General features: G+C 39.5%; 3 protein-coding genes across 3 annotated transcripts in view; 2 read left to right on the forward strand and 1 right to left on the reverse strand.

Annotated features, from left to right (window-relative positions):
• Positions 1–22,631: 22,631 nt before the first annotated feature.
• Positions 22,632–96,629, reverse strand: ctnna1 (catenin (cadherin-associated protein), alpha 1). Its single transcript, XM_084942395.1, has 18 exons — positions 96,280–96,629; positions 94,671–94,788; positions 94,249–94,444; positions 88,540–88,706; positions 88,081–88,200; positions 86,477–86,746; positions 79,253–79,456; positions 61,605–61,685; positions 61,157–61,309; positions 55,313–55,405; positions 54,650–54,806; positions 53,827–54,027; positions 50,227–50,378; positions 45,356–45,466; positions 42,846–43,027; positions 36,809–36,914; positions 25,518–25,652; positions 22,632–24,446 (listed from the first exon to the last, which is right to left on the reverse strand). Exons 2-18 carry the CDS (start codon positions 94,773–94,775, stop codon positions 24,156–24,158), a joined length of 2,724 nt encoding a protein of 907 aa, XP_084798521.1. The 5' UTR covers positions 94,776–94,788; positions 96,280–96,629; the 3' UTR covers positions 22,632–24,155.
• lrrtm2 (leucine rich repeat transmembrane neuronal 2) lies at positions 64,915–75,417 on the forward strand. The gene is made up of 2 exons (XM_084942407.1): positions 64,915–65,593; positions 66,301–75,417. Exons 1-2 carry the CDS (start codon positions 65,590–65,592, stop codon positions 67,935–67,937), a joined length of 1,641 nt encoding a protein of 546 aa, XP_084798533.1. The 5' UTR covers positions 64,915–65,589; the 3' UTR covers positions 67,938–75,417.
• Positions 96,630–137,003: 40,374 nt separating the features above from the next.
• mchr2b (melanin concentrating hormone receptor 2b) overlaps positions 137,004–144,179 on the forward strand; it is a 10,461-nt gene continuing 3,285 nt past the window's right edge. The window contains exons 1-2 of the mRNA XM_084942420.1: positions 137,004–137,806; positions 139,849–144,179. The exon at positions 139,849–144,179 is cut by the window's right edge and continues 3,285 nt beyond it. Coding sequence (XP_084798546.1) covers positions 137,403–137,806; positions 139,849–140,488 — 1,044 coding nt within the window. The 5' untranslated portion in view covers positions 137,004–137,402 and the 3' untranslated portion in view covers positions 140,489–144,179. The remainder of the gene's footprint in view (positions 137,807–139,848) is intronic.

Raw genomic sequence — 144,179 nt, forward strand, 5'->3', positions numbered from 1 at the left:
TGAAAGTAGCTGCAGTAAAGGCCTAACAGAGCATCTCAGTGGAGGACACAAAGCATTCTGTGACATCCACAGGTTCTGGCGATCAGGTAGTCATTAACTGCAAACAATTTTTCTTCCAAACATTCCTTATACTTAAAATGATGCTAGTTTTTCCATTTACTTTTCAGGCTCTGAAAATGGGGGACTATGGATAAAAATGCTACAATTCCTAAGCACTTACTACAATAAGAAACTACTTTCAGCTGCTCCCTTATTCACATGGGATTTGGCAGATTTTAACACCGGATGCTCTTCGTGACGCAATCTCCAAGGGATTCGTGTCTCCTCCAGGATCAAAGCAGGGATCTTTTGTTTGTTAGATAAATGTGTAAACCACTACACCATACTATTGTTAAACCCTTTAATTTAAATCTAAATCTGCACTTCAACCACATAATGACTGTTTGATTCAAACAGCTCTGAAATAATTAAGAAAAACAGGAGAAATCCAGAGATGCGAAATGAAGAGGAAATACAGTCACAACCCAACCTTCTCTCCCTGAGACAGGTAAGTGTTTTTGCAGAACATTATGATGTTGCAGTAAAGCTGAATATTGACCTTTTGGATCAAAAATGCCATCAATTCATCATCTATTTCTATTACAGCTGCACACAATTTGTGAAATTATAAATTCCAGAGTTAGTCCCAAAAGCATGTTTTGTGAGGTCCCAGTGACCTTTAACCACCAGAATCTACTCAGTTCATCCTTGAGTCCAAGTTGGTCTCTTTCCCAGATATAACGAAATTCCCCCAAGGTGTTCCTGAGATATTCCCTTCACAAGGATAGAACAAGGGGGATATATGTATAGACAGGAAGCCTGAAAACAATATGCCCCTGGCTATGGCCTTCAGTGGCATATCAACTGACTGCTTTTAAATCCAGTGTCTGCAGCATTGACCATAAACAAGCGTGAAGGCATTCTAATGAGACTGGATCATGTCGTAAAGTACGACTTCACTCTGAGCTTATTTCAGGAGGATGGAGTCAATCTCCAAGAAAAACAGGATTGGACTGTCTGTCTGATTCCCTGACAAGTTCACTCAACCCCAAGACAAATTTAACAGCTCTCCCTCTCTCTGGTTTTATATCATTCAGAACCGAAGAAAGACAGCGCAATCAAGGCAAGAACGCAGACACTCCTGAGGCACTTTTCCAAAGCAGAGTCTAATTTCTGCATTGTTCTGCGCCCCACTTCCCCGGATATACATACAGACAATCGCCCTGATTCGCTCACCCTGCAAAGGGTCACTGCTACCGAAGGGGTAGAATTTTCAAATCCAATTGTAATGTCGGGGGCGGTTTTCTTAGGCAAGACAAATACTGCCTTTCTGACAAATACATCTTCTCAAGTGTGCATGATGACTGAAATCAGGCGTGGAGAAGAGCACCAGGTTGCGCTCTGAGGCTGAACTGAGTTCATGGCGCCGTCACCACAGAGAAATTATTTAACATCACTTTTAATTAAGTCAGCTAACACAGCAGCTCATTACAATAGAAGGTTGACTAACTCAGTGTATTTGGAGCTCAGTTCAGTTCAGTGGCACTGATGCCTGTGCCTCCATCCGTTCAAGCTCACCCACACACGCAGCGATGTCACTGTGGGCCTACCAACAGTACAACAGACATGACAGCAGTAATATGGGAACTGACAGCAGAATAAGAATAGCACTGGTCTTTGCAATGCATTAGTCTAAATGACACCTTAAGAGATAGCAAGTTAAAGGCTGTATAGGCAGCTTGCTCATGCTGTACTTTTCTGAAGGTTAAACTTTCCCTTCATTGAATTAATTCATTCTTCATGCACCAGCTTGGTGAGCAGTTTAGCTAAATGTTTTTGAGGGCATATCATAGAAGTGGGACTCCTCCTCCTGGCAACCCAGTAAAGTAGAAAAAGGAGGCTTGTAAGAACGTGGAATGTGGTGAAAGGGTCTATTCTAAGATAAATGTTTTTTCCCCTAAATCTAACCCAAGAATGACTGGAACCAAAAATAAAAAAGCTACTAAAACTAACGGTGCATCTAAAATAATCTGAACAAATACTAATGATCCCACACAGCATGTGAATAGAAAACCAAGCAATGAGCGAGCAAGTGTGTGAGTAACAATGGTGTCACACAGGATAAAACTCCTACAGCTGTTCTCTTTTTACCTTCTTTTTTTATTTGTTTTTGTAAATTACACATAATTTGTAGAGAAGAGATAAGACCAATCTAGCCATTAAAGACTTTGACTAGAAAGCCATGGGGGGGGCATCATTAGGAGTTGCTATTCTCCCTTGTTGGGCGACCAGCAGGGACAAACAGTCGGAGCGGACGGTAGATGTCACGGACGGCAGCAGTGGTCTCAACATGGGTTCATATCTAACGTACAACACAAGGACATTGGCAGTGTTAGCTTACGGCAAGAGGATTCCTGTGACCGAGGTTGGAGGCCAGAGATCGAACAGGCCTGTTTGGAAATTTGTAAACCCCCAACTGACCTAACGCTCTCCAGGAGTTCGGAAGCAACGCACAGAGACAAGCTGTTGCCACTCGCCCACAACAAACAGAGAAAATGACTAAGTGTGTTTTTGCCGCACAGCTATAAAGAGTGTTTTATGGGTTTTAAGAGGCTATTATGGCTTTGCTTTTTTTGTTTGTTTACTTTATTTTTCATGTGACTGCCATTTTTTAGCTATTTCTAAGATCTTAATGATCTTTAAATGATTTTCAGTTGACAATAAATGTCCTGGAGTGTGTCAAGGGAATTCCCCCCACACCACCACCAGCCTGAACCCTTGATATATGACAGGATGGATCGATCCTTTCATGTTGTTTACACCAAACTCTACGCAACCTACCATCCAAATGTTGCAGACTCATCAGACCAGGTGACATTTGCCCAATTTTGAGCAAATTGTAGCCTTGATTTCCTGTTCGTAGATAACAGGAGTGGCACCAAGTGTGGTCTTCTGCTGTTGAAGCAGTCTGGTGATTCTCCTCTGACATCTGGCATCACCAAGACATCTTTTGCCCAGAGAACTGCCTCTCACTGGATTTTCTTTGTTAGACCTTTCTTGTTTCTTGTTTCTTCATTTATATCACCTTCCTTCCCCATTGTGATGCTCGGTTTAACATTCAGTAAGTTATCTTGACCATGTTTTTTTACATGCCTAAATGCCTTGAGCTTTGATTGGCTGATCAGATATTTGCATTAACAAGCAGCTGAACACATCTTACTAATCAGGTATGTATATTTGCACAGTTATAAACTATGTGCAATTATTATATTTGGCTTCACTGGAGTTTTTAAATCAGTTTTAATGTGTATCCATAACATATTATCATAACATAACATTTAATCAGTGCTGCCTGATACAAATAAAAAAAATTTTATTCCTTTTTCAAATTTTACATGCTTTTACATTTATTTATTTATTTATTTAGCACACATGGGCACTTGAACAGGTGAATCTTAGATAAACCTCAAGTGGCCATTTAAGAAACAGCAGCTTATGGCTCTTTCTCTGTGGCGCCTTTTTCAGCATCAACAGTTGCCACTTGGCATCAAACTGGACAAAAAGAGTGGCTAGCCAACTTAATTTATAAAGCACTTAAAAAGCAGCAACCACTGACCAAAGTGCTGAACACAGGAATAAAATTACACTAGAGTAAAACAAAATGAACTAAATCAAAGCATTAGTGCAATACAAGACATTTTAATATGAGTTAAAGAAAAGGTGAGTGAAACAAGGATAGTCAAAGAGACTAATCCATGTTTGTAGGGATTTATCTTCATCTTTCACAACCTGTATCATGCTCAAGACTGATATTTCCCTTCATTATAGTCAGGCTGTTGCAAATTTGTAACCACAGACAAAAAATCTGAACATCTTTAGGTCTTAATTTAGCTGTTTTGTTAATGTTGCGCTCTATGCATCTGCAAGTTTCGTTAATGTAACAGTCAAATTTAGGGAGGAGTTTTAATCTTGTCATTTTTACAGATTTGATTGATTTTTGAATATCATCAACTTTAAAATAAAATGATGAACAATGTTAAAAATAGATTTCATTGTATGCAAGCTTATCGGCACAGCGCTCATCCAATTTCTGCCGTTGCTGCAGTACCGGCCTCATCGTCACATAATTCCTGTCCAGAGTTTGTGCCCGTTTCGCAGAGTTTTATGAGACCCCGTTTTGGAAGCATTGGCATTTAGTTCATTAAATATTGAAATAAACATAATGTATTACCTCTCCACCTGAGGGCTGCATTAGCCACTTGCATTTGGATGCAGATGATTTTGGCCAACACAGCAAAATAGCTTCTTATATAGCTGGCAGAGAAAGCCCTGTTAGTGGTAAAGTACAGAATAAACAATTCCTCCAGTGTAAAGCGACATGTTTTTCACGGCAGACAAAGCTGGGAATTGATGGGGTTTAATAAGAGAAAATAAGCTGCGTGCTTTGTTGCTAGTTGTTGTTGTTGCAGGTCTCACAATTAACATGCGACACCAGCAACACGGAGCATCGCAGGGGAAGGAAACAGACCAATTAGTGATTTGTAATCTTGATACATACCGCTCTATCACTCCTGATTCTGGCTCCATTGAACTAATACCAGACTACTAAAATGGACATCATGTATATCCCAGACTGAATGTCACAACTTTCACAGGTAACCATGGTGACAGAGGCAACTGCCTGATTGGTAACCCATCTCTTTTTTAGAGAAAAGAGATCACAATGCCACTCTCTCCATTATGTATAGTAATAACGACACTGCACGCCGGTCTTTTCATCTGCACTGGTACCATATTAGGAAGCCCTCGTCCCGGTCTACAAAGAAGACGTGGTTGTGCTGCGTAACCGTGGCCTTTGTTTCACCACCAGCCAACTCGCTGGACCCTGAGCAAACATACATTTATGTGGTTGAACTAACTCTCGACCTAATTAGCCACAAATCACTGAGTGCATTTGAAAATCATCACCAACCTCACCTATAAAGAACACCAATAAAAATGAGCAGGTCTTCGATTAAAGCATTTAAAGCCCATATGTAGAGTGGGGAAGTGGAGTACATTAAGTGATTGTAGTGGATTTCTATTGACATAATGCTATGAGGAGAGAGAGAGGAAGCACACCCACACGATGCAACAACATTGAACTATGTCCATGCTTTATTTTGTCGTGCTATACTCTAAAAAACAAAAAAACAAAAACACAAAACTGTAAATTTGTTTGCTTTTCCATCATCCATTTAAACATTTCACAGGCCAAAAAAATAAAATAAAATCATACCATCATTCCAAACTCTGCTTTTCACGGCAAAATAACATTTCAAAGAAATAACATTTCATAAGATGGGTCTTTGAACAATTTCAGGACACCTTCTCACCACTGTCACATTGAAAAATACAAACCAGGATAAACACTATTAGTAAAATCAATAGGTCACGAGCATGCCTCCCAGCAAGATATGCCTAAATAGCCTTCTTCACACCTTCCTTTCAGAGCTCTCCAAAATCCTCTTGACCTCTTAAATCTGTGTACAGTTTGTGTGAGACACTTACTAAACAAATAACGGTGCTGCTTTGCAGCCCGTTAGCATCAAGGCAGACATGTAAGGACACATTCCCTCAATCTCCAAATGCAGAGAATATGTCTGGCGATTTGATTAATGCTGCAGCTGGGAGCGAGATCTAATTGTAAAAGCAGGATAAACACTTACTCGGAGAAAGGAAACGGTGCAAATCAGACCACTCCCCAGAGTACTGAGGAAGGAAATTGGTTTAAGGATGAGACACAGGCTTGCGTACCAATGCGGAGCCTGTCACCCTCCTCTTACTCTCTCAATCTAACCCTCTTCAGTTCTACTGCAGCGCCTCTGATTCAGATTTTCACTAAAAACTGGGGAAGTGACACAGCACCCCCCCTCCCTTATATTTGCAATGCTTGTCCAGCAAGCACAAAGTCAGATCCTTGGATCTGATTGTAACTGATGACTTGAGAAGATATAAATCACACTTGAATTGCAGCCCTGAGATGTCAGCCATTAAAATACAGTGCCGGCTAAAGTGGGTACCCAGAATATATATGAGATGATTGGTAGTCAGCAATGCTGTGTGACACCACTGGATTACCTTATGCAAAGGTGTTCAGTTGAATGTTTAATATGTGGCTGTGTTTAAATAGCTGTCAGGATGTATTTCAAGTATCACTGAGGAAATCTTAACACCCAGAGTAAGGAATATATATATCTATGTACATTTAAATTAGCCATTCTACGAGTTTATAGAAATCGAGAGCTGAAGAGCTGATCGAATAAATCCGGCACCAGACACTGGATTTAGGTATTTGCAAATAATCCACTGGCCTTGACTGGAGACAGCATTGCGCCATGAGGGAAAACCTGAGTGCCACAAATCACTGGAGCCCAAAGTCAATTAAAGAGGCAGCTAAAAAGCATTTTACATCTAATTACATCGCACAAATCGTCCCAGACAGCACACACATGTTCACCACCAGTCATTTATTTGCAATACACTGATGGCAGCACTTGCTGTACGGCTTACAGTATTAAGCTTTTTTCCCCCTCCTAAAGCGTTTGTCGTGAAAGGAGTTTTTAACATAATTACCTATGTCTGTGCCACTGCTGATTCTATTACTTTTTACTGCCTTTTTTTTCTCGTGATTCCTTGGGAGCTGATTATAGAAATGACTTTAAATGAAAAGATAGTGCTTTTTTTAGCGCTGGCACTATTTCACTGAATTGCATAGCACCATACTCTACAATAACTTTAGACACAGATTCACATCACGGAAATAAATAGCCTGGAACTGCACTCACATTAAAAAAAGATCTCAGAAGCTATGACGTGAAAAGATGTGTTTAGTGATATTACTTCAAATTAGGATGATTATTTTAAAAGGGCAACAGCAATGGGTTTTGTAGGCTTTGTGAAGTCCTGTTTTTGAACTCTGATGTTATCGCTATAATCATGAGCATCTTTAAAGCCAAGAGCTTGTTCCTCTGCTGACATATTTAGTGCCTCTTTGCTTTCTTTCAGTCAGTTTTGTCCACTTGTAGGATTTCCCAGTATCAGCCACTTCTTCTATCTGCCGGTGGTACATGCCGTGCAGGGGCCCGTCCTTTCATGATGGTTCCTCCTCTTGCTTCTCTTCTTTCTCTGCTTCTGCTGCCTGAGATATTCACTGAGCCATCAGTGGCCATCTTCCTGATGTATTTGCAGATCTTTGATGTCTCATCCTGGACTGTGGTATTGACACTCATTAGTCCTCGCCCTCTTTCCTTCTGCTTAGCTTACAGTCTCAGGGTGCTGGACTTGGGGTGAAACCCTCCATGCATGGTAAGGATCTTCCTTGTTTTGATGTCACAGTTTTCCATCTTCTCCTTTGGCCAGCTTATTATCCCAGCCAGGTATCTGATCATGGGAAGGGCGTAGGTGTTAACTGCCTGGATCTCGTTCTTCCCATTCAGCTGACTCCTCGGGACTTGCCTGACTCTCTACCAGTGTTTGGTGGTTGCAGCTTTCCTTACGGCCTCTTTGTGACTGCCATTTGCCTGTGGGATTCTTGTAGCTTGTACGTGACACCTTAATGTCTGCAATGTTTCCTTCTGGATTTAAAACCTAGTGCTTTGGATCGTTGAGTCGATCTCTCCTTCACTCCTGGAATACAGCTTGATTGCATCCATTTAGAGGAGGTGACTGAGGTTTGCTTCATTCTGTAGACTGTATGTGTAGACAGTCTTGTTAATGATCTAGCTTTGGGCCACTGCAGAAGAGCAGCATCTCATTGGTAAATCCCACATTTGATGGTGACTTGTGCAGCTGGCTTGAGGTTGGCCTCTAGTGTTGTTCTCCACATCCTGAGTTCCTGATGAAGGCTGTTAGGGTCCTGTTGATCTTCTACAGTTTTAGGCATTCCTGGCTGTAAACATGTTTATCTCTTCATTTAAACATGTGGCTTCTAAAGGGCTTGAAAAGATGTAGGATCTGTATCATCCGAACTCTGATCTTCATGTCTTTTGAAGAACTGAGGCACAGATTTAATCTTTAATTTAATTTTTAAATAGCTGCTGTTGAAATCTATTTCAGGCTAGACATTCTATACTCCTCAAGACACTTTCTGAAGAATTGTTGACAAATGACACATTTTCAGAATCATTACAGAGCCCATATTATAATGCATGGAAAGAATGCTTGGAAATCCCAGCAGAAAGTTGGGGTTTTTTTCTTGAGGTGATATTTTTATGCAGTGAGTGTAACTCCTGCGGATTTCAATCATTACATGAAAACATACCAAGCAGAGGTCCTTAACGCACAGAGTGAAGGAACGCTGCTTCTCTGTGTTTGGCAGAAAGACTGAAAAATTTTTGCGAATAGGTTTGAGTGACTTGTGAAGAAAATCTATTCAGTAGAAATTCCACTGGACCCAGAGCTATTTCCACTTGGTTTGTATCCAACACCACAGAGTTATAATAAAAACGAACCTTTTTAACAGCCAAAAAAGTAATAGCATTGGTTTGTGTGAAGTAACCCCACCCCCTCACTATTACTACCAATATCCCAAAGAGGAAAAACAAACAAATGAAAAAAGAAACTAAAATATATTAATTTCCTCTTTTACTCAAATTTTGTGCAGTCGATTCATTTCAGTGCTGTGCGCGAGCCTCTAGTGCATTCTGCAAGCATTTATGCCTGTGCTAGTTTCTTTCCACTGCTGTCACTGTGTGTGTGTGTGTGTGTGTGCGTGGGTGTGTGTGTGTGGCACAAAGCACAGCACAAAGCAAATTAGAAGACAGACAGAAGAGAGAATAGCTCGTTAGTCTACAGTAAGCGCATCAAAAATTTTCCAACAAATGCTAATCCATCTAAAACCGAAGATGGACCGATTTCAGCCAACCACAGACATCTGCAAGTCCAGCAGTCCCCAACCACCGGGCCACGGACCGGTACCGGTCCGTGAGTCATTTGGTACTGGGCCACGAGAGTTGAGGCTCGGGTGTGAAATGTATGGTTTTCAGGGTTTTTATCGGTTTTCAGCGTTATTTTGTTATCGTTTTTATCGTTTTTATCGTTAACTCTGTTTTCCTGGGTCTTTTCCCGTGTGTTGTGAATAAATCTTCTTTTGTTCGGTACCGGTACAAGTTTTATTTTGTTGTATTTATCCGCGACACCTTAAAGGCCGGTCCGTGAAAATATTGCCGGGCATAAACCGGTCCGTGGCGCAAAAAAGGTTGGGGTCCGCTGTGCAAGTCTGATAACAGAGATGCACTGACACACACACCTTCACACATCAAGTTACTTTTTGCACAACTCACTGTCATTGTTGCACTTTTCTATTGCACTGTGTCTGCTCTGTCTTGTGGCTGTTTCTTTTGTAATTTTTGCACACTTGCACTTTACATAGTCCTATGTTGATTGCCTGTTATATGAAGCACCATGGTTGCCTTGCTTCACTGTACCATTGCAAATAGTTGAAATGACAATAAAGCCACTTAATTTGACTTGACAAGTCCTGGTTATAGTTCCCCATTGTGGACCTTGTACCTATGGCTTAATTTGCGAGCTCTGGATACAATACCAGCTGTATTTACTTAAAATTAATATTTAAGAATTACAAGGTAGAGTAAATAATCTATCATATCAATCCAGTGGTTTGCTCCCCAGCTCCTTCAGTCTGCATCTCAAATCCTTCGTAAGCGACTGAACCCCGAGCTGCCCCAAATGCATCCACTGGAGTGTGAATGTTAGACAGGGTGCTTAGGTATGGAAAAAAAGCACTTGTATCAATACGTGTGTGATTGGGAGAATGAGGCTGGCAGTAAAAAGGGCTTTGAGTGCTTAGTTAGAGTAGGAAAGCGCTATGTAAGTACCAGTCCATTTAATAAATCACTACGAATATCAGTGCTTAAAGGCACTTCCCAAAGCCTGCAATATTTCACATTGTAGCCCAGTCTTTACCATTTTAAGCAATCCTGATGGGCTGAGATGTAGTGATGCCTGCCATGGTGATGGTGAACCCCTTCTTGTCTTTGGCTAAAACGGCTGCAGACTGTAAAAAAATAAAAGACTCAGCAATCACAATAAAACCTCTGACCAGCCAGTAGATGAATGCTGAGGAGACTGAAAGCCCCATGCGCCATCACTAATTACACTTCCACGAGGAAAAGAAAAATGAAATCCCCCGTAGGACAATACTTATATTAAACATGACAAGTGGGTTACTGTGCTACTATAAACCTGACACGGCAGGCCAAAATACAATGCGGTAACTTACAATAGCTACAGTTTCTCCTGCTGGCCCTTGGGAGATTAATATTCTTTCAGATTCCCCTCTTTCCCAGCCTGTATGTGTGGTTTAGGTGAACTTGCGGTGCCCTTTTTTGTGTCATCTTATTAATGCGAGAGCGTCAGTATTAATGACGCTCTTAGAAGGTTGAACTCGTGAGGTCAGGATCACTGATGGAAGACCTTGAAACTAGATTAAACACATCCCGTTTATTTCCAGAGTTTTGACTTTGCTCGGTTACCCCCACAGCTTAACAGAGAGGAGATGTGTCACTGCTCTAACTGTTGAGAGGCGTGTTTGAATAAACAGACTGTGATCCCTCGTGGTTTTAGAGTGTACAACTGAAACCTTCACCTGTCAAATTATCCCACTACAAAGTAGCCTGGCACCAAATAAAAGAGCCTCTCGGTGTGTTTGCTGGCATTGGAGAGCATTCACAAGTTCAGAGTGAATGACCGTCTCCCCAGGTGTCCCTGCTGGACTCAGTGGGCTACTGAATTCTGTGTAAGGCTATTGACATTTAGCCAGGTTAGCCTGGACTACCTTATTTGACGTGATTGTACTCTGGCATCTGGATGGTGGGGTTCACAGGCCCTTTCAGCCAGTCATATATTTAACATTTATACTCCAGATAACAGAGCCAAATCTGAGACATCCACTGACAGACTGACAGCCCAGCATCCTGTGTTTATTGCCAGTTCTCTCCCACTTGGTTCAGGGCTAATACTTCAGAAGTCCCTCTGTTCCTCTGTTTATGTACTGCATCGCTCGACAGCAATAAGTTCAACTCACCCATTCCCCAACAATCTGCTCACCGCCCCCCCTCCTCCTTCACTCTGCCTCTCCACACCCCCACAGCGCCTTTCCTCTGGTTTTAAAATAATGCGAATCGCTCGGAAAACGTACCCTATTGATTAAACTGTCATACCTGACCGCCGTGATTGATAAAAGTTCATTCACACATGTCATGCAATGACAGCAGCCTGAGTGATACAGCAAATGGGGGGGAAACTAGCAGCGGGGGTTTTTGACATGACGAGCTGCTCAGCGTTGTCACCTTTGCATCATATCTGCATTCAAATGCCTCATGAAAAAGAAACATCCTGTACTGTTTCACTTTACAAGGCCTCGGCAGATTTAGGTCTTCTCCTTCACGTCAGAGGAGAATCCGTTCTCCTATTAACTGTCAACGCTCAGTCTCTGGAAAATGGGCGGCCATATTTACAGAAATATATTTGCCTGGGTTAACAGCAATGAAACCCTAGACAAGGCTTAGATGGATGACTGGCTGAGCTTAACCTCAAACCAAAATGCTTAAGATTCAGTCTAAATTACATTAAAGCTAATCATACTTTGTTCTGACCAGGGGCGTCATTTCCAGGGGTGTCCCCCCCAATAATCAGACCCAGCCAATATAACCCCCCCCCCAATAAAATTATAAATTATCTAGCATACATAGGCTGTTGATTTTTTTTTACTCATTTCAGTTATTACCGGCAAAATAGTTGCATGTTTAATCATCTGATTTATTTATTTACTTAGAGATCTTGACCCACCTCCCCACCCCAATGTTAAGCACAACGTTACGCCCATGGTTCTGACCGATCATATTTAGTAGAATTTAGTAGAACATGTTAAGGAGACTGCTGCAGCTCACTTGGAAACCAGGAAATCATAATATAAATAAATATGTAACTGCACATACTTGTAATACAGACCTTGCACACCTTTAATATCGGCACATCCCCCACAAAGAAAATAACTGTCAGTTATATAATATATAATATATGATGAGAGGGGCACCTCAACTTCAACTTTATTTCATATTTTAATTTTCTGTAATATTTTGCAATATATTGTATTATTTAATATTCTCATTAACTCTGACTACATTATTTCCTCTGGAATTAATAAATTATTCTGACTCTGATTCTGATTCATTTCAAACTGAATTTTCGTTATTGCTACGACCTGCCTGCAGTAACTTAGTGGCCCATCAAGAGGCTCCGGCACACACTTTGGAAATCACTGATCTAAGGTTTGAAACTATGTGTGAGAATAATTTTAAAAGGTATTAATTTTGAGTCTAGATGGAGACAGCCTCGACCTCCTAGTGCATTGAGTTTTTCATCTTTCCACCTGTTTGTTTCACTGTTCTCTCTGACCTCCACACCTGTATCAGTGTCACACTGGCTCTCGGTCAGCTTACCCGCTGTACGGCTGATGATCCAGTATCTTTTATTTAGATTGAGTAAGGATGAACACTGTGTATCCTTTGGTCTGGTTCTATACACAAAAACACTGAAGACTGCTGAAGTCACAGTTATCCAGACGTTCCCTGCTGAAAAAGCTGGCTGTTCACATGCACACTGCTGTATTCAAAGTGTGTTAATAGAAAGTTGATGGTAGGGAAGCAAAAGGGATGATGTTAGCGTTAGGGTTAGGAGAGGATTGCCGAGAAAAGTCAATTCGAGGAGTGGACTGAGGCTGGTGTGCATCAAGAGTCAGCACACACGGGCTTCTTCAGGAAGGGAGCTATGAATGTCGCATTCCTAATATCATGCCACTCATCAACATCAGAAGCATCCTAGGTAGGATGAAAGGAAGGAGACTTAGTGCTCAGTTTGCTCAGCCGGTGTTGGTGGTGTTTGGTCCACTGTGTTTTATCAAGTCAAGAGTCAAAGCAGCATCTACCAGGAGATTTTAGAGCGTCATGCTTCCATCTGCTGACTAGCTTTGTGGAGATGCTGATTTCCTTTCCTGGACTCAGAACCTGCTCACAAGGCCAAAAATACAATTAAATGGCTTGATAACCATATTATTATTGAACTTGATTGGCTGGCAAACTTGCTTGAACGGAACATCGTAGACAAGCTCAGTGAAACGCTCGACCCAAAACTGCAGACGAGCTGAAGGCCACTATAAACCTTAAAGCACTACTGTATTTTATGGTAAAGCACTTATATGTATGTGTATGGAAAAATGCATACAGAAAGTCATGTTTAACCTCCTGAAGATGATGAATGTTCCTCCACTTAATGTATTTAATTACTTTGAACATTCAGGTTTTCAGTGATGGAATAAGAACACTTGTATCAGTTTAAGGTCCTGCATCCTGCTTTGTGGAGAAACACAGGTGGAAATACCACCCTAATGCAGTGCGATGCATAAGGCTACATCAGCACAGGACTGATGTGAGGTTTATTATTACCAATAACTGATGTTTACGGTTTCAAACTTTACTGCTTCTTCCTACAGCCTGGCTAATTCAGGCTGCCCTGGATCTGTTAACATTAAGGGAGCAGATTTATTCCTCATAGCGCCTCATAATAGTGCAGGTTTATTTTAATATAAAGAGGAAGATTTATACTTTAAGTACTTCTTACAATGAACTTAAGGTGCAGGCCCAAACACCAATGAGAAATGTAACGCTCTGTGAAAACCAAGGCTGCCAAGACAGTTTTCCTCCTACTCATTATTATGTGCAAGTCACGGCATACTTTATGACATGGAAGTTCCCCTGAAGATGCCAGTGAGTCGGATAGATTCAAATTTATTCATTTATTTTCAGATACTTTAGTAAAAGTAGCAACACAAAAGCGTGATAAAGTTCTGCACTGAAAGTCTTGCAAATCAAAATTCTACCCAAAGCTACCCTTTGACTACCAAAAAGGATTTAAGCCTTACAAAAAAAATACAAAAATAATAAAATAATAATAATAACCAACTCTCATTCAGGTGGCATGGCTCCCATTGTGGCCCATTTGGATGGACAGAAAGTGTTAGCAGAGACGGGTCTTCCAGCAGAATCTGCATGAATATTGAAGATACTTATTGTCTAGACGGAGGAATAATCACACGTGGGGCATCGGCTTTCACCGGAACATCACACCGAAAGGTGACTTTATTTATTGAACTCTCGCGTGCACTCTGCAGCACAACAGGAAGCATCCTTTCAAAATAAAATCACAACAGATGACAATGAGGGCATACCTATTAACTAGCTCAACACCCCCACTTGCGCTCATGTTGTCAGCTTTACATGCATTCCAAAAGAAACAGTTTTTCTTTACTATTTGTTTACACTCCAAACATATATTTCTCAAACTTCAATAACTTCCCCTTTGTTGCTGGCTTTGTCATAACATCGGCCACCATCAGACCTGTCGAACAATATTCCAATATCAAATTTCCAGCATTAACTGTTGATCTCACAAAATGATACTTGATATCGATATGCTTACACCTCTGTCTGTTAACAGGATTCTTTGCCAATGCAATAGTCCCTTGATTGTCCTCAAAAATCTTTGGTGGTCCATTTTGATGCTCATACATGTCTTGCAACAGTCGTGTCAAGTACAAACATTCTTGTGTTGTTGCTGCCAAAGCTATGTACTCTGCTTCACAAGTTGACAAGGCAACAGTTGGCTGCTTCTTTGTTCGCCATGACACCAAAGTACCTTCTTCATTCAGGCTTACGCAGTAACCTGTAGTACTCCTCCTGTCAGTCACATCTGCAGCCCAGTCTGAGTCACTGTGACCTTGTACTCTCAAATCTTTGTCACTTTTCCTGTAGCACAATGTCTTGTCTTTTGATTGTTTCAAATACCTTAGAACATGTTTCACAGTAGTCCAATGTTCCACAGCTGGTTCTTTGAAGTGCTGTGACAGCTTACTTACAACAAAACTCAAATCTGGTCGTGTGCAAGAGGTCAAGTAAATAAGGCTACCTACTGCCTCTCTGTACATTCTGACATTGTTCATTTTCTCAGCATCATCATTGTAGTTCAACTTTTGTTCACAAGGAGTTGACCTTGGTTTACAGTCTTGCATTTGAAATCTTTCCAGTATGTTTTCTACATATCTCTCTTGTGACATTTTTACACAATCTTTGGTTTGCTCAAAATCAATACCAAGACAATGTTTGAGTTTCCCCATATCTTTCATTTTGAACCTTGCAGTTAGCATTCCCTTCACAGTTTTCAAAACCCTTTCATCACTGGCTGCAATAATAATATCATCAACCCACATGATCATGATCACTTTGTCTTTTCCTGTTTTCCTTGTGTAAACACAATGATCTACAGGACTCTGCATGAAGCCGTTCTCTATCAAATAGTCATGTAATGTCCTGTTCCAGTTTCGGCCTGACTGTTTAAGCCCATAAAGTGACTTTTCCAGCTTGTAGACCAGTTTCTCATCTGTTTTTCCTTTTACTTCATAGCCTTCTGGCTGCTCAACATAAACTTCAAAATCTATTGGTGCATGCAAGTATGCAGTTTTTACATCCATCTGATGCAAAATCAGGTTTTCTTGTATTGCACACTGCATCAATACTCTTATGCTTGTCAGGTTAGCAGTCGGAGAAAAAGTTTCATCATAGTCTATCCCAAAACACTGGTTGTAACCTTTAGCTACGTACCGTGCTTTATATTTTTCTGATCCATCACCACTGTTTTTCTTCACATATACCCATCTACCCCCCACTGCTTTCTTTCCCTCAGGTAAGATTGTTAGGGTAAAGGTGTTGTTCTCTTTTAAGGATTGCATTTCCTCATCCATAGCTGCTTTCCACTCTTTAGAGTTGGGTGACTTTACAGCTTCACTGAATGTCACGGGTGAGTTACTTATCAGTCCGTAACAGTAGTCTATGTTAGTCAGCACTTGATCATCAATGTCTTCTCCTGACTCATATTCATTTAGATAATCTGGTTTCTTTCTTGTTCTAGAAGGATACCTTCTGGAGTTTTCAGTCTCATCACTCAGTGGCATCTGACTGTTCACTTGTGGTTGGTTGTCAGTACCTGGTTCCTGTGAACTGGTACTGGGGCTTTCCCTGTTCATGTTTGGTCTCTCCCTCACCTGTATGTCCTCATCCTCAGATGTCGTATCAGTTTGTGTTTGCTTTTCCTCATTGTGTTTGGTTACAAACTTAACCAGCCTAAACTTTTGCACTTTTGCGCTGTCTGGGAAATAAACCTTGTATGCTGGACTGTTTTTGTCGTAGCCTACAAAAATCCCTTTTGTACACCTAGAATCCAGCTTACCCTTGTCTTGCTTGTAAGCATAACACTCACACCCAAACTTTCGCATTCTGGATAGATTGGGCTTCCGCCCAGTCAGCAAAAAGTAAGGTGTCTGTCCTGTCCGGTTGTTAAAGCACCTGTTTCTCACAATAGCCGCTGTTTGAACTGCATACGTCCATAATTCCTTTGGTACGGCACTCTCAATAAGCATGCACCTTCCCATATCAAAAAGTGTTCTCCAGCCACGTTCTGCTGTACCATTCTGGTGAGGGGAATATGGGGCTGAAGTTTCATGTCTTATTCCATGTTTGTTTAACAATGCCTGGTAACTCTTTGCCATGAACTCTGTGCCGTTGTCTGACCTGATACACTTTACCTTCCCGTGTGGGGCTGTATCGGCCAAAAAGATTTCAGTTGCTTGCATCGTTTCACTTTTGTTTTTGAGAAAATATACAAATACTGCACTGGAAAAGTCATCGGTAAACAATAATGCATATCTGTGTCCATCTCGTGATTCTGGATCTATCGGCCCTGCTAGATCCGTATGTACCAGCTCGAGAGGTTTCTCGGCTCTTCTGTCAGGGTTTCTATTCCTAGTCTGGACAAATTTTCCCTGGATACACACCTCACAGTTCAAACTTTGGTTGTCTGTTTTCCCCTTGATTTTCATACCTTCAACCACATTTTGTAACTTCAGAATGTCACTATGATTGCAATGTCCCAAAATTTCGTGCCATGTCTGCACATCAAAACAATTATTACACTTATCATCATACTCACTTACAGTTTCAAGGTAATAAAGTCTGTTGTGCTCATGGATGTAGAACTTTGTACCGTCTCTGTGTTGAAGGACGTTCTCTCCATTCTTAAAGATGATAGTAGCTCCATTCCCGGTGGCTGCTCTCACAGAGAAGATATTCTGTGGAAATGAGGGAATGTATAGAGCGTCTTTCAGTGTTGTTTTACACTGTCTCCCTCTGCTGTCAATCAAGCACACCTCTGCATCTCCTCTGCCTTCAGCCACTCCTTTACACCTGGTGCCATCAGCTAATTCCACACAATGTGTTCCCGGCTGGAAGTCGTCATTAAATTTCTTGAACGCTGTTTTATCATTCAGGATGTGTGATGTTGCGCCAGTATCCACCATCAGGCCTTTGGTCCTGATGTCCTGTCGCTGTTGAGGTTCCTCGTAGTCATTGCTCATCCGGAAGACATAGGTGTCGTCGCTCTCTGCGTTGTCGCCCTCCTCCGAGGCTGTGCGCGCTTCATCATTCCGTTGTCGTCTCCTGCAAGTCGACTCTCGATGGGTGTTGCTTCTACACTGACCGCACCACTGTTTGTAGCGGCATGCTCTGGCCTTGTGTCCCCGCTGGCCACACTTAAAACAGACTATGTCTGACATGTCTCTCCTGTGGTCATTAGCAGCTGCTGCGGGTCTAGCGCTGGGTTGCACTCTCGCCTTCATGATGTTATCCTCTTGTTCCACTAAGCGCATTTTCTCAGTGTCCTCATAGCTGCGGAGTTTTGTTTTAAATTCCGCAAACTTGATTTCTGATTCACTTTGCTTAATGTGAACAGAAAAAGGTTTAAATGCTTCTGGTAAACCTTTTAACACCATCGCTACAAGCAGACCATCACTAAGTGTCTCTCCAGCATTCCTCAGGGCTGTAATAAATCTCTCTGCGTGTATGATGTACTCCGTGACGCTCTCACTGCTTGCTTTCTTCAGAGAAGTCAGTTCAGTATAAAGGCTGATAATTCTTGGTTTACTTTTTCCCGCATAATAGTCTCTTAAAATTTTCAGTGCCTTGCGTCCATCATCGGCAGCTTCTCTCATCACGAGCGATAAACTCTTATCATCCAGGAACTGTATTAACTCTGCATAGGCCTGGGCATTCTTATCTTCGTCGTCCTCATCTTCGTCATCACTTTTCAATATTGTGTCTTTTAGACCTTGTAATCTAAGATGTCCCAAAAATTTTGTCTCCCACAGTTCATAATTCTTCTCGTCTCCGTCAAAAACCAACCTTGCCCATCGGCCACTGGGTTCACCAGCACGCTTACTCATGGTGCTAACTTAGCATGCTAGTCCTCACCGAACACGCTGTACTTTGCGACTTTTCTGGTGGTAAACTTTCCCCTGGCGTAGCTTCAATGTTTTCCTGGGCCCATAACCTGTTAGCAGAGACGGGTCTTCCAGCAGAATCTGCATGAATATTGAAGATACTTATTGTCTAGACGGAGGAATAATCACACGTGGGGCATCGGCTTTCACCGGAACATCACACCGAAAGGTGACTTTATTTATTGAACTCTCGCGTGCACTCTGCAGCATAACAGGAAGCATCCTTTCAAAATAAAATCACAACAGATGACAATGAGGGCATACCTATTAACTAGCTCAACAGAAAGGTTCAACCTTGATGGTTTCAAGGCCAAAACTACAAAAACAACCGTATAAAGAAAAGCAGAAAGTAGCACGTGCACAGTGAGCAGAATAATCGCGGAACTGAACAGAAGCAGAATAAAACCGCGGGGTAAGAATAAATAAGTTTCACTCACCATTAGATAAAGTTGAAAGTGTTGAACCGTCTCTGGATAATATCCCTCCAGTCATTAGTGCACTTGGCAGGTAATGCTTCTCTCAAAGGTCAGATGGACTCCCAGCGAGGCTTCTAACTGGTCTTTCAGTGTGTAAAGCATGACTTGCCGCTAACACTTGAGTGCCATTTACCAATGTGAATCTCACTAGGTGTTGCCACACATTGGTTTGATAGTTCTCCCTCCCTGACTGCCACAGAGCAGCAGAAATGAGCAGGAGAAGAGAGAAGATGGTGGCTAACAAGCTGCACCCGACCAGAGTCAGCTGGCAAAGTCAGCTGGTGTTAGCGGGTTCATCGTTTGGGTTATTGTATGAAAATTTCGTGCTAACACGAAATTCGATTAAGTCTGCGGCTGCAGTAAAAGCCAAGCAAACTATCTCAAGGGAGGAAATTTAGCAGTTGGTGACATCCATGATTCCCAGATTGTAGGCAAAGCATTTACATCCAAGTATTACAATCAATTCTTGTGTTTATAATTGTGAAACTTAGTCCAATTATATTTGGGCCTGTGAACATGGCAGCACTACATTAAATGCTATCTGTTTTGCTTCATAAGGGGGCTGCACAGGATGTTCGGCCAGTACATTTAAAACTAGGCTCAAAGCAGTTATCTGATGGCAATTATACACCTGGTCTGGGTTGACTATATTGTTGGCCACTGTCTTTGTCCACTATGACTCTGCTGAAGCAACAACAGCATGCAGACGTTACCCTGTGCGCACGCTTGAAACTGGAAACAAATAAGCGCTCTTCAGTTCCTGTCCTTTGAACTGTGTAAAAATCCTGCATTTGCGAAACGGTTAATTCACTATTTTCTTCTTAAACCACTGCTGACTTTCACAAGTTGGGAGCATCGTGTCACTGTTCAACTTATGGAGGGGGCTGTATTTCACTTTGACGCAGCTGCCCACGGTGGGGTATTCGCAGCCATTATTGTGACAGTTTGTAGATGTGTTCTTTTCACCAAGTGGGAGATATCACAGCTACCAAAAATGAACGATGGCTATCTTCAGTTGGAATAGCTTTGCTGGGACGCTTAATGGAACTGGGCTGTCATTACTCTCATTAATTCCACTCATGCTTCTCCCTGATCTGAAGCGAATATGTCTGCTGTGACAAAAGCTCATTATATCCTTATTCCATATCTGCTGTTCTTTGTTGTACCTTTCAGAAAGTTCCAGGTACAAATGTGTGAAGCACTGACCCAATTTGCTGGGTCCTCCTGCACCCTTTCAATTCACTACCCTCTTGTGCTTTTTTTTCCTGCAGCTGTATGTATATCATGTTGTTGTCTGCAGTGAGATGAAATACCGTAATTGTAAATTTAACACGTCACACGGTCACGAGGGATTATATGACCTATAATCTTGCCCAGGGGGGTCTTTTTTTTCCCAAAAGACCTTTAATTCCAACCCATGCGGAAAAATGTGTGTCAGTAGATACACAGCAGCGGCCCCGCTTTAAGTCTTACTCTGGCTTTATGCTGACTTAGACACATTTTATGTAGTTACATTTATAACTTTTTAACTGAGATGTACACTCATTGCCCACTTCATGAGTTATACATTGATAGTTCCAGATTGGACCCCCGTTTGCTCTCAGAACTGCCTTAATTTTAATGGCATAGATTGGTTGATTGTTGTTTTGAACAGGTGCGCCAAATGAATTTTTTATTTATTTTCCAGCTATCACCATGCATCAACCTTTTTAGTCTTTCTATTTAATGTTCCATGTTTGCCAATGTTTTTTTTTTTTTTAAAGTAAATGTATTCACATAAAATCTTATACAAGGAGCTGGAAAATATGTATTCTTTCCTAATGCAGCTTTCAAAAACAGTGTGATTACAGCCAACAGTGATATGGAAATCTTTTACTGCATCCATTTTTGGGGTTTTTTTTTTCTAAGTGATTCTGGGAAATTATATTTTTTATTAAGTTAAATGAGGTACAGTAAAAAAACAAAACAAAACTGACTCACACAATCTTGCACCATACTTAAACTGACTTTCATATTTAAAAATTTAAAAAAAAGGTGGTTTTGTCTTCTCAGTGTCCTTACAATGACCCAGATATAGTCTGATGTGTGATTACTGCAGCAATATAAATTCTTGGCTGCTTCACATATTGCAGTCCAACTTCATTGGCTATTGTTTAATAAGCACCAGCACCAGGCTAAAGAAAGTGTTTGATGTTAAAAGTGCAGCTTTTAACATCAAACGACAGCAGCAGGACCCAATGTATGTTGCAAAATAATAAGTCTATATGGGAGGCGTACAACATAATTATGCAGAGCAGCACATTAGGCGGCATGCTAAAACTTGTTTTGAGAGCAAACATTACTCTTCGGGGCTTTCCCCCTCCCCACATACTATAATGTGTTACTACAAAACAAATTAAAAGTGGTACAACAGGGGATAAAGCATGTAAGAAAAGTGTAGTTCAAGTGAGGGGAGAAATAAAAATAAAATAAAGGAACATGTGTTAATCAGAGTGTAGCATCATGTCAGTTAAACTTTGTAGTTGATCTGGTCAGTTAAATATCAGAGGGGGTAATCAGTTTCAGCTGCTTTGGTGTTAATGAAATTAACACCAGGTACACTAGAGGAGCAACAATGACACAACCCCCAAAAAAGGAATGGTTTCACAGTGGAGGCCCCTCACATTTTTCCCTCCTTTTCCCCACTAGTTTTGGTTAGGGTCAGTATCATTATTGGTGGCATGATGCGAAACCTGGACCTTCGCCCCTACAGAGGTTGCACAGGTAGTCCAGGATGGGACATCTATATGTACCAGAAGGTTCACTGTGTCTCCCAGCAAAGCCTCAAACATGGAAGAGACTCCAGCAGATAGATTGTTAATCAAGGAGAGCTGGACAGGAACATAGAAGGTCCATAACTCATCAGCAGGACTGATATCTGGTCATTTGTGCAAGGAGGAACAAGATGAGTACTTTCAGCTACAAAATGACCTCCAACAAAACACTGGTGTGAAAGTCTCTGACCAAACAATCAGAGAGTAATGGTCTGATGAGGCTAATCCATTTGAAGCATGTACAGGCTAGGCAACAACACCCTGACTTCCATTAGTTATCGAGGATGAAATTGTCAGACCCTGTGCTGGCGCAGTGGTTCCTGGGTTCCTCCTAGTGCACAACAAAACCAAGCCTCACATGTTGAGTCAGTGGGCACCTCCTGGAGGATAAAGGACCCCGTCCTCACCTGACTCAAATTCAGTAGAACACCTCTGGGATATGTTTCGGTCCACCAATGCTATCAAGTGGCAACTCAGAGTATCCAGGGGCTCTGGCCCAGATGTGGGAGACCAGGACACAGTTTGATAAAGAGAGTGCATACAAGCATGTGGGGATCCTGCAAATTACTCTACCAATTTGTAATTCTGCAATAGTAATTTCAGCAAAATGGACTGGCTTCATATTCTTCCACTTTGATTCTGGGGTGTCTTTGAGTTCAGCCGTCTGCAGGTTGGTAATTTTAATTTCCATCAAATGATGTAACATCCTTTTCTTCCCAGAGCTTACAGATATTCAGCATTATCCATTTCCCACTGAGATCTGATTTGTTTTCAAAGTGTTTATTTAATTGTTTTGAGCAGTGCACATTACTTTAGTCGGCAGTGGTGCAAAGACAAATTACGAAATAACAGATTGGATTCACTTTAAAGTTTATTAAGATATAAAGCAGACACATTAAATTTACCAAGTGTCCACTAATACGTCAGCTCTCAATAACAAAACAATCCACAGCAATGTAGTTTGATATCAACTCAAGACTCAAATACAGCAAAAGGTTAACAGTAGGGAGGGAAAAAAAAACCCTAAATAACAAAAACACTCAAAATGCTCGGTTCCCTAAAAAACATGCATGCCCATCCTGCTATGGTTTACAGATGTCAAATGAGCAAAACAAATTCAGTTCCAAGATCAAAACAGCAAGATTTAAAAGCCTTGCTGCAAACCAATGCACCACCATACATGTCTGCAAACCACGCTGCTAACAACGTCTGCTTTTATTTGAACTCTGTAAAGTCTAACAAGCGGTTTGTGTGTTTTCTTAAAGACTGTGCATTATATATAAAATCTTTATTAGTTTAAAGGACAAGCAACACAATAAGAGTTAAGAGGCAGATAATCATTTCCATACCTTGCCAACTTCTAAGATGTGAAGAGAAAAACATATTGATCCCTCAGTTTGGACATGTTGAGAATGCAGTGGTGTTTGGTCTCATTGACAGCTAATGAAAGCTTGTGGGCTTTGGACAGTACCAACAACTGTGTATTCATTCTTTAGCCCACTGGCTTCTCTTAAACACAGAGGAGCTATTGCTAATTAACAAAGTTTGACTCAACTGCTGGAGACCTGTGCCTTAAAGTGTAGGTTCACACAAGTAGATCAGTTATGTAGCAAAAGAGAAGGGTAAGAATAAACCGTCACCTTTGGTTTCTGAAGACAATACAATAACAGTAACAACAATAAAACTCATTCAAATACAATTTGAGATGGTTAAATTAAAAGGAAATATCCTTTGACAATCAAGGGGTACCAATGGATCAAATTGTACGGTGCTGACAATAAAGTTTAAAGTTGGTCTGATTTTTTTTTATAGTGTCATAACAAAATACATAATGGCATAAAAAAAAAAAAAAAAAATGCAGGCACACATGGAAATATCTCGACTTGGCTGAACCAAAACATGTTTAAATCCTACCAGTTAGACTTCCACATCCAAATTAACTGCAGTTATGACTAAAGGTAAAAATAAGGCAGTTGAAATTTTGCATAGCTGATATCTGCAGTACAGAACACATTTTGCCGTAATCAAGCCTTACACCCAGGAGACCCCACAGTTTTATTCTGAAACTGGTTAGGATACAAAATAACCACAAGCCCATATCCATTAAATTCACCTACTGAATAACTTTGTCCAGTTGATTTCCCTTTCTGAAGAATAGACACTTGATACTAGACAAGAGTAAATTTGAGCTGGTGGAATAAAAATGAGGCAGTGGAGGAATATATTGGGTCAAACAGACAAGCGGTCTATGGAAAGATAGAAGAAATATGCTAAAAGCTTCTCTCTTTGATAGAGTGACATGCTCAATCTATAGAAAAACTCATTGGTCAAAATCCTTTGTTATTTTTAAACAATAAATGTGTGGGGTTGGAGGTCAGGGGTCTAGATGCTATCCATAGCTTTGAATTCACTCAAAGCCTGCACAGGGTTCACGTGCTTCCTTTGAGAAGATCTCTTGACTCTGTTGGTCTGGCCATCATCCTGCTTCTCTCTTTTCACCAGAGGCTTCTTCTCAGGAGCTTTCATCTTCCAGGAAACAGCGGGCATATTGAGTGCCTCCATGCCCTTGTTCTTCTGGTACTTGGTAGATGCGACGTACGACGCCTTGACAGTGGACACCACGGCATTCATCAGGTTCTTTGCTGCTTGAATGAGTGACATGGCACTGTCCAACTGATATGGTGGAGGAGATGTTGGAGTGGGGGCAGGAAAAGGAAAAAAAAAAAAAGAACAGGGTCAGCTTTGTAAAATTATAAAAGCAAAGGCTGATTAAATCATTTTTAAGCTCATGTCAAGTTAAAAGTGAACTAAATCCATCTCTACAGTTTTGTGGGGAAGAGTTCAGACTAAAGCATTAACAACCAGTCCCTTGTCTGAAATACAAACACGTGTGACAAAATTTTGAATATGTAAAAAGGTCACACCAATTTAATCCCCACACTTAACAGCCCCAGAGACGCCGCTCACACTTGACTCAAAGTAGTAGAAGGATATTCTCATTTCTGCCCAACAGAAAGGAGGAAGTAATTCATTATTCCCTGCACAGATATTTAAATGAATTTAACTGGCAAGTAAGTGGTTAATTAGTGCTTAAAGGACTTGTAATTTTTTTTATTGCAAAGTGCTATCTGAGGTAGTAAAAAGGTTAGGAAACATCAGGGCAACATTAGTCCTTTCCAGCACAGAGAAAGCCACTAAATGCTGTTATGTGTTTATTCAATTAAAATTTAAAATTTAAGCTGCAACTTATAGTTCAGAGAATAAATCATTAAGTAATCACAACCAGCAGCCGGTGTCATTAAGCCTCTGTATTTTTAATTTATTTGGGCAACAACAGATAATAAAACTTTTAAAAGTAGCTGTGGGATTCTATTGATTTAAGAACTGCTGTAGAAATTAAAGGCATTCCTCTGAGATTTCACTATACACAAGTGCAGTTCTGTTTACATTGATTATCCCATGAAGCTGACAACAAAGCAGCTCAAGTTTCCTGAAACCTGCACAGTTTGCACCACTACTCAGTCTCTTCATTCTTCTCAATTACTGCCACTTTGGCCACGTTTGAAGCTGCATCACTGTCACCAAGTTTTACCAGCCTGCAATCCTCAAAACAAAAATCCGATCTCAAACTCAAACTCAGTTCAACACTCGTTTCAGCCTGATCCGATGTGAGGTTGAAAGATAATGAAAACTGGAATATACAACTTGAAGTGCTTGAGGATAAAATGAAAAGGCTAAACTTACCCCTGAGACCACCAGCTCTCCTCCCAGGTTCTGAACTTCGGCCTTGACTTTACTGCAGATGTTAAGCTGGTGGCAATACAAGGCAATACGCTGCAGGTAGGCGTGCAGGTCCTGCTTACAGCTGGAGTCAGGACACTATGAGAGACACACACACACACACACACACACACACACACACACATACAGGTTACATGCAAGCATCCTTGTTATGCACAGCTTTCTATCAATAATATTACCTGTTTGCATGTAGCTGCTAATCAGTTTAGTCACTTGCTGGCACTGTTAAATTTACTATAAATGCAATTATGTTCAGCTTTATCAGGATAAGATAGTAGCATGTCTGTGAAGGTTCTCAGTCATCCAGGTCATCGTAGTCTAAGGAGCTTGGAAAGAAAAGCGTCTGGACTTCTTTGAGTTGCTTGAAGACGTTTCACCTCTCATTCGAGTCCAGACGTTTTTCTTTCCAAGCTCCTTAGAATAAGATAGTAGCAGTGTGACAGGTAAGGTAGACACGCACAAAATGAAAGTGCTCTGAGCAAAAATGAAAAACACACGCCCACAACCTGGTAGATAACTCATTTTCACAAGGTTAAATATGATCAAGTCACACAGAATGCAAATTCTAGTAGGAGGCAAACACTGCTGTCAATCAATTAGTGTTGATATGAATGTTGTGTGAAGTCTTTTTATTTTATTTTTTTACTGAAAGTGTAAACCCAAGCACAGTTCATTGATTGTTTTCAAAATCTGCCTTCAGTAATTTGAGTTCTTAGAAGAAAAGAGTTTGAAAACACCTTCATGCCAACAACTTAAGCAATGACCTTAGGCATGAAAGTGCAAATAAACTTCTCAGGGCTGGAAAAGCACTCAAACAGGCTTCGGTAAATACAGTCTAATCAGTGAGTGGGCATGTAATGGTGCAGAGAAACCTTAAAATGCGCAGTTAAGCAATTTGGAGACCATAGGTTCATGCAAGTTTTAAAAAAAAAAAAGTCTTACTTTTGTTCCCAAGGCCTATCAAAAGCCAACCAGAAGCACACAAAAAAAGAGAATACACTGAAGCATTAAAGTTATAAAAGCTATTTCAAAGTGAAGAGCCTCAAAAAATGTCTGTTTAGCACTGGCAACCTTTTTGAATTATAGCATCGTAATTACATTTGGGCTCTACCTGGTTTGCTAAACAAGCCCCCTGCTACCAGAGTAATTAGGCCACAGTACTCTTAGCTGCTCATCAAGTGAAGGATCTAAGCAGTCTGATGGGGCTCCGATGCTTTACATCAGATCATTACAGTGACTTGAGTCACAGCTAGCATGTCAGCGACAATCAGACTGGCTATTCTATACGATCAAAGGCTGGCAATTGTCAACATCACCTACCAAACACAAAATATCTATGAAAATATTTGGGATGACCATGTCTGTGAAAAATGTCAGAGGGAGGAGTCCTTTGGCAGCTGTTAATTTTGAGCGCACAGAAAAGGTGAAATGGAGATAATTAGGGCCAATCTTTTAATTGATAAAAGCTCTCTGGGACAGAGCTTGTGAGGTCAGTGTTAAAGAACACGAGTGTAAACGAGTGCTTGCATGTCTTGGGATAAACAAGAAACACTGTATATAAGCATGCAAGTGACACAGTGGGGCATAGGGGTATCTCCCACTTGGCTATAATGGCTTGTACTCCTCCTCAAGTGCGTCAACCTAACCAAAGGCAACAAAACCCCCGTTTTCGTTTCTGTATTAAAGGAGGGAGGAAGAGGAAACATAAGTAGGATCCTGATTTTTGGACACTTCAAACAGACTAGGACTTATGATGCGTCTAATCCTGCTGAGCGCATCAGTATCCCTAGTGGGAGAACAGAGTGCACGGCTGAGTATAGTGCACTCACTCCCAGCCATACAGCCATGCATGCATGAATTTAAACACCATCCCACCCAGTACAACTGTACTCATTCATACGTGATGGGTCATCACAGCAGAATAGAACATACAACCAACGTATCCTTTAACTACTCAAATAGGCCTCATCTACATATAGGACACAAACATCCTAAAGCATCTACAATTACAATTTATTGACAGTTCTTTAGATATTCCATGTACATTTTAATAACAACATTCCCGTTTTCTGTATTATCACCATCTACTGCTGACTAATAGGACAGGCTAAGCAGAGAGGACAAATTAAGTGTTGACATTCTATTAAAAACGGTATGGAAAAAGATGATGATCATTGTACAGCAGAGGACTAATACAAGGCTGTGAGACCACAGAAAATGGTAGAAAGAGGGAGGTTTAAAAAAAGAAGAAGCAAAGGGAAAAAAAAGAAAAATAAGTAGGAGAAAAGACAGGGATGAAGAGTGAGCCAGAGGGGGAACAGAGTGGAGGAGTAAATAAGAAGTAGAAATCCAACTGGGGAAAAGGAAGGTAGACGAAAGGATTCAACTGTAGTTGGGAGGGGCATTTAAGTCAGAGAGAAACAGAGAGAGAGAGATGCAAACGCAAAGACCTGGGATGAGGCTGAATGCAGTAGCCATGCTAATGAAGGCTTGGGGAAGTATTCAGATGGCTGGAAGCAGGGCACTGTGAAAGCATCACTTGTGCTCATACTCAGCTCAGCTGCTGGCTTCACTTAGCACTCAGGAAACTCTGCAACGCTGCTCTGACTGTGACATGTGAATACATAAGTTGCAAAAAGAAGAGACAAGAGCACCTTGAATTGTTTGGGTGCTGCAAATGGAAATAGAAGTACGATAAATGCAGGTGGTAAAACTAAGGTACCTCAATAACTACCCGCACTGTTACGTGAACGCTTCCCTAAAACCAGGTGGATCAAAGGGCAACATATCTCTGCTTTTAGACTTTATGCTATAAATAATTAATACTTTAGGTGTAGTTTTACAACCTAAATGTTATTGCATCTGCAGGCTGTGCAAGAACTTTCCCTCGGTAGTCAAGTTAATAATCTAGCCTGTTATTGAAACGGTTCACTCAACAAAATCTGCTCTTGCGTGAGTTTTTAACTATTAGAACACACCACTGCCTATTTTTGTCTCGTCTGTGTGCTGCTCTAAAATTGCATACAAGCCTTTTTACGTAACCTTTATGGCAAGGATCTTGCAAAACTTTATAATTATAAAAAAAACTTAAGGATTTTTATGTACCACTCACTGGATGTAGTGGATTAATGTTATTCTTAGGAGATTTAGTGATTTAGGTTAGTAAGACAATCTAATGTTGGGAATGAGTGTATATTATCTGGTGTTTGGGAACAAACTTATAAGCTGTGGGTAGCCATTTGTCAAATTGAGCTGCGCAAAAGATATCTTGTACATGATCATACTGGAATTTGTATTTTAATTTATTAGTGAATAAACTGAAATTAAAAACAGTTGTTTAATAGGACAGTCAACTTTGCCTGGCCAGCTACTGTGGAGAGACGGCAAATCAAGAATAGGTGCACTAGAGACTATTCTTGTTATCTTTTCAGGACAAACTAGAAGGACAAATCTTTTCAAAAGTAGCCAGCAGTACAGGCAGAAATGTCAAAGATTCTAGTGTAGTTTTGCCTCCCCTTCACTTCTTGAAGTACCTTTTAAAGAAAAAGAAAGGTGAAACAATGGATCACATGGGGACAATGGGTACCAGATCAGTATTCTAGTTTGCTAATTGAATCTCTTCAGTAACAATGCCTTACAAGACTTTTAGTGTACTACACATTTATGTGGGTCTGAAAAGAGTGGGTAGCTCTTTCTTTCCTTTGCTTCAAAGGTGTAGCTCTAGAGAAGCTCACGTCACAATCCAAACAAAAGCAAAAATGTATTTTTTTCCAATCCACTGCACACAAAAAACAGGAAATGTGGCAATAAGAATGACAGTGCAGGATGCTGAACAAAGCTCTCTCTGTTACTCAACACAAAGCACACAATCTATGATTTAAATAATGATCGGATGGTGAGGTCCCATCATTGGCGAGTGCTATTCAGTTCTATTATACAGAGCAGAGGCAGAGCCACAGAGCTGCCACCGCCCAGCGCTGACCTTTCCGGACGCATCACCCAGAGGAAATGCCAATTTCCAATATTTACTCACGGTGCGGCATTCTAATGTGTCTGCCAGCAACCTGTTGGGGCGAGCCATGCAACAATGGGACCCAAGAAGCGTTTTCTGTTATGTTTGCTTTTCAGTCATGAGAAAATGTAGTCTCCACTGTCCTGAGGCAATTGAGTGTTTTCTCTTACTGTATTTATTGGAGGGACCTGTTGCTCTAGTCTCTAAATTTGGACTGCTTCCTGAAGTCTTCCTTCCAGTTATCTTGTTTACTCAAAAAGACCCATTTATCCATTTAGATAAGATGACTTAGTTGTAAGTGCAATTAGAAAGTTAAACTAGAAAAAAAAACAACTGTACTGATAAAGCATCTTTCAACCCTATAAAAAATAAAAAGAATAAAATAAAATAACAACAACAAAAAAAATACAATAAAACACCAATAGGTAATTTGTTCTCCAACAGTTGAAAGGCAGGCTTAAACACTCAAACATTTATTCAAGTGAGTTTGACAGTCTGGTGTTGCGGATGCATTTTAATAGCTTCAATGGGGAAAAAATAAATAATACAATACAGACCCTTGCCTGCCGGTATGCTTGTCTATACAGAATTACTGCTCAGATATACTGGAGACAAAGGTTCAGTCTGTCCAGGCCAAATTCAGTTAGCTTTTAAAGTCAAAATAACAAGCTTTGCTGCAAACATGTTTATGCACTACCAGTGTTTACTTTAAATTAATTTCATATACAATTAGCAAACTTTTGCATACAAGTGTAAAAATGGTAAATGGCCTGTATTTGTATAGTGCTTTACTAGTCCCTAAGGACCCCAAAGCGCTTTACACATCCAGTCATCCACCCATTCACACACACATTCACACACTGGTGATGGCAAGCTACATTGTAGCCACAGCCACCCTGGGGCGCACTGACAGAGGCGAACAACTACTCTGGGTGGGGGAGAAAAAGAAAGACCAAGTCTCTGTCTGGTAGAAGCTTCTGGATAATTAACTATGCCTAACATAACAAAGGACCTTCAGGACAACCAGCCGCTGGGCACCTTTATCTGCGATTACACCTCAAAACTGCCACAGGGGTTGCAAGAAGAGATGAAAGAGATAGAATGTGCTTATAGCCATGGGAAAACAACAAAAAAAGGGGGGGGGAAAGATTCATGGCAAACTCTTCTGGAGATACAGGAAACAAAGCGCTGAAAAGACCATTCTGTTTTCTTTAGGCGAGAACTAAAGTACGAGATATGGCTAAGCACTGACGGGAAGTGATCGATTTCCAGCTATAGTCTGTGTAGACACGTCAAGATAGCGCAACAACATAAACAATGCTTAGTATATGATATGGGGTTTAAAACTTACCAAAACAGCAGCAAAAAGTACAATAGTGAAAAATGGGTTGGCTTCAAAAGCATATGAACTGAAAAACCTCAGCAGTAAGAAATTCAAAGCAGCTTTACTTGTGGATAAAAACTAGATGGATTAAAACTTCCCAGGACTCTAAAGTGTAACCATTTAGGTCTCGCAACCGTAAACTTGCCACGTAAGACAAAGATGAGATATGCATTTTCCCATTGGTATGCCTGACTTGTTGTGACAATACACTACAGGTTTCACCAACCTTATAAACAACACATTTGCATAACATTGCACCAATGACAAACAATGGGCTGTGAGGTCAGTTTCATGATCATTAATATCCAAATTGTCATGACCATTGATCAACAACCGCTGATCAAAGTCCATTTGTCAGTGGTGCTAGTTTCAGTCATTATGTTTATAAGGCTGGGAAAACGTGCAGTCAGCTGAGACTGAAGAAGTCGCTTGGATGAGTGATGAAACGTTTCTCCCACTGAAAATGCTACGTCCAGATGAACAGAATCAACGTTTTGGGATTTACTTACCTGGATGATTGAGCACTAGGGATGGGTATTGATAAGATTTTCACGATTCCATTTTCGATTCTGTTTAACGATTCAATTCTCTTATCGATTCTTTTTAAAAAAGGAGAACACTAAGGTCGAATAGCTTAGAACTTTGTTTTATATCTTCTCTTTGAACAAGATAGAAATTTAGGAGTAACATGGCCTTACAAACCCGACAGTGAGATCTTAAGAGATCCAGCCTATGGCTCTTCAATGGGGTGTCACAGGGTCCCCAGTAAAAAAAAAAAAAATTGTAAATGTAAAATAATAAAACAAATATTCTTCTGTAGCAATAACAAAGTATAACATAAATTATTCTGTAGCAATTACACAAGAATATCCAGTAATGTCCCTGCCTACAATTAAACACATTCACTTACCGAAAATCGGGGGCATCTGCTGTGGCAAATGGGTGCAAGCCTTTGACCACAAACTTGTCACTGCTCGGTGACATTCGTCTATCCTGGCCTGAAAGGAGACATTACCGGTAGACTGCAGCGAGAACTGCCAGCATCTGAGCCAGCCAGACTGTCTGTCTCTCTCATCATGGTCACCTAAGCGCAGCGCACAGTAATGGCAGGTTTTGTAATAAGGCAGATCGCGTTAACATAATATGCACTGTTAGTTGATTATTTACCTGCCGCATTAACGGGAGAGGACGTACAAACGCTACCGCTGCTGCTGGGTTGAGATTCATGAGTCCGGAGCGGAATTAAAAACATGACATTCATTTAAGGTCATCGTGTGTTTTGTGAGCAAATGCTTTTGCATATTCGTAGTGTTTCCTCCCTTAAATGAAATCTCTACTTTGCAACTATTGCAAGTTGCCCTGCTGTCATCCGTTCTCGTAAAGTATAATCAAACTTTTGAACGTTTGAGCCGCCATGTTTCCTGCCAGGTAAATGACGCTCCGCAACATGGTGACGTCATTCGGGGCGACTGGAATCGATAAGGGAATCGTTTGCAAAAATGGCAAACAATTCCAAGGAATCGAAACAGTGGGAACCGGCTGTCAACAAGAACCGGTTTTCGATACCCATCCCTATTGAGCACGCATCAAGATAAATGAACACCATAAAAAACAAATTAAAACAGTGGACTCCATCAGTATACTGGTAGTGTATTATCCTGCAGCCCTGCATCTTCTTTGTAAGACCTCTGATCAAGTGGATATTCCTTTGCTTTCTGTTCACAAAAATCTTTCCAGTAAAGGTTAATTGTAAAGCCCATTCTTTTTTACTTTACCAAGCTAGTGCTGATTCTATTACTATTGAGAGTCAAGAATAAATCTGCCATGGGCAACCAACAGTTCATTTTAAACTATGTGATGATAGCTACATTTCTTAACTGCAGCTGCTAAAAAGAAGCTCCGTATTTGGTTTGGGCCGATTCAATCACATTGGCACTTGGGAATGTTAATGTGACATTGAAGCAGACAGGAGAACATCAAGCTGGGAGCACACCAGGGGAAAAAAAAACTGTCGAGGTAACCACAGGGACCAATTAAAAGGTCCTCATCAATTTTTAATGTTCACACTTCACCTGTCAGTCAGGCATTTTACTGTCGGACTTGTAAGCAAAACTGAACTTAGCACGGCTAGAGAGAGTCATGTTAAAACACTTACATTTAACTTTGACGCTCTAAAGCAAATAGTTTCTGGCTCTGAATTCACCATAGGTGTGAATTCAAGTGTGAATGGTTGACCGTTTTTTCCTGTGTCGGCCATGCAACCTGTCCTCGGTGTACCCCACCTCTTGCTAGCTGGGGAGCAACCCCGGGAACTCTGAAATGGACAAGTGCAACATATGGATGGATGAAAATAATAAAATGCAACTGAATGGGAGCTGATGGTGCTTGGTTAGAAAAAAAGAAATCCAAAAAAGAAATCTTCATTTGGTGGTTGAGTTGAGAATTTGTGGGCTCTCTGGGCGACTTTCCTTCTTCTCTGCAGTAGGTAATTTACAACCCTGCCTGAGTACAGTGTCTAGGACCGGAGCCTGGATCAGACTGTGACCAGCGACAGAGCCAGTGGATCACCATAAATCTTTACTGATTGAATGCAAATTGGAAAAGTACATTATGTCAGTAAACATCAGGAGAATAAAGCTTGCGCAACAAATGCATACAGCATGTGCATGCCCATTCTCCAAATATGTAAGCCTTATTTTATGTGCTGGTGTTTGCATGTGTACATGCAAGTGTTGGTAAGAAGGCAAGCAGCTGCAATTTATAGGCTACATAGTGGCTAACACATTTGCATTATAAATCTCAATTACATAGCATTATTTGCTTACTGGCCCCTCAGATGTAATTCTCATAAGGTGCCCTGCAGAGGAAGGTCATAAATTCTTAATAAACTGCAGTGCAGACCTTTGTACAGCAATGACCTAAATCCTGCAGCTCATCTCTGCACTACACTCATTTCTTTAAATTTTAATAAGGCTCCATTACACATATTTAACAGTTTCTCAAAAACCCCAAACTAGACCATGTCCACCTGCACATTTCTTTTGAACACAGCACTCGTGTACCAAGCATATCATGACACAGTTGTACAAAGAAGAAATGTGGGGTGAGATGCTGTGCTATCAGTCTGGGACCATCTGCCAATGTGTTTTATATGAGGAGCAAACCCTCACAGGCCCTGCAGGCCAGAGGCACAGAGCGCAAGTGATTAATATGCCTAGGTTAATGAGCAGTCCCAGCTTTGCCTTTCCTTCTCAGACTCTGTCAGTCTATGTGCATCCTGGTAGTGATTCACTTAACCACTGCTGATGGAGTATGCAGACCATCCTATAGCGCATTGCCTTTGCTGCAAGTGGGCCTGTGGCATCTCCTGCTTTGTTAAAGATATGGCCCTAAAAATAAACAGCCTGCGTAAATAAATTTTTAAAAACGGCCACCTGGCAATTATGCTGCTAATTAAAAGGCGAAGCACTCTTAATAGATTCATCTCTCAGGAGAGACATACCTCTCTCAACGCAAATTCAACGCAAATGCAATGCCCCCTTTTTCTCTCTCCCCCATCTCCATCATTCCCCTCATCTCTACCCCATGTCCATCCCTGGGAGCCTTGGCTGATGTGTTATGGGAGAGTGTCGCCTGATCTGCTAGTGTTTTGGTCTCTGCTGAGAGAGAAAGGCTAAGAGGGACAGCTGGATGGGTTCAGAGGCTGAAGGGGTCCTCACTCTTGGCAAAGACTTCTGTTTCAACAGCCAAAGCTCTTCATTTATTCATACTTTGAGTGCCTCCAACCCCCAAATCCTCTCATAGTGCGTACACATAACCAAAACACACATACACAGAAAAGATAAAGAAACAAGTACCTACAACAAGTTTAGTACATAAATGCAAAATAGGTACCTGAATCTAACACATCCACACACAAACCGCCAAATGGAGAAGCATGTCAGTCAACAGACATGCTTGCATGCAGGCATGCACACACAGATATGCACACTCACACCTGCACAGTTACCCATCTGTTTTCTTTGGGGGATAGCGCCGTTTTCATTAAAGTGAATAAGCATCTTCAAAAGCAGCACTGAGGCATATAAAAGTCACTTTCCAGAGCTTATTCCCTATTCAGATTATTCAAATGCAATTAGGTCAGTACAGGTAGCACTGTTACTTTTTGATAGACGTGGGGTTGTAATATTAAGGATCTGAGGCCATCTTAAATAAAATATCAGATGTGCAGGGACAAGGCTAGCAGCTCATTATGTCAGACTATGGGGGGGGGGGGGGGGGGGGGGGGGGGGGAAGGGAGATGATCTGCTTAAAGCTGGATGCAGATGTTTCTGCTACAAGAAGGAATAACCACGACCTCTCCCTGTGCAGGAAATATGGAAAGGATACTTGAAAAACCTCTTCCCGTTTGAATCAGAGGGGAAATAAAGGTTACAGGAATTGGCAGTTCGCCAGTAAAAGTACATGTATAGTAAGTTATTAGAAAAGGATAAATCCCAAATCAGCTTGTAAACTTATTGCCCTGGAGTATTTAATTTAAACTCTAAAAGAAACAAACAGGCTTCCAGCTTTTGCTGCAGTTCACCTATATTATCAGCTGTAAAAGAACTGTTAAAGTTTTGATAAAACTCGTTGGCTTCGACATCTAAAATGAGTGAGTGCCTTTCTGAGTGACTGTGTTCTTGAATACAAGTTGACAAAACCCACAGCTATTATAGTCAAACCACAAAAAGCAAGTGATGTATTTAAGGGAGAGAGCCTCAAACTGACAACTGTGTCTTGTTAAAAACATCATAACTAAACTCTTCCATGATTTAACGCCAAAATGTATACATGTTGGAGAAAAAAAAGTAAGCCCCAGCGTTAGAGACGGCACATGAATAAGTTGGGGGATAAATCATGTAACATGTCTCCCTGTGGAGCGCTACAGTGCAAGTATTTAAGTGAAATATGAGGCCATGGATAATTGAATGTGTGTTTCCTGATGTCAAGGACCATAGTCACTGGGGCAGGGAATAGATGTGAACAAGTGATGGAAGTGGGAGGGGGGAGATGGAAGAATGAGGGTTTAACACTGAAAGAAATGGTAAATACTGGTAAGGATTGCATCACAGACACTAGTCACACAACACTTTGCAGTTAATGTCTGAAAGGACCCCACAGCGCAAGCCTGTTTCTTTGATTTGCTTCTAAATAGACAAAAGAACAAATAAAAGAAAGAAGTATGGGGAAAAATAATTCATGTAGTGGATGTTTTCTGTTTTTGTCTGTTAAAGTTTTGTCAAAGGAAAAACAAGAAAAAGGAAAAGCTTTGCAAATTCAGGTAATGAAAACCTTGACAGAACACCACCATGTAACTTCTGAAACATGAATTGTTATGTACCATTGTACTAAAAAACAAAACAAAACAAAAAACAACTTTAGAAGACCTGATCACAAGGTGCCAAAGGAACTCCTAGGCGAGGGGTTTGCATTGCCAAATGTTGTAATGCATGGAAAGATGTGGTGATATGAATGAATAGAAAATAAACAAGAGTATTCCAATGCCAGCAAGCTGACCTATACCATTTTCAATTAAAATTGTGTGTGTTTGTTTGTCTTTAAATGATGAACATCTAATGTAGTTTATAGCATTAGATAAACCAATCATAAAATGTTAATATTTTTCCATGTAGTCTGAAACATGTGCCACTGATCTGAGATTGGTCCCATTTTACATTATGTATGTGTTAAAATGTTCTGAAACAGAACAAAATCTTTTATGTTACTACCTTACGAAGCTAAACATATTCAGATGTTAAGAATAAAGCTGTAGTCTACAGATTAATATTAACTTACATGGTCAGCGATGGTGCGGCCCAGCTTGTCCATTCTTGATCCTGCCTCAGCAATTTTCTTGGCAGCGCTAATGACATCAGACGTATTCTTCAGCGGCCCTTTTCCCCTGAGGAGAAGACGTGGAAAGATCAGTGACTGTTTTTGATCTATTGCAAGCTCATTCAATATGCAGGAGCAGCTGTTTGTTTTAGAGGCCTCTTTTTCGGTCAGAAGCAAGAACGTATCGTGAACCGGGAACACCTCAGGGAAACGGCACCAAATTCAAAGTGCACGCTGGTACACACATGTCCATACACATGAAACACACTCTGGCATCATGCTGTTCCGTCAGGGATGAGAATGTGTTATAGTCCTTTAAAGTCACAGAGGTTAGACTTTAAGTTTATTCTCAAAGAACTGGACCATAACATTGCACCATCAAACTCTTGTAGCACCTACGTGTCTTCTCATAAGATCGAGTTTTCAACTCATTTTTCCTTTGTGCTCAGTCAAATAAAACGCATATTAGGTTGAAAAAATATGCGTAAAATTTACTGATAAACTGACAACACTTTGTTTCTCCACAAACTGCTTGGAAATAAACTGTCTAGAGGCCATTATATAGCACCACATGCTTTCTATCACAACAGAAAATTTAAGAAAAATCTACTTAGAAACTTTTAAGCAACTTTGAAGTGTTTATCACAGGGCTAAGACACAGGACAAAGGTTGATAACACAGGGGCAAGAGACTTTTTGGATAAAGATTGCGCAATAGTGCAATAAGTTAAATATTTTTAGGTTGCCGAGGTAGTTCTGTGCTTCTGGTCACTTGGCTCCATACTTGGTACGGTAAGCTGCCACTGTTCGTCGCTAGTTGCTGGAAGACTTTCTCATCTTCACTTCTAGAGAAGTGTAACAGTTTTTAATAAACAAATAATTGTGTTACCCTGTTAAATTAATCTCCATTTATGTTACACATGGACGCAACTGGTTACATTTGGTGCAACTCTCCCAAATTATTGTTGTTTTATTATTTGCCATTGCAAGCCTTAACGTAATGATAAGTTAAAGACAGCTAATGTGGCTATCGGACAAAGTACTTTAGACTACTCCCTTATTTCCCAAGGGAATGCCACACTGGATGGACAAGCATACTTGATTTGGCAGACTTCACACCGGATACCATTCCTGATGCAACCCTCCCATTTATCAAAGCCTGGCACCAGCACTAAAAGGACACTAGCCTGTGAGCCCCTGAGGTTGGGTTTGTTTATATTGGGTAATTCTTAATAGTTTAATGTTAACGTTATCATGTCCACTGGCCAGGTTGATAACTTTTTAAATATTTTAATATTGCTCAAATGGAAACTTTACTGACTTCTTCCAGGGTTTGTCTGCCCATCTGCATGCAGCACTGCCATGTAGAGTTGTCAACATACTACTGAATGAGTCTTAAATCCAATTTATTTGTTTTTGTACTATCAATTAGTATCCAAGTTTTTCTTTCACACACACCAACTTCTCTCTCTTTTTTCCTCATCCGAGTTGGAGACAAAGAAGGCAGGAAGAGAAGGCAAGAGAATTGAAAGCAGCAAAATTGGAATCCAATTCAATTTAAGGGCTTTGGTCATTGCCACAGTATTGCACATCCATCCCTGACCCTTCCTGAGCCAAACAAAGCCCATCCCAGCACAGGTCAATCCAGCCCTGACCTGCCCCACTGTAAAGCTTATCAGCCATTTGCCACTTTTCTGTCCCCCCAAGGGACTCTGGGACACAGTTGGCAAGAGGCACAAATTGGATTCAAAGCTTCTCTCTTCAGGCTAAAAAATGAGCCATCCAACCCAGAACAGATGGAATTTTGTGTTCTGTTCTCTTGCTTCCTCTTCCCTCCCCTCTCATCTCCAACCCTTCCCTTCTCATGCTCTCCCTCTGCTGCTCTGATGTAAAGCAAGCCAGAGTCCTAGTGGAAAAGGCCACGCGTCAGTGCACATACTGGAAGCTCCCTGGGGACAAGTCAACCCCTGGAGATGGCGCTAACGGTGCTGTGACGATATTTAGAAAAAGATTTGTAGGTTGGTAATATAATACAGAAGTTTGCCCCCAAAAAACACATTAGAATACATAAACACGGTAATAATTTTTATACTGCGAATATATACCTATGATGTCCTCCTTAAAAAAAAATGTTTAAAGCAAAAGAATTAAGCATCATTTTCCATATCTGCCCACACAGCTGTCCGCGTGTCAATGTGAAGCATCCCACATCAAAAGACTGTGACAGGTGGCTTTCAAATATGTTGCATGTTCTCAAGCTATACACATATGCCTTATTCATGAGAGCTGCCATACAGCCATAAGCGATGCAGAGTCAACAAGGATCTCAGTCACTCTCTGCAGATTTGTCAGGAGGGAGGTCTGGATCAATTACCTCATACAGCATTAACCTTGGCAGTGCTTTGTGCCAGCTCAAGGTTTTGGGGGCAATAATTTGGACGCGGGCTGAATTAGCCAACTACTGACCTTCCATGTGCTACCACTGCATGTGAGAGTGAAAGCATAATGTGAAGATATTTATTCTGCCCGACAAATGACCATGCGTTCCCTCAGTCGACCAACCCGCGCGCACACATACACGGACGCATGTGAGACGAGCGTACACAGAGTCAATTCCAAACTCACTGACAGTGCCAAATAAGAAAAGCCACAATGCTAAATTATGGGATTAAATGAACAACTTCCACACAGTTACTGTGTGGACTGTTAAAACTATCTGCAAAGCATCATTTTCAATTTATTTCAAATCGCAGTAACATAGCAGTGAGGATATAATGTGCTAATTGGAAGAAGTATGACTTATATGTATAAATTCAATTCAAATATTCAAAGGATAAATAAAGAAATTGCATATAAGGTCAGCAGCTCATCACATTCATGAAGGTGCCTCATTTTCTATCTAATAGAGCACAGCATTTCTCCTTTTATTACTCACATAAAAATAGTCCATGAGTTACCATTCACTGAAGTTTAACTGGGTTAATAAATTGACTTTGTGATTTCATTTTGCAAACTGTAAGAGAGGTGAAAGGCTACAAACAAAGCAACTCATCAAATGTTCACTCACATTCATACTACCGTTTCAGTGTTAAAGTACTGACTGAAATTCTCAAAGATTTATTAGTCATGCTTATTTTTATTATAGCTTTGTCAAATTTTGGCTGAAAACGTAAAACTAAAATGTTTTCGAATGATAAAATGCATTTGTTAGATAAATAATGAAAGCTTGTGGCTGTCTGAGTTCACTAAAAAGCACTGATTTTAGTCCAGGATGAGCAGTATCATCTGCATGTCATGTAAAAATTTTCTCTTAATCCTCTGCATGAATAAGAAGTACTGCAAGAAAACATGGCTGGTTCCTATTTAACCCTGGTCAGATTGCTGGTTATGTCAGTATTTCAAATCCTCTACAGCTTTCCAGCAATTCACTTTTTTGGCCAAGGAGACGGGATCTTTGACCCATTCAGAAGATGAAGATAGAGAGGCAGCATTTCATCATCATTACGGAGGTGACTCAGAGTTCGACACACAACGTCCTCTGAGTAATTCGCTTGAAAATTTAAAAAGGCACAGCCATACAAATATAGTCAGACGCAAATACAGGCAGCCAGTCAAAATGTCCACTTGTGCATGCCAACATCCAAATGCACTCACACTGTGTAAGCTAGAAGGTAAGGTAGAGATGGTGATGTTGGTGAACCATAATCAGTAATCCCTTTGGACAAGTCCCCACTGTCTACTTGGCAAGGGTCACGATTCACACTTTTCTATCATCAGCGGGTGAGAGAAAAAGCCAGTATCGCATCCTTTGTGAATTTTCAAGGTCCTGAACTTACTTGTATATCCAACAATGAAACAACAATAAAGAAAGCAGTCACATGCAGCACTGAGAACTTCATCACTGAATTTGTTGTTTATGGTTTGATGCGTTTTGATGTGAAGTGAAAGCCAACAAATCTGTTAGCAAATGGCAAAGACCAGGATGAACTGAAAAAGAGCCAAATTTCTAATGAGGCCTTTGGAGGGTACTGGCTGCTACTTCTGTACAAAGGTGTGTGTGTGTGTTGCTGCAAAGTCAGAGCCAAGAGTGGCGAGATCTCTTATGTCAACAGGTTCACTAAAACAGACTTGACAAAAATTTCAGGATAAGGCCATGTTTAACTACATTTGCTACTATCTGTTCACACGACTATCTGGGCTCTACACATTAAGGTCAATCTTTTCTGATTTTGCTGCTGATACAGAGTTTGCATCATAGAAGTTTAGCAAATTTAGGCACTATTCACCATCTATAGCATAAAAACGCATGCCCCAAATGTGCACAAAAAAGACAGTGTACAGGTAAAAGAAACACTGGGAATCTACTACCGTAATTGTCGGGCTATAAGCCGCTACTTTTTGCACAAGCTTTGAACCCTGCGGCTTTTAGTCAGGTGCTGCTTTTCTATGGATTGTCCATGATTTTTGTGATATCGCAAGACGATTTGTTTTGTTTGATCCGCTGTTGTACGGCACTACGTTGCTTGGCGGAAGGGCATGTGATCAGACATACAGTATCGGGGTTCAAGAGTGGTATTATGCTCAACTCCACCAGTGGATTCTGACAGCGTGGAAAAGTGTGAAAACATCCATGATCACCAACGGATTTCGAAGGGCTGGACTGCTGCATGATGGAGAGGAGGACACCGCCACGGCCCTTCTGAGGGTGTTCGACTCCGACACTGACAACGAGGATTTCTTTGGTTTTGAAAGTGACAACAAAGGAGAGAAGGGGAGAGTGGATGACGTAGCCATCCTGAGCCTGTTCCTATCCGACACTGGAGAAGAGGACGTTGGTGGTTTTAGTGCGCAGGAAGAAGAGAAAGATGGTGGTGACTGACTGACTTTTCTTCTTGTTAAAGCCGTGTCACTGCACCTGAGCCTAAAAGGTAGTCCGAATCTATTTTTCTGGTGTGCTGTAGGTTATTGTTATGTACTACATTTGTTACTCATTTATGAAGCACAGTACATGTTTCGTACTTGTAATTACCGCTACTTGTACATATACCCTAAAAAGTTATGCAAATATGTACCCGTAACTTGTTTTTCAAAATATTAATAAAAGGGATGTGTCTCCAAACAGCCATCTCTTTCCTGACAATTCCCTTTGTGCATATTCTCTTACATATGATAAGTCAACATTGAAACACCTGCGGCTTTTAGTCAGGTGCGGCTAATGTATGTACAAAACAGGATTTTCCCCTGATTTTAGCTTGTGCAGCTAATATTCAGGTGCGCTTTGTAGTCCGGAAAATACGGTACTTACTTCAAGCTCACTTCCACTTCCAAGTAGTATGTTGACATGTTGACAAAATGCTGATTTAGACAGTAATTACAAGTGGCTGAACAGCTTATAACATTAAGTCATGACATTTACCAGGTCTTGATTTTACTTTCCTTAGACCCATAGTTCAAATGTAGTCTCTCTTTTTTGGTGTAAAATGTCTCACCTGTCCCTGCTGTGCTCTTCACCTCTTGAACCATTTACCAAGAGTGAATACAGCCACTTTAGAGCAGCTCTGTGGATGGAGAATCCCCACTTCCAGAGCTTTATTCATGTACCAGGAGAGAGGGAGATCTGACACACTGCTTATGGCTGTGCATATTAAGATTAAAGGAGGACTGAAAAATAATCAAGCACAAAATCCTACCAACAGTGCTGCTCAAGGAAAAGGGCACTGATGCATGAATGGTACTGCTAAACTAGGTGCACAGCATTGTGCAGATATGGGCAAATGTTGGGAAAACAAATGTAGGCTTACTGGCTGATTGTATTTGACACAGGCTTAAGTTAAATATGCAATCTGACTTGGAAGGCATTTTGCCTGAAGTGCACAACAACAGAATATTAATGCGAGCAAGGGGGAAGTTGACATGCGGCACGTATTTTGTCCCTGTGCAAGTACATGACAGTAATTACCAATCAAAGGTATTCTTTAAAGCAGTCCACTAACACTCACCTGGTGAAGTCTGTCATCTCCATCATGATCATGCACATCTGCTTGGCCAACACAATGATGTCATTGCCACTGTCGTCCCACTTGGATACCTCTGCATCCAGCTTGCTCTTCTCTTCCTGGAAGCTGGCCACCTGTTCAGCAATCTTTGCCTTCTGCTCTTGGGGCAACTGAGCCATGATAGCCTGAAGGAGGATTTATGAAAAGCATGGATGGTTAGCAAACTAGACCCAAACATACTGTTGCTGATACCATGAACATAAGTTTGGCGGCCAAAATCAATGAGTGAGTGTTGTTTGAAACCACGCCTGAGAATACCAAGGCAGCAGGATGTCCTACACAACTGTGTGACCCTTTATTTAGAATTTAAACACATGCATAATTGATCACTATTTGGTGTGTACCTTGCTTTTCAGCAATGTGCCTGAATAATGGTTGCATGAAGTATCCTCTGAATAAATAAGAAAATATTGTTCTCTCATCCCCAAAATTCAAAGCTGGGTTCAAAATTATGTTTAGAGCGAGTGAGTCATATGTAACATATCTTGGAAAAATATGAACTCACCACCTCTGGCCACTGAAGACCAGTATAAGGGGAGTTATTTACAACTACTTTATTCACGTTAAGATGTATTTATCACCATATTTATCCATCCTTTTGGACTGGAGAGTAAGAGGGAAGCTTCCAAAAAAGGCAATCAGACATCAGCCATTCAGTGAATGAGCCTGTCAGGCCAAAGTAGGCAGACACTTAAGAGCAGGAAATCCAATATCATCGCACAAGTGTTCATTCTATTGCTGATAAATGGGACCCTCTCTCTAGAGGCACATAAGCTTCAAAAGAGCTGTTTATGCAGTGCACAGATGGAAAGACTGTACCTAACAAAATAGATCATCTTTGGCGATTTAAAAACAACAACAACAAAAACACTTGAAATGTACCGATGGAGCCATGAGGGATTTTTGAGATCAAGACATGTACAATCTCTCTATATTCTTAAAATATAAAGTTACAAGTAAGTTTAACCTTAAATTTAACAAATGTTGTGTGTAGTACAAATACTGCAGAACTGCAGTTCTGTCCTATCCAAGTGAATGTTGTATTGAAGTAATCTCATGACAAAAGAACACACAAAGCTGCTGTCCAGAGGCACAAAAGACTGGATTCGCAGTGTGTTACACCACGCAGAGAAAGAAACAAAATAACTAGCTGCTCAGTCTTTTTAGGTAGTTCACAGAGTGCAGACTGCTCAGTCAACAAAAATTCACTGGTTCCGTCTGTGACATGGTATCTAAGAGCCAGATGGCATGGATGACTGAAGGAAAGCAAACTGGAGGACGTAATTCACACGAAGTCAGTACTTTAAAGTTGACTTATTATCGTCATTTCTTAAAAATTTTAAATTTCTCCAACTCATCTGCATACATGTGTTGCTGCTGAGCTTTATATTTGTCTGCTTTTATCATATTTCCAATCTATGCTTAAAAGGTGAGTGCAGAATGTCTCTGTTGCCATGAATACTGTTAAAAAGGTCATTTGCAGTGAAAAACCTCTACTATTTTTAAAACAGCTAAAATGAGTGAGCAAAAGGTTATTCTGGAGTCACCAACTGTCTTCGGGTAATTAATATAGCTTATAAACAGGTTTACGTGTGCACAAGAGCTTGCATGAATCAGAATTAAAAAAGCTGCTTGGCTACTATGACGCTTTTCTTCAATAACATTTTAATGATAGATTAATGGGGCCAAATATTAAGAAAAATATTTTAAAGATGCCAGTTTCCTTAAAACTCATGTAAAGTTTTGATCCTCCAGCATTGCTCTGTATCGATAGAACAGCTCATCTTTTAGCATTAGCCAAAAAGTGTCATACTCATCTATATCTATCCATTCTTTGAGAAACAGAGAAAGTAAGTAAAAGCATAACAGGTCCATTTTAAGTCGAATATAAGAGCTCTATATGGTTAAACCTTTTTTCCCCCACAACTTGAGCTATTGAGAAGACAAGCCATCATCACCAAGTACGTGGGTGAAGTGTTTGAAAAATAAACAATGGGACAGCATTAATATTAGAACACCGTTAAAAAAGACTAAATATTTCCTGCAAATATAGAAAGACTAATGTATTGGTTCTACTTTTCTCATCTTCAAATTTCATTAGAGATATGAAATTGCTCTTCAAATAAACTATTCCAATTGATGTTATTGTACCAGTCAAGTCTCATTTGTCTCAAGTATATTTTTAAACCTACCATATAAAAAAAAAAACTTATAGGATTACAATATTCAACTGTGATACTGAAACATGCACAATCTTGTAAAGCTAATATTTAACCATGTAAAAATACAGTTAAGCCGCACACTGAAGCAACCCATTTTCTCATAGGAAAATACATTTTTGAGATGTGTTTCTCTCTGGGATATTTCACAATTTTTCCCAAAGTATTGTTGCAATTTGATGACCCTTCGAGGAAGAGGAGTAAATACAGAATCAGAACCTCTGAACAACATACCCGTGCACTTTGGCCAGCAATAAGCTGGTCATCCTCTGTCTGCACACTGGTCCTGCTGCGAACATCAAAGTCTTCAGTCTCAAAGTCAGAGTCATCCAATTCCTCTGGAGTCTGTAACAGGACAACAGAGCATGAGAAGATGTCAAAAGAAAGACAAACATCCCCAAAAAAAAAAAAAAAAAAAAAAAAGTCCAGGAGGAGGGGAAAAAAGAAAAATGGGAGATGAAGTGGAATAAGGTAAGAAAAAGCTGTTTGTACATAAGTGGGGAACATAAAATAATATTGGCATACTACAGCATTGTGAACACTTAAATAACAAACCTGCTTACTATCTATGAGAAATGCCTTAGTGCTGCCAGACAGGGCAGCATGAGATAAATGTCTACCCTCTCCACAGCTTGGTAGAGAAACTGTAAACTCCAAATGAATTTGTAAATCAAGTATAATGTGCTGCCTGTGCATCTTGAGAGGGAAAATGAAGGTATGAGCTGGTACGAAACATATTGAGAGCAAAACACTTTAGAGGCCCATCTGTCGCTATCTGTAGAAAGGCGAGTGAGGCATGAATTGTGTTTTTCCAGAATTTTGCCACTTCATCTCAGATCCTTTACCTCTTGCCCTGAATGCAAAACAAGCCACAGGGAACAATTTGCCATATTATTAATATATAAAATGAACTTCATCTTTGCCGGTTATGCTTCAGGCAAGGTACAATATTAAGTGATACGCAAAAGTTAGTTGATATGTAGGAACAGGGGAGATGATGTGGACAGATAAAAGGGACATTAGGATGCAGACGCCCTGGCTTGTGCTTATCCGGCTGTCTCACTACCTCCTTTCTGTAATGAAAAAAAGTCTCTGAACAACCTTACTGTGCTTTAGGGAATGTAGAGATGTTCTTGTACTCAAGGGAATATGGGTATGGTTTCAGATACAAAAGCTGTAGTGACTCATCGGCATTGCTTTCAACTCAGACAATGCTGTTCAGTGGGGCAGAGATATCACCTGCTGCGGCCTGTGCAACAGATAACCTGTGAACGTGGGAGGCTCAGAAATCATAACTCATGGTGGGCACCCAGTGGGAAACTACTGTGAGAAGTGACAACAATAGCCTGCGGTCTAAAAAAAGACAACATATTGAAAACCTGCTGTCAAGGTAAATGAAGTTAAAAACCCCAATTTTTCCACATTGTGGGAAAATATGTTAATCAGGTTTTTAGGTGATAATTCTCTGTATTTCTACCGTGTCTGAAAGCTGCAATTATCCATGTCACCTGTAACGCCTTCATGACGCATACATGTACAGATGATATCTGAAATGCAATAATTACAAGTGTACAGGGCAAGAGGTGAAATTATAGCATTATGACAGAGCTGGAAAACAGACATAGCCTTTTTTCCTCCTGTCGTAAATATGAATGAGACAGTTCAACACTGAAATAACCCCAGTTTTATTCTTTTTGTGACATTCTGCTCATAGCCTCTGTGGGTCGAGACAATTTTTTCTTCTTTTAGGATAGAGGCAGCAAAATCACCTTGGGCTGTGATGCACCGCACAAATCATACGGTAACAGCTGCCCTCTATATCTAACTGTCAGTGGCTCGCTGACTTCGAGACCGTTTCATGTCTAGGAGGCATATTCTCTGATGTCACTGGAGGTTGGGAGAGGGGTCTGTCCGCCTGTCAAATATTCAAGGGACATCTAACAGACTGTCTGTGCACTACTTATAGAGGTTAAAGATGAGTCTATCTTAAGCAGCCCCAACCACACTCTTGTCTGTTTTGATTTAAGACTAGGGCCTTGCATGTGGGGATTTTTAGAAAGACAGCAAGAGGGTGGGTTTGTACATGTGAGTGGACATGCCCTGAAGAGAAGCTGTCTCGTGGCCATCTCAGCGCAGCTGTTAGGAGGATTTCATATTTCTTTGGACTCAGAATTGAACATGCCCACAGAAAAACCCTTGAATGACAGTTTAGCCTGCAATTGAATCAGTCTAGATCAATGCTTTTGATACGCCTTTAATCTTATTATAACAAACAGTAATTAAGACTAAGATTAAAGAGTGTGCTGTGTAGATGCTGCTTGAAATAACATAAATGCAGAGATAACACTAATCCATTTTTTTTCCCCTTTGCCTTCTCTAGAAAGTGGTGGGTGAAGGTTCAATCTCATCGGTCTCTCCAGCTGGCACTTAAAGGCAGAATAAAGCTAACAGATACATTATGAGCAAAGCTGCTTAATAAGTCCCGTTAACAGTCACACGTGCCAAATTACACCTGCCCACAAATCTACCAGGTAGCGTTCAGCCCAAACCATAAGCCCAATGTTCACCGCTGGGTCTGAAACAAAAAGGGTAAGAAGAGTGGAGCTAGGGCAGATGGAAATTGATGAAAATATAGTTCTTCGGCTTGCAATTCAATTAAGGAAAGCCAATTAAACCCTCCATCTTAAATCATTCACTTATTAAAATGCAAAAGCAGGATAATGTTCCTCTTTTCATTTGTTATTGCTTTTTTTTGTTTGTGGTTGAGCAGGATTATTAATAAGAGTTAAGGACCACTGTCAAAACAAAATGTGCTGTCAAGGCTAGTGTCTTCGATTAAAAAAAAAAAAATGTGTTGAAAATAATAGAAGACAGCAACCAGCACTTTGTATCTTAGTGTGATAAATACATAATTTGGTACTGTTAAACATGACAAGTGGTTTAAAGAAATTTGCTCCCTACTGAGAAATCAAATTTGGCAGTTTCAGGTACTTTAGCTACAGGGGGTAATATGCTGAAAGACAAAAAAAAATAATTCCCCCAGAATCTTATTTCCTACAGTCTGTGTGGATTCCCCCCCCCTTTTTTCTTTATTTTAGAGGAAATATGGATTGAGTCCATTTGTGATTGAATGCCCAAACTGTTCTTACTGATCCTACGATGAAACGTTTTACCCTGATGGAAATGTTTTCTTCATCCATGGGACACAATGACTTACTACTGTCCAAATTGTGGCTCAACTCAAGTAAAAGGCATTATGCCACAGACAACTAAACCCATTGTTACCGAAATTGCAAGTCTGGTCAATTAGGTTGGCCACTGCCTGAGACAAGTTAATCATAGGTTCCCGAGACTGCATGTCAGGGCTCTAGACTAACTTTTTGCCATGGGCGTACAGGCACAAAAGTTAGGCGCACACAAATTTTATAATAATTTATATAATATAATGTGTTTTTCTGGATACACTGTGCTTTTTCAGCATTCAAAGATTGATGACACCGTGTCAGAGCACTGGCTATGAATTTCAGAAGGATCAGACCTTAACTTAACAGAAAAGTTAGCAATAGTTCTTTTCCTATTACAGCTACATCCACTTCTGTTGTGCCTAGGCTGCTCACTAGGGCTGGGTATCATCACTGATTTCTATAATCCATTCGATTCCGGTTTTCAAAGTCCCGATTCGATTCAACTTAGCCTCAGACAATCAGAAATATTATAATTCTGATCATTTATCAGTACTGACTTCATCAGAATTGTGAACATCACAGCAGATGCCTTTGTGTGAAAGTAACAGAATAAAACACAGAAAAACATGAAGGAGATTTTCCTGGTCTGGCTTTTTATAGCAGATAACCTTAAAAATATTCTACAATGTTCTGCATATAAAGTTTAAATTTCTTCAGTATTGAACAACAGAAAAAAATAGGCTTTCTTGTCCGAGGTCATTTAAGTGAAAAAAAGAAAAAGAAAAGAAAAAGACAGCAGCCGACAGCGCTGTAAACAACGGTAGACTGGTGGGTAATAAGCGAATGAATAATACAGAAAACAGAGATTGGAGACGGGAAACTGTTCTTGAAGTACAGAGAGAGAGAGAGAGCTAGCTGTGCATGAAGTGTGATTTTAATAGTCGTGGAAGCAAAACAGCAAAATTCATGACGACATTGATCAAATGTGAAGCGCAGTTTGCTGCTTCTTTTGCTGCTGGCTCGGTGAATTTTGGTTGGAGAGAGACAAAACCTGCAGCTCAGAATCAGCGCAAAAAGACGTAATCACAGCGCGGACCGGACGCATCAGAATCGCTAAGCTCCGACAGCGTGTCCGTCTACGGGCCGTCGGGTGAGAAAGCCGAGAAAGACAAAGTTGATTCTGATGTGTCGGGTCCGTTCTGTGTTTACGTCTTTGTGTGGAATCCCTGTACCTGCTCTCATTTGCTGTTTGGTTGTTGTTGAAATGGTTTTGTGAGCTTTAATCTGAGAATCTGGTGTTTCTGGCAAAACACAGTTATATTTAAAAGTCGATTCAGGATTTAATGAATTGATATCGCTTTATTCAAGCTACTCACCTCTCTCTTCCACCTGCACTTTCAACTGGACCACGGCCAATCAGAGAGGTCCCGCCCCTGACTATCTCTGATTGGTTTAGTCCACGATAGGGGCATAATGTGTGTCTGTGTCTGTTGTTGACCACAGGGAAGGTTGCAGATTTTTTTTTTTTTTTTTTGCTACCCGAACAGTTGGTCGCACAGGTGCAACCAAATATTTTTTTTTAGTCGCACCACTGAAAAATTTGGTCGCATTTGCGACCAAATTGGTTGCACTCTAGAGCCCTGCATGTGTACAGGTTCTCACAATTATAGATAAAAAGCTAATCTGGATATTACTACTCATATGGCAACAATAGAGCAACTCCAAGAATATGACTTCTGTTCAAAAGCTGTTAAAAACCACATCAAAAATCCTCCATCAGAACTCCCACTGTCACAATTTGAAAGAGAAAAATAGATGACAATATGAAGCCTTACTTTGCATTAGAAATAATAAATTAGATTTAAAAAAAGAAAGAAAGAAAAAAAAACAGGCAAACAAAAACAAAACTGTGCAACTTACTCTGATCATGAGGACAGCCTTACGGATGTCACGAATGCCATCATACACCAGGCGCGATGCATCAATGAATTCGTTCTCATCCACAGGCTGTGAGGGGTTTGCACTCAAGGCTTCCACTGCAGACTCCACTTGCTCTGTAAACCGTGGCATGACTACAGGAAGCAGAGATGAAGTTGATCAGTTCCTTTATTAATGCTGATGTGGCTTTTCCTGACAGCTGTATGTTGTAATAATTGTGTTGGCAGTCTAAACCGTACACAACTCACTAACATGTAAGCCTCATTTCTACCGTTTCTGTACTGTCAGAATCAAATAATAAAGCAGCTGTATTGATGCTGAAAACCTCTGTAGGTCTTTTTTTCCTACAGTGAAAACTGATCAGATAGCGTTCCATAAGCAGAACTGACAATGTTGTTAGATACATTTCTGTAAATATTTATCCTTATATCAGAGTAATTTACCTTGGACCTATTTTTCATTTTACATCCATCACATTTCTCTCAGTGTAACTTGGGTTATAAAGCTACTTGACACATACTGATAAGTCGATTAATGTAATTTCCTTACTAGACTAACAGTATCAATCGCCCCAGTGATAATATTGAACAATAGTTCTGATCTGCTGTTGAATTAAAATTAAATGCAAACGAAGATAGTGGTGTCAGAATTCATAATTACAAAGTGTTATATTAAACCTAATGAAATTTGCACTGGTGGTCTACTCAATGCCTTAAATGAATGCACATGGAAGAAAAAGCTAAAGTTTTCCAATAGATGCTTTCAAAAAACTGTCTCAGGGTCCATGTATTTTGCACTCCTGACAATTTGATAAATGCTCTGGAGGACTCACCACATATGCATAGACACCACTTAAAGCACTGCATTAAGAGAGTTGCATTTTGCTGCAACTTCATGAGGACAGCATGGGTGTCAAGATGCAAATGTTGAGGGAGGGAGCAGCAGGATTAAAAAGCGGATTTGGTTTTGTGCTTGCAACCTCCAGGCTTTTTCAGTCACAGTGATTACTCTCCTTAAACTATCACAATTGACTCTTTCAAGTAAGTTCCCATTTAAAAAGTGTTAATAAATAACTATTGTTAGTGAATCCATAGATGATGAACTTTACACATTTTTACTAACTGGAGGAAAACATTGTATAAATGCACCTCAACATTCAGACAAACTGAAAATAGAGGCTAATAAAGATTTTTTTGCCCTGGTGAATATTGTTTTTTTTCCCCCCCCCCCTCTATTGCATTGCTAAATATTTTTTGGAATTTGTCCTTTGAAGGACAAAAAACCTTCACACATTAAACTGCAATATAACAGCACAGGTGGAAGGAACTGTAATATGACTCAGTCTTTGAACCTATGACAGATTGATTACGTCATAATTTGGATTAAAACTGAATACTACTGAAGGGTTAACAGTGACCGTCATGTCATACTGACTAGTAATGCAAGTTGTGTGAGAGACCATATCACACAATGCTCCATAATGAATTGTGGAAGAGCTCAAAATGTCTCAGGCTCATTCAACAGAAAATTACATTTCACAAGCCAATTCTAGATTTATACAAGTTGCTTTTTAAAATGCCACCAGCACTCAAATGCTCAAAAACATCCAAAGCAAAGACAAATCAAATAAAGGGCAGACTTCTGAGAAACAACTTTGTAGGCAGATACTAGTGTGGTTTTAGCACCAGGCAATGTACCAAAGATAAAGTGGATGGAGCAGGGTCTCTCCGCCTTTTTAAAAAATAAAAGGTAAAGATTTTAGAGGCCTTTTGATAAAATAAATTAAAGGAAATTCTTTATACATTTGTATGACTACTAATTTGTACACCCAACAGTGCAGTGCACCATATTACAGACAACCTGTCTAAACATGCATACCTCTGGTTCTGTTTGTAAAAAGTGCTGCGTTTGTATTGTACTAGTACCACCACCACCACCTATAATAAATATATAAGCATAACCAAAATAAGCTCATTCTTGAAAGCAACTAAAGCTATTCTCAAAATAAAAATAAAATCTTAGGAAAAAACAAACAAACTTGTGATCTACAGATTCTCCTAGTCTGCAAGAGCTAAACTGGGGGACCCTATTATTTTAAAGCCCTTTTGTAGTTAATCTTTTTATACTCTTGTCAACCGTTTTTACACAAAAACAAGACTGACATCAAAGAAAGACTATCACGCTCATGCCATTATGGCCCCTAGCGTGTCAGTCCATGTAAGTAGATCATAAATACCGTATTTTTCGGACCATAAGGTGCATCGGAATATAATGCGCACTGTCGACAAATGGGTCTGTTTTCATACATAAGGCGCACTGGATTATAAGGTGCATTAAACAAAACAGTCAGATAAGTCAAACTTTACTCACCTCATTCCTCTTGTTTCCTCCACTTCTGTACAATTGATTCATTAATGTTGAATTCGCTGGTAGCTGCTCTATAAACACTGGAACAACAGTATATGTGGTTCCAGTGTTTTTCTAACTTTTGCTATGTAACTTTGCACTGTCCACTTTCTGCTGCAACAAAACAAATTTCCCACGTGTGGGACTATTAATGACTAACCTCATATTGTGGCTGGATTATCTCAGTTGTTCTCCCCTACTGAAGTTTGGTCCGTTTACAGCAATTTTCCATGCAATTGCATTTGTCAAAAAAACACATTGGGAACTTTTATCAAGTGGAAAAAAGTTAGCGTTCATTCTCCAGGTTCACCGTGTTATGCTTTGGTATGCTAACATAGCTGTGTCGCTAGCGATCACTAGCACAGCATTATATACCATCTAGCCCAACTTCAGTAACCCTACAAACGTTACTATTGTGTAGTTTTCTGTCTTCATTCATGTTGGAAGTGATAGCAGAGCTGTACGTTTTCTTTTTTCCCCAGAAATCTCTCAGTCAGAACATGGTATATCGTGTTTAGGTAACTAGCGAAACTAGCGAGCTAACTTTCTTTTAACTTCTAACTCCGTTAAATTTTATATATTCTTTTCATGGATGCCTGGATATTAAATTTAATTACACCTGGTAAAGCAGCAACACTGATCATTTTATTAAAGATGAAAGAATTTACACAGTGTTTGTTTGACTTTGGGACCTGACGCGAACTGAGTTTTGGACCCAGATTACTATGAGCCGCGAGGCTCCTGACTACGGTAGCCATAATGCTCAGACAATCCATCAAGCGGCACGGCTTCGTAGCTTAGCAAAGTCCTACTAAAACATTTTTTGACAGATTTTTGAGCAGCGTGTACCACATAAAATTGGCTCGAAGTCAGTAAACAGCCAGAATTCATAGATAAGCCGCACCAGATTATAAGGCGCACTGCCGATTTTTGAGAACATTAAAGGATTTTAAGTGCACCTTATAGTGCGGAAAATACGGTATAAGTGGTAACCACAGAATGTATATAAAATATGGTCACAGCAACCATGACGCCATCCATTATCAATTCCCTGATGGACCCACTGCCTTCTCGTTTTACTTGGAGTAACCTACATTAGCAAGTGTTACCGTGTCTACCCTCCTAGTATTTTTGTCTAAATTTATTTAGTAGTAAACTTATTTGTTTCTGTGGTACCTGTATCAGTAAGGAGCTTGGTTGCCTCCAAAACCTTCTCTGTGTAGACTCCAGGTTCATAATTGTCCATCTCTGAAGTAACCACATGGACAACTCTGGCAGCACGGCCTCGAATAGCCCCGGCGGTACGGTCCAAACCATCAACATCTTTCTCTTGCAGAGCGATGACACACTTATTCACATCCTCCAGGATGTGGTTTTCTGGGGACATAAAGCAGTGTGAAATTATTAGTGTACAGCCAGCCCGGACGGACGGACTGATCTCTCTCTCTACACACACACACTTTTTTTTTTTTTAAATTAAAAAGACTACAGTATAATATGACACATAATGTGACAGTCTAAAAAAAATATTAGGAAGTTCTCATTCCTGAGTTAGTCCTGAAATTAAAAGCCACCGAAAAACTCAAGTACATAATATACGTTTGTTGGGGGGTATGGGTTTGAAAACCAATTCTTAGAATACTTATTAATGAGCCGCCTATAAAATGTAAATGTCCACTGTGTAAATTACAGTCTGTCCTTGGCTGGAGGTCAGAGAAGCCACTCTGCTTAATGCTTAATGAGGACTCTAAACCATTTGTGTGCTTCAACATACATGACAGGATGTCAAATAGAGATGTAGTTCTGCTCATGCTTCTGGGTTTTTCCTCTATAGCGCATAATGATACCTTGGAGAGTGAACCGATGCTTGTTGTTGGACAAAGGGAGAATTAAGATGGCTTATGCATCTTACATACATACGTTATATTTTAAATCAAATAACAGTGGTTAGCACCGCACTACAATCTCAATCACCCTGTTGTGTATGAACAAGACTTACCAGACACACAAAGGAAGTCATCAATGGAGGTTATGTCATCGACAGCATCAGTGAGGACGCGAACCTGCTTCTCCCACTGCTCCTTGAACAAATCCATATTGTCCTGGGCCACCTTACTGTTGGGCTTGGCAGCGAGGGCTAACGCTGCATTAATCACCTGTAATCACCCAATTACAACCATTAAAGCTCAATTACAACATAGCCTTGAGCCACAACATTAGCATAGGTTGATTGCACGAAGACCCCATTCCCCTAGCTCAATGTTAGGATTGAATTAGGAAGAAAATTAATTTCTAGAGGTGATTACAGGGAGTGTTTTTAGATACTGACTAGGGCAAAAATAAGGGATTGTTTGTTTTGGAGTAAGAAACATCTGTGGATATCATAGCTCAGGATGAATGGGACTCATTAGATGAGCTTAAAAAGAGCGTTAGCAGCAGGTGTGTAGAAAAAAAATGGACTCAATGGTCAAAAGATTGACAAGCAAAACAAACTTGTTATTTGCGCGCGCGCACACACACACACACACACACACAGGAGGTTAGAGACGTAAACAGATTTCAACTGTTGTTCGCTGAAGACAGTATGTGCTTGCAATTAAATTTATTGACTTTTGGATGAGCTCCAAGACCTGAGCTGGGTGACAGCTGGGGGCAAACATACCTGAGGGCAAAGACTTTCCAGTTGAGATGCAGCCATACGGACCAGCTTTACCCCTTCCTCATTGTTGGAAATGGAGCATGCTAGATTTGCCACCTACAATGAACAAAAAACAAAATTGTTAACCAAAGGCCAGAAATCTCACAAAAAAACAACAACAAAAAAAAAAACCATGTGTGATTACCCTGCTTCAAAAAACAAAAAAAACAAAAAAAACAAAAAACAACAGAAAGAAAAAACCTGCCACTGTTGTGTCCATTGATTCTTGATAATTATTTAAGGTGTGTGAGGTCGCTAAAACTACTCATATGCAAACTAGTATAAATGTTTGTTTTCAGTACAAAGCTTTGTATCACGCGTGGCTGAGGTGCTGGAGCTATAAATTATTCAAATAAAAAGGAAAGGAAGAAAACCACAGTCAAAACTAAATTGTTCATATTCAGGGGTGGTCTTTTTTTGTTTATTTTAGTTTTGTTTGTAACCCTCAATCAATATGACATTTGTTAAGACAATTTCAGTTTGTTTTAATATACTTTCAGCACATTTTCACAGCAAGTAACAAAACCGATAGCTGTGATAAATATTGATATTTGTGATAAGAAAATAATCACAATATGAAAATTTTAAACACTTAATTGCTAGTGTCTGTCTTTGCATTGCTTGAAATGGTCCATCTAACTCACAGGAACCAATAGGTGCAGTGTTGGCTCAAGCAGAGTGGGTGTTGGCAACCCAAATCATTTATCCATTTTGTGTCCATTCCTCTCGCCACAAATCTCAGATGCTGCGAGCCTGTTCTGAATAAAGGCAGCACTTTGAACGGGGCACTGCACTAATTTAGAGAAAAAACAGAAACAAACGCCATACATACTGTAGATACATAATTAAACTTGGATAAGTTCATTATGGTAGCCTGGTTTAGGGATTCTTCCGTCAGAAATGGAGCAGCTCTGCAATACAACTAATCCCCGTGGAATACAAACCCACTGCTGTGGATTAATTTATAAAGCTGCTAAAAATGATACAATATGATGACACAGAGGGAGAAACCAAAAAAGTAGGAAGAAAAACAAAAGCCCAGCTGTTGGGAAAGTTCTGTATTCAATTCCCAGAATAAAAGTAAATTTCACCAAATGGAAATCTAAGTTGTAGCTGGTTAACTCAAGGATATCGTTATTCTCAGTGACTGAATCACAAGACTGCCAGATTGCCATCACGCTCATGGAGAGGCAAATATTATTGACACTTTCAAAAAGTGAGCAGTAGAGTGGGAACGGGAGTGCTAAACTAAGCAAATCTTGCCTGCAGCTGCCAACATCAGTAATTTTTTTTGTGTTGACTAAAATAAAGCTCTCCTACAATTATCTCTAAATAGTCTTTCATACTCAAGTTTTACATTAGACATCTACTCATAGCGACATAAATTTAGGTCAAAGGCTTTGAAGATTCCCATTTTGGTTGGCATATACTGGCAGCAATGCTGTAACAGAATGCCTGGGATGTGAGGAACTGCGCCAAAATGGGATTATTCAACAGACAGAAAATGTGCTGAAACATAATCAATTACAAAGGACTAAACCAACTCATGACAGCAAAAGCGCAAGGACAAGGAGTCCAACAGCTTTGCTCTTATTTTTGTATTCCCACACATAAATCTGTTAAAGTTTGGTCACTAATTTACTACTTTACTGACATCTGGGTCAAAAAGCGCAACAAAACTGTCAGCCAAGATGACACACTGGATTTTAAAACATACATTAATAATAGGTCTGACTGGATCAAAAGCACGAGGTTGGAAAAGGAATGAACAAAGCTCAGCTTAGGCATTCAATTTATCTTTTTCCTTTAATCAACTTCTATTCAAAAACAGGTTTCTGTGATGATATTCTTCTTCCTCTGGTACCATTAACAGACAGGGAAATAATACTTATTAGAAAAAACAAACAAAAACAAAAAACATCTTATTTGATGGGCTGGTGGTGGTGCATCACTGGCTGCCAAAGTATTGCATTGAGGAGGCCCTTTCAAACCTTAAAATGTCTGAGTAATTTGCTGATGAGAAGCACTTTCTTCACTGTGTAGCTAAAGCACTGAAACATTGATATAAACATATCCTACATCGCTATTCAAACATACTGGAACCAGAGGGAGAACATTTAGTAATCCATGAGGACGAATGAAGAGTGGTTACATGAAGAAAAACTGGAAAGACCTGTGTTTTTACTTGCACGATCTTTCGCATAAGCTTTTAATGACACCCCCTGTGAACCACTGGGAAAGGAGATGTTTCTGCATAGAGAGATGCCATTCCACTTGCAACACTGTACCATACCATTTAAAGTATCAGGGGAGCCCGACTTTACAGTCTATGCAAACAATTACCAAAGTGCACCTGTTTTCTTACCTTCCTGTCCCACAGAGCTATTCCTTAATACACAACCCCTTGTTAAAGAAGTACTCTGTCATCAACAATACGTACAAACCCAACTCCAAGAAAGCTGAGACATGTGTAAAATGTAAAAAAAGAAGGAAAAAAAAGCAATGATTTACAAATCTCAAACCCATATTTCTCACAGTGAACATACCAAACATATGTTAAAGCTGAGACACTGGGGTTGCATTTATTTGAGAAGAATGACAATGCCAAATTATTTGAAATAACTATAGCCCTGTAACAGTTATCCCAATCAAGCAGTTGCGCTAAGGACAGATAATCCAACAAACTACAAGCTTATGCTAATATCATGGATAATATATTTACCATAAAATATCTTAATCACTGCAGTGGTTTAGTATCAATGCTATTGAGCCAAGTATACAACTGCAGTGTGACCGTCCATACATCAAGCTAAAAAAAAAAAAAAAAAAAAAAAAAAAAAAAAAAAATTAAGTTATCCATTAGACCTGAACATCAATAAGGTATTCAGACACCAAATCTTTTTAAAATGAAAGGGTGTACAACTGGTCATTCACATGTCAATGACATAATACCACTGACAGGTAAGATTAAATACACTGATTAACTCCATGCACTCATGGAAAAGCTGATTACCAAGAGTTGTTTTACTGACATGAGGGAACACAATATTTAGTGACTGGTTTTAGAGTTATGGATAATGGGTGCAAGTTTGTTTTTTGAAAAACATTAAAAAAAAGCAAGCTTTATGGCAATGCTTAATATATATATTTTTTCTTAAACAAAAGAAATCCTTAGGTGGGTTTACCAGTAAATTCACTTTCCACTGCTGATTATACCATCAGTAATGCACATCTCTGCATCTCAACCTGCTATGTAGCACATCTCTATGACTTATAGTGGCTTCACACTCCAAAGCTTATATTTCAGAACTGAGTGTGCACTCAAAAACAAACAACTTATCTAAATGAGGTAAATAAGTAACCCTCTGCATAATGTGACAACCATCCCTTTGCCTGGATGAGAGCCTTACACAGCTTGGTGCATGCCAAATTGAATGCAGTTTTTTTGTATCCCCCTCATTCTCTAAATATGGGTCAGTCATAATGTAGCTTTCATAAAAATGTGTGTAATGTAATAGGCCATTTGCCTTACGGCAGACTACAATTGCGCAACCTGCGATGTCATACAAAACACAGCCAGAGACTGGTTGCTCTTTGCTATTCCTGCTACTGAACAGAGGACATCCTGTATTTTAAGCATTTTTGTTCCATATGTTATAAAGAAACAAACATGTTTCAACTTCTCTCTAGTCTTTCCAGCTCTATTGATTTGCATATATATTGTTTGGCAAAGGCTCTAATCTAGAGCGGCCCACAGCACAGTTCAATACCTACTTCCTACCATGCATTTGAAGGTAAATGTCAACCATTTTTATTTAAAGGTGAAAGCCAAGAGTTCCACTGTGAACTGCTTACTGTTCAGCCGATTGTATTGATGTTGGCTTACAGGAATAATTTTCCTGAGAAGTGAGATAATACTTGACTGTGTGCTTTTGCCAATCATATTAACCAGGGATGGGATACATAAAAAAAAATAATTAAAAAGGTTAATGTAAAAATGACAAAATGCAATGTTGGCAGCTTCTAAAAAGGCAGAAATCTTTAGCCAAAATGAAGAGTAACGTATGCCACTTCTGTCGAGGCTGTTGCAAAACATGATTTATAATTCCCAGGTCCTAGTTAGAGCTGGGCTCTCTCTAGGTTTGAAGGCATACATCAACTTAGGTTGTGAACACTTGTGTTGCAGCAGTTGATGTTTGTCGTTTTTTGGAAGGAACACACTAAAGAAAGTATGTGGAGGATAAACTGCTAGATCACACTGAGTATCTCCTAATGTAAATTTTGAAATGGGAATTTATGGCAACTGGCTCCCTTTTAGAAAATGCCTAATCAGCAGGAAATTACTTTGCCCAGTGCTTAAAACTCTACCATAATGATGCCCATCAATGCAGTGCCAAGATGCTGTTCAGTGGCTTTACTACACAACTAGCATTCCTAATTTATGTACGACAAAAACATATTTTGCTGATAAATATTTAGTATAACTAGACTGATGTAGGAGCTCAGTTCCACTGCAGATATGGAGACTTTAACTAGAATATTTTACTTCCAAAGTCATGATAGCAACAATTATCACAACGAGCCCCAGCTTTAAATATGACAGTATTTGGAGTTTACATTATTTAAACATCATTTGTACAGTTTTTCTTTTGTGCTGCTGATAAGCGGTTTTTACAGATGCACCTTCTATTCTTAGATGGATATCATACAACATGTATATTCAAATGAAAATGAAAACTGTAAGCAAAAATTACTAAAAGAAATTTCTCCATAAAGTTCATAACAAATTTAAACCAAAGCTACTTTGGTTTAAATTTCAAAACTTTTTAAATTACACTTTCTCTCCCCCCCTTGTGTTTCTAAGTGTTACAAGCACAAATGGTAACCATGCATTAGCAAGGTCTAGTGCTCTAATGCCACATCTGACACTCAGGCCTTCAGGTGCTACTTAAGGGGCTACTCCCCAGTGTTGTTCCCCACCCCCCCTTTCCTTCTGATGCTTCAATGGTTTCCCTGGTGAATATGCATGTTGCTTGTCCTGGCTAGTCTAACATGTCCAGCTACACTCATGGCAATATGCCCATAGACAGAAGTCACTTTCAAATGTCAGCATATGATGCTCTACACAGGCATTAGAGGAATGGAAGGAAAGACCACTAATGAGCCTGGCTGAATGTTCTGTTAGTTTCTTGCCTATCGCTTCCATGACTTTGCTTTTCTCCTTGCATCTTGAATTATTTTTTTTACCATGTATTGCATTCTCGTCTGTTAGTGGAAGGTTATGGACTCAAAACTAGCTCTTAAAGATTACTGACGTGACTACTATGACAGCCCAAAACAGTTTCATAATGATCTAAAAATATTTTTTGCTTCTCATAATAAAGAAAGAGCAATTTTGATGTATTTGGCCACATAGCAATTTTTTTATTATTTTTCATTTTAGGGGGAAAAGGGGAAAGGATCCAGGATCTGCAATAGAGCTCCTTAAATATTATGTTTAATAATTATTATCTCTTTATTTAATGTTTGTGTGCGAGAGTGTGACCAACATCAGACTGAATTGACCAAAGACCTTTAAAGAAGCCTTTTAAAGGCACAATAATGCTATAGTCTTATCACAAGTTTTATCTCAGAGAACAGAAACTACAATAAAAATTAAATATGCAATACTAATGAGATAGAGTTGAAGCATTTGAGTGTTATGATCTGGGGGTGGGTCAGGTTCTGACTGCAAATGCACTGGAGAGAGAGAGGAAGGGAAAAGGAAAAAAAAAAAAAAAAAACGCAAACAAAAAAACCATACAATACCTCAATCAGCTTGTTGGCATGTTCACGGAACACCTGAGCATATTCCTTAACTTCTTTCTCATTGCCATTCTTAGCAGCTTCAATGAGGACCAGGAGGGGAACATTAGTCTCCAGGAAAGAGTCAGAGACATGGTCCATCACAGCTTTGCGCAGCTGTGAAATAAGATGATTTTTTGAAAAAGGAAGCGTTAGAATGCCCTTGGTGCATATCCTTTACATACAGACTGATGTCTACCAAAGCTTTTTTTGAACTACAGATTACATCCTGACATTATGAGAGACAAGAGTCTCCTGAGGTTTGCTGGTAAACTTCAAAAGGCTGAAGTAAAGAAAAAAATATTTGATTTGTTTTTTCCAATAAAAGTTCACTGAGCGCAAACACTACAGTTTAAAGTTGAAGACCTAGTGGAAAGAGGGAAAAAGAAGTTCACAAAAAAAAAAAAAGTACCTGTCTGCGAAGGTCTCTAGTCTTCTTTGTCATTCTATCAATGGCAGTGTTCAGAGCATCGCTTCGGTCTTTTCTTCCCGCCTGAAACATGGAAAAAAGAAGTAATTAGTGAGTAGAATGACAGTGACCAGCTCATGTGTCAAAAAAGTCTTGGGATCAGATCAAATTAAATCAATATCAAACCTAAAATATTAAACAGTCTATGGACTTGAGTAAATAAAAGGCAAAATGACAAAAATATTCATATCTGTAAATCATCCCTTGCATCTTTTCATTTTTAAACCAACAGGGTAGTTATACAATTTATACTTTAACGTCACCCAAACTCTTCTAGAGCTGACTTGGGTCACCCTGTAGGTGTTACTCTGAAATTAAATGTAATTTTCAACAAGCTTGAGCTATTCTGCTTTGTGGAGCTAATGTTTGGAGATACCAAGTCCAGTTCATTTCTGAAGCCTCCAGTTATTGTACATTTTGCTCTCCAATAAACACTGATATCCTCCACCGACTCACAGCAAGTAATGCACCGACAGAATACCAGCTAACAATTTAAATTAATAATGTATACACACTGAAAGTAAACAGGGCAACAGCCACCATATTGGCTTTTATAAAATAAAATAAAAAGATTCTTTGCATTATGTCAGTGTCATATTTAATGTGCAATGCATCCTCTTAAGTGCTTCTGTTGGTTGCAAACTGCTTTTATAATCCAAAATTTTATTGAAGAGGGGGGGGAAAAAAAGCTACCCAAATCCTTTCAAAGCCTCTCTACCACCACGGCGCTCTTCATGGATATGCTATAAAGACCTGCGTACAACATTAAAATTAGTCTGGTAACAGCCAACGTTTCTAAATCCAATGGGCTGTCAAACTTGAAACTGTTTTAAATCATTTTATGTTTGTCACATTTGTGATTCTAATTTGATTCAGGGTTAATAATATTAAAAGTGCTCATTTTGTTTCATTATTCCCCCTCACTAATTTTTATTACAATGCTGCCCAAGTCCTTTGGTCATTTTGTATTAGAATAAGCCATTTATCTTCAAGCTTTAAAGGCCAACATTAGCTCCCAACTGTGGAAACTATTGAGAACAAAAGTAAGGACTGGATTGGCTATCATAAGGTGACGTAAGTAGAGGTGACTTGTTGCTACACAAAAGCACTGACCAACTTTGGGAAAGTCATAAAGGCCCAAAATCAGTCTTTTACATTTAAACCTATGCATCCATTTCTGGTTTAAATAAGTTCTTAGTTGTATCTACACAAGCCACACAAATACTCAGGGGCTGCCTTGCAGTGAACACACTCATAACTACTGAGTAGTTGTAGTAGAGAGATGTTCGATCACATTCTGCAAAGTACAAAAGAAAAACACTGAAAACTTTTAGAAACGCTTGAGAAGATAAAGTGAGAAAGAGTGAAAAAAAATTCCCAGATAGCAGAGAGCCATAAAATTAGAGCAAAATTAGATGGACAGGAAAGGTCTGAGTAAAGGCAAAGGACCAGTTGGACTCTGGGCTCTTCTTTCCCTTTATAATGCTTAAATCAACTGCAACGTAACACCATGGATGGTGGTAGCATTGACCTACCCCATCCCCCACTGCCCTATGCCCGTTGGGGGCTTGTGCACACAGTTAGGGGCCATGGAGCTCCACAGCACTAATCCCCTGTGATTTTGTGCTGGCTGGATACAGTGCTGTGGTAGGGCTTTAGCCTGCTTTGCCCCAACACTTTCAATCCTATTTCATTCATGCCTAGCCTATATTTCATTTCCACGCCAAGGGGTTCTAAAGCACTTCTTCAGGTGCTCGTTATGGAAGCGGTTTCTCTGCAGAATCTTTTATGATAGCCAGGTGAGTATATCCATCTCCTTTATGACAGATTTAGGAACATCCCGTTCAACAAAAACCCACTAGTGTTTTAATGGAAACAAGAGTCTGCCCTAAGAGTCAAATAATATGCAGTCAATATTATTGCTTTTCAACAATTCAACATTATTGCTTTTCAAAGTTCATCTTAGTTGGATTTATAAGTTATAAATTTATTGAACTTTAAGTACAAATTAAGTATAATTTAATGTTTTCCCCCCTTTTAAAATTTACTTTTGCAACACGCCAAATTACCACTAAGCAGACGGCACACAGACAGATGGAACATTCCTCTAAGGTCTTAGTATTTTTACATGTTTTCTGCCATTTTGATGATGTAGGCTAAAATAGATGTGGAAAAATACAGCAACATGCAGGACAAATGACCTGCAAATTCACAGCCAGATAATGATGGGGCTTACTTTTTCTGTGTTCCAACTTGAATTGTGAAAAAACAGAAAATATGGAATTCACCATCACCGCCATCTACAATCAGTGTGCATTGTTACGTGCTTTCATTAAATAACAATGTTTAAAATCCAGATCAGATAAATTTAAGGAGACTGGGTCCGAAGAACCAACTTTGAGGAGGATACCATCTGTTCTTCATACCATTTCTGTTAAGTAGTCTGCCTGATTGCAATTTAATTTGATGCATATACCCCAAAACGCATCTCAACCAAACATTAAATAATGAAGAACTATAGGGACAAGGGATTAAGGAATTTCTCATCACCACAGTTCATTTCACACCTCGACTTTTCAGCTACCTCAGTTTTTCTTCCAAAAGGGATGAACAGCAAAATAACAAACAAAAAATAATAATTAAAAAAAAGGGGGATTCAAGAAAAAAAAAAAAAAAAGAAAGAAAGAAAAAAATAGAAAAATTACAAAATAGCTTAAGGTCAAGTAGATGCATGTTAGCATTAGTAAATTTCACATGAATAACCCAGTATTTTTCCTTGACCTTTACATTTTAAAAGCTAGCCTAACTTAACTTCAAAGGAGCTGGCAATTGATCACATTCCTGTCCTCAAAAGTTAAAGAACTGCAACCAGGATATGTAAATTTGACACCCTATGTTAGCACTGATGTAGTAAAACCTGTTTTGCTGTGTTCTCTCTTTTTATTTTATTTAATTTTTTTAAGGTTCATGTCCCGTGTATACATTTATACATACAGTCTGCAGAACAGCAGCAAGGCGAGACTGAGATTTACAGCTGTGGTTAATTTCAACAGCATGCTGCCGCAACACGTTCAAGATATCAATATTCTGAAGGTGACGAGCCAGTGGGAGGGAAGGGAGATGCAAGAGGGAGGTGGAGGAAGACTAAGGTGCACAAGCACTGTGTATGAGGCAGAGAGCAAGTGACTGTGCAGGAGAGTGAGAGGGTGTTTGTGTGTGTGTGTGGGAGAGAAAAAGAGAGAGAGAAACAGTAGTGATGATCGACGCCAGGCTGCCACCACTCTGTAGCAGTGAGTGGCTGCAACAAAAAAGCACAGAATAACATCCCTGACTCCCTGCTCTGCTTTTTTCTCTCTCTCCCTGCGTCTCAGCTAGCAGACGAGGGCTCCGCTCACAGCTCTGCAGAGGCTATGCTGAGACTGAGCCGGCGTCAGAAGCAGGATCTCTGGCTGCCATCAACAAGTTAGGGTTGGAGGACCACGGCAATGAAAGAGAAGCACTTGATCTTCAATTAACGGTCTGAGCTGACACCATTGCGGAGGAAAGGAAACAAAAGGGTAAAAAAAAGAAAAAGAAGAAAAAGGGAGGGGGGGGGTCTGATCACTGGAGTCGCTCTGGATGCAACTGATCAACTTAAAAAAATAATTTTTTCAAGGATTCGTGGGCTGGAAGAAAAAGACTCAACCTCTTCTATGAGCCTGGATTTTAAAGGACTAACAAAATAAAAGGAATAAACATCTAGTCGGGACATGGAATTTCATATTTTGTTTGAATTGGGTGGGTTCAGAATTGCTTTATTTCCCAAGAGGCTGATTCCTTTTGTGCTTAATCAAAAGGGCTTTTTCCCTTTGGATTTTTCTTCCATCTGGTTGCTCCAAGAGTCTGCGGAAAAGGACAGTTGAATGCAGCCTCCGATGTGCACAAAAGAATGGGTAAGTTAGTCCCTTTATATGACAGGTCTGGACATGAATAGGGAATACAAGTAAGAGTGAGGGAGGCTGAAGACTAAAAGCTCTTCTGCCTAGTCTATTTACTGCAATGGTCCTTCATGTTTCCTCCTTCAGACTGAAGAGTTGGGAAGACATACATTTTTAACATTTGTATCATCTAGAAGATGAATCACTTTTCATAAGTGATGAAAAAAAAAAAAAAGAGACTTAAAAGATTTTTTTTTTAATTATTATTTTTTCCTGAACAGATAACAGATCTATGCTTCCCCCCCCCCCCTAGAAAAAAAAGAAGCATAGAGCACTTGATATAAAAAAAAAAAAAAAAAGAATGACAATATTAAGAAAGAAAATTATGCTCGAATGAATAGCACAAAATGTAGACCAAAACAGGCTTAATATAAACGGTAAGGGAGAGGAGAGGTGAAAAAAAAAGTCTGCCTTATGTATGCAGCTGATCATTAGAAGCCTTGCTGAGAAAATGACATCTCCATTAAACCGAATCTCAAGGGTATCATGTTTACATACACTGTTAAAGTTGCCAATGTAAAATACCTTAGCAGCTATATGTAAGGACAAGACAGAGCGTACACAAAAAAAGCATAACTGCCAGCATGAATTAGTAATAAGTACTCTGCAGAGATTAGCTTTCCCGCCCCACAGTTCATTTTCTTGTCTTTGAACCCACCCAGGTTTCCATTCAAGGTGGCCATTGGTGGGACCTGCACCAGCGGCTCTGTCTGTGATCAGCATGCTCCTAGCGTGCCTGCTGTCTCCTGCGTTGTGCACAACCTGCCCTCAAAAATGCCGCTGTGAGGACCTGCAGTTTTACTGCGACACCCAGGGGCTTAAGGCACCCCCAGATGGTGTGGACAAGGGAGCCCTGGGGCTGTCATTACGACACAATAGTATCACTGAGCTCAGCCCTGATCAATTCTATGGTTTCAGCCAGCTCACTTGGCTACATCTAGACCACAACCAGATTACCACAGTACAAGAGGATGCCTTTCAAGGGCTCTATAAACTGAAGGACCTCAATTTGAGCTCCAATCGTATCACCAAGTTGCCCAACACAACCTTCATCCACCTCATCAATCTTCAGATACTGGACCTGTCCTTCAATCAGATGACTGCTTTGGAGCCAGAACTGTTTCACGGACTGAGGAAGCTCCAGATACTCCACCTCCGCTCTAATTTACTTCGCACCACACCTGTTCGGGCATTTTGGGACTGCCGTAGCCTGGAATATCTGGGCCTAAGCAGCAACCGTCTCCGAAGCCTGGCACGAAATGGATTTGCTGGGCTCATCAAGCTTAAAGAGCTCCACTTGGAGCACAATCAACTGACCAAGATAAACTTGGCCCATTTCCCTCGCCTTGTTGCCCTTCAATTTCTATACCTGCAATGGAATAAGATCAGCAACGTAACATGTGGCATGGAATGGATCTGGACCACGCTGGAGAAGCTGGACCTCACAGGAAATGAAATTCGTGTCCTGACCCCTGATGTGTTTCAAACGCTGCCAAATTTAAAAGTTTTGCTGCTGGATAACAACAAACTGAGCAGCCTGGATCCCCAAGTCTTGGATATGTGGCAGTCTTTGGGTATGATTGGGCTGTCCAGCAACCTTTGGGAATGTACCAAAAGGATTTGCTCTCTTGCCACTTGGCTAAGCGCCTTTAAGGGAAGGTGGGAGCATTCCATCCTCTGCCACAGTCCTGAATATGCCCAAGGTGAGGAGATACTAGATGCCGTTTACGGATTCCAACTTTGTCAGAATTTTTCAGTACCAGTTGTTCAGACCATTAGTACAACAACAGACTCTACTACAGCTGCAGAGATCACAAGCTCCTTGTTTGGAATTATGCAGCCGACCCCCACACCGGACTATGCAGAGGATTTTGGGAGCTTTACCACAGTCACTACCACAACAATCACAACACAAACATCACGCACTGCTCAAGCTACTACTGCTCCATTGGAAGAGGCAGCTGTAACAGATGACTTCGCAACTGCAGACAACACTGTTATGACTCAAAGGGTTATCATGGGAACTATGGCCCTTCTTTTTTCATTCTTTTTCATCATTTTTGTTGTCTATATCTCACGGAAGTGCTGCCCGCCTACCCTGCGCCGGATACGCCACTGTTCGGCTATTCAGAACCGCAGACAGATGAGGACCCAGCAACGACAGCCTATGGCAGACCTAGCTACGCAGGTACCCTATAATGAGTATGAGCCCAGCCATGAAGAAGGGGCACTCGTGATCATCAACGGCTACGGGCAGTGCAAGTGTCAGCAGCTGCCTTACAAAGAGTGTGAAGTATGAACTCTTATTTATTCCTAGAGCATATGGTTTGTCATTTGACCATTTCAGATGATACAGGGTTTGATTTGTTTTTCCAGTTTATGTAAAAAGCATAATTTCTACAAGTGAGATTTGAGAATATGTGAGAATGCTACAATGGCAGAGGTTGGCCAGTTACGGGACGTTGTAGAGATAGTCACAAATTTATTTTTATATGAATGCAAGGTTGTTCATATCAGGCAGGGGCAATCATTTTAAAGAAGAAAATTGTAAACTGTGAGATCTGTCTCCACCACTGTCTCTATATTCTGCAGCACAGAGAAACTACTTTGCCAAGTGGCCCTCTGCTAACAGAATACATTAAGGGAAGATGTGATTTATGTATTTTCTTTTAAAAAGTAAATATTTGAAATGCTGTTTCTAACTACACCATAGGCAGTCCAAGCCAAACATTCAATCACTGGGGCAAATGAACAGAACCAATTATCAAAACATTTTGTTTTGTAGCTTTGTTTTGAGAGAACTATAATACATTAAAGGGCACTAAGACCAAACTCAAATTATGAATTATAACTGTAAAGTAAATGTCATTATTGTTATGTTATAAATAAAGAAATCATCTGTTACGGATAGAAGAATCCTGAAATTCTATTGAGTAATCACTTATGACATTATGTTTATCAAATCTGACATGGTTCCACGGTTTCCCACCAAGAATACATTTGGGTTGCCCAACTCAAATAACAGAAAACAAAAAGAAGAAGAGAGGCTGTATTTAGCAAGAATGAGATTTTGTTTTATTTCTAAAAAAAAAAAAAAAAAAAAAAAAAAAAAAATTTGGATTTCCTCCAAAGAAACATTTCTGTGTGGAAATGCAACTGAAAGTGTGGACTGAGAATGGAGAATTTATGTTCAATTATATAAATTGGAAAAATTACCTCTTTAATCAGACGTTACCCCCGTAAATGCAAAGCTGTTTTGCAGCTGACTCAAGTTAATGGATGTTTGAGCTCCCACCCACGAGGGCTCAACACCACAAATAAATTCTCAATCTGTGGGACAGACTGAACAACTGTGATTAACTTCCAACACACTACACTGCTTAGAAAAAACTCATGGATGTCAGCCTCACCCTAGACATGGAAAATGATCTACAATGATCTGTACATGGATTCTCCATTTTCAACTGCCATACAAACTGTGACCATAATATTTCCAACAGCTTTAGGTGTTGATTACAATTAACTGATGAGCTATATTATACCAGGATCAATATACAGACAAGCTAGAGTGAGGGTAGCAAGTGACAAACTGTAACAAACAGCTCAAATGCCAGACAGGAGCGCATTTTATTCTGAATACAAAACCCCAGTAGCCTGTGCTCTTTACTGCTTACACACTAATCAGTCCTGACAGGCTCAAGATTGAACCAATTAAAGCAAGGCAAAATTAACTTAATATTCTGTCACCCACACCAGTGATCTAGAAACATTTAGTCATGCTACCACTGAAAAATAATACAGTATAGTAATCCTTGTGACCAAAAATCATGTGTGAATATTTTTTTTAAGTTATTGTTCTTGTTAGCAAAAAATGCATTTCAGGTCCTAGGTTAGCACTCGAACGTGTCAAGTTAAACTGCGGTCAATACCCTGAGAGCAAATGGAGATCCAGTGATAAGCAAACAGCAAGCCTGGGTGAGGACACATTTGTATGCAGCAGGGGGAGGATGTGCATTAGCATCAGACTAAAGCTGCTGCAGTAGCTTCGCACTTCTTTGTGTTCAATTTAGTAGTGGGGGTAGGGTGAAAGAGTGGGTCTTCATCGTCCTATCTATTCCTCTCAGCCCGAGTTTAACAATGGGGTTATGTCTTTTTCTTAAAATTTTCGAGCATCCTTATGGGCAAGTAAAAGTAGTAGAGAATGGAATGACAGAATGACAGCACCTTAGGCATGAAATGTACACTGACCAGAGTAGCAGCAACTTCACAGCTAATCAAGTGTTGGGCAGTCCAATGTTTGAACACTGTAAAATTCAAGTACTCAGCGATTTTATGATATTCTTATCAATTCCTAGGACTAGTATTTTAACTCGTGTTTACTAAAGTCTGCAATTAGTGATGACAAGATGCAGCACTTTTAAGTGAGACGTCTGGTTTTCAACAATTAGGGTGCAGTTCATTGGCTGATGCCCCCTATAGGTAAGGAGGAGGTACCATTTGTGGCTTTGTCTTTATATTGAGCTTGTCAAAATTTGGCTTCACACTCAAATGAATGCTTGCGTGTCAACGTGTCTCAGCACATGCTCATAGGATGCCTAAAACAACTTAAGAAAGTGCTTTTGTAAACCAAAAATTGTTACACTTCATGTCTGAATTGAATGAAAGCATTGCATACACTGATCATATTTTTAAAAGTCAAGCACCTCCATTTTCTAGTTTAATTTGTTTCCAGCTTAGCACTGCTTTAACTATTGCCCTTCTAATCTGTCTTGCATGTTCAAGAGTCAAAATTCAGTTGAATATTTCCTAATCTCATTCAGCAAACTTTATGGGGAGACTTCGTTTTTGATAACACCAAGTATGGGGATGTATATGGAATTCCTATAAAGTTCTGTCAATCATTAGACATTTCACTGTTTAAGACTACAGTTGTACCAAGTGACTGAAAATCCACAAATTTGTAGAAATATGCATCCCTTTGCACTCTGGCTCTTTGTAATCTGTTTTTGTTTCCTCTTGTCATCCTCTAGCCCTTGTTCCCACCCTGCCTAAAAATAAAAAAAAAATGGAAAATAGAAAAGAAAAAAAAAAAAGAAAAAAAAAAAAAAAAAAAAAGCAGCACCAATCCCCTCTCTAACCCAACCTCTTTGTGCAAAATGAATGCTTTTTCTCTTCCCATTTTCCTTTTGTATTGTAATATGTACAATTTCATATCTGTATAGTGGATAAGATGTGCCAAACTGAAAAAAGAAAAAAAGAAAAAAAACCATTGTCCCCTCAAAACATATATTTTTTAAATAAAATGATTATAATTTACAAGGTGTTTGCCAACTGATGGATGCTCACAACTTGGTTTGGTCTGTAATTGCACTTTAGTACAGTGTATAAATCATGATACTGCAAAACTGAACATCAACAAAGTGAAATTCAACACTTGTTGACATTCAAGAAGGATATTGTTTAAATATTTATGATTTTAAAAATTCAAATTTTTTTTGCCATGCGGATTCATGTTTATGGGTACATTCAAAAGTTAGTTAACTTTTACTTTACCACAAGCTATAGGAAGCCAAGGCCATCTATACAAATAGCTGTTTTTGTTGTTTAATAGAAGAGCAAATAGTGAAAAATCTACAAACTAACACCGCAATGAATAACCAGTAATTAAGCTATTAAAGCATTTCCAGTCTTATGTAAGACTGAATTGTTGAGAATATTAACTGCACCAAATTCATGATTTTACATTGACACTGGTCCTATGTGATTAAATGCCCAAAATTAAATGACTGATATATAAGCACTGCAGTTACAGATAATGATCATCAGATAACACCAGCAACATCCAGCGTTGTCCATTTTTCTTGGATGTCAGAGCAAAAAACTAGAGATTAAACTTTGTCACAGAGTTTCTAATTCCAATGTGATATTTACTTACATGGAGAAAATCAAAACCAAAACCACAAACTAAGACATTTTTCTTAGTTTTTACAAGTGACATTTAAAAACAGTACTACTGTCTTTGAGTCTAGTTTCAGATTCAACTTTCAGATGAAAGGGAAAAAAACAAAGTAGTAAATATAATTCATCAACGCAAAAAAAGTCTTAAGCTTCTATGTGCAAAATATAAAAGAAAAAAAAAACGATCAAAGTGAAACATTCACACAAGACACAGTAAAGCAATTTACATAAAAACTACTAAAACAACAGAAAAGACTTTGTTTTATTATTTCAGTGTCCATATTTTTTTCTACAGTTGTATAACACTCTCCAGTAAATACAGTTATTGGCTAACCTCTGGATTTTTGAGCCACTCTAAATCTCTGCTTAGTGCAAGTATTACTGCCACTGCAAACAACAACTCCAATATTGTTTTGATTTTAGACAGACTGAGTACTTGAATCCAGACAACTTCCAGATTTTTGGATGATTAAACAGAGTACAAACTGAACTCTACCATGTTTGTTCTCACTCACTGACTGCTCTAAAACAGCTAACTGAAAACAAAATAATATCAAAATAAACATCTGACAGGTATTTGTTCAAGGAACTTTCCATAATTTACATATTTCTAATCATATTTTTAGTGCGCACTTGTGTTATATTATGTAGAAATTATAAAAGCACAGAAACTGGTTAAGCCATTTTCTTCATGTAACTATTTCATCTGAGGATTGAAACAACCATCAAAAAAAAACAAAAACAAAAAGAAAAGAAAAGAAAAGAAAAGAAAAAAACCCCAAAAAACTCTAACCTATGATCTTACATTTGTCAGAAGGTTTAGATAATAAATAACTACAAGAGCCACTTCAATTTTACCTGCTCTTTTCTGATGAGGTCTACAAAAAGCAAGCTTCCGTAATTAACCTGGAGGGTGTACCCAAGTGAGGAAGGCACAAAACTGAGGAGTCTGACAGCACGGCTTCGGCAGTGTGGTTCAAGGACTCAGAAGCCATGTATGTTTCAGGTACTCATTATGAGACCTCCAATAAATCTAGAAAATGCTTACTAGGAGGGACACATTGATCAGGACTCTCATCAGCATATAACCCCTAATGTATATATTGCTTAAATTTAAAGCCATTCTCCAAGGACTGGTGAGTCGTAGCACAAACAATTGAGAATTACAAACCAATAGACATGCTTGAATATTTAGCCTAATAAATTAAAATCCAATTCAAACTAAGAACAACACTTTTATTCACACTATGGCCACCATGTTACCATATTACAAAATATCCCAGACCCAGCAAGTCTGCCACTGCTGTCTCATAACCAGAGAGAAATGGTCTAATATCAGGCCTGCTTTAAGTAAACCCCAAAAATTCCAACTCCAGCCTAATCAAACCATGTTTTCTACAAAACAAACATCAATGTTGCTCACACCACTTAAACCATCTGGTACTTAACTGAGGGATAAGCTTTGTTTTCTGAAAGGTACCTAAGCCCTTAGTTTTAAAGCTATAACTTTTTCTGTATGCAATATACATGTTCTTCGCAGTCTATTTAGGTTTTAGATTCAACTATAGTTCCAAGATACAGGCACTCAAAGACAATGGCCTTACCTGGCTAATAACTGGATTCCACATTCTCAGTTAAATCCATTTTAAGATGTGCCACTTTGGCTCTGAGGCAGCCACCTCTCTACGTAGACGGACACCAGTCCTTCTCAATCTCAACAGTAAAGGAGTATTAGTGTTGTATTTGAAAGTGTTTGAAACTTAGAACAAGGTAAGAAATGAAGGCTTCTTAGTTTGATCTCGTCACTTAACAGTTACACAGCTAAAAAAAAAAAAAAAAAAAAAAAAAAAAAAAAGCAATATTGAAAGAAAACATTTAAACTGATGTACATTCATTGAAAATGTTATGGTGCTAAATATGAGTCTACCTTAAGGACAACTACCATCAGAAGGATCATCTGCATGCTTAAGCTGTTGCGTGAGTATTTTTCAGTATATTACACTTAGAAATTGTTTCCTCAGCTCTCAAGTGACCAAGAAAGGGACATGGCAAAAGGTCAAAAGTTGACACAGAAATTTGTAATCAGAATTAATACAAATATATTAATATACAGACAAAGCTTGCCACAGCTGCCAGCAAATTATTTAAAACAAGCTGTCTAATGCAGTTCACAATACACCCTGTTAAAGAAAGGGTGTATCTCATTTACCTGACAGCAAAGCTAATCAAAAAGCCTGGAATTCACCAGCAAAAGATCACACCATCAATGAAATGTAGCCTGAAGGGCTTTTACTGACAGACCAGTGTTTTATGGAGGCTGTAAATACAGAAAAGCCTTTGGGACTCTAAATCTTTCCCCTGTTACATTGTGTGGAGTGCAATTTGTTTTAATTATTCATTGAGATGAGATTACAAATAGATAAATTGAAATGCTTTCACACAAGTGTTTCAAAGACACAAAAAACAAACAAAAAATAAATAAATAAAATACCCTGTCACTCTCTCATCCCACCCCAATATTTTTGGTAAAAACAGTTTATAATAATCACAACCTCTGGGTACAAGATCAAACAATTTTTGTTTCTTTCTTTGTTTTTTTGTTTGTTTGTGTTTTAAATATGTCCAAATAAAATCCTCATGTAAAATGTCAATCAATATCCACATTAGTGTTGTGAACTTGTTATTAACACACACACACACACACACACACCCTATAAGGGTATCAGGTAAGGCAGGTACATGGCACAAGATACAAACCTAAAAAGTATTTAAAATGAGAGGCACGCACAGTGTAAGAATAAAACAAAATTCATTTTAGATGCCCAAGGCAAGAAAACAGCAAGACTTAAGGAAAGAGTGAGGCACTAAGAAAAGAGGGCACAAGCAGGAAGACTGAAACTGCAAAAGAAAGTGAAACAGAACTCAGCAAGGAGAAGGCAGAGTGTGGGAAGAGAGCTACACCAAAAACCACAAGCAAGGAGGACAAGTTGGGTTCCACTGCATTGGCCAGGTATGTCTGTTTTGCCTAAGGTGAAAATGATAATATATCCTATCCAGTTGAAGAAATTAAATGTCAGTAGCTGTGTATGTCAAAACAAGCAAGCGTCACTCTCCAATGTGAAATGAAACCCTGACAGATGCTGAGAACAAGGGATGCATTATTAATAAAAAGTGGCAGAAACAGTTACACTCGACACGTGCCATGCCAAACTGTCATGACAATATGGAATAATTGAGGTCACACTATGTGGTAGTGCTGGGGCGACATTACCCCCACCCACCTTTCCACTTCACTGGCTGAGTAGACAAGCTCTAGTCTTGTTAAATGATCATCATTAGCATTGCCCTTACAATTTCTACTCTGGGAACACGAAAAAAGAAAGACACTTGGACATATCCAAGTGATTCATCCGCATAATGTGCTCGATACATTTAGACATCTGTAGCTAGTGCATCCCAACTTTTCTATTCACTTAGTTCCATAGAATATATAGCTCAAAATTATAAAAGACAATACAACATAATACAACTTGTATAAAGTGCCTGCTGTATACAAGATAAACAAATATTAAACGGTGTTCAAATCAGCTCATAATTTCAACTGCTCCTCGAATAACTCTCATGGTTGAACAAACAAATGAAACAAGCAATAAATCACCTGCTGCGAATGTGTATAAAAAGGCACAGTTTGAAAAGCTCAAAAACAGACCTAAACAGAACATTTAAAAAAATGCTTATCAAAACAACTTTAATATAAACCAAGCTGGCTTTGAAACAAAATGTAACAAAAAAAAAAAAACAAAAAACTGCTTTGTAGACAACATACCAATTGTCATTATCTATCCAGCCCTTTTCCATATAAAAATGATCAAGATAGATTTTTAAGAGGGTATTCAAAGTACTCTTTTTTTAATTATCGCTTTAATATATTGTTGCAGCATGCCGCAGCCAGATCATTTGTATATTACTACTGGGGGTTGTACAACTTGTAATATGCCTAATTAAACAAACCTACACAAAACTTAATGAAAAAGATTAACAAAAGCATTTTTGTTTCATGGCCTAAGGGATGAGGAACACACTAGCACATAAATGCAAGCTCCAGAGTTTGATTCTTGGCCACTGCTGTTAGCACATTTTAAGCTCAAAGCAACCCAAGTCGTACAACATAAAGTATAGTACAACAACCCTACACTGAACAATTAATTATACTCCAAGTTAAATCCTTTCAACAAAACCTAAGATTCAATGCTTGAGTTTTACTATAAGATACTAGGAAATCTTTGAGTCAGAAGGAGTGCAGGAAAAATGGAGAAGGGGGGTAAACAAGTTGTAGCTAGAGGGTATGAAGAAACATAAGGGATGGGAATGAATGAGTTAGGAGTCTTTCCAACACCATGAGCTGTGAGTGTAAACCCATATGCTGTAATGGCTACATACATACTTCATCTGCATTCAAAATTATCTACAGTTAAAAATCAAGGACATCATGTAGCAAGGTTGTGCCAAGTAGGGCTGCCACGATTAGTCGACTAGTCACGATTACGTCGACTATTAAAATCGTCGACGACTAATTTAATAGTCGACTCGTCGTTTGAAGCTTTGTTAGATCCCAAAAGACGCAGGAATGAGTAGTAGGATTTAAGAGTGTAATAACGGACTGAAACAGAAGATGGCAGCACTGCATGTACAAGGATGCCAGCTGCCGTTAAACCCCGAAGAAGAAGCTGTGTCCCATAATTCATAGCGCGGCCCAGAACAGTTTCCAACAATGGCGGCAGCTAGTTAGATTTAATATTACTCTTATTATTCTTTCTGGGTCACAAAATAAACGTTTAACATATTTTCAGGTGAGAATGTAGCTGTGTAAACCTCAAATATCTGCTCAGTTTATCAGGACACCACATATTTTCAAAAGCGCTCCCACGTTTTCGGAGACGTCTGTTACCCACTAGCTCGATAGCTAGCAGGGGGCAAGGCTCATTAAAGCCCGTGAGAGCACCGGACTCCCGGCAAATCGTTTTCAAACCCACCGCTGTCTTTCGCTACTCAGGTTAAATATATATAAGTCACCTAGATAACTTAAAAATGTTATTGTTTGTCTTTTTTCAGTATTTTATTTGTTCCTGAGTAAATCGGTTTGGCTGAGATTAAAGTTATAGTTTTTACACAGCTGAATAAACATCAAGCAGACAGCTGATTATCAGAAGTGTGAGATGCTCGAGAATATACTCCGGTGTCCCGTTATATTTTAGATAGCAAGGAGCAGACGGCTGAGTTTATTAAACTCAGCTGTCTGCAAATGTCATTAACATTTAATAAACTATCATCTTGTCTTTATTTTTAGTTAGCACATACCTTAAACACTTAAAGCTGTAAGCTAATGATAGTTATATAAGAGCAGATGGATGCTGGTGCAATAAGCTGTACGTTTTATGTCCAATGGATGATGATCTGATTAGTCGACTAATCGCAAAAATAATCGGTGACTAGTCGACTATCAAAATAATCGTTTGTGGCAGCCCTAGTGCCAAGCATAGGCCTACACTGATGTCTTTCAGGGAGGCAGTCTTTTTCTTGCCTAAACCACATATATTATTATCATCTCTCTGTCTTAGAATAATTTGACACGTCCTCAAACAAGTGTGGTTTGTTTAGATGCTTAAGATTCATAACAAACATCTACCACAGCTTTAAAGGCACCATTCTTAGAGGCTAAACTACACCATTAAAGCACACTGTGGACAATGACACATTATGCTTCTCATCTGTTGTTTTCATTTGGCCAAATGAGTGGTCATACACCCATCATGTCCACTTATCATCACCATGCTGATGAGTGGTGTTTCTCTGTAAATCTAACATCTCAAGTCATACAGGGTAACATGACTGGCATGGATGAGTCCAGTGAAGTGGAAAAGTCATTTTGAAGCAAATCAGAGATGCTTCATGAGTGTCTTGAACCTTAAAATAAACTGAACATGTTGTGGATGGACAACAAGTGCAAACCATGACTGCAATTCTTGAGGCTAGAATAAGAGAAAATGACATTCAAACTTAGTTGACCCACAATTGCTTATTTTGTCAATGTCCAATGAAAACAAATTTTGAGGCAAACCTGATCTGCAATCAAATAATTTTATAAGCATTCACTGGTATGGTGCTTTTATGCTCTGAGCGTCCCGTGCCGAGTTGGATATCACATCATCTGGGGGCACGCCATAACATTTGTGACACCCTAGCCGGTCATGCACAGTTTCTTATTCCCCTCTTACATAACAGCATTTATGTGGCGGTATTCATCCAGCTTCTGAGCTGGTTGCTGTGATCTGTCCACAAGTTTTTTTTGTTTGTTGTTTTTTTGTTTTGTTTTTGGGACAAAACAAAATCCAACAAATGGGAGCAGATTCACATCTACATACAAAACATGTCACATTAATCCAGTGATAAGACATCAGCACTTGTGGAAACATTTTCCTTTTGAGGGATAAAAATCAACAGTTTTTGCCATTAAGGCATCTTTTTTTAATATTAGATACTTCCCCAAAGGCAAGTGAACTCTAAAAAAAGGGTGTGCTCTTGGTCTTTATATGTCCACTGAATTCTTAAAATTCTAAACAGATTTCACAGGCATGGCATGCAGGGCCAAGGCCAGGAATAAATATTACTTTTGGTTACAGACAGAATAGTAATTTTAGCATTTAATAAATCAGCAGGCTCAGTTCTCTGACATCCAGCAATGGTGGGTGAAGTAACTGCTGAAAATGGCTGAAAAATCAACTTGAGACAAGCAACTAAAACAGCTACCAATGAGAGCACAGGATACAGTAGATTGACATGACAAGGTAGTAAATATATTAGGGGGTCACCAAGGCAACTGGAGCTTGGAATGTCCACTAATGACCAACCATCAGTGACCAAGAAATGACCATCAAGCAAACAGTTTCCTGTGTGGACTGGGCTTAATTGTCTCTAGCTTGGTCATTATGCTCTGCAATATTTAGTATTGTAATTTTTCTCATCCTTTCAATATGTGTATACACTTCCCTGGTTCTTAAGTCTTTTCTTCCCGCTGAATTTCAGAAACAAAATAACTATTCACACTAGAATCTGTAATTAGCCACAGCCGAATCCGATCAGGTTGATACACCTGTCTAATCAAATGTTCTCCTGTACCAACCCATTCTGCTTGTTCTGTATTTTTATTTTTCCCCCTCCATCACATTTATTCTGTCTTAAGTGACTGATGGGAATGAAAGCCATGTAACTAGTACTTCAGTTTAAAAAGTTGTTCACCACAACAAGAAATATTGAGTAAGACCACGTTTCGCAATTTAGTTTATATATTGAGTACTATACTTTATGACATTAAGCAAGGTCAAGGATTAGCTATGTAATCACTTACATAACCTAATTAATTGTCACTGACAGTTATGTGTTGGTATTGATGTGCCTGCAAGTGGAACCGATTATGTAAAGACTCACATATTACACTCACATAAAGTCAAATGTTAAGAGTTTAACTCAATCCATGCTAGAATGAATTGTGTTTGTAGTCCGTTGCACAACCTTTGACCTTAGAAAATTGTTCTGCCTACAATAAAGAAGATAGGAGGAGATAACATGACAAGAAAACAAAACTGAAAAGAGACTTACATTGCCCATATACTCAGACAGAAGGTCCTGGAGAGCCTGGCGCACAGAATTGCATTCGGCCACAATGCGCTCCCTGCGGTCATCACGTGTGCATGAAGAGTCAGCCATGAGGGCAGCACCACTGATGATGCTCTCAAGGCGCTCCTCCAGGGAAGGGCGGAAGCGCTCCTCGCTGAACGCCAGGGGGTCCACAATGATTTGTTTCTGTAAAGAAAGGGTCAGAGGGAAAATTACACAGGGAGCAAAAAATGCACATAGTCATCATGGTACACTGATCTCTCCTTCACAAAGCCCAGAGTAACAAGAAAGGAAATGACTGAACTGACTGACTCAGAGGTGAGGTGGAAAACCAGAAGGGAGGAAAGTGCCATGTTGTCCTTTTTTTGTCTCTGTACACCCCGAACAACAACTTCCTTTTTTAGCACCTTTCAATGGCAGTGTTACAAAGTGCTTTCCACATGGCAAAGAATAAAACAGATGTGTCCAACCAGTAAAGGTAAAGTTCATGGAATATGTGTAGTGATTAAATTCCTCTATCTACACTAATTTACGCCAGTATTCCCCACAACGCCAAATTCTATCCCGACTTTATGGCTTGAATAACGGCCACAAAAGTGTTTTTGCAGAACATTATGAGCTAATAATATTTTCATGTTAAGCTCGTCTATCTGGCTGAAGCCTGTTGAGTGATTTTTGATTTACACCTGACACAAGTTCACTTTAGTGGTCCCTGTAAGGTGTTTACAGTTCAAAAAAGGAAACTGGTCAAATATTTAAAGTAGGGCTGCACGATTAATCGTTAGAAAAATCGCGATCTCAATTCATACTTATGTGCGATCTCATTTCCAAATGACAACGATTTAAAAAAATAAATAAATAAATAAAAAAAAAAAAAAAAAAAAACAAAACCCGATGACGATTGTACCGCATTTTGATCCGGGACGCAATCTGCATGAAAACAAGCACTCACTCTTCCTGCTCAACAAATGACAAGGGCGGAGCCTTATACCACGTGATACAGAAGCTGGCTGCTAAAATTGGCAGGGAAAAAAACAACGGAGAGCACGTCAGGGATGACGAGAAAGTGACAGGAGAAAATCCGTCCCGGTCAACCACCTAAACATCAATAACGGAAACCTTATACAGCGCTTCCCTATACCCGTCGAACTCCCGCAGGCACAAAGAAATTACGGAGGCTATTACTTATCACCTGACCAAAGATATGGCTCCCATCAACACTGTGCAAAACGAGGGATTTAGGAAAATGATCAACACCCTAGACAAACGCTACACAGTACCAACTATTTTTCTATTGTTGCACTACCTGCTCTATACATGCAGTGTCGAGCAACGGTGGAGATGGAATTTCAAGAAGTACAACATTTTGCGGCAACGACAAAATGTGAGACATTTGTTGTTTTTATGTTTATTTATTGTTTTTATGTTCAGTCTCAACTGTTACGAAGTTGATGTGCAGTTAATAAGTGCAATAAATATTTATATTGGAAAAGAAAATCGTGAGAGAATCGTGATCTCAATTCTAAGCAAAAAAAAAAAAAAAAATCGTGATTCTCATTTTATGCAAAATCGTGCAGCCCTAATTTAAAGTACTAAACCTTGGGGTAAAGAAGGATGCAGTCTCCAATTGAACAAATACAAACCAGCGAGTATATACAAAGCTGCATATACTCGCTGAGCAAAATTCAAATCTCTTTATCACGACCCACTCTATAAGATGCTGAAATAAATTAATGTAAACTGAAAACAGAGCAGTTTCCAGCAGTAATACAATAAGAGGCCTGGTGTGACTGAGGCTTTTTATAGAGCTTGTCTGGAACTGTTGTTATCTGAGTGTATCCAGAAATTGTAATGAGACTGGCATTGCTAAGATTTTGGCAACGGGCGGTTATTTGTAAAATGGTCTGTAGTCCATGAAAGCATGGCTAAGTTTTTTGGGGGGGGGGGTTTCTTCACTGACAGTCCACTGCATTGTCTCTCAAACTCAAACATGGTTTATTTTTGTTGTGGTGGAAGGGCAGCACTATCAAAGGTAACGTTAAAGCCACAAAAGGCAAAACCCTGTATTAAACTTCAGAAATTGTAAAACAAATCTTCAGGGTTAATTGATTATCCGGGACATAAAGGGAAAGTAACTTTTGCTGTAAATTTAAATACACTGCTTCAAGTTCAGCAGGTAATAATGATAAAGTCTAATATACATTCTCTCTCTCTCCAAAGGAATGGGTCCTGGTTTAAAATGGTCCTACCACAAATGGTGAAGAAAGTAAATTCTCAGAAAAGTTCATTAGAACTTCTTCCAAGTTTACACTTTTTAAAGGCCACATTTCACATAGTTAACACACACTGCTAAAAAGCCATTAGGTTCCCCACACAGAAAAATAAAATGGCTTATATAAAAAAAATAAAATAAATTCTTTATCCCTAAATTAGGTTTTAAGAAAATAAGGCACTGGCAAGGAAAATGGTTTAAATGGTGTAATTTAAGGCATTTAAAACAGGCTGAGCCTCCACTGATACAGTTTAACCCTGGGGTGGATATACCTTTTGCAGGTTCTTCATGGGAAAACCAAGTTACAAAATGTAACCTAAATGTTGTTTCTAGTGTAATAAAAACAGTAACAGTAGAGTTTGTGATTGAGAACCCCATTAATTTATTAGCTAAAGAATTGAACACAGTAGCAGATGAACCTGAACATATGGTGACGACTTAAACCTTAGTAAGGTTGAGAACTGCTGCAAGGTGCCTTGTTTTGAGTATTTTCTCTCCTTTCAAGTTCAAACCATGCAGCAACCATTTGTGCATTACTGAAGGGAGCATAGTCATCCTGGAAGAAATCGCTTTCATCATAGTTGAAATGCTTTGTCTTGGGACAAAGATGACATTTATTTTTTGCAGTGACTTTTTTCCACCATGTCATATATCTCGTCTTAGAAACTGTATTAAATAAACGCCTATTTGATGTTTTTTTTAACCTGAGATATATTAAAGTAAAAGAAGACAGGGCTCCTCCAGTTAATTTTGTTTAGGCACTGCTCGTTTTTCTTAATTTAAGCTTGATTATGTCCAAGTAAGGATTCAAGTTTTTTTTTTTTGTTTTTTTAAATCAAACAGCAGTTGAAAAACAGTTTCCAACTGTTTTAGGCATGTGCCATGCTTGCCCAAAAAAATCTCAGAAAAGGGTGTGGCAAAGAAAGTTCCTTGACAAAGAAGGAAAAAACAAAACAAAACAAAAAAAAAAAACTGCTGTGATATGTGCCTATAGACCAATTTCCACAGGCTGTATTTTTTGCCTTCTCAGTATATATTTTCTATACAAGACCAATGAACGTCAGCACTTACAGAGTCCTTAGCGCAAAAGGGCCGTCAGCATAGGGATTTCTTTTTCCCCTCCTCACTGTGCTCACAGCGTTCTTTGTTATAAATAGTTCAATTTTTGAAACACTGCTGCCCTCAACAATGTCACTTGCCTCTCAACCAAAGTCAAGAAGGTTTACAATATTAACACTGTAAATACTGATGAAGGACTGAACTCAAGAAGTAACTTAAAACAGGACATCATCGATACTTCCAGCGCAAAAAAGACAAACCAAAAAAAATCTATATTTTCTTTTTAATTAAATCAGATATTCTTCAGGGGTCTCCATACTTTTCCATGCAACTGTACAACTTTCTTTTCTTTCAAGTATTAGTTGGGTAGCATTTATCTCTCATCTCAGTCTAAGAGGTGCTCTAGCAACCCACACTTTTTTTCCATATATCTGTAGGACAAGGAAGCCAACTTAAACGTTTCACTTCACGTAGGTAAATCTGCTGAGAAAGGCTGCTGGTGATGACTGTGGAGAGTTAAGGTATCAATACAACGTTTGTGACAGTCTAAGAAAGCCAACTTACTCGGGGAGAAATGAACTCTGCAATACTGCTGCAGATGCCCTATTGCTGAAAAATATTCAACAATTCAGCTGTTACAATCGTGGTTTATTAGGCAGCCCGCCCTCTATCACTGCCACCTCCAGCCCCCCTCCGTTATGTCTCATCTGACCTCCTCTTCTTGCGTGTCATATCACCATGGCAACAGGCACACGAGAGAGACATGGAGGAGGAAAAAAGAGAGAGAGGGAGAGGGAGAGAGATGGCGGGGGTTGACTCATTTGCTAATTTTGCCTTGCACTTGAAAGTGGGCACCACAACTAGGTATTCTGGAAAAGGTCTGCATTCTAGTTTATTTAGAGTGTGTGTAATTACCTGTAAAATAATCACTGATGCAACAGATCCAAGGGCCTGTTTTGTCACCTGATCAATATTGATTAATCACTCAGAAATGATGCCATTAGGCAGAAAAGCTTTCATACTAATGATCTTTTTATTCTAAAGTGAAAAAAATATTTTAAACAAAAAAAAAAAAAAAAAAAAGGGCTTGACGCAAGCCAACTATGATATCATCAAACTTTCTTTTCTTTCAGCCATCAGCCTACCCTTGCCCTAAAAATACACATTTGTTCAATGCACAAACGGCATTGTTTTATATTCCCAAGTGGGACTACTTTGGGAAGTAATGCTTAGTTGATGAAGGACACTCAAAGAAGACGGTCTTACATAACACATGTACTACCTTAAGTATAGTTTTAGTCAAGTGTTTTGTTTTTTCTCCTATTCTAGCGGGTACTGAATCAAACGGAGAGCGTCTTGCCTTTTGGCTTATTGAGTCCACCACCTCCACAAAAGAAAAGCAACAAATCCTTTAGACACTGGAATTCTCAGGCACCCTAACCGTGACAAAATTTGAAAGCCTTTGATGGTTTTGTCCAGGGGTCATCTAATACATCAAGACACTAGCAGCAATACAGAAATCAGGGAATAGAATGCCGCTGAATTTCGGCGGTCTACAGTCATGGCAGGCGAAATAAGCATTAACAACCAAGTGAGTAGATCCTGAGTTATTTCTCTCAACTTTCAGGTGAGAATTTCAAACAACTACCTTTCAACAGGAGTGAAGGGTAGTGCTGACATATGAGGGTGAAGTAAATACATTAGAGGGTTACCTAGCAGCGTTAGCAACTGCCTGTGACCAATTCACTAGTTATAGGACCCAAAACAAAATAAATAAACAGCAAAAAGACTAAAAACTGTAACAAAACCACTTAAGGGCCTCCGAAACCAATTCTTCACTAAAATACTAAAAATACAAAATGTATCACATCACACATAAGATTGCACACACGCACAAAAAAATAAATAAATAAAAACCTGATTATTAGCCTGCAGAGTGTGGTTGACATTAGCAGCGCAAACAACAGGAGCCTTCTTTTCCCACATGTTAGTGTGGGTTCACATTTCTCCACTAACAACCACACCAGATTACACCCTACATAGAGCCATTCATTTTCTATATCAAAGTTCTGAAACATGCTGGTTCACATGTCTGTCTTTCAGGTTCCTCGTTTACATCTCCCCTGAGAGAAAGTGCACAAGGGGGGCACTGCAGCCTGGTGCATGGCATAAGATCTCAGAAACAACAATTAACTGGTGTTATACATTAAAAAAATAAATAAATAAAAAAAAGGTTGTTTAACCAAAGATGTCCATCTTTGTTGGTACAAATCTTTAACTGTCAAATTGACTACTAATTTCAGAGAGATACAAATAAGTATCTCCCGGCTCTAGATGAAATAAATAGGTGCTTTGGCCATTACCAAATAATTTTTAGAAAGCAAATTTTGTTTAGCAAATTCAGTTAACTCGAGTTTCATTTACTGAGGAAGAAGCACTGCTTTCTTTTACTAATGGCAACACAGACTCATTAACTTTGCATGCAGATCTTGCTTATGCGCAGTCACCCTTCCCACAAGTCACATTCTAGGCCGGGAATAACTGTGCAAGCAACTCCCAAACCTCCCATGTCAACCAGCAGAAATACCATGGTCTGCAATAACTATGAGTAATTAAACAATGCATCATACAGCCACTGGCTAATAAAACATGAGCATGCGAATTGCATCAATCACACAAATACAGAGTGTCTCAGTATGAGCAACACATCAAGACACTGCTACTTGCGAAATGACTTAATAACCAATACAAGATGAATAATTCACTGAGCAAAAGAGAGGACACAACAGAAACCTGTACTTCTGTGGAGCTTAATTTGTCTCGTGGATTTGTTGAATGTCTTTGGGCTTTATCTTAACATGAAAAATCTCTTGTAAACAATAAGTTACTTTGCAAGTGTGACAGAATAAGTGACAATGGAAGAGAAATCAGGTTAATCTTCTCTGCATTTATCACCCCAGGCAGCATTAAGTTGATTAGCTTTCTGTGTTTTCCTGCTGTTATCCTGATGTTGTGTCATATAAATATTATGAGTACATTATCACACGTTTCATATACCTTTCAAGTTCACTTTTCTTAAGCAATACATTTTGTAAAACCTGACCCATCACACATCCTCATCACAGGTAAAAAAAATACTTTTCCATTTTAAATTTTATTTTATGCGACAATAATGAGAAGCTCTAAGACTCAAGTTACTTTAGTCATTTTTAAAAGCATATGGCAGTTGTACTTTTACTTTCGTGGTTAAATTTGACTGATGCTGTGTCACTACCTCTGCACTGTAATGTTGCTGTTGGCAACTTGTTTCAATAAATACGCACTTCAGATTAGGCAGTGCGTCATCAGTGACAGTAGCTCATTGGAAAAGGACAGAAGATGACCTTTATTTTGTTTACTCTACACGTTGATGCCTGCAAACTGCAATAACTGATTTATTTTATTTAATTAATTATTTATTTATGTCCTATATCATCAGAAATATAGCAAATTTCCATTGAATGTTGTGATACAGCTTTGAGGCTATATCTCCACCCTCTCTCCGTCCCCCTCCTTATGATGTGTTCATAAAGACGGACTAATCTATGTCCTTCAAAGAATGGAGTAGTAGTGAGTCAAGCATGTGCCTTAAAGCCATGTCCCAAGTTTGTCCATGTACCTCATTAACTTTGGGGGTTTTTGGTCATTTGATGAGTCAGTTTGGTTAGTTCTATATACTAGCATTCTGACCCAAGTCTAATGTTTCATCCTAGTCAGGCCTTTGTTGTTAGACTTAGGAAAAATGTCATTTTAAATGTCATGCTTTTCTAGATTAAGCAGATACCTGGAAGTGTGACAAGTCAGGTTGTGACTTGTAAGCCACTCATTTGACTTACATCAAAATTGTTGAGGGCATCGGCAAGCTCTCCACCCCCTCCTGACTGACTGAGTGCTGAATCTCCGGTGGGAGTGGCCTGGGCAGCATTGGAGATGCCGGACACTGCAGACTGCAGCTGCTTGTAGATCAGGTCACGGTTGGCCTTGTATGCTGCCACGTCAGGATGCTGCAGGCAGGCACGGGATGCTGTGTACAGCAATGGGATGTTCCTCTGTAGCACCCCACGGGCAGCAGCCATTTGGTCCTTGTGCTGAACGTCCTTTAGTTCCTAGAATTAAGAAGAATTAAAATAAAAAAAAGACCAGAAAGAACAAAAATGATAAAAATGTTAAACTTTGAGGAGGAACAGCTACGGGAGGTAGTGTGGTAATATACTTTATATTCAAAATGGACTTGTCATGCCCTTACAAAGACACCAAGTGTAGCAGTTTATTGTAGATGACCCAGATTTTTTTCCGTCCCTTGCAGAAATACAGTCATAATCAGGTCAATATAATGTGCCTTTGCGATTTAATACATCACCATTCAGACCATAGCATTGTACTCTAGTTACAGATTCACAGGAGGAGGAGAGGAGATAGTGATCACTACCCCATTGTAGATTTATTATACATTTACAAAAAAAAAACAAAAACAAAAAAACTTGCATACATACACTAACTACTTCAGCTCCAACTGGACTACTCCCAAGGCTTTTAGCTCTACTACTCGTTTGCAATTAAGCCCTATTACTTCCTGATTTCACTTTTGTTAAACATTTTCGATCCACACCCAAATGTTGTAGTTAAAAAAGTAATTTTCTCTCAAAACTATTATCAGTTAGATGACTCGATGGCCAAGAAGGGGAACATACTACTGGTCACCAATTCCCAAAGCAGTGAGTCCACTATTCAAATTCCAGCACGCTGGGACATTGGCAAAAGGTCACAACCCACTTCCTCTCCTCCATCTCCATCAGCAATGTCACATAAATGTCCAAAAGCAAGTTTCAACACATTACACCATTAAAAAAAAATGTTATAGTATGATGTGCTAAGTAGCTTAAGATAATAAATGTCCTGGAGTCGGAGGGCAATTGACAATTTGGTCTGTTTGACCTTCATTTTCAATTGCAAACAAGGTTTCACTTTTATATTATATTCACAGCCCTATGACAGCTGGAATAGACTCCAGTGACCCTGAACTGAATAAGTGGAATAAAATTGATGGATGAATGATTTGGGAGTGTACAATATTTGTGTAGATTTTAGCATCATTTTATTGATGCTAAAATTTAAAGTTTTGATTTTGGAGACAAGCTAGTAACTGATTAAAAAAAAAGAAGAAGCCCATTATAATCATATATATAGCTATATAGCCCTGCTATAATCATTTTAAAAACAAATCACTCCGATACTTGTATTCTAATTAGAAGGCTGAATTTAATGTAAATTTTGGGACATGTTTCTTTCTCACTCAAGACTTTTATAGTCACTTGTCACTGTGCTGTTTGGAGCACGTTTTTGGTTACAAGTACTGAAGTCACTCAAAAATTTCCAACCGTGTTCAAGCTATAATACAGATTCTGTAACTCTGCTCCTGTCTATCACTTTTTTCAATTACCTGCTGTCTCTTGGCAGCCATAGCATTCAGCTTGTCCACTTCTGGTTTCAAGGCCTTGTATTGGATTCCCAAATCCTGTTCTGTACCTGCGTTGCGCACTTTGGCCAGACTGTCCTCCACCTGAGCCACACAAATAGAAAGAGTTGCTGCAATACTGAAGACAGTAATTGAAACACAAGCAGTACTTGACTGAATTAAGTGTTAACTTAGATTAGTAATGTCTATGCTTGCTTTTAAAATCCAAGTATGAGTTAGGTCAATTAAGACATCAAGCTATTCCCAAAAGTTTGAGAGAATGCAAGATTTCAATTTGCACTTGAATGAAGAGGTTGAGACAATTACTGACAAATAGAAATATTAATTCAAACTGCTTCTACCAACTCTGCATTCACTTCATTGTTAGTGACACTTTAATTAGAATTATCAATGTATATTATGCTTGAGAATTCAACATCTCACCAGTTTAAGTTGCACGAGAAGTTTGTAGACATCAGACATGTCTGCCAGCACCAACAAGTGCGTAACTGCTGACAGGAGGGCCCTGGCTGCACGAACCATATTGCCTCTCTTCATAGATGAACAGGGGTCTTCTGCAAATTCTCCAGAGGCCTGACGCATCGACTCACCTTCAGGTAGAGAAACAAAGCACAAAAAATAAAATAAAATAAAATAAAATATCAGCTCCAAATCCAAGATTTAAACAGAAACCTTACATGAAAACCTGTTCAAAACATTTATACAAGCATTTGTCCAAAAGCAACCATTTTAAACCATTATGACCTTTTCTTTCTGAACCCCCAGGCATCTGTGACTGGGAAAGAGTTTTCCCATCTTTCACAGTAACAAAAAGAAAAATAAATAAAAGAAAACATGCTACTGAGCTGTTAACATGGATATCACATTTATTATGGGAAAAATAATGAGTATTATTTGGGACAATATTTTATTTTACTTATTTTTATTTGTGCTTAAAATGTAGATACTTTTAAATATAATTCTATTGAGAATTGTAAAGTTATGAACTGAAAAGGACAACAGCAGCTCATGCAGTGAGGAGTTGGGCCCTGACTAGTGATTATAAAGTCTGTCTCACATGGGCAACTGCCAAGTCTCTACCGGCCTGTATTCACTGCAGGATGTCTGCAGGTGCAGAAGGGTGCAAAGGGAGCCACAGACAGCAGCGGACTAGTGAGCCCCGTGAGACTTGCACAACAACCATACGGTGAATGACAGAGAGACGAAGCCAACAGCCAACTGTCATCTGCTACTGCAAGCAGACTAGGTGAGAGACCCTGAGCAATCCAGAGAAGAGACAGCTGTAGACAACTGATAATCCTTCCAAGGATTGAACTACATAAATGTCGCGAGTTTTGCTTCCTCTAAATGGATACTGTTGACCGAAGGTTCTCCTTTAGTCAGCAGATGAGCTGAACCTTTTAGGAAGGGGGAAAGTGCACCACTGTGTTTAAAACAAGGACATCATAGCAAAAATTAAAGTAGAAGAATAACCACTGTATACCAATTATTTTGTTTTCATAAAATGCCGGAAGCCCACCTGGCACATGCCTCACGAAGGCAGTGATTTAGAGATATGAGACACACATTCGTACACAGCAAGCCATGTATCACAAAATCTGCATAAAATGCTTTTCAGTGCGATTAATCACTTTTTTGTTGTTCATTAAAAGACAAAAAAAGAAAAGTAAAAAATACAATCATTAATAGTAGTAGTTGCCTACAGGGAGTGACCAATGACTGAACACATTTTGTTTTTGAAATCTTCATCTGAGATATAGGCATTTGTCAGTGTTTCTGGTTATACATGGATAAACACAAGCACACAAGGACACACACACACACACACACACAAAAAGGAGGTCAAAACCACAACAAAAGGCTCGGTGTCTGCTCTGTCCAGCACTATGCTTTGTTCTACATTGGATGGGCCTGCACAGTTGACTGGGCACATAAATAGATTCTGTAGTCATGAACAAAGCAGGAAATCAGTAGTTTACTTCAGTGGAGACACATTTAACCTCAAACTCTGAGAAAGACAGTAAAACCACTATCGTTGCCCCAGAAATGCACAGCCACAAAAAGCAAAAGCAAAAACAAAAACACTGTTGTGTCTACCTTTCTAGCATGTGGTACAGCTTTATAGAAACTGGAGAGGAGATATGACAAGCAGAATGAATAATTTTCTTTGGCCAGTGTGATGTGGAATAAAGATGAATGAAAATTAATTTAGCTGTTAATGTTTGCCTTCAGTTATTAGCATCTTGCCAAGCACTTCACATATCTCAACCTGATTATTTAGATAGCAGCTCTATTTTTGGGGGGGACAGTGAAATATAGAAGTGCTAACACAGAAGCCATTTTTCTAGCTTGCCTGATGCATGCTGGAACTGACTGACTAGTTCTGGACAGTATCTATACTGTGGTGTACGTTATTGCATGGAAGCTTTCAAATTATTTACACAAAATGTAAATAAAGGCCATTATTACACTGTCACACATTTTACTATACAAGTGATTAATGTTTAACAAAAAAAAAACAATTATAGGACAAAATCCTGCTTGAATTAAACCTAATGAATAAACCAAGAAAAACATTTTTTAAAAGGAGTCTTCCCCCAAACTGTCAAAATTTCATGTTAAATTTCCATTTTGACAGAAACATAAAGGCAGTTAAAATGACTAATTTTACTCACCGTCTTCTAAAATTTCACTGTTCAAAGAAATTAACACAAACAAATAAGCAGAAATGGACGGATTTAACACTTTGGGATCCAACGTGTCCCTTCTAGCTTGTAAAGGAAAATAGAGCGTTGGAAGCAAAGCAGCTTGGCTGCTGTGTTCACACTAGATCCACACTGCCAAAATACTGCTTTGTGGTTTGTTCAGAGAACCAGTTTTAAAGTTTATATAAACACTACAACGTCAAACAGACAAGCAAATAGACTTCCTCCCAGAAATGATACATTTTTTACTGTATGTGGCAAATGTAGAAAGCTTCAGTCATTCAAAGGCGCGTGTATCTCAACGGACAACACTGCTGTGACCATCTGTGAGTCAGAAGTGGCTGTGGCTTTAGCAGCACCACATCAGCAGCAACTGTCATAACACCAACTGGCTTCAAAAACAAAACTACAGTTACAATAACTCAGTCTCCAATAGACCACCAACAGTCCAACAGATTCATTAAATAATCCCTGCAGATCTAAAATAGAGCAATACTACAAATACCTAAGAAAAGTGAGTTATAAAGAAATTATTGAAACCTCAGATTAACAAAGATGTAAATGTTTCCTGGGACATTTATTGAGACACTACTTGCTACCAATAATAACTTTTTAATTAAATTTAACAAAATCAACCATTTCTCTTGAAACTTTACAGTAAAGAAGGTATTTTTAAAATGCACATTTGGACTTTTTCTTCCTACTTCAGTGAAGCATTGTTTACTTAATTAAAAGTTGCACCACAAAAGGCAAAACACACCACTCGTGCAGATTCTGCCCATTTTAGTCTGACAGAGCGAAAGCAGTTTGTGCAAATGATCGACAACACAAACCTCAAACACAGTCTGCTACCCTTAGGCTGTTACTCCCCCCTGAACAAAATCAATAAGGCCATTTTCAGGGGGCAGATAGTGATCAGTGCTCCTTTAATAAACTTCCATCTGTCTAATGCTCACCTGCGGCCCACCAAGTGCATGATGAAATGATTAAAATGTATATCACACAGTAAGGCTCCAAAACAGCAGGACAACAAAGACAATGAGAGGGAAGGGCAACAGAGAGGGAACAAGGACAAGAGCAGACAGAAAGGACTGAGTAAACAAAAAGTCTTTAAAAGGGAAAAGAGGGCATACTTGCTGCAACAACCACTTGAACATGCAATATATACAGAGTTTTTATTTATTATTATGTCAGTGATTTCTTTGTGTTTCCTTTTAAACAGCTGGTAATCCACAGCTGGGTTGAAAATGCTTTCTGAATCCAGGGTGGTTTTACCCTACTCAATGGCTATATTATCAGTCTAGGCACGCTCCACTGAGCAGCATGGCATAGCTGACAGCCAGGCCTAGGCACCAGCTAACAACAGTCATTGAATTCCAGCCCAGTGACAACTTACCACAACTACAGTAACATTCCTGGGCACTGAGCACAGCACAGGCTATCTAGCAACATGTCTTCTACCTCCCAACTACTCAGAGCTGAGCTTGAGTGGGGGACATCTAACTCACTGGGCATCGGGGGGAAGGGGGGCAGAGGAGAAAAAAAAAAAAGGACAGAGCTACAAAGATGTCACTTCAGAAGGTGATAACAGCCACCCTCCAGTCATAGCTCCCTGGTCTCAATGGTCTCCTAGCGTGTCAAAAGACAGATATGATATACGGAAAAAGAGAGAGTCAATGAGAATTGCTGTGTGGTTGTTAAGATGATGGAACCTGCTATCGCAAGACAAATTGTAATTGCATTGGCTGGTGATTTTTATGGTGGATTCCTGTCTTGAGACTTGAGGAAGTCATGAAATTGAATTTGAAATGGACTGTGCGTGGGAGGCCTCCCACCAGGCAGGTGGATATAGCCATTTAAATAAATTTGACATCACTGGTGACATCTGCAAACTTTTTTCCTTCTCTGGTCTCCGTGGCAACAACTAAAAAGGGAAGCATTCTGATTAAAAAGTGGGAACAACAGTGCACAGCTCATGTGTCACTTCTGCCACATGAGTTTGTATACCACTAATCACCCCAGTAAGATGACTAATTACACAGAATAACAGACATCTCTCCACCAACACAAGCCTCCTCGGATCACTTTTGACGTTATCTGCAATATCAGGGTTTATTCTTAAAAAAAAAAAAAAAAAAAAAAAAAAAAACCACACAACCCACCCCCAGAAACTTTTTGGCCTTAGATAAAAGGAAAATGATCAGGGCTGTGATTTTGAAGTTTTTCCAAGCTAAAATGCATTTTGTTTATCAAAACAGTCCAAACCACAGGAAGTGTATCGACCTCTGTTAAGGCTGCTAACACACTCTTTGGCTATGTGAATCAATCAGACTTGTATACAGAGTCGAATCCGAAGACCTATTCTGAGCCAGGAAAAAAACATCTTGAATACCGCCAACTTTGGGTACAAATAAACCTTACAGACTTGTACGCAGATGCAGGTGTAGGTGCAAACTTGTGCCCTGTCTCGGTTCTAACAGTGGGCTGTTAAAGGGTACAGAAACCTTCCTCAATCCACCGTGTTAATCATAAAACCCCAGTTTCACAGAGATGAGCGCAATAATGTAGGGCCCAGATAAAGTGTGTGATATCACTCCAATGTTAGACGAAATATAATAAAACTGTAAATCGGCATCAATCTTTTTGATGCTAACCATAACATAAATCCTCTAAATTTTCTATCATACAAAACAAAACCTTTTTCTTTTTTTCTACACAACTGTTGATATTTGGCAATCAGTACAGAACGTGCAATTACATGTTACACCCTAATTTGTATACATTTTATGATTTCTGGCAAACACAAGATTTAAATTGGAATTTATTTCTTCGTGTGAGTACTACATAGTTTATAGTAGACTGCTCGGTAAGGATTTTTAAAAGCCAAGAACACCGCACACACTACCCAAAAATAAGTTCTGAACATTAAGAAACACAAGTAAAATAATACTGATTTGATGTTATGCAAACCTCTATAATATAACCACATCTTTGTATCCTTCTATAACAAAAACAAAGGGCAAGAAACGGGAGGTAGCACAGAAAATACAACACTGAATATGGTGAGGTTGATTCTCAAGTTCACATAACTGGGGAGTATCCTAACACTGTGCTAAGAGAACACACAGGCTTCTCTGGGAAAAGTGGTGAAATTTGATCCCCACAGAAGGTACAGGAATGACACCATCTAGCATGAAATGAATCTGAACCATGTGCATGCTTAGACTGAAAGTCTATTAATGGCCTCATTGAAAAACCCATTTCTAAAAGAAATCTATCAGACTCAAACCATATTCTTATTTCAAGGATTTTTGCTGGAGCAGATGATGTATACATAGCTTATGGTTTATTTTTCATCCGTCCCATCTTAAGAGGCACTCTGTACAAGCATGAAGCCACACTGCTGCAATACGTATTTTCAATATACCTTGCTTGCGGACATCTTCCACAGCAGCAGTCAGCTCATCCTTGAGGAACTGACTTTCCTTTGCAATCTTTTCGCCTTTTTCAAGGAAGTTCTCGGTAGCAGTCTCCACTGATGCAGCCAAAACATGGGCCTTCTTGGAGCGTCCCTTCCTCTTGTTAGATGGGCCTTTATTGCTGGTGTTTACCAAAGTGGTGACCTATGGCAGAGATTATTAGGATATTATATACCTGCCTAAAGTTAATAAATGGTGATAAGACTAAAAAACAAACAACATATGACATAGTAAGGCAAAATAACAGTTCTAAAATGGTGAAATGCAAGAATGAACCACAGAAATAAATCACATTTTTTCACTTTGCTGTTTTGTGAAGTAAGATGTGTAAGGTGCCTCATTTTAATAATATTAATACTTGTTGTATTACCTGTGTGACCAGAGGCTCCAGTAGCCTTTCCACTGCCAGAGTACGGATCTCCAGGCTCTTCGGGTCCCATTTAAAGTTGATGTTTGGTGCGGTGTTGCTAGTCATGATGTCTAGTTTACTGTTTTAAAAAAAAAAAAAAAAAAAAAAAAGTAAAAGAGAAAAAACAAACACAAATTAATTCTTCTGAAGCAGAAAATGTAGACTACAGAAAAAATGGACATCTCTGTCCTTTGATTAACTCAATATTTGCTTCCCTGAATGACTTAAAAGTTATAATTTCTCTTCACAAATCAAGATTTCTGTCAGATTATCAGACTAGTGTCTAGAACTCGGTGCATTAAAGAAATTATTAAAGTCCTTGTTAGAGCCAGCAGTGCTCCATTGCTTTCAGAATGAATGCCAACGGCAGAACACAGCAACACAGTGGCCCAATTTCAATTTCTCTTTTCAGGCAGTGGCTGTGACTCCATTGATTAGCTATCAAACATGGAGGGGCAGGGATAATCAGGATGGCCCGAGGGCTGAGGGGCTTCAACTGAAAAGTTGGTCAGCTGTATTATGTGAGGAATTACAACACTAGCTATTAGCCTACATTACCAACAAAAGTACAAAAATATTAAGAGAGGAACATGACAACCATGGCTTTCTAATTTTATAGTGAATCGTTATATATTAGAGCTATTTTCAGTTCTACTGTATTATTAACCACTTTTCTTCTTTCCAATATACACAGAGTTTCTACCCATGAGTTAACACGCAGTGAAACTGATAATGTTGGGCAGTGTATTGAAAAAAAAAAAACAATTTCTGTAAAGGTTGTTTGAGGAAGACGTCTGTTTGTCCAGACAACATGACGCATTTCCACTGAAAGCAACGTTAAAATGCTAGTCATGAGACGAAGATTAATCTGGGCCAGCGTGGGAGAAACTGCGTTCGACTGCTCTGTATGGGCGTGGTACATGTCGCAAAGTGATATCTACAAATCTCTGCAAATGAAATCGAAACAGTCTAGCAGGTTTGGGATTGAGGGTTTATGTACGCGACTTAGGCAAAAAAATAATATTAACGATTTAAAACTGTCAAACTAAGCCATGTGTAGGTACTAATAAGTGTATATAATGTATCCAAACAGGGAAAATACCGTAACAAAACAGAAACATGTTAACACTTGCTGAGAAGCACTAGGGTGGGTCAAACACCTGGTGTGCTAACATTAGCTCAACTTCCACCTGTTGCTAAAACTACCTAAACAAACGTCGGTTTTACCCCGTCAAAAACCGTTAAACGAGAATACACAAAGCAGAAAATACTCGTGTACACATTTAACACCCAATAACGGTCCACCTAAGTCATTTTCAATACTTTATTAACAGCAGGCTACAGGTAACATTAAAACCAGCTTAGCTTAGCGTAATGCAGGTTACCTGCTGTAACACGGAGCTCCGCAAACACAGCGATGAGCTAAAGCTAATGCTAAGCGACAAACAACTGTTAGCCTGCTTTCTGTGACAAACTTTACCGCCGAAACAGACGGCCCAAACAACTAGTCCACTCATTTTGTTTAAGTATTCACTGTATATACAGTAAGAAAGACTCGTTATATACTCACCGACAACAGTCCGCTAGACAAAGTGAAGTTTAAAAGTTCAAAATGGAGGAATGGGAATTACGGAATTCCTTGCGTCAAAAGTTTTCCTCCCGTTTCCTCGCCCCACGGACTTAGTTTAACTGCGCCGCTCACTCACGATAAACACCAAAGTTTTCCTCCCTCCGCTCGACGGCTATACAGAAAAGTATCACAAGAGCTCCAGCAAGTCAGCTGAAAAGTTTCGGTTAAGAGAATTTCGATGGAGTAACGTATTGCCCAACAATAGATGAGGTAAAAGGAGGAGGAGGGGGCGCTGGGCGGTGACCAAGTTCCTGAACTTCCAGGCAGCGGGGAAGGGAGGACACGGGCCACAGCAAGTCCGTAAAACCAGGAGGTGTTTTAGGCGTGGCGCTCGCTGTGTATGTCCATATATGGATTAATTACTGCTTCCATAAAGGCAGGAGTAGGGAAGAGCTATTTAAACTGTTGGGCGAAAGAACAGACTTCTGACAGAGGATGGAAAATAAACTGCAAGTAGTTATTATGAAGAAATATGATTTTTAAATATGACATTTGATTTGAGGGGATTTTCAGACGTGACATTTTGTTGTAATAGTTTTTGTTTTGTTTTTTTCTGCCAGAATTTCTTCGACATTCAATCATAACGGCTAAACTAGAAAGCCATAAAAAGATTTACTCTTCTTAAGTCTGTCACAACAGAAAAAATAATCATTAAAAACAGTGAAATTCTCCGTGAGCAAATCAGTTCATTATCTCGTATTATTGTTAACCTTTGTCTCCTGTCTTTACTTTCCTCTCTGCACTGCACCACTCTGCATTGAGGTGGTGTCGATAACAAACTCCAAGGTTTAAGGTTATTACCACAGGCAGTGGCTCTTTTGTCTGCTGCTTATTTTCTTACTGTCTCTCTGTGTGCGTCGCTAGCAGAATGTAAAACAGAGCCTTTTCAAACTGAAACCATCTTTTTGTGAAGTATCACGAAGACTCACAAATAGCTATTTGCGTTATATAGTGCTGTGCAAAAGTCATTAGAATTGTGCAAACTCTGTTTTTTCCTTATTTACTGTACTTCTATTTATCTTAGCACATATTTCATAAAACATAAATATGCAAAACTAGAGGGGTGAATCAAAGCTTTTGCACATTTTGTACCTTCTGTTAACTTGCTGATTATCTTCTTTTCAGTTGATTTAATTTTTAATGTTAACTCAATTTAGAGCAGCTCGATTTGTTTTAAACTAAAATTATGTTTATCTTTTGTTAATGCTAATGGGTTTTACATGTTAGCAACTCTGTATAACAGAATCCCCTAGGGAAAGTCAGCTGATGTGGCATCAGGTGCACAGACACAATGGGCACATTGAAGCGCCACTTACTCATTTATTATTAATAAATAAACATCATATGAAAACACTGCAGGCATTCAAGACAAGTAAATTAACCAGCATATCTATATCTAGAAATGCTTTGTGGATACGCAAACATGTGCAAATTCAACTCTTACAAGGTCAAGAGCAAATATATCTCACGTATGTTGTGGACTGAGACATTTGATAAACATATTCAAGTGCTGGGTATTTTGGTTCAGGCTTGATGAAGTGTGAAAGACATAAATAGATTATCTAAAGAGGCCAGGTGTCACCCCTCTAGCCTCACTTTTCTAATTCACACATACACGCACACACGTATAGCAGTGGTAGCTTCAGTGCTTGGTTCTTGGTTGTATAGAACTAGCTGCAGAGCTGGCAATTAATAGTTTATTAATTAAGTTCAATCTGTATCCTCCTAATGTTATGTGTGTTTATGGCACAAGACACCTCTTAAAGAAATACAGTACTGTGAAAAAGTCTTGAGTTACCCCTCATTTTGTAACATTTTGCTTCCAAGGAGCCAGACTTTCTTGCAAGTCCTCCAGGCTTTTCTTTTACCATTGTTTGCTTTTTAGCCATTTTCAGTCCAGTCCTTGTACCTGACCACTTTCAGAGGAATGTGTTTTTGTGTTTGTTAAGCTACTTAACATGGACCTGTGAAAATCATGTGCTTGAGAAAGGGGGGAAAAAATCCAGCAAAGACCTGACCTGAGAGGTACAACTGGCCTACTGTTCAGGAAAGCCACTAAAGGCAAACAGAGGAATAAAAAGACTGAAGTATGCCATATTAGATAAGAGCTGGACTAAAAAAATCTAAAAAATGGTGTTGTTAATGTTGGTCGGCATTGCTACTGACCAGTCATATTGTTGTGACGTCATAGCTTTGGAATATTGAGAAAAAAGAAAACAAATTACTTTGTTTATATTAAACTCTTATGGAACAAATGGTAAGTGTTTCATTTTTAAAAAAATATTTTATGCAATATAACAAACATATGATCAAGTTAGCGTTTCTTTTAGCCAAATTTAGATTACTTGTGTTGGTTTGCTCAGACAGCGTGACTGGTCAGTTGCAATGTTGAGCCAACATTGTTATGATGATGTTGTACACACAAAACCAACACTGGGGTGTCAGTTCAGACCTAAAAAGGAGTCGCAGCAGGTCTTTTGGAGCGATTAATCCAAGTTTGACATTGTGGGTTTTAATTTTTACGAGAATGTATGGAGTAGCTCAGAAGAGAGGAACAACAGTGAGTGTCCACAGCTATGTGGAAAATACAGTGGAGGCTCTGTCGTGGTTTGGGGCTGAATTTAATCCAGTGGTGTTGGATATCTTGTCTAAACTGACTGAATTATGAATGCAGAAAAGTACCATGAGATTTTGATCCATCATGCAATACCAAGTGGAAAGCGTCTGATTGCCAACAGCTTCATATTCAAGCATAACAATGATCCCAAACACACTGCCACTGCAGTGAAAGCATAACTGAATAGAAAAACACACAATGGAACACTATCAGTCGTTGACTGGCACCCACAGAGCCTTGTACCTCAACATTATTGAAGCAGTGTGGTTCAATGAAGCTTCAAAACTGTTAGAATCGCACAAACTATACATGTTTGCACGTTTCAATAGATCTCTGCACAATAGATCTGTATTGTCCAAGCAAAATATGAAGAACTGATGGGTGAGATAGACTTTTCTACAGTGCTTCACGTCATGGTTCCAAAAAGAGAGGACAGTCATCAGTAATTCAAAGCAGTGGACACACAGAACACTACAATCAACAATGCTGTCTTGTCCTGCAGCCAAGCACAACTAACACACTTCTATTTGTTGGCTTGAGTAGGTGTTAATTAAGAAGCTCCACCAGTGCAGCATGAATTACAGTCTTGGAGAGAATGAGCTTACAAATGTACTTATCAAGCTCTTAATGAAGGCCTCGGAATATAATTATCTTTCAGAAAGACACTCCTTAATGTTTTTTGGGGTTTTTTTGTGCAATAATAATTTGTGAAGTAATTGTTTTCGCCATAGAGTTTTGACCATGCTAAAACTTAAGGAGTCATGGATTCAATTTCCATATTAAATTCTTTGGGATGGAGATACAGCAGTGAACTATCTTGTGTGCATTATTAATTTCAGTGTAGAACAGAGAAAACCGGTATGTACATAGTGTAACAGAGATCTGTTTATCCAATTAATACTCCGTAGAGAAGACGGTTTAGATGTGGCGTAATTGTGTTCTTGAATGATGAATGTTTGTCTAAGTAACAGCTTGCTGGGAGGACAAGTTTGGGTGTCCTTGAACTTCATCTTTTTGTACCTGTTGGGCCCGACAAATGATAAGAGCGCAGCACGCTATAAATAATTCCTTCTCATTATGTGGAAGTGCACATGTTTGTCACATACTGAATGTATAATTAAGTGCATGCAAATCTTCAGAGTGTGGCACTAGAAAAATAGAAAATGCGGCAATATTATTTTGCGCTACGTCAGGTGAATATTACAAAAATCAAAATACAAAAATGGTATTTATGCTATCTTTCCTCTTAGCTTTCATTGATTCTATAGATTAGCTCTACATTTCTATTCAGGGGACACAGCATCTTATTGAATCACAGTCCTTGGCACTGCTCCACGCCGGTAAAAGAAATGCTCACGGTGACTACTAAAGGTAAGCATCTTTCACAATTGTGTTATTATCTATTGTTTTTTTCAGTCATGGATGCTACTGTATGTTATAGCTTCCTGTCAAAGTAGTTACTCATGCTTTGACGGTGACTGAACTGGAAGCTGCCTCGCTGCTGGAGGAATTTTGTTCCCTGACATAAGGAACACAGCGACTATCAGTCTGCCTAGGACCACCTGACTCATTCTGACAGCTGTCCATGGAGCTGCATGATGTCATCTGCAGGCTTTCCCTTTCCTAAGCAAAACCCTGTACCTTGATTAGAAATGAGTGTGTGGTGATGCATGGCATCAGAGAGAAGTCTGCCAACTAGTGATGCTAATGATAATCAGTCATTCATCGAGACAGTCCTGCAAAGCGGAACAGAAACGTACATTATTCCAGTGGACAAACAATAAGCCCTTATGACATATCAGACATGCCTACAGGTAGGTGTTAGGACATTGATGTCATAATATCAGAGGTCTGCCTTGCTTGTCTGATTGGACATATCGGAAGGTCACAGTGACCATGACTCAAACACTGCTAAACTATTCTTTGCAGTCTGCTGAGCTCCACCTGCTGGTTTAGGCTTTTTGATCACACTCTTCCCTGCTGTCCCAGTGGAGCTGCTTTGACAGAACCTCTCCTTGACTTACAAAAAAAGGCAAGGAACTAACGGAGTAACCCTTTTTCTGTTTCTGGGTCAAGTATAACAAGTATAGCTATGAACTGATCTGAATGTGCCTCCTTTTCACTCTTCGTTTCTTACTGTTTATTCAGTAGTCTGGCATTTGGCTAGGGTCAGTGTCACTACTGGTAACATGAGCAAGGGTTGCACAGGTAGTCCAACTCCTCCAGTATGTCACATCAATACTTGCCATTGCCAGAAGGCTGGCTGTGTCTCCCAGCACAGTCTAAAGAGCATGAAGGAGATTACAAGGAGCTGAGAACAGGCTCGCTGAGAGCAGACTCACTCTGAGCACATGTGACAGACTGAAAAGGTCTGGAGAAACTGTGGAGAACATTTTGCTGTAACATCGTTCAGTATGACCAGTTTGGTGGTGTGTCAGTGATGGTCTGGGGAGACATATCCATGGAGGGACACACAGCCCTCTACAGGTTAAGAAGGCAAACCTGCTATTAGGTATCTTAGGATGAAATCCTTGGCTCCACTGTCAGACACTGATGCAGCGGGTCCTGGGTTCCTCCTGATGGACAACAGTGCCCAGCCTCATGTGATGAGAAATGCAGGCAGTTCCTGGAGGATAAAGGAACCACTGACTGGATCCCAGTGCTCACCTGAGCTATAACCAACAGAAGACCTCTAGAACATTATGTTTCAGCCCATGCAACGCCGTCAGGTTGCACCTCAGACTGTTCCAGAGCCTAGCAATACCTTGGTCCAGGGTTAGGGGTTAGGAAGGAGACCCCCCAGGACACCATTCATTATCACACTAGGAGCATATTGTCAGGCATGTATACAAGCATGTGGGGGGCATAAATACTACTGAGTAACACTCACAGTAAGCACTTTCAGCATTTTCAGGGTTTCGTTGCATTCAGTCTTTTGGAGATTGATCATTTTCAACAAATGATTTGGCATCCTTTCATGTCTAACATATTTCCCAGTCCAAATGAGTGTAGATATCCAGCATGATTCACCCCCCCATTGAGATCTGATGTGTTTTCAAAGTGTTCCTCTAATTTTTTCAAGCAGTGCATTTCAAACAAATGTTTTTTGGTGGTGTTAATATTAGGTGATGTTGATGATAGGCGATGTTAATAGGAAAACAGTGATGTAGACTATACTATACAAGCATCTCTATTTTTTTCTCTCTCCCTCTTACTTGTATTCATCATGTTACCTCTATTGCCAGATGGGTTTCGCTGATTAGAAGACAATCGTGTGTTTATAATCACTTTCACATAAACAGTGATTACTGACTGGTATGCAATTACCACCAGGCCACCAACCACGAAATCACTTGTCATTCACAGTACAAAGAACTATTCCAGAAACCTTGTTTTATTCCAAAAGTCTCTTGAGACCCGCTGCCCTAATTTCTCATTTTCCAAGTGGGATTCAGGCTAAAAGGAAGGTGAAGTGTGTGATGGAAGCCACAGAATGAAACATAATGAATTTCAAAGCAATAATGAGTCACAGGTTTAAGCAGCCGCCAAAGTGTTTGAACTAAGCACATTCGCGAGCTTCAAAAATACAGTAGGATGCAAGCTTTGTTTTGCATTGAAGCACTAAACGCGTACACATACACACTCATAGCATTACCAGCAGTGAAATGACTGAAGACAGCTTATATAATGTCAGACTCTACCTTACAGAAGAGATGTTTTTTTTGTTTTTTGTTTTTTTAATAAGGGACGCTCGGGAAATGTCTGCGCCACAGGCTGTTTAATAATCTGTGACTTCTGATAGAACATTTTATACACAAAGCGTGTATATATTTACACATATGTGTTTATAGGTAGAAATGTAATTCAAGTCATATGTGTCACATAACCAGGCGTGATTTTAGGTGGAACTTGAAGAGAAATGGGTAAAAAGAGAATCCACAAAAGGATTTGGGCTGATGGAAAATAAGACTTCTTTGAAGTTCAGAAACTAATCATAAAAGTACCACAGTAACCTAAGGGCCTTATTAAAACAGCCAAAAGAAAAAAAGAAAGAATATGTTTTTGCTTGCGACTTCTAATGCGCTGAAAGAGCTGAAGCAGTCTATGTAGGAAATAAAACAATAAAACAAGCAATAAATAGATGTTTGTGAATAAAATAAAAATGGATACTTAGTCATATTATTAAAGCCTGAAATCCAATGTGGATTTGGTGTGTGTACAGTTATGAGTATGACTACTCACTAAATATTCATTTCATAGAAAATAATAAAATGCCACTCCGAGTCAATGGCTCTATAAGCAGAATAGAGGAAACTGAATTTTACGACACTGTGAGGTGGCGTTCTCTCAGATATACAGTAAGAAAGACCTCGAGAGTTGTGTGGCAAATTGGAAATTGAATCCGGCCTGTGATAGAGACAACTTCCAAGCTGGGGAAATGACCTTTCAATATTAATGATGCAGAGAGCTATGACATCATCAGGACCTGATTGGGTCCATGTGATGTGTAGACAGGCCTGTAGAGAATATCAGCTCTCCCCGGCTCCACTCATGCCATATTTATTATAATAAAAATTTATCAAACCAACTGCTCGAAGCGTCACTCAGTGCAGCAGCAGAAATGTGGCAATTCAGCCGGCACTACCTACCATTTTCCACACAGCTGATAATAAGTCAGATGATGTCATTTTTTTCTTTTTTTCTGGCTGTAGCTCGGGCAGAACTAAAGCTCAAACATTTGTTTGCTCATGGCCTGTTTAAAAGGTGCCTCACACAGTGTATTGTAAAATCAAATTACTTCCACATATAACGAAATGTAATCACCGTCACAGATTTACAGAAGTCTTCCTAAGGCAGTGAAACAATGGAAAAGAGGGGAAGTAATACTCCTTTTTTGTAGTCGGCCATGACTTGTTTTTGCTGTGCTGCAAAGCACGGGTCATTGAAAGCATAAAATTCTCGCACATCGCAGAAAGAGCAGCGAAGGAAAGCGAACTGCCACGGTTCTGACGTTGATTCTTTCCGATGTGAGGACTTCTGGTGGAGGAGGTTGTCACCAGAATCGTCGTTTATGTGTAGTCAGTCACTTTCACCTGATATGGCACTGTGCTGTTTGAATATTTGTGATGGATAAAGTTTTCAGAAGCACCTGATAGTGTTTGTTTGTTTGTTTGTTTTTTGAATAATGAATAGAAGATTGAAGAGCTGATCTACTGATATGTAAAAACCTTTTACGAAGAGAAAAAGCACACAAACTACAACTGCAACGGAAATGGTTATGCATTTAGTGTTGACATTCCTGACGTTTTGCCAAAACTAACATGGCAAACAGCAGTTTTCATTCCTCCAAGAGTACTTACAAACCTGAAGGGAATTCAGCGGACGTGTTGAATGTCAGAACGCGTGTGGATAATTACCCATAAATTATCCAAAATGACAGTTTTTTACCCTGTCTGTAAAAGCAATACCTGCAGGTGAAAACATCAGTGTGAAGAGGTGATAGCACAGGTAAACACGGCAGGAATGGAAACAAACTGGTACTTGGAAGCGTGTGGTTGCTGTGTAGCTGCTTGCTGATAGCTCTAAATAGTGAGATACAATGTTGAAATACTGCAGGACCAGACAGCAATAAACACCCAGTCATATCCAGGGTCCACCACAGTAAACAATCGCCGGGTATCTGTCAGCTGGATGTCTAATCAATCACCAGGATGTGTCCAATTTAATGCGCTGTCAAGAGAGGTTTATGGATTTCTATTTTGACGCGTCAGTGTTGCCAAGCGGGAATCCCGCACGTCCATTATCAAAATTCTGTAATATATGAGGAAATAAATTCTGGAGTAGCAGAAATCAGAGTGCAAATTTCATAGAAGGAACGTATTAATTGACTGATTTGGAACATGAACTGTGCATCACATAAGCAAAAGAAACATTTGTTACTTTTTATTCCTTATAGACGGTGCATACTATAGCAGTTTGTGTCAGATGCTGGAGTCAGGAGAAGTTCAGAAATCATACTGATCCATGAAAGAAAAAAAACAACTAGTGAAAAGCAACTGCTTGATAACCTCAAAACAAGCACAAAGAAGAGTTGCAGATCTAAATTATTAACATTCGCTTGATAAAGATGAAAAGTAGTATAAATAAAATATTTAAGAAATATGCAGAAGCCCTGGTGTGTCCAATTAAGAAGACTACAAACACCAACTGAGGTAGTCAGACACTTGGTGAGGCATTCCTATATTTTATGTGATCTTAAAATTGTTGAGGATCTGTTTTATTTTGTGCTTATTTGTACCGTGTTTTTTTTAAGCAGTCAAAGAATAAAAATTTTACATTGGTTATCTATAGACATTTAGAGATTTCTTTTTTTTTTTTTTAAATCAGGGGAGCCAAGAGAGTACACATCCATCTATCCATCCATTTCCACAACTTCTTATCAAACGTAATGTCACAGGAGGGTGGCTGGACTCTGTCCCAGCTCTCATATAGCGAGAGGCGCGGTATGTCCTGGTCCAACGTCTTGGGCATGCACTGTATACATTATAATGTCTGCACTGAAAATAAAAAAGGCTGATGTGTTACACCCTCTTAGGATTAATCAACGTGCTATCTTATATTAGATTACTTTTCAGAGCTGTGTGCTTAAATCAGATACTTTCAGTTTGGGTCTGTGCTATTTCAGTAGCTAATAAGAGACGGTTTATGCAGACAGGGGGTTGAACCCCTAATTGGCTGTCTGAAAAGTGACATCATTATCACAGGGCCATCAGTAATTGCTGTCTCGCTTGTCCACACCCACAATTAACTTTACGGCCCAGCACTCACCTCAGCACCTCATTAGTTTGCTGGTGCTACAGTTTAAGTGTTCGCTATCTATCTATCTATCTGGGCTCAAGAGGTAAAGCAAGTCATCCACCAATCAGAAGGTTGGTGGCTCGATCCCTGACTCCCCCAGAATGCTAAAAAGCACTTAGTCACAGATAAAAGCGCTGTGTAAATGGATGAATGTGTTCAAGTGATCTGATTAATTTTGTGATACAAAAGTGCACATTGCAGTATAATGTGATCCAATATTTCTTTAATGCAGTGACATAATAGTCCCATCCATATTTTAGTAACTCAAAACTAAGGGAAATAAACACTTTCATTATTATTCTGATAAAAGAATATACATACATTACACGAAACACACTTCCTTCAAGAGTGCATTACAAAAATGTCTTGTGGACAGGATGAGCTGTCTTCATCTAATTATTTAATAATTATTTTAAGCAGCTCAGTGTGTGATCGTGTCAGCTTGAAATTAACATATTTACTCTGGGTTATTTCTTTAATTTTTTGGGTCAGTTTGTCCACTTCTTGGCGATATTAGCAGATATTTGGCAGAACTTGGTGGATCTGGAATGCCATGGCACACAGTGTCACTCCCCCACCCCCAAAGCCTTGGGAACTAATGTGTGCGCCTTTAGCTTATGTTTAAATATCTGTTTACTTGGCTGTGAAAACAAGTTAGAAGAAAAATTCTCCTTTTTTCGAAATGTATTGTTGTCCAATGTCTCATAAAGCCACAAAGAAAAAATGAGAACAAACTGTGCTTTTCTTGCAGTGTCTTCACTTCTCTGTTGCACTGGGACCCATAGATCACATTGCTATGAAAATAGCACAAATACATTCAAAAGCATTATTGCTATGTCCTTGCCTTCTGACTGGATTGGAAACAATCAGATTGAACAGCTTAATTCGTGTGCTAGCATCTGTGGTATTTCAAATCTATGCTACGTCTTCAACTTTAAACAACATTCCTAACACAGTTATTATTTTTCTTGATGTTTCAGTAATGGAGCTTTCATTGAAAATTCTTCTAATTACACTTTAATATGTACATGTAAGAACCTAAGAGAAAGAGAATGACTTATGTCCAGAAAAGGATCCCACCCTGTCAGTTTGAGTGACACAGCTGAAATGCACTCTGTAGCGGCACATCAACAGCGAGATAAAGCCCATGGCGGAGAAAAATTAATCCGAGGGTTAAACCACTGTTGACTATTGCCCTGACGCGTCTTTGAAGAAAGACAAAGACAAGACAAAGCGATAATGAAAGACGCGTCACATTGCAGTTTCATCTGGGGAAGAACTGTAGCTGCTCCATTTAACATACCAAGGTTATCTAGTGACAGCAGACAAGCCTGGAAAAAAATACAATAAGCCTGTGACAAATATAATGCAGCCTATCCAAAAAATGTGTCATCTCTTAAGTATAATGAAACCATTAGGCATGAAGCATGAAGAGATGAGAATAACAAGTGCAATGGGAAGAATGACCCAGCTGTGTTTTATAAAAAATCCGAGAGTGAGGAATGGGTTTGGAGGAGCAGAATAAAAGGGAAACAGAAAGGAGGGGAATGGACCTGGTTAAGAAGAAGCAATGATCAAAGCACAGGAATATGGAAGAGGTCCTCGGCCAGTCTCGGTGTTGCAGGATCAGGAAACCACATTGCACGTATGTCAGAGAGCTGCGTCCTGCTACAGTTGGCACCTTCAACCAATTTCTCGGTGATTTCTCGACTTATTTTCACAGATTGTGGTAAATGTTTCACACATTATTGAAGGGAATATGGCCACAAGTAGGACTTCTTTATAAAAAATTTATCCCGACAGATGTGCACTTCTGGCTTCCCCCTGCTATGTAATTCAACAGCCAACAGAATTGAGCGTAAAGCTATCTGTGCTCAAGTGCATCAAAAGCTGCCTTGCACCTGGTCGTATTGGAACAATACGCTGACTCTGACAAAAAACAAAATTACGGCTGGGAACGAGCCATTAACATCAATATAATTGAGTCCCTTTATTGTGTTGCAGTGTGTATGCAAAACATTCACTGGAGTGGAATTATGCATACATGCAATTTTAAATAGCGTTTGGAATGAAGAAAATGTCCTGCTTGTGAGGAAAATTGAGCAGTGGGCAGTTAGAAACAGATATTTTTCTCAGGGCTTGATGAAGCTCATAAATAGAACTAAACTAAGAGGAATATTTGTTCCACCAAATCAAGACCACTACTTAACCGTTCCTCCTCGGTTTGTACCTTCTTGCATGTCTGTTTTTCTCGGTTGATTTGGTTCAATTGTCAGGTGATGACAGTTGACTTTTTCAAAGCTGTTCGTAATGGTGCGCATCAGAAAAAGCATTTCTCGTTGCTCATTTTTTTAAAAAAACATAACCTCCACCAAGGAGGTTGTGTTTTTTAAAAGATCTTTTTTTGTAGCATTTTTGCCTTTCACTGTTTAGCAGTGAAAATAGGAAACTAGACACACAGCAAGGGGCTGCAGGTCAGACTCAAACCCAGCTCACTGCCCTCCAGCCATCTAACATGTGATCGTCTGCTCACCCACTGAGCTAAAGTGGCACCTAGAAGGTTATGGTTTTTGCATGCATGTCATTCTGTCTGCAAACACGATAGCTCAAAAAGCCTTGAATGTGTTTTGATTAAATTTTGTAGGTGTATAGAGTGGGGTCATGTTAACATGACCAAGGTCTTCATAGTCAGCTTAGTTTTTATTGGTCAGCAATGGACCAAAAGCCTTATAACTTAAAAATGATGACTCCTACAAGTGTGGTGTGTTTTGTTAACATATAGAAAGTACCACATAAAGATTTTAAATATCACATCACACCTGACCTCCGACCTCTCCTTCAAGGTCAATAGAATGACCTTAAGGTTAAAGTAATAAAAATGCTATATAGATCTATTTAAAACTATGTTTCTTACTTCCATTGTTTGTATTGATGACATATAGGCATATAGGGAATGATATTGGGGATTACATAAATAATGCTAATTTAGACCTCTGACCTCTTTTTTTAAAATCAAATAAGGTCAAACTTTCATTAAATGCATTTTATTTTTCAGAGAAATGATGCTTCTAATTCTAAATATCACATTATAGTTTGTCTATAGTTTTTCTCCTATTTTGATCTCAGAGTGTGTTATTTTTACTGCACTGTTTACAATGAACAAAGAAAACAAAATGAATCTATGCAAAAAATACAAGACAAGAAGTAAATATTGCTGAGAGAGTGACCAGCCTTCGTGAAGGTTTGCTTTCTCTGAGCGCTTTGTGTTATACATGTTTTAGGAAATGGAGGCAAATAGGATTGAGTACAATTATCTAAAGTCCATCCATCCATCCTCTTCTGCTCATCTACTTCAGGGTCATAGCTTGGCTGGAGCCTATCGTAGGTGTGATAGGGCAGAGGCGGGGTACAGTCCAGACAGATCACCAAAATATCACATGGCTAACACAGAAAGGTCTCATCCAGCTGATGGATTAGAACCCAGAGCCTGCTTGCTGTGTGGCGATGGCACTAACCTCCATACTACCAATTATCTCCAAATTAAACAAATATTGGTTGTGTATGTATTTAAGTCAGCTGAATAGTTTTAGTCCTGTTTAAATCGTTTCACTGTGTCGTGAGTCAAAACATGCAGAATAGTTCATCTAATCAAGGATCAGCCTCAGCATGAGTGTTTTCACCTCTGCCAGTTTGGTGATTTGAACTTGATTTGAGTAGTGATAGGTGGATGTGACTGACTCATTGGTGAACAACTTGTGACTGACAAATCATTAGCCAGTGAGCTTGGTAATCCTCCTTTCTGACTCTTAGAATGACCATAAATTGCAAAATGGACGTAATGTTCTCTTTCAATGAGAGACTGAACCCAGTTATGCCATCACACAACAAAAGAGCCTAGGGCGTTTTCCCCACATAAACCTCTATACAACCAGTCATTTTGGAGGAGGAGGAGGAGTTGCCCCCATCCCCATAACGATTTAAAGACCTTAGCTCTACAGCTCTTTTGCACCACTTCACTTTCCGACCTAAGTCACAAGTATGAGCGCTGTAAACTGTCTGTAAAGAACTTGAGCGAAAGGAAGTTGCAACTATTTGTGAACATGGAGAAAATAAACATTTCACAGGGTCAGCATGTCAGCAGAAGACAAGCAGGGATATGTTGCGGCATGGCGATGAAAAGACAAAACACACAGAATGATGCGGAAGATGGAAAAGGACGCTCGCAGGGTTCGGTTCTTCCCTTGCTATGTTGCAAGTTGCCGCATCAGATGTGAGCATTAGGTGGTGAAGGACGTCCAGTGATTTCTAGCATTTTGCTACCACAGTGTACTCTTCCAATAAGGGTGATGATTTATTTCCGCAGTGCATTTTGTTGGTACTCACACTTTACATGGCTCAGTTTGTGCAGTGCTATGTAACTATTCTTCTTTTATAGTTACTGTAATGGTAGATTACATTGCACAATCACTCCTCTGCTCTTTTTCTATACACAGTAGAATGTAAAACCACCTGGCAAACTAAAAAAGCTGGACCATCACGGTTTACACACTTTTAAAGGATGGTAGTAATTAGCTATTCATTGACACAAAAACTTCACTTTTAATCAACTTAAATTAACTAGAAAAGAAAAAGCATTTTGCTTGTTATCTGTGTTTTGCTGCTGTTTGGGGGATTTGCAAGTTAAGACATGAGAACTTAAAGTGGACATGAAACACTTTTTATTAAGGCTATTTTACACCTTGGATTACTAATCCAAGGTGTCCTGTTTGTACTGTCGACAAAGCTACACACATGCTTAAATCCAGCTTCATAGAAAGTGTTAAATCTATGACGGCTCCATGCCGTCATAGATTTAACATGCCGTCATCCTAAATTAGCCTTAATACATGTAGTGTTTCGCGTCCACTTTCAAAGACTGAGAAACTGAGAAAAACAGCATCTTGTTTTTATGCTTCTGCTGCCTGCCTGAAAATCATCATGTATGCTTGTTAAACTGATTGATGGCTTTGATGTCCTTTCAGCGTAATTTGTGTTTTGCATTCCATTAACATTCATTCATATTTGTAAAGCACACTGCCATTGTATCAATTACCTTTAACGGCTCTGATGGCAGCACCTTTAATATATGTACGTGCAAGTTTGCACGGAGTGCTGTGAAGGCTGATAGTCTGACTCATTGCATTTTCAATAATAAATGTCCTTCGCTCGTCAGCAGATGTCGTTCTGTATAGATAAATGAACCATTTCTTAATCCCTTAATGACTACGGTTTCTTAAGTAATTTAATTATTTCAGCAAATTTGTCCTTTCATGCTGTATAAACTTTCAAACTTAACAAAATATTGGGATAGTTGCGAAAACTCAAAGTATGACATCAGTTTTATCTTCTCAGGGAGAGACATTATCAGTGGGTGGTGATTCAAGATCAGCCTCAGCTACTGCAAATCCAAGTTTTATGACCAGCACGTATAGCATCATTAGTATTGTTTCCACCCTGTGAGTCTGTCAGTGTGCGTCATCGTAGCAAAACACACTTCTGGAGAAACATACTGTAGGACATGAGCATTGCAATCACGCAGGATGCAGACAAGAAATGTTACAGCAATGCAGTTCAGACGAAAATGAAGATGGTAGGGTGTAATCTATAAGTATGGAGTAAAGGGCAGCCAAAGTGGGAGGGTCAAGGGGCCATTGAACATAAGAGACATAATAATCTACTTGCAGTATCACAGAGTTGAACAGTTAGATGAACGCTGGGCAGGCGCGCACTGGAGTTTTTGAGTATGACCTTAAAGTACAATTAACCTCTGCCTGATGCTTTCAGAAACCAAATGCGCTAACTGACTATTTTACACTTATGACACTCAGTGGCCTCTTTGCAGCTCCTGATTTTGATGCTTGGTGTTCATAAATGGTCCGCTCCCCAGCTTTGAGAATAAAGTTGTCAGACAGGTTTCCAGGCTTAATTCTTTCTGTGCAGTTTGTATCATCGTTGGAGCGGTTTGTCACAATATAATTTGATTTCCTCTCACAGCACACAGACCTGTCATGTTGAATTCATGCTGGGGAGTGATTCCAAGGTGCAGATGTGACATGTTACTTTAACATTATCTCATAATTAGAGCCCGCTGTGCTCTATTCTGATACGGGAAGGCGATTGCTATCAATCAGCGCTGCCGGGATCTTACCAGATCCTACCGTCATGATGTTCATTCTCATTCTCTTTCCGTTGAGATCGACTTTACACCCAGGCTGGAAATGCTGTTTACTTTCACTGTAGTGTGGTCAGAGTACGCAGTTAGCACAAGTGTCTCAGGGCCTCATAGTTAACATTAGGTCAGGCTCTTGCTGATTGGAATTGATTTTCCCTTTTCTGGTTGTGTTTCTGTGGACTTCAATTTAATCATGTCTGTGCAAATGAAGCTAAATGCACCTTCTCTATGTGTGGCTGCCCACAAACCATTCATGTATTAATTATAGTGCAGTGCTATTAACCATGGATAAACAATTCTGACTTAATAATAAATGAGTAGCCATTGAGTAAACTGAGGTTTAAGGCTTTTAATAAACCTTTAAGCCTTATGTATGTACTTTCACAGTGCAAAACCCCTTCCTTTTAAAAACTTTTTTTTTTTACATACACACCAATCTATTTTACATTCTGTCATTTCAGATTATATTTTTATAATTTACGTTATTGTATTTTTGCACAACTCTGCTGCTTGTGAAGCTCGCACACAAGAATTTCACTCGCATGTACTGTACCAGTGTACTTGCACATGTGATGTGACAATACAAGTGATTTGATTTGATTTTAGATGCTCAACACTAATTTTGAAAACAAGACTGGGCCAAATCTTTGACACAGGTTTGCTCATTGATAGGCTTACACAGTGTTCTTCCTCTGACCTTCCTCTCTGCACTGCACTAAGATGCAAATTTGTTAAAGGCAGAGTGGACAGGAATGTTGAGCAGCAGAAGACCAAGAGTTCAAATACAGATATGATAGCCAGAGGTATGAGTGGGAGAAGGCAATATCATTGTCAGCACTTGTGCTAACAGTGTTGAAACAATGTGTTGATCTGCCAGTGGATTCAGCTAATCAGTTACATTCACAAGTGTGGGACAAAAGAGTGTGATTCAAGTATTAGGTGATTGGTATGAGAGGTGTGGATTCTCTATTATCGACAAAGAAAAGATATGGACTTTTTTACAGTGAAAACCACACGGCTTATGTAAAGGTGATAATATATCAGTGGATTTTCAATCAACACAACATGGTGTGTTGTGAAATCTGTCAGGAGCCTGGCATGAATGTGCTATATGAAAGCAATGAATGTGAAAAGAAACTGCTACTTTTTCCCTTTACTCTCTGCTCCTGTGTGTGTTGCTGTATGTGTGGAGAGTAACAGAAGAAGCTTTCCTGTCTCATACGTAATTGGTCACCAAATAATACCACGTCTGCTATTGTGACTCCTGATTCTGAGAGTAATTTAAAGTTATATTAAAACTTTTCTCAGCTAAAAATTCCCAATCATTGTCAATCAAGCTCTCTTCTACTGCAAATCACAGTGTGCGGGTTAGCAGTTTCTTAATGAAATATCCACGGCTTTCCCTGAGAAAGACGTTGTTTGGATTGGAGCAAATGTTACTCTAAAGCATATATACATACAGTACACTATATAGCCAAAAGTATTAATTCATGCATCCAAATGATTGATTCCAGGTGTTCCAATCACATTCATGGCTACAGGTGTATAAAATCCAGGGCCTAGGCATGCAGACTGTTTTACAACCTTTCTGAAAGAATGGATGGCGGTCAGGAGCTCAGTGAATTCCAGCATAGTGATGGACGAGTCTGGGGGCGGTGGTTGCCAGGAGAGCAGCACCTGCCTGAGTAGGTGTGCCAAGTGTAAAGGTTGGTAGATGTGGGATTATGGTGTGGGGCTGTTATTCAGAAGCTGAGCTCTGCACTTTACTTCCAGTAAACTCTTAATTAAGGAACTCCTAATGCTTTAGCATACCAAGACATTTTGGACAATTTTATACTCCCAACTTTGTGGGAACAATTTGGGGATGACCCCTTCCTGTTGCAATATGACTGTGGATCAGTGCAAAAAGCAAGGTCCATAAAGACGATGAGTGAGTTTGGTATGGAAGAACTTGACTGGCCTGCACAGAGTCTTGACTACAACCTGACAGAACACCTTTGGGATGAATTAGAGACTGTGAGCCAGGCCTTCCCATCCAGCATCAGTGTCTGATCTCAGAAATTTCTTTCTTGAAGAATGGTCAAAAACACTCCTAAGCTTTGTGGAAAGGCTTTCCACGAGAGTTGAAGTTGTTATAGAAGGAGTGGGATGACATCAAATTAAACCCTATGGATTAAAAATTCAAAATTAATTATTAATTATTCAAAAATTAAAAATGAAATTCATATTTGTGTGAATGAAACCTGAGTGAGAGATGAGCTTTGACAATATAGTATACATTCAGTACTGATGCTGGCTTTCCATATGTGCAAGCTGACAATTCTATAGGCACAAATGCACCTCCATATATCATTGAATGCTGATAACAAGGCAGATACTCTTCATATATCTGCATCAATGACACCCCCCCCCCCTCCACCCACCCCCCCCCCCCCAAAAAAAAAAAAAAAAAAAATTAACCTACATTTGTCAATGGCTTTGTGTCCTCGCCCATACAGTGGTTTCCATGAAAGAATCCTTACTGTTTTTATTGCAGTAAGGACCCAAAAATCGTGATCACCATTGACTTTTAAACTTCTACCATGTGCACATAGATTTCTCCAGATTTTTGTAATCATTTAAAGATATTATGTACTGCAGATGATAATTATGTTGAATTATTTTATTTTGAAATTACTTCACAAATTGTAGACACAATGTTTTGCAGATCAGTGAACCTCTGCTCATCTTTACTTCTGAGTAACTGTGCCTCTCTAAGTTGCTCTTTTTATGCCCAATTATGCCAAATAACATAACCAGTTGCACAATGTTCCTTTAGCTTTTTATTTTTAGTACCACTTACTTTCCCAGCCTTTTGTTGCCCATGTTGCTGCCATTATATTTGACATGATATTATTTTTCTACCAAAATGATTTTCTGACGTTAAACATTTGAGATGGTTTTGATGTTCTATTGCGAAGATTTTGTGGTTTATGAGATTTTCACATCATTGCATCCTGATCTTATTTACATTGTAAACAGCATCCCAATGCTGCATTGTCAGCACAAGTAAATGTAGTTCCTTGAAGAACATTTCAACAACCTAATTTTATGCAACGCTAACCGAACCTTGGGCTATATTAATGTAATAATAAAATATTATTAGTAGATAGGACTATAAACTTAATTTCAGTCTAATTTTTAATTCTAATAAAGGAATCATAACTCACAATAATGTCTATTGAAAGCATCAGTAGACCTTTTTTAATTCAACGAAGTGTAAGCAGATGTTTTTATCAGTTGTCCTGGCTGATTTCCATCCTCTACACTGACAGTTCAATGCTTATCCTGTCTTTATATTATACACTACACAATCATCATCAGCTTAGCTTCAAATTCATCTCTACTGCCCTTTAGTATAAGTACAGATATTTGTTTAAAAATGTAGGGAATAAAAGTAAAAAGTTGACAAAAAATACTCAAAAAGTACAGATACCTGAAAATTCTAGTATTTGTACTTACTTAAATATTTCCTACCTCTGACTGCCAATGATAGATGGAAGTTTTGTCAGCTAATGCACAACAGGTCATGGTGCAGTACTGTTGCATAATTTTTTTATTTGCCTCCAACACTGCATCATAAAAACTGCTAGAGCGAACATCTCACCAAAAATCATCTTGATGGCAAATCATCCATCATGATTTGGGCAAGGTTATTGTACAAGGCCACTGAATTTGTTTATGATGGTGCACTGAGAGCGAGTTAATGTCAACTGTACTTCATGCCTCCTACTTGGAGGTTGTAAATGCATATGCAATGGGCTGTGATCATCCTGCAAGTAGTTGAGGACATGACAGCAGCTTCAGTCGTGCCATTCACACTAATGTGCTGGGTTATAGGAAGTGAACCACTGGCCATAGATACCCATTTGAACTTAAGAAGACACAACACAGGTGAGGAACCACTAAAGCAATCATGCAAACAAGTAAAACATTAGGAGGCTTTTCTTCCGTTTTCATTTCTTGGTGCCTCACAAACAACTCGAGCATTTTATTGTAATGTTCTGGCCTAACAAAGCTGAGATTGGAGATTTATTTTCTTTCCCATTATCTGCCTCTTGATAACAACAAGGTAAATTATTTGGTGATTATGGCGGATGGGGATGCACTGAGTCAATCAGTTTCCAAATGGAAACTGGATGGAACAAACACAAATTTAATATGGGGAATCTGTCTCCAGGGACTCAGGCGATAGATAGACGCGTGGCCAGACTCTCAGCGCGCTAAACAACTCCTGGATGATTTTAATTCACACAGCCCGCCCAGTGGATGGCACCAGCCAATTCAGCAGATAGTAAAAACAGCAGAGGTTAAAGCTATACTGAGGACCAATATAGCTGGGGAGAATTTTCATTAAAAAGGCAACAGAAAACGAACGAATTTGCATGGAGCCTGGCTATAGTTATGGCTGAATTTCCCTCACAAAACCTTCATCACAACGCTCTGCTGATTTTGATGAATTTCAGTCCACATAACTTGAACCCCCTGATGCACCAACAGCCTCCTGTGCACAAACACACACGAGTATTGTATGCACAATCATGTGTGCACAAAAGAGAAAAATAAACACTTAAATTTGATGCTTTCAGACTTGCAGTTTCATCACCACTTCGTGTGCGGCATTTCACCCTCACCTGCAGGAACCCTGTTCTCCAGGACACAATACCGTCTGTCTCATATTATAGCTTTTTAATAACAGATAGGGATCTGGGATCTCTGCACGGTTACGTGATAAGTTTTCACTATTAGCATGTTCTTGGGTGAAACCTCCTCTTTCATCCGTTCTTCTAAACGCTTCTGAGGCGCTGGCATGCCATAACTCATCCAGGCACCCATGCTTTGCAGCCAAGCCCCGAAGCTTTCTCGGAGGAGATTAAAGAAGAAAATTCTGAACGCATGGGGAAACATTTGCCATGCTGAACACTTGTCTTCGTTGTCAGAAAAAAAATAAAACCCCACACGCACATAGACAGATGTGAAGGTAGAGGAAAGTGATCATAGTTACACAAATGAAAACAATGCAAAGCTCTACAGTAATCACTCTGGTTGTCACTGTTGTTATTGTTGTTGTTTTTTTCATGAAAGTCACACAGAACTCAGTTTTCTAAACCTGGTTCTACTCCGACTTTTTCTCATCGACTGCCGATGTAGAGACTGCTAAATTAAATCTAGCCTGTTGAGAACAGGGCTATTTTTACCAGCATCATGAGACTGAGAGTCAATCCAAGCTGAAGCTGCCTATAAAGAGGAGAGGCAATCTTGGTTTTGAATGGTTCTGAACGCTCAATCAGCAATACAGTGCACTCCAAAGGAAATAAGGCATCTACTTCAATTCTGACATTGATTTCTTTCTCTTCCCTCTCAAACATTGTCTTCGTGATCACAGCCAGTCGCATAACTCCACATTACACTCACAAAGGAGAGCGTCTGGGATGTTTTGCTGAGATCAAACATCGGTGCCACCCTTGCACGCACATTTATCTCATGAAATGCAGATTCTTACGCACTGCCCCGGCTCAGACGCAGCCTCTGTGCGGTTATCAAAAAGAAAAAAGCGCTAATGACTGGGCACAGCTTAAAGCAGTAACTGCACAAACCAATGTAATAATGCATCAAACCACAAGAGGGGGAGGCACCACCTGTTTTTATTCCCAATAGCCCAACAGTCAGAGCAGGTCTGGATGACAAGCTTAATTTAAAATGCACTGCAATAATGGCTCACACACTGTGTCATCCTGTTTGAGAGAAAATTTGCAGCTCAGATATCAAAAAAAGGGGGTGTGGGGGTGTTCTGGACAAATTACATGCAGGAACACCTGAGAGCAGGGACACAAATCAACTCAGGCCTGAACCAGCCCGCTTTTACAACCTCTATAAACCCCTGAGGCAGCGTGTGATATGCTCCACTGGCTGCAATCTATTACATAAATATGCTCAAATTTTACATGCATGTCTACTATCTGCCCGAATCTCTATTTTGCAGCAGTAATTTAGATTTGTATCACAGACTGACAAATAAGAAGAAAAAAAATGGGGGTGGTGGGGAGATCATGATGTGCAGTGTTATTCCTTGACCAGTAGGTGGAAATGCATGCATATTAAGTGACTGAGTGAGTGCCAAGAGGTTTTGCTGCAGTGCCATCTTCCTCTGGTGGATAATGCTCATCCACGGAACCCCGTGTGTACATGTTTAAGCTGCTAAAATGGGTGTCAGAGAAGAGGAAATCTGTCCTGGGTCGTATTTTATGGCGGCTGAACGCTGACTGAACCCGGTGCCAACTAGGACGGAATCCAGCTCCACCGTGATCTTCGTTGGATAAGGGGACAAGAAAATGGATCATTGGTTGAAGGCATGAATGGATGGACCATGTGTGATCCCATCCTTCAGCAGTAATGCCAATGAGTTATCCATCCTGGAAAATATTCCGTATTCATAAACTCTAAATGGGAGTTACAAATACACACAAAATCTTTCACTGAGCACTCATGGGCCACCCATGACCTCATCCATCTTTGAACTTGGCCTTCACTTCGATCTTTACACACCTGTAAACTTTAGCGTCTGTATCTTGACATTATTACATCATCTAAAGCTGTCCACAGGCAGGAATATAAACAACTGCCAATGAGCTTCAAGAAAAAAAAACTTTTTGGTTGGCAGGTCCTGCCTTACAGAGTCACAGGGTGAAAATGATGCAAGCTTTGCTATCATGGGCTGGCGACAAAGACAGTTACGTGTCGGGTATAAACCCGGTCTCTCTGGTGTTAAAAAAAAAATCTTTTATTGATTCCTCCTTCTTTGCAGGCTTAGTGCTTGTCCGTATCTCCACAGTGAAATCACTGAACACCACAGAGGATTATGTATAAAGCGGTGACTGCAAGTCCCGTGTGTACTAAGGCAGTCTCTGCTTCTATAAAGACAGGTAGGGATGAGATGTTATCTGGAATGACACTGTGTTTGATATGTTCATCTTTGATCCATGGGCTGACACGCAGGAACAGGAATGCTCGGATCAATGCTTTTCTAGAGGAAGTTCGCAGGATTTGAGGGCTAGCGTGTAACTTTAGAGCGGTATATGTAAAATCTAATGAAGCCGTTCCTTCCTTTAAAGGACCTTGAAAAGCTTATCCACGCATTTATTACATCCAGATTGGACTACTGTAACTCCCTCTACTCGGGCCTCCAACACTCCTCTCTTTGCCGGCTTCAGTTAATTCAAAATGCAGCTGCGCGTCTTTTAACAGGTACGAGAATCCATGAACACATAACTCCAATTTTAGCCAAATTACATTGGCTCCCTGTTAAATATCGTATAGATTTTAAAATTCTTTTGTTCACTTTTAATATTCTGAATAATTTAGCGCCCAGCTATCTTTCTGAACTACTCCATTCATACAATCCCAACAGAGCACTTAGATCATCCAATCACAGGCTCCTAGCACAACCTAGGACTCGAATGAAGTCGAGAGGTGACCGGGCCTTTGCATCCGTGGCACCTAGACTCTGGAATAACCTCCCTGTTCATATTCGTACTGCCGAGTCTATCCAGTCTTTTAAATCACGTCTTAAAACGTATTTTTTTTACTTTGGCTTTTGATTCTGTCTAGTTGGCTGGTCTAGCTTGTTGTGTTGTTACCTATTGTTTGTTGTCCTCTTTTATTGTTTGTTTTAACTGTCTCATGCTTTTACTGACTGTGAAGCACTATGGTCAACACTGTTGTTTTAATATGTGCTATATAAATAAATTTTGATTTGATAAACTTGACCATGCTCTCTATCTCCGTCAGCACCTATTCAAATTATTCATTAAGTTTCACAGCTAGAAGGGAAAAAAAATCTGCGCAGCCCCCAGTTGTATTGGAACAACTGCGTTGGTGCCTGTGTATTACTCATAAATATAGCAATAAAGTATAGATCAAGAAAGGGGCGGGGTGGGTAGGTGGGGGGCATGCCACAGAGTTATTTGCAGACCTGCAGGCGATGTGTGCCGCATACTGATAGTGCTGGAACCCCACAGACACCGTGTGAATGCTAAGATGCTACAGAGAGGTGAGACAACTCTTTGAGGAGATGGCGAGCTCTAATTCAAAAAGCCCCCGAGGGCGATGAAGGATCAATACTGTGTTTGTCTTTTTTTTAATTGTTTTTGTTCTCTCCCGCCACCCCCGAAACTATGTTGAGCCTTTTAGACTTTTGTTTGTTTGTGTAAAGCCGAGTGACGTGCCTCTTCTCTTTTCAAACAGTCATCAAACGAGCAACTGTGCACAGGCATTTTACACCCTCGAATAAAGCCACTTTCATGACTGTCGAGAAAACATAAATGCCCTCCCTTAAGCCTGGAGAAAAGACTAATTATGACATTAGAAACTTAAAATCACATCAAAAAGGAAGTTCTTAACTTCAGCGGTGCAGTTTGGCGCTCAGCATAGGGAAGCGGGAAAGGGGATGGCAGGAAGACAAACTGCAGTTTCATACTTTGATTGCAGTTTGCAAGAAAAATGTGTAACCAAGTGTTGCGCACGCGTACTCTGCAGCATAACCAATTATCCACATCCAACAAATTTTGGCAGACATTTTTAGTAGAAATCTGTTTTTTTAAATTTCTATCACTCACTCTCTGTGCTATCAGTGGGTGTTCAGGAACCAGGATGGGAACAGGGGAACCGGTCATTGAGGGAAAAGCAGTCTCAAGTTCTCCACCAGTGGCCTTGTTGACACAGTTGTCATGAAAAATGGTCCTTTGAGACGTTGTTTGATACAATAACTTTTCTTTAGCAAACATTTTCGTTCTGGCTTTGCTCCTAAAAAACGTCAAATCTCTAATCCGAACCTTACTTAATTCGTCCCTACTGGAATGACTCCATTTCCAGAGGGAGCTCTGACACAGGCTGGCATACTGATGTCCCCTCACAAAACAACGCATCTTTGTGGCTCAGTTTTCATCCTCATATTTAAAATCCAATTATGAGAGGCAATGTTTGTTGTGGCTGTGACAGGTCATAAATGGGCAAAAACTATTCCAGAGATTTGATGATTGCGCATGAAGCAAAAAATAAATAAATAAAAATGATGTTTTCACAGTGAGCTATTGTTTTCCTGTTTGTGTCTGGGTTTTTTCCTTTCTCTGTGCACTGAAGTAGGAGGAGAAGACCTGAAATGACTGCAGTGTCATTGTTAGTCTAGTGGCATCTGGCAAGTATAGTTTGCAAGATTCACTATGTTTTTATTGTGCTGCTGCACTTTGAGGTGAGAATAGTGGCGAAATTATTTTTCTAATGCTTAAAAAGAGCTGTGATACTACACGCTAAACTCTTATTTGCATTTCAAATCTGCACAAAAGCAATGTCAATATCCCAAAATAACATCTTGCCCTCTTGTGGTGTTAATAACAGTGCAAAAGAAAATCTAAGAGGACGCTATTGCAGCACACGATCCCTGCTTTCTCCCAAAATATTAAAGCTTCATCTGTTTTATGAAACAGAAATGCTACAGTTTAGACTTGTCAAGTTTCAGGCACAGAAATACCTCAGTTCATTTTTTCGAATTAAACTTTGAAATTACAGCTAAGCTTTATCGTCTTGGTTTAAAGAAAGCGAGGGAAGAATTGTGCTCATGACTGAATAACGCCTTCATTGGGTGTCACTGCTCTCCTATGCTACCACAATGTGGTCAGGCATCCATCCTCCCCATGCAGCCGTGTGACAATGGAGGATTTGCTTCTCCTCTGCAGTTCCTATTTTTGAGTGACTCACGATATCAAAGCTGTGATTATGCAAGCAAGATCCAGTGTGGATCCTTGATTAAATCTTGAGCACCCACCATAAGACCACACAAAATATTATGCTTGTCTGCACATGAAATTGGTCGGGTATGACTCACTATTTGCCATGGTTTTCTGTGAGTCTGTGAGGCAAGTCATCAAATAAATCAATACACAATTTTGGGTAAATCAAATACTGCCATTATGGAAATGTGCCACTTCATATGTGCGTGTGAATGCATTCTTTTTTTCCCCACTGTCCAGTCGCATCCCACAGCCCTTCTTGAATCGCACAGAGGTGTTTCCAGGCTATATTCGAGGTGTAATCCCTCCGTGTTTGCTCGGAGACTGCCGCAAGTCTCCGTCAACTTAGAAATGTCTAACACGTGTTTGCTGACGGGTGCTGGTGATGTATTTCGATCACATTTTACCCTTTTTAAACCAATAAATAACAGCTTTACCAGTGAAGACAATCTAAAAAGCTCAAGCATTCCCATATGGAAAAGATATATATAAATCTTATAAAGTTTGCATCTGTCTTGTGTGAAACTTGTATGAAAAGCATACAAGAGTGAAAACAGATATAAGATCCCTTGAAAAATTATATAAATGAAACTTGTATGTTTTGGATACTTACTAAAACAATATATGAAAGTAATGAGAAAGTGGCCACTTTCATGAGTAAATCATATGAGCCTTATATGATTCACTATATGAAGTAGGCCAAATCTTATGCAAGTCTTTTATAAGTTTTTACAATTTCTTTTCCATATGGGTTGATAGAGAAGACACGCAGAAGAATGGGAAAGTACCAAGCTCCCCTTTTTAAATATCTAGTTAAATATAATTTAATTAAACATTTTGCCTGCAGGGGGCAGCACAAGGGGAGGGGTTATGGTTTGTGTTGACCAGAGTGTACCCTGCCTTGTAACTGGTGTCTGCTGGTGGAGGCTCCCCTGTGACCTTAAACCGGATAAGCAGTAAAAACAATGAACAGAGGAGCAAATTCATTGATTTTATCTGATTTAAATGGGACAGACACTTAACAATGCTAGGTAAAGACCCCACAATGATAGAGCGACCTCCTATGAGCAAGGGTTAGAGTCACTGAGCCTGCTCTCAGTATGGACCGAGAATCGGCTCTTGCGGTTCGCTGTATAATGAGCACACAAATAACAAAAAAAAAAAAACAATCATTTGTGCAAATGCAGAATATTCAGAGACAAAACGAGACATAAAACCCCCCCCCCACTCCAGTTACAGCTCGAGCCATCCAGTAATGCAATTAGTGACAACAAGGGAGAGCTGCCCCTGTGGAGTGCAATCTGTGGAAAAACAAATTACAATCTGCAATATTTCATAATAGTTAACAGTTGCATGCACGCTAGTTTCTTTAAAACGCTGGCTGAGAATGGAGGTTTGGAGGTAACACACAGAGCTAAGTGAGGATCTAAAGAATGACCTTTGTGCTCTCTTCCCAGAGTATGTGGTTTGGTAAAATGTCTTCACGAAAACGGTTTATTGTGAAAAGATCATGCCGGCTTCTGGTGCTTCACTCAGAGCTGTTTTAGGGTTAAAAAAAAAAAAAAAAAAAGCAGGAAAAATTGTTGTTTCCCTCGAGGCCACTCGAGCCGAGTCAGTCCCCAGTCCTCCTGTTTTAAAATGCATAAATTCAACCATGAAAATAACATGTTTACAGCCTGGTTGTTTGTTTTTAATCTAATAAAAAAAAAAAAGAAGCCTTTATAACTAACCCATCAGGGCCTGCAGCTGCCGGCGTCCTCAGCCTCCGTCACTGAAACTAAAACCACTTTTGCTGCGTTTTATTTATTTATCATTTTAGAAACGTTTTATCAAACATTTTCGGCATATTGTAGTCTGTTTTTTGGCACTGCATTTGTGATGCGGGATTAATGTCTACTATTAGTAATTAAACATTCTCAGGATCGCTTGAAGCCTTCATTATGAACAAAGAACTATTACCCCTCCTTCGTCTTCTTTTACCTTAGAATATGAAATCAAATAAAGCATCAGGGTGGCATCAGGGAGCTGTGATGAGTTACATGTCACATCAAGATTCATGAAAAACACTTCCATTAAATACTAGCATTCAACAGTAGATGTGATTATATAAACAGTTCCTTAAGCTGACGCTAAATGTTATCAAGCTGGGTTATTGTCCTTTATTTTTCTTTGTAATTTCTTCATCCTACATCCCGCTGCCATAAGAAGACATCAGGAATATGAAAATATTTGTATTTCCAAACAAACAAACAAAGAAAAGGAAAGATTAGAAACAGCTGAGAGACTCCTGAGAACTGCCAGGAGGAAGAAACGAAAGAAGGAAGGAAAGGAAGGAGCTTTTTTTTTAAGAAATCATAACTTGGCAAGTGTGGCTGATTCTTGTTTTACATCAAATCTATAATCAGATAAGCTGCAGAAAGAGAACTCTGTGCTTTCTAAACCACTGTTTTGAAAGGCATTACGAATCAAACAGGAACCGCATCAGACTGCTGTCAAAAACCCCGCAGTTTGAGGGTAAACAGAGGCGCACGACATAACTGCAGATGGGTGACAAATTAAAGGAAAAATGGCAAATTAAATGAAGGGAGAAATGCTACGAACGCAAACGGTACCACACAGCTGCACTGCGTGGTACACTTAAGCAGTTAACATCCAGCTGTGCTCTGTGGTGTATGAAAGCGCTGAGGAGGCCCAGCGGAGTCTGATTCAGTATTGTGATTTGGGGGTGGGGGAGGGTCACCGCTGTCGTGGATGGAGCATCGATCGCCGAGATGAGTAGGGTGACTAAACGTTATAAATAAATAAGTAAATAAAGTAGGAAGCACTGGATGACGCTGGTGGCAGAGCAGAGCAGAGATCCCAGATGAATACACATTTGAGAGAAACCATAGCACTGGTCTGCAGAGATGGGAGAAAGTGATAAAATCAGATAAGTCCTCCTTCAACATGTGTCAAAAACTCTTGACCCCAAGATCTAGTGGCACTGTTATGCTGCAAGAGGAAATTTGCAGACATGGTTTGGCTTCAGTCAGAGCCCTCGAATGGTGAATGTGGGGTCATCGTGTGATTCAGATCGTTCCTGGAAGCTGGAATATTCAATTTATAAGATTCAATTATATTTATAGAGCCTCAAATCACAACAGCAGTTGACTCAAGCTTTATATAATAAGGCAGAGAAACCCCCAACAATCAAGTGAGCAAGCACTTGGCAACAGCGGGAAAGAAAAACTCCCATTTAACAGGAAGAACCAGGCACAGGTAGAAGGCAGACAGACAAGACACTGTGGAAGAGCGTAATAGTAACGGCAATTAATAGTAAATAAATTAATCAATCTATAATAATTGTTACCTCACAGTGAAGCGTATGTTGCAGCACACTGATGCTGGTAATTTTTATTGTTAATATATTGCTAATCAATAACAATTAACTGTGATATAACTAATTGTTATATTTTTATGCAATAAAATTAATAATTCACAATGAATTATTGTCTACCTACCATTTTTTCTTCATTGTGTTTTCAGTAATCTCCATGATTCACATCTCAGAGTGAAAGTAATCTCCAAGACAAATTAATTTTAAGACTTGCAGGTCGGACAGAAAGAGACTGACGGGTGGTTGTCGGTGATGTCATCTGATGGCATCACATAAACACATTACCTGGACAGGTAAATGCATCAGGAGGAAAACTCTAATGATAGAACTTTGTGACGAGTGTCGTCACTTATTATGAATTTGTGTAATTCAATACATATTCAATAAATACTAATACTGTAATACAGGATTAGAGTTATATAAGTTTTATGTATTTAGTCTAATTCATCCATTTAGACTTGAGTATTTGTTTCAGACCTGGTAGCATATTATAAACTTACCTTGTGTTTTCAGTCTTATTGGCTCTCCTTCAGCAGTCAGCTCAGCTGTAATACAGACAGTAACAGTAAACAGGACGACAAAGCTTGAAAACATTGAAAACATTATTTGAGGATAAACAGAGCAGACAGCCGTAGCACATAATGTTTTATTAATGTTATATTTAGCTAATATTTCAATCCAGCAACCCAGCAAGAACTCACAGTCTTTTTTTAAACATGTCATGATGCCAATGAATGAAATAACATTAGGATAAAATATTTGGTTATTTGATAAATGAATGTGTTGTTCCTCATTGCTTTTACGAGTTTGCTAGCCTAATATGTCCACAGTGTAGTAATTTGTTACTAGGTAAGCCACAGTTTTGTGTTTCAATACACAGATTAATTTGATTTATGTGCTGATAACCAGTGTTGGTCAAGTTACTTGAAAAAAGTAATCAGCAGCGGTCAGTGGAAGAATCCGCGAGTTTCTCTGTGAATTTCCCATGACATCGTTGCGCACTCGGTGCTTGTTTAGGGTTTTTTTCGGTGTAAAAAGAAGTTTTCTTCCCACGCACAACGGATGCTTATGTTTTTGTCACTTTTTATGGAATCAAACTCAAAGTAAGGTCAGTACTTCCAAGCTTTAAACGCTGCATGCTCATACTCTCTCCCGCACATATGATCCATTGTTGATCTGCACACAGCTGTTGTCAGAACGTGGCACTCGCTTACGTCACTGTCATGAGACATTCTCGCAAAAAAATCACGGTGTTAGTAACGCAGTAACGCAGCGTTCCTACAGGAAAGTAACGGTAATCTAATTACCGTTTTTTCAATAGTAATCCCTTACTTTACTCGTTACTTGAAAAAAGTAATCAGATTACAGTAACGCGTTACAAGTAAGGCGTTACTGCCCATCTCTGCTGATAACATGCAGGCTTGCTCATTCAACAAACAAAAAAACATCTTACCTTTTAAAAATGACCTCAAACATCAGTGCTGCTTTCTATAGTACTCAGCAACCGTATGTCGCTAACTTCTGGGAGCAATTTCGAGGCTAGATTTGTTTGTTTGTTTGCTTTCACTGCTGCACTGCTGGTTTTTCAGTATGCCTGACGTGTAGCTGGACTTTTTTCCAGAATTAAACTGAAACTATCAAAGCTATTAGGCTACTAAATGTATTAATTATGATCAAAGCAGTTCTTTTATTTTTCATTCATTTGCATAAATGGAGGTAGAATAATGAAACGCACACTTTGTTCAACTGGCTTGGGTTAAAGGCTCATTTAAAAGCTAATTTAAAGTGGACTGCATAGCTTTGCAGCTACTTTTTACAGCTCCCTCCACTTCACAATTGTTCAAAAATAGCTAAAACATTAAAATTAAATCATTTTCTTATTGTATAGTTTAATAAATGTAATAAAAACATGGTATTATTGTAGTCTTCCTTATTGTCACCTACACTGCAGAACAGTGGTTACACTCAGCAAGGAAATTCTTACTTACAAGTTCACTGTACACAAATAAATAAGACAAATAACTAAGAAAAACTAAAATAAAAGAATAATAAGCATAGAAGAAATTAATAAAATAAAGCAACTACTGTGGACAGGAGTGTAGTAGTGCGTGGTCATATAAACTGCAAATGGCATGCATATTGTTGGGATGGTAACACTTTCAGAATGTATGAGTGTTATTGTAAAAACCTGTATTATAGTAATGTTGATTTATTCTTAACAGACTGTAATGTAAGGCTCAGATATTTTTTCCAGAATAAAAGTTACCAAAATACTAACACTGCTGACATGCTAGAAAGTGCTTAACTTATTATTTATTTTATTTAGTTTTTATTGTGTTCCAACGCTCCAGTAGACTTGAGCACACTTGCACAGTAAATGCCAATGTGCATTAAAACTGTTCTTGGAAAGTGGTGACATTTTCCTCGAGCTCAGCACCTGTCTGCATGTTTTCACTTCACTTGCTGTATTTTCATGCCACTTTTCTTCTGGTCGTTATTTCCCCAATTACCAGCATATATAACTTAAATGGCAGCCTATTTAAAATGTCCACAAATCTAAACTTTGTCCCGAGTTCGTAGGAAAATACAATGTTTTGATTGTTAATTCTTGGAAAATGAGATGCTAGTAAAGTGAGTTATTTGTAATACCAGAATAGATGTGTGGGTATTTTATAAGTGGATGCTTTCCCTGCATACAGTATGTGAATTCATCTTGCTCATTCCCCTGAAGGAGATCATATGATGGTCCAAAGAACCTTCACAAGATCTGTGTCATCCAACAACCAGAGAAGAACAAAACAAGCATGGAAGGACAAGTCGTACAATCGGAGTTTCTTAAAAGACATGCCCGTCATTCATTCTGTGATCCAAACACAGAATGAGATATCTCGGGCTGAGTCTGAGTCTGGTAAGTTTGTGCTGACATGCGCTGACCTATCGTTCGTTCTTCTTGCCTGGAGTGAGTCATTGCCTAAACGACTATTTAATCCGAATGAATCGCACATTAAAATGACAACTCGCGTGGGACAAAACATACAGGGAGCGTCGTTGCTATATGTAATGAGAAAAAACCCTAAAGCCACAGTGTTGTTCTGGAGTCATGCTTTGTAATAGTCGCGGAATAACATGTAATTTATATTCGGATCTTTTCTTTGTTCCGGGTGAAATTTCCATGAATATTTCATCAGGCTTAGTTGGAGAAGAAGAAGCCGAACAAAAAGCTTCCTTGTGGCCAGCAGTGTCACACAGCTGAAAACAGCACATAAGGAAGAAACACAAATTCATACTGAATAGCCAGAGGAGACATGTATGTGAGGTGGTGCACCACTGGGAATCCCCCAAAATAATAAGAAATAAAAACATGTGGGAATGCATGATATGAATCCTACCGAGTTCAGATTGACCTCTCGCTTTTATGTATAATTTCTTCATTTTTTTGTGCTAAAATTTAAAAAAACACTGAAAAAAAGTTTTGTGCACTCTCGTTATACAGTCACGCAGTATTTCTCCATTTAGACAGAACAGCTTTGATAAACATAGCTTTCATATCCAACACATTATAAATGTGTTCACGGTTCCTTAGTCAACCTCAAAGCTTGCATACTGTTCATATTTCATGCCCTCACATTAGACGGCCAAGAACTCCCTCATAATAAGTCTCTGTGCCAAGTTTCGAACTACAGATGTATTTAGAATGTATAAATAGCCAACCTGACATTAATACATGAATGATTAAGCCTTAATTTATGTTTCAGAGAGCAGGAAAAGTGTACTTTTACATTTCTACAACACTTCCTGCACATCCTGCTTTCCCCGAAGCATGAAAACAGCTGATGATTTAAATATATTTAACGGAAAGTCAAAGTAGCAAGGAAATTCTCAAGTTGCTGAGATTTATAATATATAGATAACCATTGTCAAAGGAGCTTGCAAAGAAAAGCGTCTGGACTTCTTTAAGTTAAAGAAGTCCAGACGCTTTTCTTTGCAAGCTCCTTTGACTACGATGACCTGGATGACTGAGAACCTTCACAGACATATAGATAACCATTGCAGACATTAAACACTGTCCTCACTGAAAAAAGAATAATCTATATGTACCATAAAAGGATTTTACTTTTTTAAGACCAGTTTTAAGACCCATGGGTGCTTGTCTCTGTAGAAACCTGTGCAAACTCGGCCATCACTGTCCCATAAAAAACATACAGACGTGGACAGGCATGTAATAAAGTTTTTTTAAAAAACCCTGAAACCATAGATTTCTTGATGTGAGCCACGCCGGTGGATCTAAAGTCCAGCTGAATAGATATTGACAGCCTCAGTAAACAAAATCTTGTAGCACCTGTAGATTTGCATTGAATTTCCAAATACTTTAGGAAAGCAGGTCAAATCTGTCACATGCTGTATGTAAGGCTACAATGATTAGGTTCAGATGCAAGATGGTCTTGGTGTTTTAATAAAATTATAAGTTTTTTTTAAATTTTACTATCCTCTACTGTTAATTTTACAAACAGGATTCTCAGGTTTTGTTTTGCAAAAGTGGCTTTTTTAATATCACTAATTACTAATTGGCAGATGTGAGCCAGAGGCTGCAAGCATTAGCTGATACCTCAGTACTTCACTCTCTCATCCAAATCCAGCATAGTCTGCCTGCCATGCAGCGCACTTTCATCCAGTGTTGATGTCAAGACCCTGAACCACTTCCATATGAAAGATTAAATTATTAATCACCTCAATTTAAATCTGGTTTCCCACAAAGACAACCAAATATGTAACAATGCAGAAATCTATGACCTAGAAATGTAGCTTTTAGGTAGGTAGGTATTAAATGTTAACTGATTGTTATCAGTCACAAAATGGTATCAAAATTCCATGAGTCTGTGGTAATCCATGGCAGGGTAGCTACATCGCAAACTACAATTTCATTTAATAAATATAAAACAAAGAAGCTGAAAATATAAAAGGCACATTTCCTTGAATCGTGGGATTTGTGGCTGAGAGGAAATCACACACGGGTCTAAAATGAGGTTAGCTTTTACACACACCGCAGTCAAGAATGTACAAACTAGCCGCCTCCAAATTCAAGCTTAATGAGATAAATACTTCTCTTATTAAGCTTAATGAGTCTGAATGTGGCCAAGCGGGTCAAGTGTTTCCCATGTGCTTGTTCCAGCTCCCTGTGAACCACAACAAAAACTCTTAGGGACTGTTCAAACTGTGACCTGAAACTACCTTTGGCTGGTAGTCCTCTTGCATCTATTTACACACTAATGCCATAATCAAATGCAGACCGAATCCTCTTTCCATCAGTATTTGAAATATTGCTGTCATCCTGATCAGACTGTGATGCATGGCCGCAGTGCTGCACTAGAGGACTGAATAATCTCTTATAAATCCTATTCCCTACCCCGCTCCTTACACTCTTTCCCTTTATCAGCTCTTAATGGCAAAGATGGTTTGTGAATAGCTTTTATCTGTTCCAGCATCTAGTCTCAGCTGTGAGGGCAAATTGTTACTAAAGGTCCCATTCTAGGAATTTTCATAGCATTTGATCAATAGGAGAGGCAGCTCTATAAATAAGGTCAGGGGGCTGTGGTGGATGCCTTTTAACCCAGTGACCACAGTAACAAGGGGCTCATTCTCATCTGAGGGATGTTTGAATGTTACTTTATCTTGTGTGTTTTGTATGTCTAAGCTGGAATAACGAGCGGCTTCAATGCCTGCTGAAAGCAGATTATTTAACAAAACGTAATGATATTGTAACTTTGGACAAATCTGCAAGGATTGCAGCACAGTGTTACTTTTTATGAGCTGAGTTCTTGCTCTGGAGGAGATGCAGAAGTTAGTGCTCCCTGAGCAGGTCTAAAGTATGAATACTGTCACTGAAGGAAGCTTTGATCATCGAGGAAGTCAAAAACAGACTGGGCAGCTTTGAGAAACTGTAGATCCACAGTTGCTTCTGTCACAAAAGTCACAACCTTTGTGAAGCTGGGTAGTCTTCCATAATGAGGGGATTTTGCCTTTAGTAAGATATAGCATCCATCTGTGAGAACTCTGAGTAAACATCCACTATTAAGGAAGGACTATCAGAGGGAAATTTGTGCTAAGCTGAAGTTTTGCCTTCGATAGCTGGCAAAGATCTATTATCAGAAATGTCACAAGGGGCAATAAAATCATTATAAGCTTCAGTCATACCCTAATGCCACATTTAATTATGGTGGTAGCAATGTAGAGTACTTATCTCTGCCTGTCAGCGTTTTTTTTTTTTTTTTTCACAGCTCACAAGTTTCTTTTTTTTACTTGCGGCCAATGAAAATTCAGTAGAACCAGTAGTTGGATGTATTTCAATTCTATATGTTTTGGAAGTAGAATGAAAGCCAGCCATGGCTGTAGAAAGTGAGGGTTTGAACTTTAGAGGGGACTAAATTTAGTTTCCAGGGACTTTTACTGCATTTGAAAGTAATGAAAAGGAGAGACAGTACAGTATCTGACATTTGATTGCATCCAACACAGCAGCTCTGCCGCTGCGTGGCAACCCCACTCGCAAAAAAAAAAACTGTAGGACTGATCGTCATATATTTGCTAATGATCATTTTATACTACAAAACACCATTTCTGGTGTTTTGCCCGCAGGAAAACCACATAGGCACAGGGCAAACATGCAAACTCTGTTAAGGCAAACAAGTAAACAGATAACTCCACTGTAATACTTTAAAGTAAAAGATTGCATCATGGCTTTGCGGTAAACTAGCTGCAATTCAAAAATACAGGATAAGACTAAAAATCATATTAAAAATCATATTAAAAAACCTCACAATGTAAGCTGCTTCGTGTACCAACAAATCTGTGCCTGTATTTTTAAAACCTTTTGATGTTTTTTTTTCCTAAACACACTCTTGGCTGCTTCTCTACATTTACACACTAATAAATAAACCCAGCACACCCACTCCAGCTTCAACTTTGTTGGCAACTTTAAATGCACAATGCACCCTTTTGCCTTAACCTTGCCAAGTCAACCATGTTCTGACTTGTCTTTATTCTTAAGTAATTACTTTTACTTATGCTACTACTACTACTACTGATAATAATAATGATGATCATGATGATCATGATAGTATATATATATGCATTTATGCATCTTTTCATTGCAGAGTATCATGCGACCTCTCAGGCATGTGATACTGTTAACTGCACAGTGGACAGGCTGGAGTTTCATTTTCTTTGGTTCATGTTTTGCAATTGAATTGCAAACAGACACTTCTACCCTGGTTTAGTTTAGCGTTGAGCACAATATACGTACAGCCCATGCGTTACTGTATCTGCTCAGTAAATTGCAGCCTGCTCAGAATGTGCAGGAAATGAAACATGATCCTTCAAAATTAATTTAATTTGAAGTCTCCTTCTATACTATACATTCAGCTTGACGTATAGATACAGTGGCAGTTTCTCTGTGGCGTTTCACATTTTCATAATTTAATTATCGGCCTAAGGCATAGCACTATATTGCATAAAAGATGTTCCTAGATAAGTTACTCAGACACTACATTATGTTTTGCTACACTTGCCACTCACTGCTTTCAGTTCCATGTCCACAGAGTGTACCACGGGCACAGAGCACAGGATGTACTCAGGTTTGTGTCCTTTGATGTGATGGAGCATGGTTTGCTGTGGAAAGGTATTGATTGGTTTTAGTGTCTGTTTTTGGATTTTGTTAAATAATCCAAGTGAAAAGAGGAGTGGGATGTCAAAACAGGTTTACAGTGCATGCTTGTCGAAATGTTTCTTAGTATAAATCTCTGTAGATGTACTCTACTAATACAGATTTATGCTCAATCTGTGTATTTTCTAGGCTATGCTGCAGTGCAGTTGCGGCCACACTTTTGACACACTTATGATGTCAGGCGATAATCTAGTGCCTATCTGCATGGATATAAATCAACCTGCATGTGTTTTACATGCGCATTTGATACTGACTGCGATACCATGAAAACACAGGTAAAAACCTGCTGTGCGCAGCTCAGAGCCAGCTCCCCGATGCTCTTTTGAAATGATTCAATGTCACAGCAATTATACACTTCACCATAATGAGCGCTCATCTGTACTGATGTGAGAAAATTCTGGAGGGCATGAAATGTCAAAAAATAGGACAGGGTAGCATCTAATATGTAATGTCTTTAAACTGTCTGGAGAAGACTTGAAACCACTTCTGTGTTTGCATTGAGGGACTTTCTAAGAGGCATGGGTAATTTCACTGAATGCTGTAAATGGTGTTTGTCACATGGATGACATTTGGATTACTTTATTTTACTAATTCATTCAAGAGCAAAAAGGGAAATTGCAATTGACAGGCAAATGGTAATTTGCTTTTATCAGGTTAAAAAATAATGTCCGTGTGTAGATCAATATCAGAACGTTCTGTTTCTGAATGTGTTCCTTCTGTTTGTCCCGACAGAAACCGTGTACAAAGAACTTCTTTGTAAAGGAATGAAACCCAACATAAAAATGATTAAAGCTGTCCGCTGCAGCCGCTTCTCATCTCCGACTCTTTGTTCTTCATTCTTTGTTTGTTTTCCCTCCTGTTGTCACTAGACTCTGCTGTTGCTGTTCTATTTCCACTTCAAGGCAGCCTACCTGACCTATGGCGTCTGGGCAGTGTCTGCAAAGTGTGCAAAGTATCACTGGCCTGAGGAGACCTGCTGTTTGCGTGTTCAAAGACTGCACCCGAGTGAACCTCCAAAGCATTCACATTGGCTCAATTCCCGTAATCCAGGCTGGAGAAGTAGACAACAACATGAGACCATAATGAAGCCTTTGAGGACACTGGTGGCATAGGTCACATGATCATTACCTAATATACTACAGACTGAGTCACACTAAAGACAATATTTTTGTTTTGTTCACTTCTTTTTTTGCTCACTGTTTGGTTACATTTAACCACCACTTGGGTTAAAAGCTGCAAAACAGTCAGTGGGGCAGGCATGATACATGTGAGTGAGTTTCCAATTCATGCTGTCACCAAAAAAAAAAACATTCAACAGTTTGTGTCAGTTCATCCTAAACCAGAGGCTTGCATGGATTGGGATCTGGCACGTTTGGATACATTGGTGGGATTCTTGATCTAAGACAATGTTCATGTGGGTGTTCTGCATGAATGCCTTGATGCAAAGTTGCTCAAGATGGTAATGCATGGTAACGCATTATCTTCCAGTGATTTTAATACATCTAACCCTTCTGGTTTAATCTGTACCCAGAAACTTGTCGGCACACTCCAAACTTTAACAAGCTGTCAGCTAATCCTAACTTGATCCCGGCTTGGTCTGTCACTCTCTTTTTTTCTGCAGTGTACTTTTTAGAGTAACACACTTTCACAATCCGTGGGCTAGACCAGGGCGAGCGCCGTCCTCCGCGCTCGACCACTTGAGCAGGTGTGAGGTAAGACCCTACTAACCCTGTCGCGCATCAGCGCTCACAGTGGCAGGTGCCGAAAGAGAGAATCAAACACTGCGCGCCTTTGGAGATTTGTATCGGCCACAAGCCCAACTCTTACAGCTTTGGGTACGTTCAGCCCACAGTAGTCTATCATTTATAGCACAAGAAGCGTGCTGCTGCAAACAATGAGATCTGTGTCTTTTTTGTACTATTTTTCTACTAGTCTTCTAAGAAACAGATAGTCACATGAGAAACACTGTTATTCTCTAAACAAGATATTAAAACACACACGCACACACGCACACACACACACACACACACACACACAGAGCCGCACAGTGTTGTGTAAATGTATTTGGTTGTTATCAATGATGCAGAGCCATCAGGATGTTGCCTGACTGGTCCCAAATTCAGTCTGCAGCTGAACTATCCTCTGTTACAAGAGGAACAATGAGTCCTAAAACAGATGGCACTGCGCCCGTGGACCTTTGATTTCAACATCTTGCAGTCAGTCTAGGATTACACGAGGAGACAAAAGACAGCGAGACTGCCCAAATCCACAGAAGAACCGTGGCAAGCTTGGAACAAACTACCTGCCAAGTGGGCCCGCTAACATTAGCAAATCTGCACTAAACACAATGTGCAGGGCACAAATGGAAATTTTGAAAAGAATGGAAATGGACAGCTTTTGTAGTCACACTAACCGCCTAAAGCCATCTTTCACAACAAGCCAAACTGATCCATTCACACATACATTGATTCTCTGTGCTTCGAGAGCTTGATTCATCTCACACCCACACCTACAGCCAGTATGCCAGTTTAGAAAATTAAACCAACAAACTCTTCCTTTGGACTGTGGAAGAAACCCACGCAAGGAAAGGCAAAAAAGAAGCTGTCCAGTCATGACTCATGACGTCACTGATGCTGATATCTGTAAACTATCAGAGGACAATAAAAGTCCTTAGAATTCATTCTAGGAGTAACTTGTGTAGGGTAGCATCCACCCAGTGAGATATACAACGAAGAAATATATAGAAAAGAAATCAGGACCTTCTGAGGGACTCGCACTTCTTATATAATATTCCACAGGAGCCCATGTAGAGAGTATAAAGTTATGCAACACTAAATGAAATAAATGCAAACAATGGATTAGTCCTTGATCTTAAGGATTTGCTCAAAAACATTTAAGCAAAGCAAATGACTTCTGATACTGCGGGGGGACATTATTATGCAAATCCTCTATTTGAAACGTAGTCACATCTCCTGTCCTTGAATTGCTGATATCAAAGTGTAGGGGCCTCAGTCAAAACGCAGCGAACGGCCTTGCTTTTAGTCACTCTGCATGTTTTTGACTTGTAGATAGAACCTGCACAGGTACTCTAGATCACAGCAATTACCCGTCCATCTCTGCACAAAGGAGGGCTGGTGTGGAGGATCAAGATAATTAAATGCAAAACTCATTTCAGAGCTGAGTTTAAAGAGCTCGCTGAGGCAGGTGCGCTGTGTGTTTTGGACAAGAGAGAACTGGCAAAAGTATAATGTATATTTTATGTGAGGACCTGTGTGAAAAATAATTAGATTATATGCGTCTTTGAATGGTTGGTGGAGCAGAAAGAAAGCACTACGGGGAATGAACAAACAGCCCCTGAAACCGGCACGAGGAAACCTCCAATATATATTCCTGCCGGATGACCTGTGATGAGATCCCAGCAGAGCCCTCTCTACGTTGAGCTGCTTCAGATTCTGGATCAGCTCCTGTCCTTTATAGCTGCTCCCAGCGATGTCAGAACAAAGCTCCGAAGAAAATCACATCTTTGATAGCAGGGTTAGACAGGAGCCTTTAGGGCTTATTCACCACCGGGAAACTTAATTGCCAGCGATAGCCTTAATTTGCTGAAGTTGAAGCTATCATAATTTAGAGAAAGCAAAAGAGAAGAATGTTTAAGGATCGTCTGGAAATCTAGGTAAACCCCCAAAGGGAGACAGATCTTTTGTTTTATGTAAAAAAATTAAGTGAAACAAGAGAAGGGTGGAAGGGGGGCACGCTACAGCTGTCTGCAGTCTGAACCTCAGATTTGTTTCCAACTTTTTTTAACGCCTTAAACGATTTGAAAGAACTTAAAAAGAGATTCTTTCAGTTTGCCATCTTAAAGTTTAAGCAGGAAGTCCTCTTTGATCCACGAAGCTTGAATCTTAACCTACACCCAGAAAGAAGTAGAAGCGTAAAGGCGCAGAAACTGTGGGTGTGCCGCCTCGTTAAATGGGAAAAAATCCTGGAAACGCCCCTATGATCAAAAATGCCTCACTAAATGTTTTTTTAAACTCCCCCCCCCCAAATCAGCATTTCTTGTCATGAGGTTAAAGTGCCGATTTGTGATTTGCTCCTCTCATTACACAACGCGGAGCGTGATCCTCTACAGGGAGGGAACACTGGTGTCCGTTGAAGCTCGCGGCAGAAGCGCACAGTAAACATTTGGATCCTAATTTGCTCCCACATATAAACATCTTCGGAACGATATCTTTGCTAGTGCAGTCAGCCTGGATTGGACACTGCTTTTTTCCCTCCTCTTGTGCTAAATCATATAATCCTTGTAAGTGAAAGCCAGGGCAGAGAAGCGGATACGCGCGTTTGGAGAGAGAGCCAAAGTTTGCCGCCCTAAGTTTGAAGCTCGGGCTTGAGGGGATCCCGGAGCTCAAGGTGCGCCACTTAATTACCGACCACGCCGAGGTGACTGTGAGGACGAGCTGAAGATGAATGACACTGGCATATTGTGCAAAAACAACCAAACAGACAGCTTCGCTGATCAGTCATGTCAGAATTCAACTCCCTCGCCTTACAGTCAGATCGACATCACCACTTTCATGCACATATTCCCTTCCATTTATGGCATCCTGTGCTCAGTTGGAGTTGTTGCCAACGGGCTGGTTATCTACGCGGTGGCAACGTGCAAGAAGAAAATGGTATCAGACATCTACGTGCTTAACCTGGCAATAGCAGACTTGCTCTTCTTGCTTGTGATGCCCTTCAACATTCACCAGCTGGTCAGAGACAGGCAGTGGGTTTTCGGAAACTTCATGTGCAAAGCGGTCGTTGTGGTGGATGTCAGCAACCAGTTCACCACAGTGGGGATTGTCACTGTGTTGTGCATTGATCGGTAAGCGTTGAAATCCACACTTCTCACAGAGTTGTTCCCAATCCATGAAGATATTTTAATATTTTTTCTTTTAGGAAAGAACAAAACAAAAGATATCCTCCAAAGCATGCTAACAACAAATAAATGTATTTATCTGTGCAAAAATTAAGATAATAAAAACCCAATATTAGCTGAAAATAAGTAAAAGTAGTTGTCTGGTATCCACTTTGCACTCACTGTCTTTATTTTATTCCACAGTAGGTGTTTTTAAATCTCATTTCCAGAGTTTTCTGTTTGAAAACAGAAATCCATGCTCATGCTCATTTGTTCAGCCTCATGCATAGCCAGCCTCAGTGGGTGTAAGTGAAGCTTTCATTTCTTTTGAAAGGCAGTCCTTCTAAAAATGTACCACTGAGTGGGTTTTTTCATGCGAGTAACAACCCATGAAAACACAATCTTCCCTATATAAATGTGTCGGGTCTGTGAGCTGAACACATTCAGGACATTAAATGAGCCCTCACGCCAAAGAGCTGAAGTGATAAACATCTCCATTTAGACATAATCTGGATCAGGTGGCTTTGACAGAGGTATGATTGCACACATCTTCAGAATAATACACATAATACATTTCTGCGAGGGGGGTCACTGGACCGGATAAATGTGCTCCGATTTAGCGGCACCACCTCCACAGGAAGAATTCCTCACAGGTTTCTTATTTGCTTTGCCATTTAGGTTGTGAATCATCGGAGCTTTATATCACATCAATTCAGCTTCATCATTTTAAATCACTTCTTTAACGGGGAAAACAAAGACAAAGGCTTAACTGTAGTAAACACTGAGGAAAAGATCAAACAATCCTTTTTAAAAAAATTAAAACTTCTTCCCTTTCAAGGCAAATAAATTTAGTCTGTAGTCTTGAGTCAAATGGCAGTGAAACTCATGGAAACCTAAAACAAAAAGCAGCTGATTTTCCCGAGTTTCCAAATCACATTTTTGATCTGATTATCTGAGTTTATTTGAGTTGCCCCATATTTCTGATATCAATGTTACCTTTCAAAGAAAACATACATTATCTGCTCAACATCTGCTCATACTGTAATTGCATGAATTTTTTTCCTTAATTTCTTATTAGGTAAAGTCCAAACTGCCATTACGGTGCTTTTCTTTGAATTCCCTGCTGTTTATCCCAACAAAGGTCACTTTATGTCAGGCTGCTGTGTAATTTCATTTCATGGGAGGTTTGTGGATACCAACATGATCATGTTCCCAATTAACAGAAGACCTAAATAATTGTAAAAACATTTACAGATGAGTGACTCATGTTTTAATGCCCCACTGCTGTTGGATTTATAGGTTTTAGATACGTACAAGTGTTTGTTTATTTGAAACACAATACCCGAAGGGCTGTTGGTTCTTTGCATAGAGGTAAACTGTAGTATTCTTCCTCTATGCAAACCTAAAAATCATCTAGGGACAACCTTTTAGCACATAATATAGTGCAGGGCTATCTAGTGTTTTGACAGTCTGAAGTGGGGTATTTGGGCATATAGCAAACATATTCAACCTGAGCTCAGGACACGAATGGCTCTGAATGATCAGTATACTAAATTAATGATAAGAGAGCAATGGCAATTTAGCAGCATGTCATGGAGGAAATTACAGGAGTGTTTTTGTGTCCACGCCTGCTAAATCGCAACAGAAAGGTCAGGGACAAACATGAGGACAGTCACTGGCTCTACTTAAATGGCAATGATTGCATGTATTGGCAAAATGATTTTTCTGGCTCTTCAAACTGAAGCACAATCCATATGGAAATGTGTTTACATCCTCTCGCTAAATGACTCTTATTAAATTATGCTGATTTATCAATGCAATCATCACTTTAATGATTGTGTATCTCTGACATAGTACCTTGTATCTCATTGGGTAGCCTGAGCTCATCCAGCATGAAAATGACCATCCAAGCAAAATCCTGCACTTGCATGCACTCTGGCAAAGCTGCTTTTACCATTTGTGTTCAAGAGAGTGGTCATACTCTTTACACAGTGCATTCTCCCTCACAGGTACATAGCTATTGTCCATCCCACCTCAGAAAAGAGGACCGTGCAGTGGACCATCATCATCAATATGCTGGTGTGGCTGGGCAGCTTCCTCCTCTCCGTCCCCGTCATGATGTACGCCAAGGTTGTGAGCAGGCAGCATTTGGAGGTGTGTATGATGTACCTGGACGGGCCTGAAGATATGTACTGGTACACTCTCTACCAGTCTATCCTGGGCTTCATCATCCCCCTCATCATCATCAGCACCTTCTACTCGCTCACCCTCTACCACGTGTTCAGCTCCATACGTCGGGTCAAGCGTAAGCAGTCTGTTTGGGCTAAAAGAGCCACTAAGATGGTCCTCATGGTCATCGCCCTGTTCCTGATCTGCTGGTCGCCCTACCACGTCATCCAGGTGATCAACCTGAGCAACAACAAGCCAACCGTCGCTTTCGTCTATGCCTACAACATCAGCATCTGCCTCAGCTACTCTCACAGCTGCATCAATCCGCTCATGTTGCTCATCTTCGCCCAGAATTACCGTGAGCGTCTGTGCCGAAAGAACGTGCTGCACAGCTCCCAGCACTCCTCCAAGGTGACGGTGGTCAAAACAGATGGCTCCAGCACGACAAACGACCCCAACTACCGCTGTACGGTCATCTAACTTTTTTTTAATATAGATACACATATGTACATGTAAATATATTGCTGCTTAACACAGAAGAAAGGAGCTCGGCTGGATGGAATCACCATAAACTCATACCACTTAACGTAATGGCACGAGCAGCTGAAGCACGAGCAGCAAAAGCAACCGCAGCTGAAAAAAACAGGAAAGTGGAAGTAATGTTTCTTTCTTTCTCTTTTAGCCTCAGTGTTTCCATTAGCCTTCATAAACTGTACTTCCAGTCTCTTGCTGGTCAGTTGCAACACTGAAGTGCAGCTTGCTGGATAAGTGTTCACATGCTGAGTGTGTGAAATGATGTGATGTTCGGGACTCTTTCCATGGGAGGGTGATAGAAGGAGTCAGCTTTATTGTGTGTTTGACGGATAATGTTAACACACATGGTGGCATGTTCATTCTGAGCGTATGTGATAGCTATCAGCACCATTTTCCAAGAAGGAGCTATTTATAAGGGCTCCTGTGTTGAACCGATGGCTTTACTAATGGTGAATACATAATTTACATCATTATTTTGCATATCCATCCATTTACTTTCCACCTTATATGAGGCCTTGGTTGGCAATCTACTAATAATTTTTCATGGTTCTTCCACCAGCAGCTCAGACGTTACCAAAGAAATAGGTCATCAACCCCTACTGTATCATAATTGACACATACAGTTTTTTTGAAACATCTACATCACCAGTGTGATTTGTTCCCCCCGAAACACTGGGAAAAAAATCACAATACATTTTTAAGCAATGAAAAAATTGAAAAAAGTCAGATAAAGCAAAAGTCATATATGGCAATTACTTCATATTTCAGACTATAAGGGGTTAATTAGAAATTAGTAATGGGGAAATCAAAATAAGTCTGTTTTCATCATGGGTTATGTTATAACAGTAGAGTGTTATTTTGATCTGTAAATTAGTCATTTTTCTTTATATAGCCAAATCAGAACAACAGTTACCTCAAGTAGCTAATCCTGATCTTAAACCTTACCGAGTAGTTTTGGATGCCTAAGCCTAACCAGGGAGAAAGTGAAAGTAAAAAGCACACGAAAAGGAGATTAATCAGGGGTAAAAATAAGAGAAGACAAAATTACTCCAAACAGGACACAAATCCATGAGTTAATCATCATCCAGCCGACCTTCTAATTAATATTTCTTTAATTCAATCTTAAAGACAGGCAGAACTTCCCTGGTTTAAGTCCAACTTATTTGGTTTGTCTCCCAGAGCAGTCGGACGTAGGCTTCTAACATCCTGCCAACCCACAATCAATTTTTAATGGTGTGAAGAGCAAGAGCAAATTATATATTCACCATATAGAATGTAAATATTGAAGCATTAGTTACAACTACTAAATGTACACACTTCTTAATCGTGGGACCCAATAATCCAATATGTGGTTGTTTTATATTTGAAGGAAACAGAATAAGAAAACATTTTAAGACTATTTTATGGCAGACAAACTTTAGAACAACAGCAGAGATGATTTTCTCAGTCATGTAAATCCTACAGCAGCTCAGGCGGCCTCTTACAAACTACCTGATTGTTGTACAAAGTACTGTAAATCATAAGTATTTGTTAGGGTGTGGTTCGCGCACTATTTATGAAATGTGTTTGGAATGAATGTAGTGTTTAAAGAGAAAGACTTTTTTAAAAATCACAAACACAAAGTCAAAGTCTGTCATTGTGCTACTCCCAACGCCCCCAGTGAACAGCCTGTTTGTTTTACCCTCAGATTGCTGGTAAATTCAGCATAAAACACCAGTGACTGATTTAAACCCAAAAAGTAAGACCAAGAAGTGTTGTGGTTTCCGCCTTAATGGTTTCCCAAATCATCAGGCATTCTGTGTTTTATTTCTTTATTTATTGCCACACAGCTCACAAACACTGTCCTGCTTTTCCTAAAAGAAAGCTTCAAAGAAAGGCCGTGGACGCAGAAGCAGACGTCTGAAAACTGGCATGTTTTTTTTATTGTTTTGGGGTTTTTTTTCTTGTTGAGTGTCAGATTTGGAGAAACAGTGTTGATACTGTATATTGAGTTGAGATAGTTGATTTAATATTGGTGTTCTTCTCTCCTCCCATGTAAAGTATATTTGATATGTGCTTCAGATTGTGCCTTTGACATGTAATTTTGTGATAAGAAGTTGTTGTTTTTTCTCATAAAGGGCTCAGAGTGATATTACAGAGACAGCAAACTCATTTCCCTTCAGTGTAACGTTAAAATGCACAATGAAAAGTGAGAACGTTTTATAAGTATAACTCTTTTTATAACTTTTTAGATCTGTGACGCAGCATAAACACAGAGGAATAAACTGTCACTGTATAGTTTGGAAATAGCTATGACTGCACAGTAGATGATCATCACTGGTTTCTTTCATAAGTTTTTAAAATGAATTCTTTTAATTTTGAGTGTTGTTTATTCATTGTGTGCCAACTGAGGTGAAGGAGCCTAGTGAGTTTTTAAAGAGGAACGCACATTCATTAATTACAGGTCATTCCTGAGTCCTCGCACACTTGCTCCTCAGTAAATAATCACAGTGTGTTTCAGTGTGTTTGTCTCTGCGCTGTGGATTGCCAGCTGTGCTTAATTAGGTGACTGGGCCCTGGATGCATACAAGTTCTGTGGAAAATTAGTTTGTGGTAATTTAACGACATGTAAATTCGTCTGGAAACTCAAAATACAAACCGAGCTCAAAGTGTTGAAGTGGCTCTCAGAGTCTGACTTCATGTCGAGGCCCTGTATTGTGAAAGGGAGCCTTTGTCAATGAGTAAGCTCACATTATCTTTGTCAACGGCCCTCAAGTGATTCCTTGTTGCATTTCAATACAAACTCACAAGAGAAAAATGGGAATATCCCAGTTTCTGTCCATTTTTTTTCATGGCAGCAGTCTCACTAAACACGACACAAGTGTTTTTGGGGGAGACGATAACGTGAAGGAACAGTCGTGGAGTGAACAGTAAACAGGCATCTGTGTCACCGATACCGATGCATCCTCCTCTTCTTCCTTTAAAGCGTGTGTCAGTGGAGTCCTTCTCATATTTTGGCTTCTGTCATTTCTGCACTAATGACTCCCCAAAAACACTTCTATTGTGTTTTGTGACATTTTTTTTTTCATTTCCATTGTGTTATATTTTTTTACTTCTGCTGTGTTTCGTGTGTTTTCGCAGCATTTTTCTACATGCTGGTGTTTTCTTAAATTACTGTGCATTTGACCTGTCAAGGCCACCATAGTTACCTTCAAAGGGAATGTGCCCTGGAAGAGATCATTATTAGATGTCTGAACTATGTAGCTCATTTCAAAAGAGTTTGAACATGCAGAGTTACCTCTACATGTCCAGATTTGTCACTTTATCTCGAAAGCTCAGCACAGCCACCCAATAGAGGATATGCAATGCATTATTATCAGGTTCTTCTAAAAATTCTCCTTTTGATCCAAAACGCTGCAGTGAGAGCACCAACAGGGACCCCTTTCTCTTCATTGGCTCCCTGTTAAATCTAGAATTGAATTTAAAATCCTTGTGTTTGCATGCAGAGTCTTGACTGATCAGGCCTCATCATAGCTTAAAGATCTTATAGTATCATATTATCCCAACAGAGTATTTTGCTTTCAGACTTACTGAGGCTTTGTTGTGGTTCCCAAAGTTTATAAAAGTAGAGTGGGAAGCAGAGCCTGTATCTGTGGAA

The sequence above is a fragment of the Perissodus microlepis genome, chromosome 2 (genome assembly GCF_051167445.1).
Source record: "Perissodus microlepis isolate ML-2025 ecotype Zambia chromosome 2, ASM5116744v1, whole genome shotgun sequence".
Taxonomy (NCBI): Eukaryota; Metazoa; Chordata; class Actinopteri; order Cichliformes; family Cichlidae; genus Perissodus; species Perissodus microlepis.

What these genes read in the sequence shown, in the direction of transcription:
- ctnna1 (XM_084942395.1), bottom strand. Translation starts at nt 94,775, where the DNA reads ATGACTAGCAACACCGCACCAAACATCAACTTTAAATGGGACCCGAAG. An exon ending in CTAGAGACCTTCGCAGACAG is followed by an intron (nt 61,310 to 61,604) that starts GTACTTTTTTTT and finishes CTTATTTCACAG; the next exon opens with CTGCGCAAAGCTGTGATGGA. An exon ending in TGACTTCCTTTGTGTGTCTG is followed by an intron (nt 54,028 to 54,649) that starts GTAAGTCTTGTT and finishes TTATGTCCCCAG; the next exon opens with AAAACCACATCCTGGAGGAT.